A 144179-nucleotide genomic window follows, 5' to 3' on the forward strand; every position below is an offset into this window, starting at 1 on the left:
CCCACAGCCCATCCAGAGGCCATCGGGGACGTCTGGGAAAACTGAGTATGCACCGGCATGCAGGGCTCCACAGGGCTCTGCAATGTGCTTTAGTAGCCTAGGGTGTAGAGAGTGCAGTTAACTCACAATGCTCGAGTCCTGAGTAATGAATGGTTGCGGGCTCAATGTTTAATGTCACATAAGAAGCTGTACAAGGGGTTCTGTTTTCAGAAGAGATGCTGAACAAGAAGTGAGCCTTTATGTCAAAGCTCTATGAGTTCAGGGAACCAGAGAAGGCTTTTCTTAGCTGAATAGAGAGAGATCTACAGGCATAGGACACTCAGCAGGGGACAGAAAATCCCCACCTGGGAAAGCACATAAAGCAGCCAAAGAGTGAAAAGTGATCTGGGGTTTTAAAAATAAAAATAAAAATAACCTGTGGTAAAGCCATACAATGAAATCCTGAGTAACAAAAGGAAAGGAAACATTGATACATGCAACAACCTGAGTGAATCTCAAATGCATTATACTAAGTGAAAGATGGTAGATGCAAAAGACTACATATTGTATAATGCCATTCACACATTCTGAAAAAGGCGAAACAGAGAACAGATTAGGGTTCCCAGGAGTTGGGAAGGGAGGATTTTGTTGTTGTTGTTGTTGATTTTTATTTAAATTTGATATTTAATTTAAACGGTTTTTTTAATCTTATTTTTATTAATTTTAATGCAGTGACATTGATAAATCAGGGTACATATGTTCCGAGAAAACATCTCCAGATTATAGAACAGTTCCAGAAGGAGAAATGCACCCCCATGTTTATAGCAGCATTGTTCACAATAGCAAAGATCTGGAAACAGCCCAAGTGTCCGTCAGAGGACGAGTGGATTAAAAAGCTTTGGTATATATATACTATGGAATACTACTCAGCCATAAGAAATGATGACATCGGATCATTTACAATAACATGGATGGACCTTGATAACATTATATGGAGTGAAATAAGTAAATCAGAAAAAACTAAGAACTATATGAACACATGCATAGATGGGACATAAAAATGAGACTCAGAGACATGGACAAGAATGTGATGGTAACAGGGAGTGGGGTGGAGGGGTGGGGAGGGGGCGAGGAAGGAGAGGGAGGGAGTTGGGGGAGGGAGGGGCACAAAGAAAACCAGATAGAAGGTGAGGGAGGACAATTTGACTTTGAGTGAGGGGTATGCAGCACAATCAAAGGGAAGGGAGGATTTGACTAACAAAGAGAAGCTGTATTAGGGAGATTTCCTGGGTGAAGGAATTGTTCAATACCCTATTTGTGGTTACACAAGTCTATGCATTTGTTAAAATCATAAAACTGTACTCCCCCCCCCAAAAAAGTTAATGTTACTATATGTAAATTAAAAGTAAAATTTTTTAAAACCTCAACAACTTTTTTTAAATGGAGAGATAGTTGGTCACAGTCTGTCTCACTTTATAAGTGATCAATTTATTGATCATTTCATTGGTGCACAAGGTCCAAGGGCATGCACTTACTTATCCATTTTCTTTCTAAAATATCTGTTGAATGGTGTGCCAAATTCCCTTGATTCTACACCTGACATTTCTTGAATCCCTCTCCTTCTCTACTGTTCCAACCTTAGTTGGGGGCCTCTTCATTCTTTCTACTAAGGGATTCCCAAAATTTCCCAACTGCTCTTCCTATCTCTAGCCTCAACTTTTGCCAGACATTCTTGCTGCCACTGAAATAATTTTCCTAAAGTGCAAATAATACCTTGCTTAAAACTCAACACAATTTTCAAACCTTCCATGGCCCTCCGTGGCCAGACAATAGACCCCACACTCTTCAGCCTGGTACCCAAGGCCCTGCATGATCGAGCTTCTCTTTGACATTTTCATCTTTTTAACATCATATCTGCCCTCACGCCATGCACTCCATCAAATTAAACTGTTAGCCTTTCTTCGGACATATAGTAGGTGGTCTTATTGATCAAAATATGCACTTCCCTTCTCTGTGGGAAGATTACACATCCCCAGCCCACTGGTGTCAAGCTTGGTCATGGGACTTGCTTTATCTAATATAATGTGAGTGGAAGAGACAGAGATCAAGATGGCAGGGGAGTAGGTGAAAAGTTACACTCACCTCCCAGGACCAAATTGGAATTACAGCTAAACTGAAAATCAATCATCCTGAATAACCAACTGCAGACTAGCTAAAGAGGAGTTTTATACCCCAGGATTCAGAGAAGAAGCCACATAGAGACTGGTAGGAAGTATGGAGACCAAAAAGAGCTAGTACAGCTCCTAGGTGGGGAGGCCAAGGTTCTGGGGGGATATCTTAGCTGTGGGAGGGTTCCTCCAGAGAAGTGTGGGGCCTAAACCCCAAGCCGGGCTCCCCAGCCCAGGGCACCAGAGCTTGGAAGAGGCACACATGACATTCGGCTGTGAAAAGCAACAGGATTTCTCTCTGCCAGGAAGAGATGGCTAAAGACAGAGGCACTCTCTTAAAGGGCCAATGCCCCAAATTTTGTTCACAGACACTCACCCTGAGCAGAGGGGGGACAAAGCAGACTAGAGTCACATGAGGATAATATGGGGTTTGTGGCTCTTTGGGGAGAGACACAGGGGGATAGTCACCAGGATCCCTGTGCTGAGTCACTCTCCAATACTGCAGTTGCCATCTTTCTTAGGTGGATCAGTCCCCTTTGTGTGGCATCAGCTTGGAGGAAAGCAATTAATTGCCCCACCCTCTAGATTCCCTCTTGCCCCACCTTGTGGATCTTAGGCCCTGCTGAGAAGTCAGCTGCCTTGGCCAGAGTGTAGAGGTCCAGACAGACTCAGGGGTGTCAGTGACTCAGTTGTCTGGCTTTGGGATAGTGGCCAGTCCCCACTATCCTGTGCACCTGACTGGTTCCTCCCACCCTCTCAGCTTCAGCAGACCCATCCTCCTGGCTCCTAGTGGCTCCACCTGCTGAGGTCAGGGCAAAATCCAGGTAAGAGTGAGTCCTGTGACTCTGGATTGGGGGCCACACCCACCACCTTCCCCAAAGCTTCAGAGGAGATCTACTAGCCCCATCCTCCTGACTCTACCAGAGGTCTCTCAGTGACTGAGCCTAACAGGAGCCTGGCAGGTGGAGGCAGCCTGAGAAGGAATCACAGGTGCTCTGGGACTTCTGCAGACCCGCCTCCAGACCCAGTGCTGATAGAAGCCAGCCCTGGGGCGCAGTTTGGCCCTCCTGTGTGCATCCACGCCCAGCAGGGGGAGCCAAAATCTGTGGATTGCTTGTAGCTCCAAACAGGTTTCTGACGGCCAGTCACAGGCAGCATCTTACATTGGCCAGCACCAGAGTTCCTCCCAAGAGGCCCAGAACCAACACACCAAGTGGTCAGATTCAGACAACATCAGAGCAGGACATAAGCTTCATAAGCAGCATATCCAAAGGGTGATATCAACAGACCCCAAACCCTGCTGAGGTGAACCCTTCTTCATGAGGTCAGCCCCTGCACAGCCGCTCACATGCCGTGGTGGGAGATGAGCATCACAGGCAGCCAGCTAGAGGGTCGATCAAACACATGAACGAGCCAATAGCAATCAAGACCCAGTTACAACAGGAGGGCCCATATAACCCACACAAGGGACATTCCTGGAGCACCCAAGGAGATAGCACCACTGGGTCCCACAGGACACCTACCACATGAGGCCATCCCATGAAGACTGGAAGTCATAGCATGACTATCTAATACACAAAAACAAACACAAAGAGGCAGCCAAAGTGGGGATACAAAGAAACAGGCCCCAACTGACAGAACAAGAGAAATCTCCAGAAAAAGAGCTAAATGAAATTGAGGTAAGTAATATAAAGTTCAGATATGGTTATAAAAATGTTCAACATTATGAAAATGATATAGTAACCAAAAAAAAAGGTCACAAATGAAGAATACAGTATCTGACATCAAGAACACACCGGAAGGAATAAACAGTAGGTTGGATAAAGCAGAGGATCGAATCAGCAATTTAAAAGACAAGGTAGAAAATAAAACACCAATCAGAACAGCAAAAAATAATAATAATAAAAAGAATTAAGAAGAATGAGGAGATTTTAAGGGACCTTTGGGCAACATGAAGTGTAACAACATCCACATCATAGGGTCCAGAAGGAGAAGAGAGCATACAAAGGATTGAGAACCTATTTGAAGAAATAACCACTGAAAATATCCGTAACCTGGTGAAGGAAAAAGACATGCATGTATAGCAAGCACAGAGTCCCAAACATGATGGACCCAAAGAGGCCCACACCAACACACATCATAATTAAAATGGCAAAGGTTAAAGACAAAGAAAGAATCATAAAACTATCAGCTGACTTCTCAACAGAAACAGTTCAGGCCAGAAGGAATTGGCATGAAATATTCAAAGTGATGAAAAACAAGGGCCTAAACCAAGACTTTTTTATCCAACAAGGCTATCATTTAAAATTGAAGGAGAAATAAAGAGCTCCCCAGACAAGAAAAAGCTAAAGGAGTTTGTTACTACCAAACCAGTATTATAAAAAATGTTAAAGGGCCTGAAAGAAGAAGAAGAAAGAAGGGAGAAAAAGGAAAAATGAAACAAGGAAGAAATAAAGAAAGAAGAAGAAAATAGGAACATAGTTAAAAGAATAAAAAGGCAATAAATACATACCTATCAATAATCACTTTATATGTAAATGGCCTAAATGCTCTAATCAAAAGACATAGAGTAGCTGAATGAATAAGAAAGTAAGACCCATATATATGCTGTCTGTAAGAAACCCATCTTAGAACAAAACATACACACAGACTAAAAGTAAAAGGATAGAGAAACAAATTTTATGCAAATGGAAATTTATAAAAGGCTGGGGTAGCAATACTTATATCTGACAAAACAGACTTTAAAACAAAGGCTACAGTAAGAGACAAAAACGACACTACATAATGATAAAGGGAGCAATCCAACAACAGGATCTAACCATTTAAAACATTTATGCACCCAATGTAGGAGCACCTAAATATATAAAGCAAATATTGATGGAAATAAAGGGAGAGAATGACAGCAATATAGTCATAGTAGGGGATTTGAATACCTCATTGACATCAATGGATAGATCTTTCAAACAGAAAATCAACAAGAAAATGGCAGCCTTATGGCACATTAGCTCTGCTAAATTTAATTGATATCTTCAGTGTATTTCACCCCAAAGCAGCAGAATATACATTCATTTCAAGTGCACATGGAACATTTTGTAAGATAGACTACATGTTAGAACACAAAATAAGTCTCAATAAATTTAAGATTGAAATCATATCAAGCATCTTCTCTGACCATAACAGTATGAAAACAGAAATCAATCACAAGAAAACACACACACACACACACACACACACACACACACACACACACAGACATTGGAGGCTAAATATGTTACTAAACAATGAATGGGTTAACAATGAGGTCAAGGAAGAAATCCAAAGATACCTTGCAATAAATGAAAATGACAACACAACAATCAAAAATTTATGGGACACAGTAAAAGCAGCCCTAAGAGGGAAAAGCATTACAGGCCTACCTCAAAAAACAAGAAAAATCTCAAATAAACCATCTCAAATAAACAATCTCAGATAAACAATCTAACTTTACATTTAAAGGAACTTAAAAAAGAACAACAAACAATGCACAAAATTGAGTAGAAGGAAGGAAATAGTAAACATCAGAGCAAAAATAAATGAGATAGAGTCTAAAAATAATAATACAAAAGGTTAATGAAACCAAGAGCTGGTTCTTTGAAAGTATACACAGGTCAATAAACCTTTGACTAGAAAAAAAGAGAGGACCCAAATAAATAAAATCAGAAATGAAAAGGGAGAAGTAACTGATACCAAAGAAATAGAAAGGATTTTAAGAAAATATTGCAAACACTATATGCCAACAGATTGGACAATCTGGAAAAAATAAACAAATCCCTTGATAAGTACAATCTTCCAAAACTGAATCAGAAAGAATCAGAAAATCTGAATAGACAGATTACAAGTAGTGAAATTGAACCAGAGTCAAAAACCTCCTAGCAAACAAAAATCCTGAACAAGCTGGCTTCACAATTGAATTTCACCAAACATTTAAAGAAGAACTATACCTACCCTTCTCAAACTTTCCAAAAATTCAAGAATGCCAAACTCATTTTATGAGGTCAGCCTTATCCTAATTCCAAAACCAGATAAAAACATTAGAAAGAGCCCTGGCGGGTTGGCTCAGCAGTAGAGCGTTGGCCGGCGTGTGGAACTCCTGGGTTAAATTCCCAGCCAGGGCACACAGGAGAAGCGACTATCTGCTTCTTCCCCCTTCCCCCTCTCCTTTCTCTCTATCTCTCTCTTCCCCTCCTTCAGCCAAGGCTCCATTGGAGCAAAGTTGGCCCAGGCACTGAGAATGGGTCCATATCCTCTGCCTCAGGTGCTAGAATGGCTCCGTTTGCAACAGAGCAACGGCCCAGAGGGGCAGAGCATTGCCCCCTGTTGAGCATGCCAGGTGGATCCCGGTCAGACACATGCGGGAGTCTGTCTCTCTGCCTCCCTGCTTCTCACTTCAGAAAAAAAAAAAATTACAAAGAAAGAAAATATAAGCCAATATCCCTAATGAACATAGATGCTAAAATTCTCAACAAAATATTAGCAAACTGGATCCAGCAATACATTAAGAAGTTCATACACCATAATCAAGTGGGATTTATTCCAGCAATGCAAGGTTGATGCAATATCTGCAATCAATTAATGTGATTCCCTATATAAATAAAATGAAAGATAAAACCACCTGATCATATCAATAGATGTAGAAAAAGGATCTGATAATATTTAGCACGCATTTACAGTTAAAAACTCCCACCAAAGTAGAAATAGAGGGAGCATACCTCAATGTAATAAAGGCCAAACATGACAAATCCACACCCAATATTATACTCAGTGAGCAAAAATTACAAGATTTTCCCTTAAGATCAAGAACAAGACAGAAATATCCACTATTACCACTCTTAATCAACATAGTACTGAAAGTCCAAGCCATAACATTCAGATAAGAAGAAAAAAATAAAAGGCATCCAAATTGGAAAGAATAGGCCTGACCTGTGGTGGCGCAGCAGATAAAGCATCAACCTGGGAATGCTGAGGTCACTGGTTTGAAACCCTGGACTTGCCTGGTCAAGGCACATAATGGGAGTTAATGCTTTCTGCTCCTCTCCGCTTCTCTCTCTCTCCTTTCTCTCTAAAAATGAATAAATAAAATATTTTAAAAATTGGAAAGAATATAATAAAGCTGTCATTATTTGCAGATGACATGATACTGAATATAGAGAACCTTATAGATTCCACAAAAATCTAACAAAACTGATAAATGAATTCAGTAAACTAGGATGGTACAAAATAAATATTCAGAAATTAGTCACATTTTTATACACCAATAAATGAACTATCAGAAATGGAAACTAAGAAAATAATACCACTCACAGTTGCTTCAAAAAGAATAAAATACCGAGGAGAGCAGAGAAAGGCCACGTGGAGGAGAGGAGAAGCAGCCAAGATGGCGGAGTGCTAAAGGAAAAAGCCAGTTTGTGCAGAGAGAAGAAGATGGGGAACAGAGGTGAATAAGGCTGGTGAGGTACAAACCTTTGATCCTAGGAAAACTCGGATAAGTCAGTGGCTTTGGGAGCCCTGAATGGAAAGGGAAGTGTTTTCCCACTGTGTGTATTTCTTGCCCACTGGGTGCAAGCTAGGATTAAAGCTAATGGCCCACCAAAAAAAAAATTATAAAAGAATAAAATACCTAGAAATAAATTTAACCAAGGATATAAATGACTGTACTTGGAAAATTATAAGACACTGAAGAAAGAAATTAAGAGATAAAAAATAAATGGAGGCATGTACAGTATTCATGAATAGGAAGAATTAACATCATTAAAATGTCCATACTACCCAAAGCAATCTACAGATTCAACACAATTCCTATCAAGATACCAATGTCATGTTTCACAGAACTAGAATAAATATTCCAAAAACTTATATGGAATCACAAAAGACCCCTAATAGCAACAGTGATCATGAGAAAAAAGATCAAAGTTGGAGGAATCCCACTACCTAATATCAAACTATACTATAAGCCAATAGTAACCAAAACAGCATAGTACTTGCATATAAACAGACTTATAGATCAATGGAACAGAAGAGAAAGCCTGGAAATAAACCCACACTTTTATAGTCAATTAGTTTTGACAAAGGAGGAAAAAACATACAAAGGGGAAAGATAGTCTATTCAATAAATGGTGTTGGGAATATCAGACAGATACACGCAAAAAAAATTAAGCCGGACCACCTTCTTACACCATACACAAGAATTAACTCAAAAAGGATTAAATACTTAAATGTTAGACTTGAAAACATAAAAATTCTAGAAGAAAACAAAGGCAGTAAAATCTCAGACATTTCTCATAACAATATTTTTTTCTGATATATCACCTCTGGAAGGGAAACAAAAGAAAAAATTAACAAATGAGGCTGCACCAAATAAAAAGGTTTTTCACAGCAAAGGCAACCATCAACAAAATGAAGAGACAATCCCCTGAATGGGAGAACATATTCACCAATATATCTGATAAGGGGTTAATATTCAAAAGTTATAAAGATCTTATAAAACTCAACACCAAAGAACAATCAAATTAAGAAATCGGCAGAAGACTTGAATAGACATTTCTCCAAAGATGACATACAGTGGCCAATAGACATTTAAAAAGATGCTCAACATCACTAATCATCAGAGAAATGCACATTTAAACCAAAATGAGGTATCACCTCACACCTGTCAGAACGGCTTGCATCAATAAATCAACAAACAAGTGTTATTGAGGATGTGGAGAAAAGGAAACCCTCATGCACTATTGGTGAGAATGCAGATTGGTGCAGCCACTGTAGAAAAAAAGTATGAAGTCAACTCAAAAAATTAAAAATGGAACTGCTTTATGACCCAGCAATTCCACTTCTGGGAATATAGCCAAAGAAAACCAAAACAATAATTCAAAAGAATATATGCATCCCTATGTTGATGGCAGCATTACTTATAAGATTTGGAATCGGTCCAAGTGCCCATCAGTAAATGAATGGATAAAAAAGCTGTAGTACATGTACACAATAGGATACTACTCAGCCGTAAAACAAAAGAAGGAAATCTTACCCTTTGAGACAGCAGGGATGAATTTGGAGAGCATTATGCTAGTGAAATAAGCCAGTCAGAGAAAGACAAGTACCATACGATTTCACTTATACGTGGATCCTAATAAACAAAATAAAATAACAAACAAAATAGAAACAGACTCATAGATACGGAGAACGAACTGACAGCTGTCAGAAGAAATGGAGGTTGAAGGGCTGGGAGAAAAAAGTGAAGGGATTAAGCAAAGAAAAACAACAAATTTATAGACACAGACAATAGTGTGGGGATTGCAGGAGGGAAAGAGGGTGGGGGAGGTGGAGGAGGACAGAAGTGGGAACAAGGTGATGGAGGGAGACTTGATTTGGGGTGGTAAATACACAATGCAATATACAGATGACATATTGCAATATACAGATGACACAATGCAATATACAGATGACATATTGTAGAGTTGTGCACCTGAAACTTGTATATTTTATTAGCCAATTCCACCCAATAAATGCAGTTAAAATTTTGAAAATATATATAACGTGCGTGGAAGAGACACTTGTCACTTCAGAGCAGAAACATCAAGAGCAAGCTCCTGATTCCACCGTCTTTCTCTCTGCCAGCAGCAATGACACATAACTTGAGTGAAAAATAAACCTTCAGCATTGTAAGCCACTGAGATTTGGGGGTTGTTTGTCACCAAAGCATAATTTAGCCTAAGCTGACTGAAACAATCTGTCTAAACACCATAATTGTTCATTTTGTGTTCTATGCATAGTACAGACACATGGCTGGAATTTAATACATATTTGTTGAATGAATAAATATGAGTAAATGAACACATGACCTCTGGGCCTTTGCACATGCTATTCTCTCTGAAAAGAGTGACCATCTCTGCTTCTTCCCTTGCCCAAATCCTCCTCAAGTCAAACCTCAAATATCCTCCTCCCAGAAGCCTTCCATGTCCATTCCTCTCTTTATTGTATACTTCTGCTCTCATGTTAGCAGTCTGTCTCCCTGCCCTGACTATGAGACGCCTTGGTGGCCCTGTGTTCAGCACAGAGTCTGACTCAGAGCAAATGGGTGAATGCATGAATGCAGAGGTAAAGGTGTGGGAAGTTTCTCATTCTTTCAGGTAGCCACAGGCTAGTCCCCTACCTGGAGCATCAGCCCCTTCCCTGTTGCCAGCCTAACTCTTCTAAATACTTCAGCACCTTCTGCCTCATTCACTGCACACCTCTGTCACAATGAAGGCACGCCTTCCCCCTTGTTCCCACAAACTTAGTATGTCCCTTTGACACAGCCCCTATCACATGGCACTGAGGTTTTCTATGGTTTGTCTCTCTCTCTCTCTCTCTGAGAGCACTCTGAGGACAAGGCCTCAGTCTGATTCATCCCTATGTCCTCATACCTAGGACTTAATAATAATGACAGCAACAGCAAAAAACAATAACCAACCAGGGCTTACTCTGGTCAAATAAATGAAGGACTATTTAAGTGAATTAATGTGAATAGGTTTTAGCATATTCATCCAGCATGCCTCAGAAAGCCCAGTCTCATCAGTGGAGAATGACTCCCTGAATATGACAGGGGTTGAGCTGACTGACACTTTATTACCACAGTTAACCCCTCTCCCAGAACCCTGCTGCTATCCCCCACCTCCTGGGCCACATGACCCCATCATTGGTGAGTGCCTCATCGGCAGAAGTGCCCCAGGGGCACCTAGGAGACAGGAGGAATAGAGAAAGATATGCAGAAAAGGAGGAGGAGCAAGAAGGAATCTGCATCCATTCGGAGGTCACTGTGCCTGGCTAACTAGTTGCACAGTTGACTGCAGATGTTATCGGGAACTCTGAAATGACAGTGACCACCCAAGGTCAAGAGGCACTAATCACCTCCACATAATGCCTCCCTCCTCTGACTTTTACTCCAGAGAATCCCAAGGGAAGCACATGGACTAAGAGGGGGAGAGAAAAAGCAGCTCTTATCTGGAACTCATCAAAAGACAGACTCCAGGAATTCCAATCATCTGGAAACCAACCCGGAACTGGAAGCCAGTAAAAAGCTTCTATGTAACTGAACAGTACTCATCAGAGAGGTCAAGGTCGTGAAAGCCTGGAAAGAAGTCAGGAACTCTCACAGACTGGAACTCTCAGGAGGTACAGCAACGCTGAGCCACGAGGGGGTCCTGAAGCAGGTCCTGAAACAGAAAAGGAATATTAAGTGACTGATCCTGGTGAAATGCACATAAGGCAGTGGTTCTCAAAGTGTGCGCCCTATGGGAGTCCAGAGAACTATGTGCCTGTTGGGGACCAAAAAACCAACAGGATTTTTGGAGTTTAGATTTTGGGGAAACAGAGGTATAGGGAATTGTCTGTAACCTGACAGTCTGCCCAACCCCCCACCTCACTTGCCTGATTAGGTTGTAAAAGGCTGTTAAGCTGTGGTGCTGGATTGTTTACACTACCCCCATGTTCCCTAGAAAGACTGGAGGCAAGTTTCTTCTATCCTTTGTTTGGTGTAAAGTTAAGATGATCTGTATGGTGGGGGTTTTCTGCACTCAAAACAATTAAAAGAGTAAAAAGAGAGGAATTCTTCAATGCATTGACAAGGAAATGAGAGTTGCCTTTCAAATATATGCCCAAACATTGCAGAAATCGGTAGGACACATCAGGCTCATGTTTCTCATAAACACAAGAATGAGAAAACTTAACACATTCTTGCTGGGATCTGCCGAATTTACTAAATCTTACTAAGAATGTATCTATATATATGAAAAAATAACTTTTTTGTTGTTTTTTATTTTTTAATCCCTCTTTTTATGAATTCTAAAAAGCATAACTCAAAAAATGTAACCTAAAACTGTTTTTTAATGTCAGAATAAATTTAATTTTGTTGTATTTATTTCATTTAATTACCATAAAAGCATGCTTGAACTTTATATTATTTTCTTTAATATATGACTTAATTACTATAACATATTTCTCAGAAATTTGTATATAGTGTGCCTACAATTATTTGTAGGATTTTAAATGTGCCCCGACTTCAAAAAGTTTGAGAACCACTAACATAAGTGTACCAATGTTAATTCCGTGATTTCATCATTGTACTGTGGCTGTGTACGTTGCCATTAGAAGCTGGGAGAAGGACATATATAACCCTATCATTGCAATTTTTCTCTAAGTCTACAATTATCTCAATATAAAAAGGGTGCTCTGGTATGTCTTGTAAAGGAGTTCTATGCGGCCAGCAACGGGGCGAGGGAAAGCGGTCTTCTCACCAAACCTGGTTTTGCTGAATTGTCTGTGAAAATAGCTTATTTACTTAGCAAGCATGGATACTGTTCTCTCAAGAAACCTACAGTTCTTCTGTGAAGCTCAGAAGTACCAAACAGAAGGAGGAGGAGAGCTAGCAGTGCCACACTGAGAAGTGGCAGGGACAGAGAAAAGTATAACAACGCAGTTGGGCCATTCGTGCAAGGGCTGACCCAGCTCCGCACCTGAAGGACCTCTGGAGGCAGACCCCTGTTCCAACACCACTGCTGGCATCTCTGTGCTCCAGCTGCACCTGTGCAGCAAGTGTTACAGAGCCCTGACCAGACCCTGAGCTGGGGACACAGTATCGACCCAGACTCGGTTCCTGCCCGCAGAAATGAGACGGCAGCATCCTCCAACACACAAGAAAATCTGATGCAATTTCTATCATCTTGAAATGTGAAGTACAGGCAGTCCCCAGGTTATGAACGAAGTAGGTTCTGTAGGTTGGTTCTTAAGTTGAATTTGTAGGTAAGTCGGAACAGCTACATTTACCTATTCAATGCAGCTTGGTAAGATGTTTGTCTTAACATAGTCTTTATTTTTACCTTTCTGTGCATATAAATACTTAATTTCAAACCTACAGAAGCTATCCCGTTTGTAACCCGGGGGCCTCACATGAAGGAGTTATTAATTCAACCTGAAGGAAGACACAGTCAACAAAGCTACTGACAAAGTGGGGTTGTGGATGTCAGAGGTGGCCAGAGCCCAGGGGTTGAGGCGGAGAGTGGCTGGAATAGGACCGAGAGAGGTGGGCAGGGACCAGATCAGAAGGGACCTTGACTGCCCTTTCCAGGGTAGACTTGGCCCTGTCACAAACTGGGAAACTACTGAAGAGCTTAAGCCAGGACATGGTTTGATTTACAGAAGCTTCGAGGCTACAATGTGGAGGTGAAAATGACAAAGACAACAGTCCAAACAGATGTGCCGAGAAACCGCTTCTTCCCCAGGGCCGAACTCACGAGGCTCCCCTGCCCATCAGACTGGCCTGCCCTTCCCCCTTGCACAGGCTCTGCTGCTGCCACGGGTTGGGGGAGTTGATCGCGCACTATACGCGTTCAGGCGACATGGTTAGTGTACTGTACCTGTCATCTCCCAGCAGCGCTTCAAGTCCACCATCCTGGTCAGCTCCAACAATGAGCAGACTGTCGCCTAAGGGAGGAAACGAGGGACCGCATCCTCTCTGTCTGTCCAGGCCACTCCACAGCCTCACAGCTTTCCTAGGGCCCTCAGCTGCTTTGCCTGGTTAAGAGGAGCAGACACAGGAGGCAGCGAAGCCCCCCACAGTCGCTGAGTAGGGTTCTGGGGTTCCCTGTTCTGTGTGTGTGTGTGTGGGGGGGGTGACATGGAGCTGTTCCTACGGTTCCCAAGGCTCACCGGAAACTCTGGTAGAGAGAACAAGGGCAGGAAGGAAAAAGCAAAGTTAAGAGTCTCCTTTGCACTCTGCCAGCTGCTCTGGATGAAAGACCCCAGCCTACCTCACTGGACCACGGTTCTGAGAGGGTAAGTGATTTGCCCCAGGATGCACAGCAGGTAAGTGGCAGAGCAGGGAACTGAGCCCAGCTTTTTTCTGGCTCGAAACCCGGAGCTCCTGACCCAGTCCAGAGTGAACTTTTTGTGCTGCCCAAGACTTCATGCGGTCCCCTCCCTATGCCCACCCTGGCCAATGCCTCACAAGTTCACCCGTTACCTACTATGGGCCAGGCCAGCCTCTCCCGAGCCACGGCCCCTCTCCTGTAACTTCCCTCTGAAATGAACAGTGGAAATTTCACCTGACACACTCAGGTTTCCTGTAAATGTGTTTTGTACCACTTGGCTTCTTTATATGCCATCTTCTTCCAAAAAGAATCAAAGCCGCTTAAAAACACAGAGACTGTAATGTTCTCTCTAACAAGTAAGTATACTCAGGGCAAAGGGAACATACACACATCTCAATTATTTTAAAAATAAGCGGGCAAATCGGGGCAACAGAAAAAATAAGGATAGGAAATAAAAGGGAAAAATTCAGGATGACAAAGAAAGACACCGTTCCTGCCAGAGGCGGACCCCCAAAATCGGCTTCAGGTGATGGAGACTGCTAAGGGGGGCTCCCTCTGTTGGAAGAGGCACATCACCACGATGTTTAAAAGTAAAAAAGAAAACAAAATGGTATTCAGAAGAAGTGAAACTATCTTTATCACCGAGCATGCAAAGGAAGTTCTCCCACAGCCTGAATAAATAGCAGCACCTCTCCCTTTTGCCCTGTCTGCCTGGAACCCCAGTTCCTCCCCCATCTTCAAGCTGGGAGCCTGTGTCTCCCCTCTCGCCTGGGCAGGTTCATAAAGATGGGGTATTCTTTCTCTTTTTTTCTTTTTTTCTATTTTTAGTGAAAGGAGGGGAGGCAGAGAGACAGACTCCCACATGCACCCCCGCTGGGATACATCCAGCAAGCCCACTAGGGGATGATGCTCTGCCCATCTGAGGCCCTTGCTCCATTGCAACTGGAGCCTTTTTTTTTTTTTTAGCGCCTGAGGCAGAGGCCATGGAGCCATCCTCAGCGCCCAGAGCCAACTTGCTCCAATTGAGCCATAGTTGAAGGAGGGGAAGAGAGAGAGAGAGAGGAAGAAGAGAGAAGTGAGAAGAAGAAACATAGAAAAGCAGATGGTCACTTCTTCTGTGTGCCCTGACTGGGAATCAAACCTGTGACATCCACACACCAGGCTGACACTCTACCACTGAACCAACCAGCCAGGGCAAGATGGGGTACTCTTCTTGCTTTTTAAAACCTTTTTAATCAAACTATAGCCTATGTATATTAAAATATGCTTAAGTGTATCATTCAGTGAATATTCACAAACAAAATATATCTGTGTGCTCAGGTTGCAGACAGATACAGCAGAGGCAGCATGCCTGAAGCCCCCTCCCAGCCAATACCTCATCAACAGCAAACTCTGCCGGGACTCTAACCCCTTAGATGTACTTTTCCTGTTTTGGAACTCTATATAAATAGAATCATTCATTGTCTCCCTTCTTTCGCTCAGCGTTGTGTTTGTGACTCACCCGCTCTTCGCTTGTAGCTGCATCATGTTCATGCTCATTATTGTATTCCCTCATCTGGCAACACCACGACTCATTCTCCTGAAGGTGGGAAGGGCCATTCACTCTTTGTCAGGAAAATAAAGAAAATCACACGTTGCAAATGGGTATTATTAACTGAGCTAACTCTCAATAACTCACTTTCGGGCTTGAGCTCAGAAGGTGCCAATGTCATTTTTCTAAACTTTTAATTAGACCCAAATGCAGCATCTGAAACTTCAAATCTAGCACCTGGCATTATCCTGACCACTGGAATCTATTTTTGTGACAAAAAATGTCTCAGCCCTGTGACCAGGGAACCAAAAAACATATAGAAAAAGCCCTAAGTTTTTTTTATTTTGTCCTTTTGCAATTAGGCAGGTAACATTTCCTGAGAAGTTACTGTGAGTCAGGGTCTATACTCAACAGTTTGCATGTAGCATTTCTTCAATCCTGAAGACAACGCTATGAAACACTGTTACTTTTATGACTCTCATTTTTCAAGCTTTGTCCTCAGCATCAGTTGTAGGATCTATTACAATCCATATACCCCATAAATAAGTGCTTATTAAATAAGGTAATGCATGAACAATAGCCGCTACCATTAATAGAGCCCAAACTGTATGCATGCTATTCACGCTTACATTCATTATCCTATTTCATCTTCTCAACGAACCTGTTGTAACACCTTTAGGGGGAGGGTTGTCTAGTTCACAAGTCCCTACTTTCTCTGCTTATGCATATATCCACGGACTGCCATGTTTGTCCTATGTAACCCCAACCCTCTGGTCATCGTTGGTTGGACCAAATATGAACATATAATACAGCTCAATCAGATTCTCTCTTAGAAATTTGGACTTGTAGTTGAAAGATGGTCAATTAGGTCTGCTTGTGGCTAGAACAGAGGTGTTTTAACTCAGTCCTAAGCTACAGTATGGACTTATTATGGAATAATGGGGAAAGAGGCCGGCAGGGGGAGAAACATTAGGAGACAGAGCAGAGAGGTACAGAGACAAGAGGCAGAGTCTTCCCTGAGTTCCCATCTGCTTCTCTGTTCCCCACTTCAGGACTTCAAAAAGCCCAGCCTTGGGTTCTAGCAAAATCTTCTTCTTTGCTTAAAATGGTTCAAGTTGGTTCCAGCTAATTACATTAGTTGTTACAAAAAAAGAAAAAAAATCTAAAAAAAAAAAAAAGATTGGTAATTTTTCTCCTTCTACATATGAAGAAATCGAAGCCGAGAGGAAGTTGAGTGACTTTCCCCAGGAAGTGGTAGACAGAGACTCGAACCCAAGTCTCCCGACTCTGCAGCCTGAGGTGTGATGTGTCTTGGTCCAGATCGGTGGGACCCCAGCTCAATCTATATGCCAGGCTGCGAGCTTTTTGCAGGCTGGGGCCACATCTGGCTCACTGTAACAGCTCCACCTGGGCTGAACACTATCAGGGATCGCTGAGAAGCCACTGGGATTGGAGATTTCACAGAGCCAGAGCAAACATCACGGTGAGACTTATGGGAAGTTAATGGGTTTTGTACATGCAGATAGGAGAGGGAGAAAGTAGGGCATGGAACCAAGATACTTCCTAGTGCCCTTGACAGACAAGGCAGTGAGCAACTGATAAAAGCCCATGTCTGCCCAGAAAAAGGAAGAAAACCCCTAAATCTTCCTCATGCCACAACGCTCAGCCTGCCTGCCTTAGCCTCAGCAGGCAGGAATAAGAATTGGGTCTGGATCTGGGTCCAGGCCAAAGAGGGGCGGCTAGGCCAAGCCCAGCGCATCACCGGCGACGTCCTTATTCCACCGAGGTGACCATTTGATCTCCTCTGCACAAACTGCCCACACCACCTTCCACAAGGCAGCCAGAGAGCTTTCTAAAACACTTATCTGACCGCAGCCACCTCTGATTTAAAGCCCTTACATAGCCCCCGGCGCTCTCAGCCTGCTTGTCAAGGCCTTAGCCTGTCATCCAAGGCCTTTGTGAAATAATGAGAAATATGTTTGGTCTCTGTCCCAAGTTCCTGGCACAGAGCAACTAAAACCCATGTAATTTCCTGAGCGTGTAGAGTGATGGAGCATCTTTTTTGTTATCATATCCAGTTTTTGTACAGAGCTCCTAAGACTTCTGAAATTTCCTAAGTGACAGGAGTGTCTTTTGCTATTGTTATCAAGCCCTTCAGATTCTACCTGGGTTTATGCTAATGAGGTGAGTGAGGGTGGGGCCTCTACACAGCCTCAGGTAGGCTATGGTCAACAGAAAATCCAAGTCTTATCAGGGTTGGAATTTACAGCCCCAACCACCAACATCTAGAAGGGTACAGAGGGGCTGGGGGCTGGCGATTTAGCTGTATAAAAACTCAATGAGATTGGTTTCCAGGTAGGTAAGCACAGGGAGGTGTGGGGCGGGGGCACGCCCAGGGAGCACATGGGGGTGCCACACCCCTGTACCTGCCTATGCATCTTTCCCATCTGGCTGTTCCCGGGTTGTAGTCTTTCCAATATGCTGGTAAACAGAAGTAAAGTGTTTCCCTGAGTTCTGTAAGCCACTCTAGCAAATTATATGTAAAGCCAGGAGCCACGGCTGCTATCACAGCAGACTGGCCCATGCAGGTTCGCATTGGATTCGGACAGTCGGTAAAGGAACAATGGAGCCAAAAACTGATAGGCCATTTTCTTTCATTCTAGCTTGCACCCGGTGGGCAAGAAAAAACACACCCTGGGCTCCAAAACCCACTCACATTCAGTGCTCACAAAGCCACTGACTTATCCGAGTTTCAAAGCCACTGACTTATCCGAGTTTCCTAGAATCAAAGGTTTCTAGCTCACCAGCCTTATTCTCCTCAGTTCCCCATCTCCTTCCTTATCCCAGATACAAGCTCTGCACAAACTGGCATCTCACTCAGCACTCCGCCATCTTGGCTGCTTCTCCTGGCCACATGGCCTCTTTCTGCTCTCTGCTCTGCTCCCTCTGCTCTCATGCTAATCATCCCAGGAACCAAGAGCGCAAGCTCTCGTTCTGCCCCTATTTTATAGTGTAGCTTCACAACCTCTAATCCAATATACAAAATAGGGAAGTCTCTAATACAAAGTCACTTCTCTGAGGCATGATTGGATTGTACCACCCCACATCAAAAAGGGTGGGAAAGGCTTAATCCCAAAACCAAGCCCCAGGCTACAAGAATTCTCAACACACATTAATATTACCTGGGCGACGGCCTCACGTGGGCAGCGCCATTTTATCAAAGTGAGCATAATACATATTTTATCTGCCCAACATTATATATTAAACACAGGTCGGGGATCATGAGAACTCTTCATTTGTAACCAACTTTGCAACCAACATCTGAAGAGGCAGGGTGCTAACTCTGGGTAGTTAGCGTCAGAATCGAACCGGGTCATTGGACAGCCGCTTGGTGTCCGGAGGGTTGGAGAATTGCTGGTTGGAGTTGAAAAACACTCCAGACCTGCCATTCCAGTCTTCTCTCATGAAACACTCATTCACACTCAGCTTCACTCCCAATATTCCAAATTACCTGCGTCCCTGGAACCCCTTAGTCTCCCTGCAGCTATGCCACCGCTGTCACACAAGTTACGTATTCTCTCTCCTAGAACATCACCCAGGCCCATCTAGCTGGTGAAATCTTCACTGAACTTGACGCTCCAGGAGCACATCCTCAAAGCCAGGGACCTGGTTTTCCACATCATTTTTTTTTTCTCACCAGTACACAGCAGAGTGCTGGGCCTGCAGTAAGCATCAGTAAGTACATATGGGGGGCTGGATGCAGGTGGAGGACACAGATGGATAGATGGGTGGATAAACGAGGATCTGGATGGATAAATGAATTGGTGAATGGATAAGAAGGTAAGGGGGGATAGTGAATGTGGCAAGGATGGGAAGGTAAACAGATGAAAGGAAGGCTAGGTGGATGGAGGGATGTATGTCAAAGATTTTATTAAACGCCTTAATCAATGAGGGAACCAAAAATACATTATACACAATACAAGAAGAATCTGAAGGGCCACAATATAGCTTTTTGCCCACCCCACCCTCAGGCTATCAGTTGACCTCAACTGATACAATTCATATGTATCTCAAAGAATTATAATCAACTGATTACAATCAGTTTTGTACAACCTACCAAATAATAAAATAGCTCAGAGACCATGAGAGACACAGACTTCTAGAGAAACAGATAAATATGTACCAGATAACACCTAATATTCAATTAGGACACCTGGTAATCTTTTCTGCCTATTTTAGTGTTTCATAATCTTACCTGGTGCCGCTTAACCACCTGTGCACCTCTGGAAAGTCACTTAAATTCAGAAGGCCTCGGTCTCCTTATCTGTAAAGTGGAATGGAACCATTAAAAACACACACACACTCACGCACATGATCCAAGTCCTCTGAGAAGAGCTGCTAAAGGAGCCGCTTAGAGTTTTCCATGTATTTCCCCAACCCTGAGCTTCCTACTTGAGTGCTGCCTCTGAGCTTGTTGGCTCTAGGAAAGCCTTACCCCTGACCCCACCCCACACCAACGAAGAACCAAGACCTCTTCCTTAAAATCCCCTTAACACCACCGAGACATTCAAGGGGGCTGTTGGCAAAAATCAGAGGGCAAGAGGAAAACTCGTTGTAAAGCTGTTGGGATACGTTTTCCTCCCGTACCTCCTTTCTTTTTAGAGCACGCTGGCTCCCCAGCCCCCAAACAGGGCAGTCTAGAGAGCCAGGCCCTTTGTAATGTAATTCAAGGCTGGAAAGATCCTTTTGACAAAATTCCATGAAAGGGATATACTAGCAAGAAGGAACTTTCTCGAAAGGTCTGGTGAGTGTTTTAAACAGATATTCCACCAAGAGAGCGACCATCCTGATCCCTTCCCCGCCCCCACCTCCCCTTCTCCACCCTTTAGTATCACAAGATTCCCTCCACAACTGAAATGATAAGTTGACCATATCCTGTGACAGGGGTCATACACAAGTCCCCAGAGTCTGACACCCGGCATCTCTCAGGCACCGCAATGTCCTGAGAGGGCACTGCATGACTTCCTTCCAACCTGCTACCCTGCCCTTGGCCAAGTAGACACTAAACACCACCATGCTTCTCTGATGCCCAAGAGATGCCCTGCCTGAAAGTCTGACCCTATACAGAAAATTAAAAACCCAAAATATGTGCACAATGACATAAACAATCATCACAAACATGCACAATGCTACCCACAGGATGTTCATGGCAGTGTTGTCTAGAAGTGTAAAAAACTGAAAACAGACTAAATGCCAGCTATCGAGGGCTGCTTACATAAAATATAGTACATTGCTTAATTGGATTGCTTTGTTTTTATTTTATTTTATTTTATTTTATTTATTTATTTATTTATTTATTTATTTATTCATTTTTGGTGTTGAGTTTTACAGGTTCCTTGTAAGTTTTGGATATTAACTCCTTATCAGATGTATCATTGGTGAATATGTTCTTCCATTCAGGGGGTTGTCTTTTCATTTTGTTGATGTTGTCCTTTGCTGTGCAGAAACTTTTTAGTTTGATGTAGTTCTATTTGTTAATTTTTTCTTTCGTTTACCTTGCCTAAGGTTATACACCAGAAAAAACATTGCTTTAAGAAATGTCCAAGATTTTACTGCCTGTGTTTTCTTCTAGAATTTTTATGGTTTCAAATCTAACATTTAAGTCTTTAATCCACTGAGTTAATTCTTATGTATACTGTTAAAACGTGGCCCAGCTTTTTTTTCTTTTTTTTCTTTTTTTGCACCTTTCTGTTCAATTTTCTCAACACCAATTGTTGAATAGACTATCTTTACCCCATTGTATGTTTTTGGCTCCTTTGTTAAATGTTGACTATAAAAGCATGGGTTTATGCCTGACCTGTGGTGGTGTGGTGGATAGAGTATCCACCTAGAATGCTGAGATCACTGGTTCAAAACCTCAGGCTTGCCTGGTGAAGGCACATACCAGAAACAACTACGAGTTGATGCTTCCCACTCCTCCCCCACTTTCTCTCTATCTCTCTCTAAAAATCAATAAATAAAATCTTTTAAAAAAAAATAAGCATGGGTTTATTTCTGAGCCTTCTATTCTGTTCCATTTATCCACATGCCTGTTTTTATGCCAATACTATTTGTTTTTATTACTATGGCCTTGTAGTATAGTTTGATAACAGGTAGTATGATTCCTCCAACTTTGTTCTTTCTCAAGATCACTGTTGCTATTCAGGGTCTTTGTGGTTCCATAAAATTTTTGGAACAGCTGTTATAGTTTCATAAAAAATGTGATTGGTGTCTTGATACAACACCAAAAAACAAACAATCCAATTAGGAAATGGGCAAAGGATATGAATAGACATTTCTCCAAAGAAGACACACAGATGGCCAACAGACATTTGAAAAGATGCTCAACATCACTAATCATCAAATAAATGCAAATTAAAACCAAAATGAGATATCATCTCACATCTGTCAGAATGGCTTACATCAATAAATCAACAAACAACAAGTGTTGGCAAGGATGTAGAGAAAAGGGAACCCTCATGCACTGTTAGTGGGAATGCTGATTGGTGCAGCCACTGTGAAAACAGTATGGAATTTCCTCAATAAATTAAAAATGAAACTGCCTTATGACCCAGCAATTCCGCTTCTGGGACTATATCCAGAGAAACCCAAAACACCAATTTGAAAGAATATGTGCACCCCTATGTTCACTGCAGTATTATTTACAATAGCAAGATTTGGAAGCAGCTCAAGTGCCCATCAGTAGATGAGTAGATGCAAAAGCTGTCATACATTTACACAATGGAATATTACTCAGCCATAAAAAAGGAAGAAAATTTTACCTTTTATGACAGCGCAAATGGACCTGGAGAGTATTGTTAAGTGAAATAAATCAGTCAAAGAAAGATTAAGTACCATATGATTTCACTCATATGTGGAATCTAATGAACAAAATAAAGTAACAAAATGGAAACACTCATAGGAGAACAGACTGACAGTTGTCAGAGGGGTTGGGGGTTTGGGAGGCTGGTTGTAAAAAGTGAAGGGATTAAGAAAAGAAAAAAAAACTTACACACAGAGCCTGACCTGTGATGGTGTAGAGGATAAGGTATTGATCCGAATGCTGAGGTCCCCAGTTCAAACCCTGGGCTTGCCCAGTCAAGACACATATGAGGAGCAACTGCAAGTTGATGCTTACTGCTCTTCCCTCCCCTATGCCTTTCTCTCTTTCTTTCTCTAAAATCAATAAATGAAATATTAAAAAAAAATTTACAGACAGAGCAAACAGTGTGAGGATTGCAGGAGGGAAAAGGTGTGGGAGGACTTAGAGGAAGGTAGACAGTAGAAGGGGGACGGATGGTGATGGAAGAAAATTTGACATGGGGTGGTGAACACAGCACAATATACAAACGATGGACTGTAGACCTGTGCACCTGAAATGTATAATTTCATTAACCAATGTCACCCCAATAGAGTCAATAAAAAAGAAAAAAATATATAGTACAACCATCTGATGCAATGGTAGGCACCTACTAAAAGTATGTCCTCCTATGCTCCCTCCAGTCTGTATGTCATTCTCTACACATATCTGTCTGTCCTCACACGTCTGGCTGGCTCACTGGCCTCCCGCATCTCTCGGACCCCGTGACAAGCCCTGTCACTGTGTGGGCATCAGGCTGGCTGTGTAGGGAGGAGAGATAAACAGCAAACTCATCCCAAATAAGGACATTTATAGAGTTTATACAATTAAAAAAAGAACAAGAAACCTCAATATTAACAATGACTAGTTTTATGGTCTTTCTCCTTTTGATGTTCCCCAAGTGTCCTACACTTGTATTTGTGAATGGACAGACAGACAGGCAAATAGTCATAACCCAATCTATTGAAACTAGATAAATCACCACCAGCCCCAATGAAAACCAGTTCTGGGTTCCAGTGTGAAGAACAAGCTAGATTGGCCAGACCAGGGATGCTTAAATGAAGGTGGAAAGAAATGAGCTCTTTAGAGCTGGACCCACTCCACCAAGGATCAACACAAGCATCTGCTCAGGAAGCTCAAAGTGACCTTTAGCAACTCAAGAGCACCCCATATTGTAGGGGTGCAACAAACAGAAGAACTATTGAAATAAGAAAGGGAGTACTGGAGGGTGGGCTGGGCTTGTCCAGGGTCCCAGAGTAGGATGGAGACAGAACAGGTTCAGGAAGCCAGGAGCCCTGAGTCAGGCACCCCATTGGGGTTGGCATGTTTCTGCCACAACCCACTTCTGAGCCAAAGATTTTGGGGGTGCGGTGTGGTACAGAGAGCTCAGGGTATTGGAAGGGTGAAGGGAATAGGCACGTTGGTGGCTCAGGAGAGGAAGGCTCAGTGGAGCCTAGCTGACATCCTGGCACCCCCAAAACTCACCTGTCTGCAGGAAACTGGTGGCAGGAGGCCCTGCCAGGCTTGTCTGTCCCTTGCAGAGGTCGTAACAAGGTTCCCTGCCCAAGTGCCCAGCTTTACTTGTAATCAAACTGTCTGGCTATCCTTCCACGGGTACATCATTTGCCTACCCTTCTCTGCACAGGTCTGTCTGCTTGTCCTCCTCTGCTCCCTCCAGTCTGTATGTCATTCTCTACACACATCTGTCTGTCCTCACACATCTGTCTGGCTCACTGGCCTCCCGCATCTCTCGGACCCCGTGACAAGCCCTGTCACTGTGTGGGCATCAGGCTGGCTGTGTACGGAGGCGCGCGGGTCAGCCCTACCCTTACCCTGAGACCCCTATTTCAGGAATGACCCAGGTGGTACCGCAGCTCCGCTAAAGCCCGAGAGGCACTCCGCCACCTGGAGAGCTGCAGCGGGTGGCGGTGGTGTGGACGGCCGGATGGGGCTGCAGCAAAGAAGGGGCGGGCTCGGGAAGCCAACTCCACCTTGCCCGGGTACCTCGGACAGCGGTTCCGCTCCCTCCGGCCCCGCCTCCCCCGCTCGGCCCCGCCTCCCCCGCTTAGCCCCGCCTCTGCGTGCGCGGCTAGCCAAAGAGCAGCGGTGCGCCCCCCGAGGTCCGTCCGAGCGGGAGCCTGAGCGCAGAAGCGTCAGAGCGGGAACCCGAGCAGGAGCCAGATCCTGCGCGGGAACCTGAGCGGCAGCCGAAGCTCCGACCAGCACTGCGGAGCACCAGAGCGAGGGATCCTAGACAAGTATGGGGTGTGAGGCTGGGGGCGATCCTGGGAGGCATGAGGAGGGGGTCCCGGCCCTCTCCCCCGCGTCCTGCGGGTGCCCCGGCGCCCCCGCACACACCTGGGGGCGCTCCGCGCTGGGAGGGTGGGTGCGCGGCACGAAGCCGGGCCGTAGCATGCTCGGAATGCGATTCTCGCGGACCCCGACTCCCGACCCCCGGGCGGACCACCCGGACCTGCGCCAACCTAGGCTGTCCCTAAGTACCTGCTCGAGTCGCGGGGAGGGGGCGGTCTCCCAGACGAGCATCCCACCTGGCTCTGTGCCGTCGGGTTTGGGGATCCCTTAACAACCTACCTAAGAAGGAGAAAACTACGATGTACTTTTTGGTCGGGGTGTAAGAGGAGAGGGGGTCCGGGCTTTGCGGAGTTTGAAGCTAGAACCCTCACCAGACGCGCGCATTACCCGGGCTGTTTCCCCACTTCGGTGCCTGCTGCGCTGGCGTATCTCAGTACCTAGGGTGGGAGGGGTGGGGCGTCGGCGCCGCACCTTTTCCCGCTTGAGTGCAGACTTTTCTTTGCGCGGTAAACTGAGTCGCGGCAGCTGATCCGGCTGGTTGCGCAGTTCCAAACGACATAGCCTCCTCCCCCTCTACACCTCTGGAAGCTCAATAGTGCCCACCCCCCATCCCCAGGCCGACTGACGCAGTTCTTCGCTTGCCATCAGGTTCCTCGGGCTGGTCACAAGTGCCAGCGGTGGGGGCTGGGGGTGGGGGTGGCCAAGACCAGGCTGGGAAGGGAAGTAAGTGCACAAGTGGCAGGTGTAGGAGGCAAAGGCTCCAAGGTTTTTTGGTCGTTGGTCTTGATCCACACAGCAGGCATGGGCACCTACCTTGAGGATGCCCCTACTGAGTGCTCTACTGGAATAAGTGGTGTCATGTCCCTGTGCCTCAGTTTCCTCCACTGACAAGTGGGCAGGACTCTGTTGTGAGCAAGTTTAAGAGCGTTGGAACCAGAGGGTGGACTTTGCTGATTTCCCAGCTGTTGAGCCTCTAAGAAAGATAGTTTAACCTCTCTGAGCCTCAGTTTCCCCATCTGAAACGTGATGAAGGTGGGTTGGAAAAATGAAATGAAATGATGTTGTAGGGGGCCTAGCACAGTGCTTGACACAGCCAGTGTTCGGTTCAGGTTGGCTACAGGTGTCATTTTATAAACTGTTCAACACCTGTAGATGCTGAGGCTACGTTCCCCTGATGTGGTGAAGACGTCATCTCCTTCTAGAAGGCCTTTGAATATTCTATATCTTACTCATTTTTTTATTGGTCTAAGCTTATGAAGGTAATGTAAACTCCCCAAAGGCAGGGGTTTTTAACTCTTTTGTTCACTATGATATCCCCAGAGTCCAGTACAGTACTAACACTTAGTATACTTTGCAAATATAAAGTGTTTTACAAACATAAGGTCTATTACAATTATTATTATTTTTAATTATTATTATTATTGCCAAATGCATAGCTTTCCTGAAAACAAAACATAAGGTTCACAGCAGAAACCATTACCTCAAAAATTTGGGAAATAGGACTTGCCCACATGCCAGGGAAAACGTGAGAAAGGTTAAAAACAATGGAGATTATTTTCCTGACATTTTAATAAAGGTCTTTATCAGTAGGTTTAAAGACAAGGAAAATTTTTTTTTAATCTTCGCAATAACAAATGACATGTTCAAAGGCAATTAGCTTTTAAAACTTCCAGTGAATTAACTATTACTTATTCACTTTTTATTTTGTTAGCACAAAAGGCTTCAAATCTTCATTTTATGATTTTTTTCAGATTATACAAATAATACTTGTTCATTGTAGAAAATTTGGAAAGTCATAAAAATGTAATGAACATAAAAATCCTCTTTAATCCCACCATTGCCAAGAGAGCAGAATGACTAAATAATTTATTTTCTTTCTAATTTTTTCTATCTGAAAATTTTCTCTAGAGTTTTTGTTGTTGTTGTTACAAATAAGGATCGTGTTGTATGCAGAGCTTTATAACCTGATAATTTTATAACCTGGGTTTGTTTTTTTTTTTTCTCCTCTTAACACTATACTGTAAGTCTTTACCTGTATAATATACCTGCAGAGGGAAGGAGGTGGCAGTTGATCCTACAGAGGACTACTCCAGGTAAATAAGGCAACATAGAGAGCCAATAATCTCCAGTACTTCCTGGCCAACCTAGTGGAGCACACATTTGGCCAGATGTTGCATGGAGACAGAGGCTTCCTTGTTGCAGAGGCTGCCACACCTGGCACCCTGACCAAGTTACCTGTTTGCAAACCTTAATGTCCCCTTTTCACCTCTCTGCTACTGTTATCTTGCTCTTTTTCACCCCTATTCCTGTGTTCATTTCTTCATTCCATCATATGACAAACATTTAGTGACATTTATCCACAGTTGTTCCTCTCCACTAGGAAAGTCACCAGCTGCGTCACATCTTCACATAAAGACCTTCCTGCAAAGGAGAAAGGTATTCTGCCACCTGACCCCCAATTGCAGCCCCAGGAGTTGGCCCCTGCCTAGTGAAGCAGATGCAACCCTTTCGAGATTAATGTGTCTGACCAAAGTCCCTGGAATTTCAAACTTTTTTTCTGGCTCTGGGCAAACACATATACACCCACAGGTTCATGGAACTCCTGAAAGATGACCTCATTTGTTCATTCAGCCAGTAGTCCCTGAGCATTTACTGGTCCCTGATCACAAGCAACCAGTGGTTACCTGGGCTGTCTAGACCTCAAGTCACTACCTCCCAATCTCAGGAGGGGCTTCATTTCTCCACCATCCCGTCACCCAGGCAGACACAGGGACTCATCCTCAACTCCTCCCCCTTCCTCACTCTCTACATATGATCCATCTGGACTGATTCTTAAACATCCTCTACTTAGCCCACTCTGTTCCTCAAAACCACTCAGTATGTCCTGCCCAGGGGACTTTGCACTGTCTGCTCCCTCCACCCAGCACCCTCTTCTCCCAGATGTCCACTCAGCTAGCTCCCTTCCTCCAGTCTTTGCTTACAGGTCACCCTCCCACCAAGGTCCTCTGCAGCTGCTGTATCTATCTACAATCTCCATCTACACATTCCCCCCTGTACCTTACCCCACTGTTACCTAACGTGCTTAACCATTACATTTGTGTCTCCATCTCTAGCAAGAAAGCTCTGTGACGACAGGAGCTGTCCATGTTTGCTTCACTCCTCCATCCCCAACACTCAAAATCTGGTACACAAGGGATTTTCAATAAATATATGTTGAACTAATGAATGCAGCCTCTCATCCATTCATCCAGTCATTATTGCCTTCATTTAGGCTTATCATCGCCTCCCATGATCCCCTGCTTCCTGTCTCCCACACCCTCTACCCTGACACCAACCAGACTTTTCTAAAAGGACAAAAGCTCACTACGCCACTCCTCTGTTTAAGATCCCCCAAACGGCAGTATTGGGGCAAGGGGCTCACTACCTCACCCAACCTTCGTCATTTCTGAGTCTCAGTGTTATAAAATGGGAATTTGTTTCAGTGACTGCACGTGACCGCACTTGAGCCACGCACCATAAATTGCAGGACCTCGCACAGAATCTTCCACGGGCTCGCCCCCTCCTGCAGAGTTGCGCAGTCGGCTGCCCACCGCAGTGACGCCGAATACTCCCAGGTCGCGGCCGCGCATGCGCCAAACCGCCCCTGGTGGCGGAGCCCGGCTCTCGCCGCCAGGATTTGGGGAGCGCTTTCTTTATGCACACTCGTGTGTCCAGGTCTGTGTCGCAGTGGGCCCCAGAACAGAGGATTCTGGGAGTGGGGACGAGAAGTGGTGTGGAATTGCCGCAGTTTGCTGCATACCACTCAGTCACTTAAGAGCCTAAGTGGTGCCGCCGCCTGCCCGCCCTCCCGTTTCTAGCCAGACAATCCAGTCGGAGATGAGTCACCGACAGAAACGCGCCTCGCCTGGGACGCGAGGCAGGAGAGTGGCGGGCAGTGGAGACGTGACCTGGGAGCAAGCCCTCCTCCCGACGCCCTCCTCTGCAGCCCGTGCTCCCGAAGCCCCCCTCCCAGCAAACCAGTCTCAGTGTGTGTGTGTGCCAACCCTGTGCACCCCCTGCCCCCATCACTGCGTCCTCGCAGCAGCCCTGGACACCTGTGGCAGTTCCATCTCTAGCAAGCAAAGAGAACTTCACTGACGAGGTTTCTTGAGCTGTGTGTTGACAGCTGTATAGAAGTTGGCCAGGTGGAGAGGAAAGGAATGGATTGCAGGGAGAGGGAACAGCCTGGAGGTATAAAAAGGCCCAGTGTATCCAGGAACCAGGCCAGCCAAAGCACCAGGACTGCTCGATCTCTGTGCGGTGTCCCGAGCAGTAACAGAGGGGCACTGGGGTGTGTGTGTGTGTGTGTGTGTGTGTGTGTGTGTGTGTGTGTGTGTCAGAATCCCTCCCTGCATAGCTTTTCTCTGTGATCTGGGTTGGTTATGTCACTGAACCTCAGTTTCCTCCTCATTTGCAAAATGGAAATGATGTTACCCACCTCAAGGGACCTGTTGCAGTGATGGTGGTGACATTAGCTAGCACATGCAAGTGTTTGGTGAATGTGAGCCACACCTGACACCCCGAGTGCCCAGGAGGACTCCATATACAGAATTGTCCACCTGACCCACAGCCAAACTGGTCAACCCTTCTCCAGGCTCCTGAGCTATTTGAGAACTTATACAATGTCGACCAAACACCCAAACTGACCACAAAAATCATACATAATGCAAGGGTTCTTGCTACCACTTGTCCTGGAAAGCCCATCTCCTACCTTCTCACACACACCCAAAGATTAAGCTCTTCATCTCAGAATCACAGGACCCTGTCAGGGAAAAAAAGAGGGGCTACAGGGTCCTTTAAGAGAAGGAGAACCTTAGGGATATCCACCATGAGAACTCCAGCACAATCCCTTCACCCCCATATTCTGCAGCCCGGAGCTCTCCCAGCCCCCACGCAGAGTGGGCACAGCTCACAAAGTCACCATCCTCTCCCTTGAGGTTGACAGCCCAGGGGACACGAGCACCCAGCCGGCAGGGTCACTGAGTGCTGGGTGGTGTCCCCACTATCTCTCTGTGTTTCTGCAGGTGAGTGGAGGCTCCCAAGTAGGAGCTGTACAAGCAAGCAAGATGCCACCACTATTCTGCTCGAAGGACTACGCAAGTTTCAAACGCCCCTGCCCCGGTAAGTCTCTCTGGCACCCTTCCATGGCTCTGGGCCAGGCGACAGCAGAGCTTGGAGCACACAGAACAGCTGACCCCTGACTTCGCTTTATGCAATTCAAATGGCTCCTGAGCTTCCTTTCTTTGCTAGCTCTGGGGAAATGGGGACACAAGACACAGAGGACATAGGTCCTGTCCTATAGGGCTCTCAGTCCATATGGAACCTCAGGAGTTAAAGAATACAGACTCAGGAATTACACAGAACAAGCTGGATTTAACTTCTGTCGCCACTACTTTAGCTCTGTGCCTCAACTTCCCCATCTATAAAATGGGGGAAAGCCAATAACTACCTCTCAGGTTGCTAATGAGGACCAAGTGAGATCAACAGGCATGTAAAGGGTTTAGAGTCTGACTGATGTGCTCAGTCAGTGAGAACTACATTATTATCATTGTTTCTCCTTTTGAGAACTCACCTGAGGGACCTCTTTTCCACAATCCCAACATCTCTAGAACAGACACACAGACAGCAGATACACAGAATGGGGCCCCACCCCCTCCCCAGCCCTGGACTGTTTGTGTCTCCTCCCTGTGTACCTGCCTGCCATTGTCCCTTTCTTCCCAAAACACACAGGCTCCTTCTATGGAATCTTGGGTGTCTTATCAGTGAGGTGCAATAGCCTTGATGTACCTTTAGCCTGAGTGAGCTGTAGATCATGGCCTGTTTCAACTGCATATAAAGTGGCCTAAAAGAAGCAAAGCATCATTTTAGGGATAGGAGCATTTTATTTTAGCAACATCCAAAAAAGGAAAGAAAAAAAAAACAACCGAGCTCCCAGCTCACAATGCCTGGTAGCCACAGAATAGCAGCTTAGCTAAAGGCATGGGGCTTCAACTCTCCTCTGACCCAGCCCCTCTCTGTGATCTGTGTCTCCTTGGGAGGTCACATCCTGCTACCAAAGGCTTCTTCAGGCAGTGGAGTGAGACGCTGCTCCCTCCTCCCTGGCAGGGGCAGCCAGGAGAAAGTCCCTGGTCCTGCCCACAGAGTATCTTCCACTGAGTTAGGGATGGAGGAGGAAGTGTGTGGTGGGGGTCTGTGCCCCGGCTTAATGTCCTCTCTGTTTGTTCCCAGTGATTCCGCAGAACTCTACCGACCTACCCCCGGACAACTCGGAGGATATCGATCTGTTTTTGTCTCCAGTACTGATGGTAACTTCAGTCGTATGTGTGATTTTCATCCTCTCATGCGTCTCCATCTTGATGAACAGCCGGAGCTCCAAGAGACAGGAAGAGGACAGCGAAGACGAGGAGGAGGAAGAGGAGGAAGAGGAGGAGGAGGAGGAGGAGGAGGAAGGTGAGCTGCTGCCCTCCTGTCCATTTTGACTGCAACCCAGGAGCCATCGAGGAGGTGGCTGCTTTGCCATGGGAAGGGGAAGATGGTCAGGAAAGGTATCCTAGAGGTCTGAGGTGATCTGAAATTGCTCACAGGTACCCACCAAAATGTTCTCAGTGGTATGGGAAGCCTGGTTTCCTGCCAAGGGTAGGACCGAAGGTCAGAGGGAAGACAGGTGGCTCCTCCCCAGACTGGCCACTGTTGGTCCAGGCTGTCCTGACAGGTGGTCCCGATAGTGCTGGGACAGAGGGCTGTCACTGAGGGCATCTGTGCTTGGTGAGAAGCGGGATGGTGAATCGGAGAAGAGAGAGTCCCAGTGGCCTCAGGTGAAAATGAGGACCCCCCTGGCACCAGCCTGAGGCTCCAGCTAAATGTCTGTTCCCTGTAGAACCTGAAGATCCCTCATACTGGAGCCTCGGGATGCGATATGCCTGCAGCTTTGTGCGGCCCAGGTCTGACGGCGAGGTGGACCTCGGCTCTGATGAGGAGGATGGCACGGAGCTCCGAGAGATGAACTCAGATTACCCACCACGGTAAGGAGACCTCATGGGGGAGAAGGGTGTTAAGAGGGTGGGGCTCTAGGAACAAATGCCCCCAGGGGAAATAACACCACCTCCCCAAATGCTCTAAATACAGGAAGTATCTGCTCAGAGGGTGTGACCTCACCCTTCCTGACCAAGTAGGTCCCAGTGAGGCAGGGTTTGACTCAGCAGATGTCACCATGCAACACTCGAGGAGGAAAAGAAAAGCTCAGGTCCTTCAAGCTGGGGTGGAGGGGTGGCGTGGAGGGTCCAGGTCCCAGCTCCACAGTATGTTTCCCCAAAGCCCAAATCACATCCACTGGGACAGGGGTCATTGTGTCCAAACTGCACCTGATGGCCCTGTCCCATTGGAGAGTTCTCCGGAAGGCCTTAGGGTCATCTCCTGCCAGCTAGAATCTAGGTCTCAATCATTCTGAGGAGCCCCTCCACAGAACAAGCCATCATGACAGTGGCCTGGCTGGTCCGTGTCAGGCTAGTTTGTCACTCTGGACAGACTCTCAGCTCTTGGGGAGAGACCCCACATGTGGCCATAAGACCAGGTTCCACAGGCCCTGAGGGAGCCCCTTCTCTTGTAGCTATGAAGAGTGCACCGGGCCAGGGGCCGCTCAGCTGTACCGCCCCACAGAGGCACCCCCCTCCTACTGGCTGATCGACACCTGCTTCACTGACGGCCGTTTCCATCTGCGCACCATCTCTCTGGATCTGCCACCCTCCTACGAGTCTGTGTGTGGGGCTTGTCCTCCTGCTCCCACCAGCCTGCTGCCACTGCCTGGGCCAAACCGTGCCAACGGCCCCACTACCACAACCCAGGCCATGATCTCTAGCGCCGAGATGAGTGTGTGAACGCCAGCAGGCCATGTCCTGCCAGTCTCTAGGGGCTGAGGAAGACCTTTCAGGCACACAGGAGAGCACGTGCACGCACACACACAGACATGCACAGATACACACAAGTGCGCACACATAGATGTGCACATACAGGCATGCATGCACAAATACGTGCACAGACATGCACGCACACACACATAACTTGTACACATATAGACACACCCATATGTACATACACATCCAAACATGTCCCACATGTGTGCAGATATGTGCACACACGCATACAAACTCATCTGTGAAGGTTTCATTAAATATGAAGCTCTCCCTACCTCCTATCTCCTCCCCAGCTTGTCGCTTGTGACTCTGTGGACAGCGCTGGGAGAACTGAGGTGAAAAAAGGACTATGTTTGCTCTCCCCTCTCCCTGTGCCTGTTTGCCCCTGCCCTCACCTGGCAGGCTGTGCCCTTTTCCGATTGTGTCTCCTAAGACAGCTCACCATCCCAGGTCAGCTGCCCCCCTCCAGCCCGGTGAGTGGGACAGGGTAGTGAGGCTCAGCTGTGTGCTGCTCCTCTTTTAAGTACAGGGAAGAAGAACCATATGACCTTTACTACTTACAGGGTGAAGGACATGGGCTGGGGGAGCTCAGGAACAACCGGGGACCCCTTAAGTCCATCTTCCCTCTCCCTAACCCAGTGCTGCCCTCAGTCTGGTGGTGCCAGCAGGTTATCTCGGAAGCCCCACCCTACGCACCAGGTGATTAACACGGCCCCTCATGGGCGTGCGGCGGTGCTGGTGGGTTACAGTTGTCCCCATGTTAGTTCAAGCACTACCAGGACTGAGGGTCTTCAAAGAAGACAAGGGCTCTGAGACATAGGAATGGCCCCTCACTAATGACGTGCCCAGTTGGCCTGAGCTTGAATGGGCTGGAGCCGACCCCAGAATGTTCTGGTCATGCCCCCCAGGGTGTTTAGAGACAAAGTAAAGGAAATTAAGCAACCGCAAGCAACCTCAAGAGGACCAACAGTTGCCTCTCAGCCTTGATGCCAGAGGCACCACAGGAGATGTGTGGGGTTGCCTAACTGTAGAGAGGCTCTGAGACCACTCAGGTGACAGAGCTGATGCCTGAAGACCCAGCCTGCCGAGGGCAGCATCTGGGCATCTTTGAGAAGTGTCCCGCCAGCTTACCTCAAATCCACTCTGCCTCCCTTCCCCATCCTAACCCACCCCAATCTCTCCTCCCCCCCCCCACACTTCAATTCCTCTGAAGAAGGGCTAAAATTTACTAATCTGTTTCTTAAGAAGAGAGATGATAAGAATGGCGATCGTGAATTTTGTTTGTAGAAATAGTGTTGTGTCTTTTTCCGGTGCAGAACTGAAAGGATTCCGTCAAAGGTTGCTCCGTGCAGGGTAGGGACCTTGTTTACAAGCAGTTCTGTTCACTTTTGTGGTGTGCTGTTTTCTAAGCAACAACTAATGTGTTTGTTGTACTGTATAGCCTTTGGAGTGCACTCCTGGGATGGACCGCATCCTGCTTCTGCAACCCTTAAAAGTCCTGGGGGAAAACCCCTTATGTGCCCATCAGTGTTTGATTGTGAACAGCTTTTCTTGTTTCTGGATTAAGCGCTAAATAAGCAACACTGTACCTTTTCTGTGTTCAAATTACATATATCATATCAATAAAAAATATTACAAAAAGTTACATTATCAAAGTGTTCTTGCGCCACCCCCCTGAAAACTTCTAAGGAAACAGCAGCAAACTGAAAATATGTTACTTCTGTCAAAATTAGCAGCCATTGAAGTCTTGTCATTTTCCTGATGACGCAAATATTTGGGTAGTCAGTGATTTACCAGTGTCCTGTGTCCATTAGCCCGCTCCAAGCCCACACTGCCACCTGCTGGCCACCTGCTGCCACTGTTCAAAGCAAATAAGTGCACCTGAAGAATGAGCAACTTTCCTTCGTCCACAAACTCACTGCCCACGGTCACTGGTAGTTGTAGATGAAGCTTATCTTCCACCCTTGAGATGTTCCATGAAGTTTAACTCATTCAGGAATAGCCCTTGCCCCCCCCGTATCTCTCCCTGGGCACAGCCTGATACCTAAGTCCCCTCACTGTATACAATATGATCACTCCTCTGTCCTTAACACCAGTGCGCATGGCTCAGGTGCCACCTCCGTGTCTTGGGGCCCCTCCTCCTGGGAACAAATGTAGCAAACTTCATGGTGATGGCGTCCAGCCTTGTGCTGGCCCCACCCTGAACCACCCCACACCAACACCCAGTTTCAACAACAAACCCACTCAGGATCCCACTGGCACAGGGGACTATTAGGCTCGACTTTTCCTGCCTCCTCTATCCACAATGCACCCTGTGTCCACATTTGGCACCACATACCCTCTGCACACAAGACTGACCTCTCTCTGCCAAGGGCTGGAGGGGTGGGGGCCGAGCGGGAACCCTCGTGCAGACTGGGTGGGCTCCTGGGCCGTTGTCTTCAGAAAGGGGAGTCGCATATGAGGCCATCACATTGGTCAGCATGATCTGCCACTGGGCCAGCATGTATAGACGTGGCCTGTTCCAAGGTCTTAGGTCAGGGCACCAATAGCATCTGCCACGCGAGCAGCAGAAATCACTCGAGAGAAGAAGGGGAGAGCTGATGCAAAGTATGGCCGTCCGTCCATAGCTTGCCTGGCCAAGCCCCCTGTACATCCTCCTACGGGGGTCTCACACCCTGTTCCTAAAGACCCTGATACACACCCGTATGTAATGTAACATTACTCAGCTCACATCACCTGGGGTTTTGTATACATCTGCTCAGACGGGTTTGGCACACACACACTAGTGCCCCTTATACACTCCAAGGCCATCCACTCTCATACTCAGGTGTCACCACCAGTGGCTGACCTGATGACTGATGAGGTTCTGGGTGTGAGCAGCGGAAAGGCCGGCAGCTTCTTCATCTGAGATGGTGAATCTTCCTCCCCGGGCTCTGCTCTGCTGCACCTCCCACTGTGCCGCCCCAAGCCCACGTGAACTCTCTCAATCAGGATCAATTGCCTGGGTCGGGCCCGTATTTCCAGGCCAGGGGGCCGGGCATGCCTTCACACCCCGGGCTGCCGCCCAGCTGTGCCTGCTCAGCCTCTCTCCAGGTAACCCCAGGTCTGCAGGAGCTCAGGCCTGTGGTCACAGCCTCAGCCAAACTACGACCGCCCATCCTCACCAGCCCGATTCCTGGGGTCCTGGGTTACCTTCCTTCTGCCCTGACCCATGACCTGCCACAAAGCTGAGGAGAGGGCATGGACAGTTCTGAAAAGAGGGGCCCTCCATCCCGACAGGCTCTGAGCCTCCCCCCCCCCATGCAATTTCAAGCAGCAGAACCCCACCTTAGACAAGAAAGGGTATTTATTAACTCAGGTACCTAAATTGTCCAAGTGATCGTTTCAACTTCAGGCGCGGCTGGATCCTTGAGGTCCGAGAATACAGCAAGTGTGCTGCCTGCCCCTCCTGCGTGCGTGTCGCTTTCCTGCTCCCAAAGGAGCAATGGCTGTGACACCCCAAGTATGTTGGCTGACCCAAAATGAAGAGAGACTCTCTCCCAGAGAGCAAATATCAGATCTCAGAGAAGACGGATTGGCCTGGGCACGCACTCACGCCTGATCTTCCATGACTGGGAGGGGCTGGGAAGTAGAGTCTGACTAGCTGGGCCTGGGTCATGTGCCCACCCCATGGGGGAGGAGGAACCGAACAGGCTGGAATGGGTTTTCCAAAGCAAAGAGGGAAGAGGGTGGGGAGGCCTGGGGCCACCCAGAACAGGGGGCTCTGCCCTGTTCCCGCGCCAGGCCCGGCCCTAGCCACTAGCTCTCAGTCTGAATGATGACACCACGCCAAGGTTAGCCAGTGACCGCACAGCAAGCTAGGGCAGGTGCTAGGGAAGGGAAAGTAGGGGATAGCTGCCGACCAGGGCTCATGGTAGATGATGGAGGATTCAAAATCAGCCCAGAGGAGGGCCTAAGGGCACCGGACTCCTGGACACACTATCTTGAAGAGTCCTGGCTCTTTCCCGTGGATGCCTCATCAGGCAGGGCCTGGGGCCAAAGAGGCCCAACTGCAGCGCCTGCGCAGGGGCCAGACTCCATACTGAGGGCACTCCGTGACTCAAGGACGATGAGACTCTCACAAGGAATACACCCGTCCATAGTGTGGTTTTTGTGTCACTTCATTCCTGAAATGGAACCTAACTTTGGGCAAAAGGCCAAGGTATGGGTCCGTGAAGTCAGGCCTGAGGCTCAAGGCCAGGCATCGTCTCCCGGGGGTGGTTCACTGCTAGGCCCCTTCACCTCCTCCCCCTCCTCCAAGCCCGCCCCCTCCCCGGATTGTCCCTGTGTGTCTGTGCCAGACTGGGTGCCCGGGGTTGGGGTCCAAGCTGGTTCTTCTCTGGATGTGGGCCCAGTGAGGTTCAGGAATTGGCAACTGGCAAGAATACACAGCTCATCCTCCCCTGAAGCCCATTCCTGGGCAGCACCCACCAAGCATGCCCCCGTGGCCTCTGAGATCCCGGGCTCCGCGGGGAGCCTGTGCGCAGCAGGGGCCGCTGTGAGTGAAGGCCAGGTGCTGGGGCCCCAGACCTGGCTGTCCCTGCCTCTGTTATCAGCTCACCATGTGACCTTGAGCCACACTCTCCTTTTTGGGCCTCAGGGCCCTGACCCCCCAGCAGCCCCTGCATATCTCTAGTACCCGCTCTCCTCCATCTGTCCCCTGCATTGTCCCCAAACCTAGCCACCCTGGAAAGCAGATTCTCATTAAACCAGCCATTCCCCTGAGGGCCCAGAAAGTGTAAATAATACAATTAACACCAAATCAGCAGTTCAAGGAGGCTGCCGCTGTCCAATGGGGGGGGGGGGGGGGTAGCACTGGAGAGGCTGGGCTGACTTAAGTAGAGAGCAGGGAGGGAAATGGTTCCAGGCCACCCTGGAAAGACGGGCGCAAGGCAATTCACAGGCGTGACACATTCCCAAGAGTGAGGACTAGGACCTCCAGAATGAGGTAAGTGGTTAGATTAATAAGTAACCAAGAACAGTGGAGAACCAATTGATGTCTCTCTTTCTCTCTCTCAAATCAATTAAAAAAAAAAAAAAGAATCCCCAACAAGTGCTCCTTGTAGAATGCACTTTGAGAAATGTTGACCCACGTGGGAGTGAGTCACTGAGTAACTCAATGAGTGGGTGAAACATCACTTAAGTATTGGGTGGGTGGGAGGAAGGAAGGAAGGAAGGAAGGAAGGGAGGGAGGGAGGGAGGAAGCTGGCAAGTGGAAGGAGGGAAGGGTAGATGAGCAAATGCATAGGTGATTATTTCCATCTCTGTTCCTCCAAAAGCTACCCCTGACACAGGATCTGGGTATAAATTGTTTGCTTGGGAGGTGATCCCAGGAGACATGGTGATCTTGAAGATCTTGAAGTCTGGAATTAAGTGAAGGGAGAAGAGCCAACAAAGGGTACATTTCTGAACAGGTTACTGCTGTGGACAACTGAGGCAGGAAGCTACGGTTTCTATGCTCTGAGCCTCCTGGGTTGGTTGAGGGCTGTCTGTGGACGTTAACTCCCTAGCCCTTGCAGCCTACCCAGCACACCTGCAGGGCACACACCTGCAGCCAGAGAACACTCTCAAGCATGAGGTGTAAGGAACCTTAGAGGGTGACATCCGGAGTGGCCTGAAGGTTGAGGGCAGCACGGACTGCATCTGCTGCAGGGAGGCTGTGGAAAGAGGCAGGCACTCCTGTGCCTGGCTTTCTCCGCTGTTTTGGGGTCAAGGTGAGGATGGGGCCTGGCCTCAGATCTGCTCACTGCGGGATGGGAACTGGAAGTGAAGCCCAGCCCTGGCCCCTTTCAGACCTTAGCCCTCCAGAGTGAGGAGCAGTGGCAGGGCCACACTGAACCCGGCTTTCTCTTCCGCTGTCATAACCCTCCTCAGCTTCCTGACTAAGCGCCGGGCAGGACAGAGGCTGGCCGGACTGGGCCTGGCCTTCGGGAGGCCCACAGGACTCTCCTCCATATCCAGCCCTGGGGAGCCACCATGAGCCAGACCCTTTCCCCAGGCCCAGCTGAAACTGACCTCATCAGCTACCACTGGGAGGAGACAGGCAAGTAGCCCTCATCTGCAGGGCCCAGCGGTTTGGGGACACAAGGGCCCCTCCTCAGCTCTAGCTGCTTGAGGATGTAGCCCCCCGATCTAAGGGCCACTAATCCCAGGAGGCGTCCAGCCCCGCCCAACATATCTGTCACGAACTGGTGTGAGCACCAGAGTTCTTGGAACTAATCTGTCAACCTACTACTGTTTCCCTGGAGGAAGAAAATCAGGCCCCTGAAGGTAGGCACCGCTATGCCCTTCATGTGTAACTCCAACCCTTGGAACCATAGCAACGGTTTCACAGTACTCCCCTCCCCCAATAAACAGTTAAGATCAACTAGGATGTAGGGGAACAGCAAGTGGAATGTAGACACTTGGCAGAAGAATCTAACAGAATCACCGGTGAATAGCAACCACACTGGTTGGGAAATAAAATAATACTGTGGCTACGTAAGATGTTAGTTTCAGGGGAAGGAATAAAAGGGAATTCTTTGTACTATTTTGCAATTTTCTCTAAGTCTTAAATTAGTTACCATCATGACAAAAAAGTGTAACACAACCCTATCACAATTACAATCCCTGATTTTTAATATATGTCCACATAGGGAAAAAAGGCTGATAGGAATTAGGGTATCTCCAAATGGTGGAAATTATGGTAATTTTTGCTTTCGTCATATTCATCTGTATTTTCTAAGTTTTCTATTCATTTGATGACTTTATTTAATGGGTCCTTGAAAAAAGTGGTGAATGAGACAAGTTATCTCATGGAACTTACATTTTAGTGGGGGAAATGGAAAATGAACAAATACAGTTAAAGTTGTTTTGTGCAGAAAATTAGGCTGATGTGATGGAGAGATTGGTGGTTAGGGGAGGTCTTTCCAAGACGGTGGGTGACATTTAAGGGGAGACACAACAAGAAAGAGAAGATGGGCTGGGGTATAGAGTGGGGAGGGTCCAAGGAAGCAGTCTGCAGAGGCTTAAGACTGGGGTGGGCTGCGCTTGTCTGAAAACCTGGAAGAAGCCAGTGTGGCTTGGCAGCAGGGCTGTGCGGGGAAGAGGCATGGGTGAGGTCAGAAGGATAGTGAGGGGCTGAGCCTGGGGCCTGGTATGGCCTTGGGGCCCCTGGAGGGAATGAATGGAGCGGATGAGAGTCATGATGAACAGGTTTTGCCTAACTTGTGGTGGTGCAGTGGATAATGCGTCGACCTGGAACACTGAGGTCACCAGTTCAAAACCCTGGGCTTGCCTGGTCAAGGCACATATGGGAGGGAGTTGATGCTTCCTGCTCCTCCTCCCTTCTCTTTCTCTCTCTTCTCTCTATAAAAATGAATAAAAGAAAAAAAGTGAATAAAAGAGGTTTTAACAGACCTTTGGCAGCTGGGTGGGGCTGACTGTAGGGGGGATGCGGGCAGAAGCTGGGAGACTGGTGAGGGGGCTGGGGTCCCAGGGATCTGAATGAGAGAGACCACAGTAGCTCAGACAAGTGACTCAGGCACCTCGAAGGAGGGGCGTGGTCAGATTGGGCTCTGTTGTGACAGTGATGGGTTGGATGAGGAATGTGAGAGAGGAAGAAACCAAAGATGATTTCTAGATTGGCCTTCCAGTTTCTTAGGAATGCTATGAGATACGGATCTATTTTTATCTTTTTCTAAATGGTTACCAGTCATCTCGGCACTATTTATTAAAAAAATCTATCTTTATCCCAGTGATCTGAGATGAAATCTTCATCGGGTTTTGATGTGTTACATTGTATACATTCCCAGAAGTGTCCTTCCCCTCTCCCCAGCCTTTCCCCACCATGCTCTCAGGCTTCTGGGTTACCCTTTCAGCACGTCCTTTGCATGGTGTATTTTCTGTCTCCTCTTTCTTACATAAAGGGACGCTTACTGTAGATCAGGGGCAGTCAACCTTTTTATACCTACCGCCCACTTTTGTATCTCTGTTAGTAGTAAAACTTTCTAGACGTCCACCGGTTCCACAATAATGGTGATTTATAAAGTAGGGAAGTAACTTTACTTTATAAAATTTATAAAGCAGAGTTACAGCAAGTTAAAGCATATAATAATAATTACTTACCAAGTACTTTATGTCGGATTTTCGCTAAGTTTGGCAGAATAAATCTTTTTTTTCTTTTTCTTTTTTTACACAGAGAGTCAGAGAGAGGGATAGATAGGGACAAACTGGAACGGAGAGATGAGAAGCATCAATCATTAGTTTTTCATTGCGACACCTTAGTTGTTCATTGATTGCTTTCTCATATGTGCCTTGACCGTGGGCCTTCAGCAGACCGAGTAACCCCTTGCTCAAGCCAGCGACCTTGGGTCCAAGCTGGTGAGCTTTGCTCAAACCAGATGAGCCTGCACTCAAGCTGGCGGCCCTGGAGTCTCGAACCTGGGTCCTCGCCATCCCAGTCTGACGCTCTATCCACTACGCCACTGCCTGGTCAAGCCAGAATAAATCTTTATAAGACAATTTACTAAAGTTAAATCTATCTTTTTATTTATACTTTGGTTGCTCCGCTACCGCCCACCATGAAAGCTGGAACGCCCACTAGTGGGCAGTAGGGACCAGGTTGACTACCACTGCTAGATGCTCATTTGGACATTGCTTTTTAAATCACATCTATTAACAGAAGTCTTCCTTATTCTCTTTTACAGCCGCATACGCCACTGTGTGGCTGTACTACTGGAGCTCATTTAACCACTCTCTTATGTCTGGGACTTTAGCCTGTTTCCAGTATTTTGCATTTACAAACAATCCTGCAATAACCTTGTGCATATAAATTTTCAGACTGTAGAAAATATGCATTAGATCCTAGAAGCGGGAATGCTGGATCATAATGTAAGTACATGTGCCATCTGTTAGATGTCATCAAATTTCTTCCCAGGAGAGTTGTACAGATTTGCAAACCACTTTCCCACCCCCCAACAATTTATGAGACCGCTTCTTTCTCCACAGCCTCACCAACAGAAGGTGGCTTTCGGTCAGTGGGTTTTTTTGGGGGGTGGATTTGTTGTTCTTGCCAGGCTGGTGGGTGAGAAATGATATCTCAGTTTTAATTTGCTGTCTTAGCCTGTTCAGGCTGCTGTAACAAAATACCGCACACTGGGTAGCTTATAAACAACAGAAATTTATTTCCCATAGTTGTAGAGGTTGGAAGTACAAGATCATGGTGCCAGCACAGCGGGTTCTGGTGAGGACCCTCTTCCAGGCTGCAGTCTGCGGACTTCTCGCTGTGGCCTCACAAGATGGAAGAGGCTCTGTGGGGTCTCTTTGAAAAGTGCACTAACCCCATTCACACAGGCTCCACCCTCATGACCCAATCACCTCCCAGAGGTCCACCTCCTATCACCTGTGCATTAGGTTTCCAACATATACATTTGGTGGGGGGTGGAGAATTGCATTTCTCTAAGTGATTTCGAGTACTTTTCATACATTTAAGGGCCATTTTTATAATTTTTTAATAAATTGTTCATGTCATTCTCCTTTTTCTATTGAATTTTTTATCTTTTGTCCTTCATTTTTTAATAATCTTCATGGCTATTTTGGGATATTAGCCCTTTGTAATGTATGTTGTGATTATTCTTCAAGTTTGTTGATTGTCTTTTGTCTTTGTTTATGGTGTTGTCATACAAATTTAAATCTTTTTATTTAGTCAAATTTATTCATCTTCTATTACCCCTGAATTTTGAATCACAGGTAGAAAGCTTTCCCTACATCAAGGTTTTAAAAAAGAATTCATCCATGTTTCTTTCTAGTACTTGTATAGCTTGAATTTTGACATTTAGATCCCTACCCAAGGATTCTGAGGTATGGTGTGAGATATGGATCTATTTTCATATTTTTCCAAATGGTTGCATCATCTAAGCTCTATTTATTAAAAAGTCCATCTTCAACCCAATGATATGAGATGAAGTCTTTATCAGATACTGTTTCCACAGGCACTTAGGTCTATTTCTGGACTTTATTCTATTCCACTGATCTATTTGTATCTTCAGGCACCAGGACCACATTGTTGTAATTAATTATAGAGGTTTTATAATATGTTTTAATATCTGGTAAGGCTAGTCCTCTATCATTTCTCTCTCAGTGGTTTCCTGGTTATTCCTGCAAGTTTGTTTTTCTACATGAACTTTGGTCAAATATAACTAACTCCATAAAATAGCCTGTGAGATTTCTATTGGGAATGTGTTGAATTTGTAAATTAATTTAGGAAACTGACATCTTTAAAATATTGAGTCCTCCTATCCAAGAATGGGATGTTCAGGTTTTATACAATGACTTCAACATTTTTCTTGTATAGTTCTGCACATTTCTTGCTAGGTTTATTCCAAAGTAGCTAATGTTCTAGACATCTTCTTTGGTAACATTGTACATGGAATTTTCCCTATCATTATAACCTGTTGATTATTTGGATATGTTAAATGTATATATACACATATAACTTTCCAGCAACCTCATGGAAAGAGCCATGAGTACACGTGTTTGAGCAGCCCAAAGGGATGTCCCCAAGGCCATGCACAAGTCTGTGCACAGCTGCCCTCAGATCCCACACTGTACACACATTCCTAACAGTCTTAGGTGTCCATCTGCCTGCCTGAGGGGAGTCAGCAGTAGCAAATCAAACACCAAGGAGATGGAGTAACAGGGAATCACGGATGGGGCAGATACATCAACAGAGTTAGAAATGGCGAGTGTTGGCAAGAGAAAGGTTACCATAAAAAGAAAACACAGGGACTTCAGACATTAGTAGTCTGGGCAAACAGTCCTACACACCTCAGAACATCCTAAAGGCATCACTGTGTGACAGCCCAGAAGAGCAAATGATGTTCCTTCAGAAGATGCCTTCAGTCACCAAGAAAAGGTACAATGAGGCTTTGGGCCTGCCATCCACTGAGGAAGGGACTGTCACATCACAAAAATAGCCACCCTAAATGGTGTCCTGCTACTTCGCTGAAATCTTGTTTGTGTTGGTCTCATCACTGACTACTGGAGTATATTATTGTACTGGAGTGAGGCAGCCAGGGCCCTCCTGCCTCGGGGTGGGTTTTCTTAAGGCCATTTCAGGGTGGAAGTAGCTATAATGAGCTAATGTTTCAGAAGTGGACAGTCCGTGTCTGTCCTGTTTACCAGTGTGGGCCTGGCACCCAGCATAGAGCCTGGACAGGGGTGAAGCACGGGACAGGCTGTCAGAAGGCTAGGAGAGAACACAGGCCTGCTTACGGGGGACTCGCGAGTGAGCAAATGGCTGGCAAGGATGCTGAGATAATATCTACCCCCTCCATAGTGATGGAGGAGCATGTGCTAAAAATGAAAATGCAGGATCTTCACTACCCTGGCGTGGAGCAGCCCAGCGACAGCTTCCCCCTCTGGAAACTTTGTCAGTAAAAGTACAAAAAGTCTGGTCACCTCTCCAGCCAAGTACAGAGAGGTAGAAGGATTTCAAAGGCACAGGAAGTAGCCAGGCACTGTTCCAGACCCACTATGTTCATTACCCATTTAACTCACCCCTTTCTGGTCTGTGCACCCCCTCCCCGTGAGGGAAGAGGAAAAAGCAGGACCATGGCAGTGAGGTGGCCTGCCCAAGGTCTTGCAGCCAATAACCAGAGAAACTAGGATCCTATCCATGTTCTGAACTGAGATCCTAACTCCCACCCACAAAGCTAAGTGGATGCCAAAAGGTAAGATTCATTTAAAATTTAGCAATTGGCCACTGCTCATTTTTCTGAGCAGTTCCAAAAATGAGCCTGGATCTGCCAAAATCTACCCATCCCTGGCTATAGATAAATCTGTGCTGTGTGTGTACTAGGGACCAGGCAGGAGAGAAGTCACCTGGCCCATGGAGGTCTGCTGAGAAATGAGACAACAGACCAAAAAACCACCAGCTTAGTGTGTAAGGAACTCCAATGCTTTGCAGGTACAAGAACTATCAGTTCCTACTGCCTCAGAGGCAGCTGTGTCTCCCCCAGGCCTCCCTCTTAGGCCACAGAATGCCAGGTGCAAATCCAGAGTCTCATGAGAAATGGGGACATTTTTGAAAGGAAAAGCCAACTGTTTGTCCCATGCTTCATTATTCTAGAATGGCCATGAGGCACATTAAACAGTCCTGAAGGTCAGCCTCAGCCAGGTCTGCGACCTGTGCCTATTAAACAGATCAGTCACCATGGTCCCAGACTAACGGGTGAGCGTGCATCCACGCCACTCTGACGGGTACTGCGGCTGCCACCAATACCAAGCCACTGACTGCGTCATGGCCCAGTTTTCCCAGGCACATCAGCTGAACCAACATTATAGGACACTTGCTGTGTGCCAGGCCACCATCCAGCCCTTCCATATGCCAGGTCAGTTGTCCTCACAGCCCTGAGAAGTGAACAATGAAACTATCTGACAATAAGATAACCAATACTCATAAGAGGTTCTACAAAGTGAACCTCTTTGAACTCCTGGGTTTGCAATTCTAGAAAACTTCAATCTAAAAAGACCACACTCAAAGTGTGGTCCCTGCACCAGCACCAGCACCCTCATCACCACCTGAAAATTGTTAGAAAAACTTCTCAGGCCCAACCCAGATCCTGAATTAGAAACTCAGGGAGTAGGCACAGCCATCTGTTCTAACAGGCCCTCCAGGGGACTTGGACGCTCTGAAGCTTAAGAAGCATGAGCTAGAGAATTCCAAAGGGCACAAAAGTTGGGAGTCATCAGCTACAGGTCCCCTAAAACAGAGCTTCCCAATGTGTGTTCAAAAGAGCACTGGCACTTCTGGAGATTCTAAGAAATATTCTCCAAATAAGGGATTCTACTGTCAAGTGAGTTTGAGAGTCCCCAGCTTAAACAAAGTTTAAAAGATGTATTTGTCATAGGACTTCTTGTGTTAATGTACAAGGCAGTTTGTACTTCTCAGAAAGTACCCAGGTAGTGTTTCCCAAATATTCTGAATAATAATACCCCCTGTTCTCAGAACACTATTATCATCACCCAGGACCCCTGTGTTCCACAGACCCCAATCTTGAAGGAGGAAAAGCCAAGAAATGCAGAAATTCAAGAGGGCAGCAGTAAATGTTGATACCCATACTGGATTCCACAAAACTGGCTTTCTCTTAGTTTCTGTTTAATGGCAACTTTTGCCAAGTTCACTATGTTACGCAAACAAGAGAAACACACAGTTCACTTGAGACTCAGGGAAGTCAGGGGGTGGGTTATTAGGAAAAGAAAGCGGAGAGCAGGTGACCCTGGGGCCTTCAGTGAGTAATCCTGCAATGAGCCTGGAGCTGTCAAGTAATCCATGGCGTGAGCCCAGAGGAACAGGAGGTGTTATGAGATTATCAGCATGGAGGGCTGACATTTCAAAAGCTCGTCAATTACTTTAATAACTATAACTTTTCAGGGTAGCCAAAACCAAGGGGATGAGTTTACTCATTCCTCAGATCTGTGAGCATCTGAAATGAGCTCCCGCCCCCGGCCCCAGGGCTCTACGGGCATGAGGCGCAGATTCAACATACCCAGGGTAGATAGTTACGAGCATGTTCTACTTGTTCTCAGAGCTGTAAATACCTCCCTCCTTCCCCAGATCTGACGGTGGGATCTGTGGGGGTCCCAGGAGGGATCTCTGACTGACTCGTCTCATCTAGCTGAGGGGCTCAGGTGGAAAATGCAAGGGGGCAGGAAGAGACACTGAAAGGAGCAAACGAGCTGGGTGACATTATTTCCCAGGGTCCACACCTAGTGAAGGCCTTGGGGAGCCACGCTGTGGGAATGCATTGGACCGATGGCCTCTGCCCTCCCAGGGCTCGGCCAGCATGGCAGGCAGGCGAAGCTGAGGACGCTGCACTAGAGGGTGGTGAGGGCAGAAGGGAGGGGGACGGTGCCCAGGATACCACCGTGCAGAGCCCCAATCTGGGGGTCCAGCCTTTGGGTGGCAACTCCCCTCTTGCCTTTCCCCTATCTCCAAGGCCTCTAGCAAAATGCCATTAGAACCTTCCAGTTTACCTTAGTTGTGCCTTGCAAAGGTCATCATCCACATTTGAATTAAAGTATAAATGGGGAGCAGTATGTCCTGAAGACCAACATCAGCCAGAGTAGAAGCCTGGACACTGAGGCCCCCGGAGGAAGAAAGGCACAAAGCAGGAAGTCACACTGGGAACAGAAAGGCAGAAAGAGCCCAGGACTATGACAGCATCTGAGACACCACACCAGCCCTGGACCACCACCTCTTTTTATGAGAGAAAAATATACTTCTATCTCTTTTTTTTTTTTTTTTTGTATTTTTCTGAAGTTGGAAACGGGGAGGCAGTCAGACAGACTCCTGCATGCACCCGACCGAGATCCACCCGGCATGCCCACCAGGGGGTGATGCTCCACCCACCTGGGGCATCGCTCTGTTGCATCCAGAGCCAGTCTAGCGCCTGAGGCAGAGGCCATAAAACCATCCTCAGTGCCTGGGCCAACTTTGCTCCAATGGAGCCTCGGCTGCGGGAGGGGAAGAGAGAGACAGAGAGGAAGGAGAGGGGGAAGGGTGGAGAAGCAGATGGGCGCCTCTCCTGTGTGCCCTGGCCGAGGATCGAACCCGGGACTCCTGCACGCCAGGCCGACGCTCTACCACTGAGCCAACCGGCCAGGGCCCTATCCCATTTCTTTTAATCACCAGGTACATGAAATATTTCTAAGTGGTTCTAACCAGGTATTTTACATGTAAAATTAAAAAGCTTAAAAGTAAATTGGAATTATTTCACTAAAGAGGATGACTAAAAGAAAGTGTACATGCTATGCAAGGTATTTGTTAAATTAGCAAGAGACAAAGCAGCTGAGGAAGCTCTGGGGTACACTGAGCAACACCCACAGATGTGGGACGTTCCTGGCCTGGCTTGCCTTGTCCAGCAATTCAGGGAGGCCAGCCCCTGCTGTGCTCCTCTGAGCCACCCCTCTGAGTCCCTGGGGCATGCCTCCCTCTGCTCTAAGAACTAGGCCCGTGTCTGCTTTCCTCCTGCCCTGGCTTGCAGCAGTGTTAATGACTGCTCTGTGACCCCTGCCACCACCGCCCCACTGGCCACAGGGGAAAGCAACCCTCATACAAGCCGGGCTCCAACAGTCTCATGTGATATATCTGGGCTGGGAGATTTCTGTGACCAGTCCTGGCCACTGTGGATACACATGGTGTCCTCTCAACAGTGGCACAGCCAGCTCGTCTGGACCTACACATCCCAGGTTAGCAAACATGGTGCTTAAAAAATAAAAACCCTTATCTTACTGGCAATATGATGCTACAGGGAGCTAAAATCACTGGCAGAGGAAGTGCTCCAAAATTAACATTGGCTTTTTGGTAAAAGATTTATTGGATACAACAGAGCAAGACTTTCTTTTTTTAAAAAATCACATTTCCCCCAAAACAGTGCTCAAATGAGCTGTGGAGAAAACACTGGACCAATCACTTCCACAAACTCCCAAAGTTGGCCCCAGCAGGTCAGGTCCTGGTAGCCGGGGTTCTTGCCTCCTCCAGGTTTCTGGTCAGTCATTTGGTCTGAGAGACACCTGTGCACGGGGCTGCTGCCCCTCACCCTGCCGCACAGCCCAACAACCAGGCCAGACAGGACGGGCCAGTGCTTGCCCTCCTAGCACTCCCTCTGGGACTGGACCACCAGGAGCACCCGCCACCTACGTGGTGTCAGAGAACTGTGGATACAAGTGCCACACAGAGGTTGGGACAAGGCCTTCCAACCTCCATTTATGCCAACTAGTTCTCAGGAGGGGCGGGGGCCTGTTTCCCCGAAGCTCTCCGCTGCCCCCCTTCCCCACGTTGCACCCACTGTTCCTGAGCTGTCCGTGCTCACCTCCACCAGCGCTCCACGAGCCCTTGCTGGCAAGCCCCGCCTTTCCCGTCACACTGTTCCCAAAGAGAATGTTCTTCCTTTCTCTCGCTTCCTACTTGACTCAAGAGACAGCTGTGCCTTTAATGCATTGTCACAGCTGAGTGAAGCTAAGATATTTTCCGAACCAGTAAAGATGGTTCATGCTTTATGGCCAAAAATGTCCCCGTGAATTGAAAAACACTTCATAAAGACTTAAGGCCACTTGCATCACTCCCTGGGCACAAACTCTCAGTAATTCCAAGGGCGAAACTCCACACATAAGGCCACCAAAGAGGAAGGGAGCCTCAGAAGCCAGGGCTGCTGGCTCCTTGCCCCCGCTCAGCACTGGGCAAACCAGCTAGGTGCCAAAAGCCATTTCCCTTATACAGAACTGGCAGCTGCTCAAGCAGAACCTTCATCACCAGACCAAGCACCACTCAGGAGCAAATGCATGATTCTCCTGAGGACGGACGCCAGATGCCAAAGTGGTAAATGCAATAGTGGCCCGTGCCAAGAAACCACCAAACGCTGGCCTCAGGCCAAACACAGCACAACTCTGTGTCTGGAAATGCCAATTGTCCTGAAAACTGCTAAAATCACTAGAAAATGATGACATTTTCTCCATGCGCCGCTGGCTCTCCGCACGCAGAGGTGAGGGTCACCAGCCGGGGAAGACGGGGCTCTCGGGACGAGACAACCTGGGGCAAGAGAACGTTTCTGGACTTGCTGAAAGTCTGGATGATGCCAACTCCCTGGCTGTGTGACCCTGGGGAGTCCCTTTGCCTCTCTGAACTTCAACTTCCAACCCTGGAATGTAAGACCACTACTTCACCCTCCCATGTAGTCTGAAGGGTTAGAGACCATGAGTCCAGCATGATGTCAGCTGGCCCTTCCTAAGGGCTTAATTAGAGAGACCCAGCAATGGACAACCACCACAAGAGGCACACGGGGAATGCAAAACTGCAAACATTAAAGGGCAGGACAAACCCACTGGTCCTATTTGTCATTTACCCTCTAGGCCTAGGGCCAGAAACCCAGAATAAAGACACTGGTGAAGGAGAAAAGACCATTAGGAAAACAATTCTGGCCACACATAAAGCCTCCTACGAGGAGGTTTTCCACATCACTCCCAATAGCTACCTCAGCAGCAATGGGCATTTCTCTGGCATGATCTTCTGCATCCTATGAACCATGCTTTCGATTCCCTGGAGTCAATATTCGGTCTCGGTTTTGTTCAAAGAGTTCTAGCATTTTCTGCATGTCGTGGTCAGCCTCAATCACCTGGAATTTAAGCACATGGTCACAGGGTTGCACTTGACTTCAACATCATCCTCCCTTCAAAGATGAAGAGAGAGGCCATGCCCAGTTGGCTCAGTTGTAGAGCATCGGCTCAGCGTGTGGATGTTCTGGGTTCAATTCCTGGTCAGGGCACACAGGAGAAGCGCCCATCGGTTTCTCTACCCCTCCCCCCTCACCTCTCCCTCTCTCTTTTCCTCTCCTACAGCCATGGCTCAGTTAGAGCGAGTTGGCCCTGGGCACAGAGGATGGCTCCATGGACTCCGCCTCAGACTCTAAGAAGAACTAGATTGCTGAGCAACAGAGTAATGCCCCAGATGGGCAGAGCATCACCCCCTAGTGGGCTTGCCAGGTGGGTCCCAGTCAGGGCACATGCAGGAGTCTTATCTCTGCCTCCCCTCCTCTCATTGAATAAAAAAAAATAAATAAATAAATTTTAAAAAAAATGAAGAGAGAGAGTTGGACACAGGAAGAGGAGGTAGGCAGGAAGAGGCAGGGAGGAGAAGGGTAAAGCCAAAGAGCGCCAGGTTCTAGGTCAATCTACATTCTCAGCTATATTTTCACTTAAGAGTCCACTACAGTTGTCCCTGCAGCGAGCTCATAAATGATTTTTTCTCATCATTTTATACCACCAACTTTCTAAAGGAGACTATATAATAAAAGGGGGGAAAGCAGACTATACTACTTTAAAAATCAACTATAGTAATATCTCACTTTCCAGCAACCTCACTGTCTGGAAAGCCATGAGTACACGTGTTTGAGCAGCCCAAAGAGATGTCCCCAAGGCCATGCACAAGTCTGTGCACAGCTGCCCTCAGATCCCACTCTGTACACACATTCCTAACAGTCTTAGGTGTCCATCTGCCTGCCTGAGGGGAGGCAGCAGTAGCAAATCAAACACCAAGGAGATGGAGTAACAGGGAATCACGGAAGGGCAGATACGTCAACAGAGTTAGAAATGGCGAGTGTCGGCAAGAAAAAAAAGGGTTAACATAAAAAGAAACACAGGGACTCCCAAGACATGAGTAGTCTGGGGCAAACAGTCCTACACACCTCAGAACATCCTAAAGGCATCATTATGTGACAGCCCAGAAGAGCAAATGATGCCCCTTCAGATGCCCTCAGTCACCCAGAAAAGGTGCAATGAGGCTCTAAGCCTGTCATCCACTGAGAAGGGACTGTCACATCACAAAGAAACCCAGGTCTAGAGGCTTCATCCATCTAGAACAGTGGTCCCCAACCCCCGGGCCACGGACCAGTACCGGTCTGTTTGGTACCGGTCCACAGAGAAAGAATAAATAACTTACATTATTTCCGTTTTATTTATATTTAAGTCTGAACGATGTTTTATTTTTTAAAAATGACCAGATTCCCTCTGTTACATCTGTCTAAGACTCACTCTTGACGCTTGTCTCGGTTACGTGATACATTTATCCGTCCCACCCTAAAGGCCAGTCCATGAAAATATTTTCTGACATTAAACCGGTCCGTGGCCCAAAAAAGGTTGGGGACCACTGATCTAAAACATTCCTTCGTTGATAATGCTAGATAAGTGAGAAGCGCTCATTGGTGTAATGACACTGAAACAAATCACCTTCTCTTGGGTCTGTCCACGTCACTCCAAGACTCAGTCCAGAATGGGACTGTGAGAGTGAGAGACCTTCCATCCTCCCTGCTTCCTTCTTCCACATTCTCGAGCTCTGAAGGACTCGGCCCTTAATCAGACTGCAGTGACCAACATTCCCCAGGTCACTCCTCCTTCTAGAAAAGTCCCCGCCCTGCCAGGAGGACTTACCAGAACAGGGGCCACTACAGGGAACAGGCCCCCTTTGATGAGCCATTCCTCGTAGAGGTGGTGGATAGCATCTAGGTATTCCTGCCGGGAAACACACACACAGGCTGCTGAAAACTGGAGGGCAGTGAGCACGCCTCTCCCACCCAGGGTCTCAGGCAGGGAAGGTGAATGTCAATGACCATGGGCAGTGGCTTGGACAAAGAAGCCCACAACAGGCAACCTGGCTCAGGTGGGCAGTGGTAATGCAGCTGCTCACTCCAGCAGCCAGACGGGCATCACAACAGTCAGAAGTGTCCCCACGGCAGCATGCAGCCCAGCCATGACCCCGGTGCACGCTGCTGGTGCTTCCTACGCACCCTCCTGCCTGCTGTCTCTCATTTACTGCCCCTGTTTGAGCAGCAGGGCCACCAGTTCCTTTGGGAGAGGGGGAACCATGGCTGCCCAAAGCTGGGCAGTCTGAACCTTTCCCTCTCACAAATTGGAATGTGACCCTCTCTGGCCTAGGAGTCTGACTCCCACTGCTTCTACTCCACTAGACAACTTGTAAACTGTGGATCCTAAAGACCAACTTCAGAAAACCCAACCAGGAGAGGCCACAGGTGGAGAGGCCCAGACATGCCCCTAAGCCATCTGTGGCTCTGCACCAGGAAAGACTGGGCAGGACACACACTCCCACATGCAGGCCAAGTGTTCTTGGCCACCCACCAAGGCCAATCTACTCCCAGCCCAAAGGCTCCCAGTGAACAGCACTGCCGCTTTTTCATCTCCCACTGGGTTCTCCCTTAGCAGAAAGACTGATTGGGCCTGCAAGCCTCGTAAAGACTGCTAAGACAATGGCCTGGGAAATGGCTTAGGAAGACTCCAGACTTGGCATTTCCTCTATAATATCTGGGTCGTCACACAGAGCAGCTCTGCCCCATCACAACATGGCCCCTCCCTGCTCCACTGTGCCCTTTCTCCAACTCCTCCTGTCTCTGGATTGCAAAGGAGCTGCTCAGACCCAGGTCTGGGCCTTCATGGTTGGGATCCACCTTGCTGGTGTCCAAGCAATCAAGGGTGGGCAGGTCTCCGGAGCTGGGCAGGTCTCAGAGCCCCAAGTCCACTCCATCCTAAGTTCAGACCCCCATGACATCCCAGGAAACGCTTGCCCAGCCTCTGTGTCCTTTCAGTGGAACTTCTGACATGGGGCATTCAGCCCAACATTAACTGAGAAACTCCTAGGTGCCAGGCCCTGGGACACAACGCTGGAGATACAGAGGGAATGAGATCTAATCTTTAAAAGTTCAAAATTTAGTGGGCTCTGTTGTGCAATAGATAGTGAACTGAACTTCTAAAAGTTCATGATTTCCTGAGGCATAAGGAACAAATGTGTAAACTTTTTACACAGGGGGCCAGTTCACTGTCCCTCACACCGTTGGAGGGCTGCCACATACAGTGCTCCTCTCACTAACCACCAATGAAAGAGGTGCCCCTTCCGGAAGTGCAGATGCCTGGTAAATAAACAATCTCAATATGCTAGTCCTAAAGGCTGTAATCATAATCAGCCCAGGCCTGGAGGAGTACAATAGAGGGAAGGTCAGGAAAGCTTCCTGGAGAAGGTGATATTTGAGTTAAACTTGGAAGGCAAAAGAATCTACTATGCCAAAGCTCATTTGTGTAACTCCATGGTGAGTGAGTGTGCGTGAATGAGTATGTACAGCCACTAGTTCTTTATGACCAGAGTGTAACAGAGGGTGGAGGAAGATAAAGCCATCATGCAGAATCTCGTATGGCAATGTTACAAAGTGGGGACTTTATGCTAGACCGTGATGAGGCACTGAAGGGTTTGGGGCTGGGAAACTGTATGAGTGGTATTCTGTATTGAAAACATCACCCAAGCAGCAGTGTGGAGACTGGATTTTGGAGATAGATATGGAGAGTAAGAGACCAGGACAAGGAGAGCAGTCGAGCTTGTTACAACAATCCAACTAGAGTCAATGTGGCCCTGAGCCAGACCCAGAAGTGTTGGAGACTGCAAGCTGACAGTGTCCTTGCGGTTTAGATTTTTGGAGGACAGAGTGTGGGGGGCTGGCAGTAAGCTGACAGTCTGCCCAACTCCCATCTCACTTGCTTAAGTTGCTAAAGGCTAAGTTTTTCCCCACACCTCCATGTTAGCTGTGATGCTGGATTGTTTTTACTTGTCCTATCCCCCATGTCCCTCTGAGAGACTGGAGGCAGTTTTCTTTTTACCCTTTGTTTTGTTTAGTTAAGATGTCCTATATGGTGGAGGATCTTCTGCACTCAGGAGAATTATTGGGTTGCCTTAGAAATGTGACTTTGTATCAGAGGTCTCTTCGTTTTGCTAATGTCTTCACTCAACCCTTTAAATAAAGTGGTTTGGGGGTAGAGACTCGCTCTTGGTAAGCTAAAGGATGCAAAGAGACCTCCCGATCCCATCCTTTTTTCTCTCAGTTTATTTCTTCATTCTGCACTGTTCTCACTCAGGACCTGAACAATTACTAGCCACGCTGGCCCGCGGCACAGAAGGGTGAAGCAGTAAGCCAGCACTAGTGAGTATCGCTTGGAGCCACGTACTGTGCTAGCACTGGAGATACAGTCGTGAGTAAGGGGGCATGGTCTAGAGAAAAATACAGAGGGCACGGAGGCAAGCTATCTTCAGGAAGTGGACCAGACAAGCCCTGGTGATGCCTGAGCAGGGACAGGGGGAGGATGCCAACTGCTGAGTCTGAGACACAGGAAGTGAAACAGATCTGGACATGGCACAGGGTCCCCAGCCACAGAGAAAGTCAGAGTTGGATCTCTGATATGCTCATTTCCTGTTTGTGACAACAACAGAATGATCTCACAGAGGGAGGAGCCAGGCTGGGATGATGGTAGCTTCTAGTTCATCTCTAACCTGGTTAAATGGGGCTCTTACCAATGGAATGACCTTCTCCTCTTCCCTGCATCTCATCTTTAACCTCTGATAACAGGTCTCAGGAGTGGTCCGGAGATAAACTGAGATTGAAAGAAAAAATACGTGGCCCTAATGATTGTTCATGACTTGGAAGTGAAAGCCAAGAAGGGGAAAGGCAGGCACGTGGGTGAGCCACGAAGAGAAACATCTGCCAGCATCTCTGAGCAGGAAACACAGACCAGGGTCAGCTCACAGCTCGACCACTGACCAGCTGTGTGACCTGACATGCACACTGACTTCATCCTGACTTTCATTCCCTTCCCACATCACAAGCCTACAGGGCCACTGTGAGGCTGAAGCAGGCTCCATGCACAGGCAGAGCTTAGCACAGCACTGGGCCCCAGCATCCAGCAGGTCTCAGTTCATGTCTAGGTTCTGTCCTCTCCTCCCTCCCTTATAAACTAGAAACCCTACCAAATCACAGTGGGCTCAGGCAGAACAGCTTGAGGAACAAAGGTCAGGGTGCTTCTCTGGAAGGGACCAGGAGCCTCCCAATTCTGCATGCCCTCAGGGAAAAGGCTGAATTGATATGGGGAAGGAATGACCAATGCTAAGGGCCCCGAACACCACCCCTGCTGGGTGGATAACTGGATAAGCTCATCCTCACTGGGCCCATAAGAGGGAGGCCTGGGAGGGTGGTCACGAGGGGCCATCTCACCTATCAAATCCACAGACACATCGATGTTCCTCACGATCCAGTCAAACCATTCCGACAGAACCACATAGTCCACTTCAGGCATCTTCCCACTACAATGAAAGGTGTATGGGTCCTATTCACCCACAAGAAAGTTTCTGGGATGCACCACCGTCCAAAAGTAACGGGGGAATGGCTTTCGTTGAAAGGGCATTGCCAAGGACACCACAATGTGATCCACATGACAATGGACGTGTGGTGAGGACAGGGACCTTAAATACCTCTGACCTTCAGCTGCCTGGTGACAGATTATGGTTTAATGCAGCAAATGTCATGGCACTGCCTAATGGGAGAACTCATTTGAGTTCTCTCCAAGCAGAGAAAAGGGCTCGGGAGCCCACCCAAGAACAAGGACAACGCCCAGGTTAGGATGTGGTGCGGGAAACCAATTTCACCTCGAGAAATTTATGTTGTGGAACTAAACATTAATGCACATGTAAAATAATGAAAAAACTAGATCTTGGTACATTTGTATAACAGAAAACCATGCAGTAACTGAAAGATGATGTTATAAAATAATATTTAATTACATGCAAATGCTCATAATTGAATGCTCATAATTCAATAAAAACAGCTGGCTACAAAACTGTCCATATAATACTTTCAAGAGTATTCATCCACACATTCTGAAAAGACTGGAAAGAAAAGCACCAAAATGTTAACAATGGGAAACTTTCATTTTTTATTTCTTCATACCTTTTTGTATTTTCCAAAACTTAATAACATATTAGTTTTCAAATTAAGAGCAGGGGGCAGGGGGAGACTGCTACCCATTTAAAGCATTAACTGAAAAAGCCAGAAAGGAAGGAAAGAAGAAAGAGCCAAAGTGAAAAGGCAGGCCTGGCGTCTACCTGGCTCCTGCAGATTTCCTGTCCCAAGAGGAAACAAACAGGAAGAGACAGAAGGAATGGCAGCAGCTATAAGAAACAAACCGTCAACAGCTGGGTGAACCTCAAATGCCCAGGAGAGGAATTCCCCCTTGAACATCCTCCACTCACTCCGGATCCTCTCATAACTGGGTTTGGTGAGACCAACCACAAGGCGGAGGGGATGCAGTGCAGTGGGGCGCCCAGGCGGAGCTGAGTAAGGAAACGGAAGCCTGGTTTGCATGAGTCCAGGGACCTCATGCATCGCTTCTCCTCCTTTTGGCTGAGATCAAGTGTAGTTGCTGAGCAATGTCAGGCAGTGGGTGCTATTTTAGCCAGTTTCTTGCTTTTCCTCCTAGGAACTCTGCCCAGCTCCTTCTGTGTCTGCCTCGAGAAAGGCATGCCCAGCAGCCCCACAAGCCACTGCTGTTTTTTCTGTAGAACACATAGGGGATGGCACCTCTCTACAGAAAATCCAAAGGCCCAACTCACCAACAATGAACTGAGGAGTTTCAAGGAGCCTCAGCAGGGTGGCAAAACTGAGATCCTGGGCCCACATAAATGCTACTGTTTTTGTTTGGCACAGTTTGCTGCCACCTTTGCTCTGAGGCGCAATGAGCCCGTTTACACAGCACAAGTTAGAACAGAAAGCTCATATTCAAAATGCCAGCCGTTCTGTATACATTGTCTTCTTTTGTTTTCATAAGACCTTCCGAGGTCAATTCTAGTCCCAATTCAAAGATGAAAACTGAGGCCCAGACAAGCCCAGCTCTGTTTGAGCAGGGATTCAAGCCCGGCTCTCTGTGGCCCCCAAACCCACAGGCTCTTCGTGCATCACTCATCCTCCCTGGTCTGTCAACTGGTCTGTGAAGGGGTTGTTCTGGATCACATCCAGCTGGAGAAAAGCCACAGCTCACAGGCTTATGACCCAGACTGTGAATCACCCATCTGAACTACCTACAGTAAGGGAAGAGTCCAAGCCCCGATCGGGGAGTTTAGGAAGACCTGCCTGTTGTTCCAAACTAAGGGTCTTCTGTATCCCAGTCTGATGCTCTATCCACTGCGCCACTGCCTGGTCAGAAAGGTCTTAATCAATACACCCAACCACCAGCCCCAGGTGAGTCAGCTGGGCCCACTCAACTCCCTCACTTCTGCTCTTAGAGCATGCCAACCAGGCAATCTTGCAAAACCTTTGCATTCAACCATTCAGCCCACAACACTGGGGCCACAAAGCTGCCCGCATGGCCGCTTTAGCTCTAAGTCTTTCTCGCGACCTTCAGCTTTTCATTTTGGCACAGTGCCTTCACTGGAGTTCCCATCTTTAAGGAAACTGTGTGACCAGATCTTCCTCTTCAAGGAAGTCACACAACACACTCAGACCTCTGGCAGCCTAACTGCACTTATATTCTGCCCACTCCAAACTGGCTGGGGTAGGGGGCTGGAAGAGACGGTCTCTCCTTAGGAGACCCAAAGGGCAAACCACCCTTTCATAAATTCTGCTGTGGAGGAGGCAGAATTCCAGTATGTCGGTTTTTCTGGGCACCCAAGCCTACAACTGCAGACAAGGCCAGGCCTGCCATACTCCCCTCCATCCAGGACCCCCAGATTCCAAGCCAAGGTTGCAGAGCTTCTGAGAGAGGGAAAAGGATCAACCCCAATGCCAAAGGGGCAGAGCCACTCGGCTCCTGTTTTGTGAAAGGGCTGTCCCCACAGTCTCAGGCAGGAGCTGACACCCACACATGCCATCTGTGGTTCCCAGGACCCAGCCTAACTCCCCAAAGGAGAAATCAAACCATGTTCTTCTAGGTACAGGCAATGGGTCCAGCCAAGCCCAGTTCTAAGCTACATTTGGATTAGGCTTAAAATGACAGCAATCTGTATTTAGGGGAATAGAAACCTCTCAAAACATCTACTTTCTCAATAACACTTCACTGTGCACGACTCAATGCATTCAGAGAAGTTAGAGCTGGAAGGGGGGTGACCATGAAGACAGCCCCGTCTAGTCTTCCTCCTACTTGTCACTTCTTCAGTCTAGCCAAAAACACTTTTCACTTTGCCTCCAAAAAGAAAACCTTTGCAGTAACATCAGAGAAATGGTGGAGTTGAGAGATCACTTTGATCTCTACCCTTGAAATTTCAACAGTCTGAACAGCTGTAACTCAGCAAAGGGACCCCAATTGTGCTCACAGGCTTCCCTGAAAGATCCATGCACTGAAACAACTAGAGGTGGACACGGAGTGACCTGGGTGAAAGGTAAGGACGCAGCCCCACAGCCAAGCACTCGTGGTAGGGGCGAGAGAGGGAGAGAGGGAAGGGGGGGGGGGAGAAAGGCAAAGCCTGGTGTGTCTAAGTCTCCTCCTGACAGGAGGAGCAGAGAGATTGGGGGGGGGGGTACCCTTAGATGTGTAAAACTAGAGCAGCAGCTGAGTGCAGGACCAAGGCAGAGCACAAAACTCTGGGACACTGCTGGTGCTCCCACGGTCTGCCCACAGCCTGCACTTGGGACAGAGAAAGAGAAATACAAAGTACCGTGAGCCCCTAAGTCCCAGATCCCACCTCCTTTCACAGAGTCACAGAGTGACTCTGATAGAGAATATCAGTGGCATAACCCTAGAACTGACACTGCAGAACCAATTTTTCCCCTGAAGAACAGGGGTACTCTCTGTCTGGCCTGGTCTGTTGAGACACAGGGAAGAACACAGAGGGGCCCAATATCGCCATTCCCGGGAGGAAGAACTCTGGAAGAGATCAACTCCTCTCAGCCCTCACCACCTCAGATGACGCAGCTGTAGCACAGCATGGGGGGGGGGGGGGGGGGGGGGTTAGCCAGGAAGGTAAAAGTTGTACTCTAGCACCACCTACTGGAACATAATAGTAGAATAACCTCTGAGAAGTAAACTATTATGAAGCACCTACTAGACAGAAAGAGTCCCATCAAATACCACGAATAACTGAGAAAGAGACTCAGTTCAGAAAGAAAATGCAAAATCAAGAAAGCAATCTCAATCACATGGAAACTTGGAATTTTTTTTTTTCATGACAGAGACAGAAAGGGAGATGAGAAGCATCAATTCTTTGTTGTGGCACCTTAGTTGTTCATTGATTGCTTTCTCATATGTGCCTTTATGGGGGAGGGCTATAGCAGACCGAGTGACCCCTTGCTCAAGCCAGAGACCTTGGGCTCAAGCCAGCGACCATGGGGTCATGTCTATGATCCCACTATGTCTTGGCTCAAGCCAGTGACCCTGCACTCAAGCTAGTGAGCCTGTGCTTAAGCCAGTGACCTCAGGGTTTCAATCTCAGGTCCTCTGCATCCCAGTCCGATGCTTTATCTACTGCGCCACCACCTGGTCAGGTGATACTTGGGGTTTAAACGGCAGAGAATTCAAAAGTTCAGAAAACATTCAATGAAATGTGAGAAAACACTGACAAGTGATTTAATACACTCAGAGAACAAATTAATGAACAAAACAAGTGTTTTACCAAAGAGACTGAAACTTTTAAAAAGAACTAAACAAATTCTGGAGACGAATAAATCACTATGCAAACTGAAGAATGAACTAAGAAGTTTAGCTGATAGAACTGACCAAATAAAAGAATAAGTAACATTGAAGACAGGCGTCTAGAGATGATGCAGAAGGAAAAAGAGAGAGACTCACGAATTTATAAAACAATAGAGCTGTACAAAAATTATCTGACTCTGTCAGAAAGAGCAACATAAGGATAACAGGTATACCAAAAGAAGAAGAGAGGGAGAAGAGAATGGAGAGACTATTCAAACAAATAACTGATGAGAACTTCCCTAGCCTATAAAAGGAGTTAGATCCTTGAATCCAAGAAGCAGAAAGAACAAATTACCTCAACCCAAAGAGGCGTACTCCAAGGCACAATGTATTAAAACTGTCAAAAATTAATGACAAAGAAAGAATCCTTAAGGCAGCCAGAAAAAAAAAGAAAAAGAAAAGAACATATAAAGGAAAGCCCATCAAGTTATCATTGGACTTCTCTCATCAGAAACTTGACAAGACAGAAAAAAGGGGACCAAAATATTCAAAGTACTGAAAGAGAAAAATTACAAGCCAGGAATAATATATACATACATCAAAGGTATCCATTTCAGGCTGGGACCTACTCCTAATTTAGAGCTCTCTTTCCCACTTTTGCCAACTTGTATTATGAATTTACCTTTGCCACCCAGCTTAGTGTATCCCAAGGTTCTCTTTACCATGCCACAGTCACAGAGCTCCAGGGAAAAGCAACCTGGTCTCAACTCTCCAGGCAAAGGAGAACGGAAGCTCCATATCCACACATGCTGCAAATGGCTTTTCCGGTCTACCTGAATCATTACCAGCTAGAAGCAGCGGTCATTGGGACTTGGACATGAGCTGCAAAGTATAGAATGGTGACAACAATTCCAGTGCCATGCAGACTTCTCCTGTGGGGAACTTTCCTGGACTCCTGCTCCCTGTGACAGCTCCTAACAGACTGAACTGTGGTTGGGTTGCTTTTTCAGGGATTTGGCATGGTGATGGGGCCAACTTGGACTTGGTGAACATGTTAAGGACACTACTCTTTTATGGATTCTTGCTGTATTGGTCAAGAGTTTGCTTAAAGGCTTTTAATAACTGTAAAAAATAATAATAATAGAGGACTGGATGAAGAAGATGGGGCACATATACACCATGGTATACTATTCAGCTAGGAGAAATGATGACATCGGATCACTTACAGCGGAATGGTGGAGTCTTGGTAGCACTGTGCGGGGTGAAATAAGTGAATCAGAAAAAAACAGGAACTGCAGGATTCCATACATTGGTGGGACATAAAAGTGAGACTAAGAGGCATGGACAGGAGTGTGGTGGTTATGGGGGGTGGGGGGAGGGAAGGAGGGAGAGGGGGAGGGGGAGGGGTACAGAGAGAACTGGATGGAGGGTGGTGGAGGACGATCTCTCTTCGGGTGATGGGTATGCAACAGAACTAAATGACAAGATAACCTGGAAATGTTTTCTTTGAATGTATGTACCCTGATTTATTGATGTCACCCCATTAAAATAAAAATTTATTTATATAAAAAAAAAAGGTATCCTTTAAATAATAAAAAGAGATAAAAACTTTTCCAGATATACAGAAGCTAAGCGAATTTATCACCAAAAAATCCCCACTGCAGTAAATACTCAAGGGGGTTATTTTACCTGATACAAAATGAACAAAAGCCCTGGCCGGTTGGCTCAGTGGTAGAGCGTCGGCCTGGCGTGCGGGGGATCTGAGTTCGATTCCTGGCCAAGGCACACAGGAGAAGCGCCCATTTGCTTCTCCACCCCCCCTCCTTCCTCTCTGTCTCACTCTTCCCCTCCTGCAGCCAAGGCTCCATTGGAGCAAAGATGGCCCGGGCGCTGGGGATGGCTCCTTGGCCTCTGCCCCAGGCACTAGAGTGGCTCTGGTCGCGGCAGAGCGACGCCCCAGAGCGGCAGAGCATCGCCCCCTGGTGGGCAGAGCGTCACCCCTGGTGGGCGTGCCGGGTGGATCCCGGTCGGGCACATGCGAGAGTCTGTCTGACTGTCTCTCCCCGTTTCCAGCTTCAGAAAAATACAAAAAAAAAAAAAAAATGAACAAAACATCACAAAACTACAAATAAAGGCTCTGACAAGCTTACAATATAAACAGATAATTTGTGACAAAAACATAAAGGGAAAAGGATAAAGGTCTGAATTAGCAAAGGAAGATGGAGAGCAGAAGTATTCATAAAATAAAGCACTATTGTATAATATGAAACTTTTTTTCAATAACCTGATGGTAACCACCCGCAAAAAAACCAAAACTGAAATACATAGCTTAAAAAAAGAGGAAAGAAGTATAGAATACCACCAAAAAAAAACCACAAAAAAAACCCCAATAGAAAACAGCTGACAGAAACACAAAGGAAATAAACCAAAAAAGACATAAAACTACCAGAAAACATAAACTGGCTATACGAAATCCTCATGCATCAATAATTACCTGAAATGTAAATGGACTGAATTCAACAATAAAGAGGCACAGAGTAGCAGACTGGCTCAGAAACAAAACCCAACCATATGCTGCCTTCAGGAGACACATCTAAGCTGCAAGGACAAAAGTAGACTCAAAGTAAAAGGCTGGAAAACAATTCTCCAAGCAAATAATATCCAAAGAGAAGCAGATGTAGCCATACGTGTATCTGCCAATATTGATTTCAAGACAACAAAGGTAAGAGACAAAGATGGATATTTCATGAAGAGGTCACTGCATCAAAAACACATAAAACTTCTTTTTTTTTTTTTTTAGAAAGAGTGAGACAAGAACATCAAGCTGTTCTTGTATATGCCCTGCCAAGGATCAAACCATTAACTTCTGTGCTACAGGACGATGCTCTGACCAGCCAAGCTATCCAGCCAGGGCTAACGCTTCTTAATATATATACAATGAATCAGGGAGCACCAAAATATATAAAATAACAACAGAACTAAAAGTAGAAACTAACAAAAACAATCATAGTTGGGGATGTTAATACTCTATTGACATCTCTAAATAAATTATTCAAACGGAATCAATAAAGATATATTGGCCTTAAACCACATACTAGACCAAACAGACATAAATGATATTTATAGAACCTTTCATCCCAGAATATCAGATTATACAACCTTTTCTAGGGCACTCATAACATCCTCAAAGACAGACCATATGTTGGGCCACAAAACTAGACTCAACAAAGTCAAAAGGATTGAAATTATACCAAGCATATTATCTGACAAAAAGGCTCTGAAATCAGAATTCAACTGCAAAATGGAAGTAAAGAACCCTACAAAAACATGGAATTAAATAGCATACTTCTAAAAAATGACTGGCTCAAAATGAAATAGAAGCAGAGATCAAAATATATATACAGACAAATGAGAACGACAAAATGATATATCAAAACTTCTAGGATGCAGTGAAAGCAGTAATATGAGGAAAATATATATCATTACAGGCCCATCTCAAGAAATAAGAGAAATTCCCAAGTAAACTACCTAACATTACATCTTAAAGAACTAGAAAAAAAAGAACAAAAGTACTCAAAATCATGGACATATCATGGCGCCCAGCCAAGGTCAGCTGAGCGGCCTGGCTAACCACCCTACGTGACTGAGCAATCAATGCAGAAATCTGTCTGCCATTGAGGTTTTGCTGTAGTTTGTTACACAGCATTACTGTGGCAAGAGAAAACTGATACAAAACAGTAGGTACTCAATATCTGCCATTTGGATAAACAAGTTCCAATTGCATTTGGAACAAATTAATAAAGTATCAATTGTGCAAACTCTGGTACCTTCTATACAGGTTTTCTACAAAAATGTATCTTGCGCTGTGAATCGACCGCTCCATCAACCGTACAGGTGACGTCTAAAAGAAAACAAAAAGTGATTCACTAACTCAGGCAAAGAGAAGGTCAGGAAGGCTTGAGGAATGCCTATGCTCCCTCTAACTACAGTCTATGCTGAATAGAAGAATTGAGAAGCTGACATGAGACTCAGCTGTGTTCCTCCCTCAGCCTGGACATTCCCCACACCCTAGTGCAGCAACACTGAGACTGGGGCTGGTTAGTAGCAGCCTCTTTCACAGGAGTGATAAGCCTCACCTAGATTTTGGGTTTGAGGAGGTGCTAGAAATACTGCCAAGTACTGTCGAGCAAAGCAGTGTCAAATGCAAAGTATCATAATTAGTATGGATTATTACTAGGGTGCCTTTACTTAAGTGAAGGGATCTGAATACTGAGGTAAAGCACAGAGAAGGCTGGGGTTCAGGTGACATTATGAGAAGACTATGCCATCAATGCCTCAGGGTTTGGTTTTCTAGAACCCTGTAAGGATGTGAGACCTACCAACTTCGCGACTTTCTCAGTGATGAGAAAGCAATCAATGAACAACTAAGGTGCCGCAACGAAGAATTGATGCTTCTCATCTCTCTCCCTTCCAGCCTGTCTGTCCCTGACTGTCCCTCTCTCTGCCTTTGTCTCTCACTAAAAAAGAAAAAAGAGTCACTGCAGGTGCTGGCCAGTCTATTCAGTGGACAGAGCACTGGCCTGGTGTGGAGATGTCCCAGTTTCAATCCTGGTCAGGGAACACATGAGAAGTGACCATCTGCTTCTCTTCCCTTCCCTCTCCCCCATCTCTTTCTTCCCCTCTCACAGCCCGTGGCTTGATTGGTTTGACAGTTGGCCTCAGGAGCTGAAAGTAGCTCAGTTGATTTGAGTATCAGCCCCAAACAGGGTTTGCCAGTGGATTCCTGTTCCGGGTGCACGTGGGAGTCTTCTATTTCCCCTCCTCTCACTTAAAAAAAAATCACTGCAGCCCTTTGGAACTGGGAAAGACTATGGCCAGCAGAAACACTGACATCACACCTCTGTGGCAGGGAGCACACACCCTCCACAGATGATCTTTCCTTTTGTCCATAGTGTCCCACTGGAAGCAGGAGGGGCCCCTACTCTTGACACCAAGTAGGCAAACGATGTTCTCACTCAGCATGGTACCCATGCACCCACAGAGCCCATGGGACCTGAACCAGCAAATCAGGGAGATTCAAAACCACAACCCAGGAATTTCCTGACTCTCTCCCTATGTGTCTATCTGTCCTACTTCTCCATCCTCTCCTTACTTCTCACTTTCCATTGCCCATCTTTTGCTAGCTTCCCAGTCATCACCTCTCTTTCTGTTCATCTTTCCAAGTCTGTCCATCTCTCTTTCTCTCTCTGCCTCCTTCACGTTTCCTTATATTCAGATAAAACAGATGCAATTCTGGTTTGTAAGTAACTGCCTGCTCAGGAAAAGCAGGGTGAGCAACCTCAGATCCTCTAACCTGTATCATTTAGACAGACATTTGGAAAAATAGAAATTCATACGGTTCTACTCATAGCTTTCTATTTCTAAGAAACAGATTTATAAAAGAATGATAAAGTGCCCAACCAAGGCTTGATCAAGTCACCCAGCTGAATGGCTCTGTCCAAGAAACTGGCTTACAGGGATCTTCTTCTTTGGCCTCCAAAGCCAGTCTCTTAGGTTGTACTTGCGATTTAAACCCACAGGTGCTAATCAGGATCTCCTCTGCCAGCCTTTCTAAGAGCCTCTGCCCCTATTCACATCCCTACTGATGGAGGGGGCCCAAGCAGCCTGTTTGTGGTCCATGAACTTCCAACACCTGATTGGCCCAGGGCTGGACACCTGACCCAAGCGAAGCCAACCAGATTCTTTCTCTCAAGAATTTGAACCAAAAGTCAGATCTTGTGGAGGTTAGAGAGTGGTTCCCAAACATGTGAACAAACAAAGCATGCATTAAAATCACCTGGAAAGCTTGATAAAACAGACTGCTGAGCCTCATCTCCAGAATTTCTGATTCAGCAGAGAGTGTACATTTCTAACAAGTTCCCAGCTGTTGCTGCTGCTGCTCCTGGTCCACCAACACTTTGAGAATAACTGAATTAAACAGTGTTGAGCCCAGTCATGGTTAAGTCATGAAGACTCAGGCTCAAAGGGTATCATAGCAACTTGACTAGCTGAGGCTGGTGGGTGGGAATCTTCAGAGTGCTGCAGGAAAAGAGACCCCGGCCCAAAACAAAGGAGACTGAGCAGCATGCGAAGGTCCTGCTCAAGGCTCCTTATGAGGGTTCCATTCCTGGCAGCCATATACCCCTCATTTGAAGAAAAAGTTAAGAAGGTGGAACCCAAGCATCTGAAAGGTACCTGAGGATGAGTGTGCTGATCCAGCATGGTGAGCTGCACGTATGTCTGGAGCGTTAGGCCCCATCGACAGGCATCACGGTACATCAGACCCTGCAGAAGGGAGAACGCAGCAGTTTACCTCCGAGTGCTCTATCTGTAGGACGCTGGTCATTCTGGTCATAGATAGCCATCTCACAGAACCTACATAGGGCTGAACAGAGGCCAGACATAAACCCAACACGGTCACAGAGCCCTCAGAATGGAGCACATAGAGACAGACATTGGGGCACTTCTACTGTAGGACAGCCCAGTAACAGCTGTAACAGGAGCCCATACAAAGTTCCCAGGGAACATTCATTCAGTCACTCAGTAAGTGTTCACTGAGCACCTGAAGTCTATTCTCTATCCAGCAGCCAAAGTGAGCCTATTGAACCTAATTCAGTTCTTGTCACTCCCTGCTCAGAACCTTCCAGTGGCTTCCCATTGTATTCAGAATGAAAGCCAAAGCCCTCACCAAAGCCCAAAGAGCCCCAGACAATCACTTCATCTTCTCTCGTCTCCTACCACTTCTCCTCTGGCTCAGTGAACTTCCAACCACACGAGCCTCCTTAGTGCCCCGAACACATCCGAACACGATCCACCTCAGGCGTTTGTATTCGCTGTGCCCTGTCTAAATGCCCTTCCTCCAGATATGTGTATTCTCAGCCCCGCACTGTGTTTAGGTCTCTGCGCAATGTCACCTAATCAGACACCTTTCCCAGCTATCTTGTCTAAAACAGAAGCCTCACCCCTCACATTCTACTGCCTGGACCTACAAAACACTTCATGCTCCATAATTCCACTTGCTGATAGTCTTATTCTGCTCTCTTTCACATTTTTGATTTTTTTCTCAGTGCTCACTAATGAAACTCTCTCTCTCTGCATTGCAAATGCAAGGTCCTAACTGCAGGTAAAAGGAAAAATCTCAGAAAAGTTAGGAAAAACACTCCCTCTTGACTGTCGGCTGCAGAAACAAACACCTTTCTTCATCAGAAAGCCAATTCAGATAGTAATGAACTGAGACCTTTCATAAAATGAGCAACCTTGATCTGTCCAGAGTGGAAACTTAAGTAGAAATATCTGATTCTATTACATTTTTTTATTCTAAAACTGTCACTGGAAATGCTCTTTGTACCAAAGATACTCAAACTTCTGAGACTGGGACTGTGTCCTGTGAAATGTCACCTCTAACCCCTAACGTCTGCAACTCCACTTGTCTTAATAATCCAGCGCTGGCTCCTCCCTGATTCCTAAAGAGCGAGAATGTTTCTGGGCTTTTCTGTTATGCCCAAAGAGAAAGACTAGCATTCCATCTTCTCCCACATGTACTGATGTGGAAACTCTTTTCATGTCTCCGGGATTCATTTGTTTGGTTTTTAGAACTTAAATTCTAAAATTTTGAATTTCTGATTGTGTTCTGGGATTCTTTATTCAACTCTGAGAGTTTCTGCCTTATTTAAATAATCCCTTTACCTGCTTTAGATTTTTTCATAGCTCCAATCCCTACCCACCATATCATATGTTTTACTGATTTCTGCCTTCCCACACTGGAATATTAGAGCCAGGAAAGCAGGAACAGGAAACAAGCATAGGTTGAATGAATGACTCAACAAGCCCCTAGTAAGTGCTCGGCAGTGAACTATGTTCTAGCAAATCACGGTCGGCCAAATTAAACCCAGTCCTGTCCCTACTGGAACTCAGAGTCTAAGGAACCATACAAACAGATCACAGAAATGAAGACACGGCAGAGGGTCCCCCTTATCCAAGGTTCAAACCCAGAGCTATTCTTTACAAGCTTGAAACCTCGGGCAACTTTATTTCAGCTGCAGTTTCCCCACCTGAAAAAATGAAACTAATGATCCCTACCTACATCATGGGGCAGACGCCCAGACCTGCATCCCTTTCTCAAGCTTGCTCTTGCAGAACCAAGCCTCCACACTCTTTCAGCAGCCAGAGCAGAGCCTCTGAACCAAGAAGGAGTGCACGGGGCACAAGCACACTATAGCCCCTGCCTGCTAGGTCCACCCTCGGGAAAGCAGACAGGTAACTGCAGAGTGAGACAGAGGCAGCCCCTGGACACTGCCAAGTGCAAACCTAAATCAGAGGTTCACCAAAGAAACTGGTTACTTAGAGGTGATAGGTCCCGGGGGGGCTAGGCCTGCAGAGACCTGGGTTCTAATGAGTTTCTTCTAGGAGAAAGTGGGGTAGAATGAGCAGCAGGAGACTGACACACCCCCAGTGGCCAAGGCTGACCACTTGATATAATGTGGGGTCACTGACAGGAGGTCCCTGGGCTCTGCACATGCCTAGCCAAGCTTCCAAGATCCTTGACCTCAGAACACCAAAATGCTGCCATTTTCCATTTGTGTCCTCCCTTTCCTCCTCCAGCCCAGCTAAGAGCGAGGAAAATGCCTGGGCAAGGGGCAGGCTGAGGCACCAGCACCCCAATGCCCAGGCATTTAAGAGGAAGCTGGCGGTTCACGCAGGAAACAAAGCACTCACCAGAGGATTATGGCCACGGACATTTCTCCACTTGGGCACAGGCTCCGGTAACACCTACAAGGAAAGGAAACATCAAAGGGCCGCTGTTCCCCAGCTACGAGCTCTATGAAAGCATGTAAGTGTTGGGAAGATAGGGAAAGAGAGAACAGAGATTTGGGTGCCCAGGGTGAGCCAAAATAGCTGAGAAACCCTCTGTGCAAGGCCATAATGCCATCTAAACACCGCTTCCTCGCGTGACTTCCAGAAATGCCCCAAGAACAACTCTGTCCATCCCTGTATACAAGTACATGCACATGCCACCTCTCTGGCTGCCCTGGAGCTCCCCAGGGGCAAGGTAGGTTCTTTCGGTCCCTCCTCTGTGTGCTCCATCCCAGCCCCACTGCTATCACGGCCGGCTGGGCAGGGAGGTGAGAGAAGCCCAGGGAGAAGCTGCTTCAGGCACCTCAGGCTGCGACCTGAAGCCCAGCATCCCCACGTGGGAGCTCTCCCAGGAACTTGGCAGCTTTCTCTGCCTCTGTTTTCTCCCTCTCATCTCTGCACTGGGCACACTGACAGCTAAGAGTCCTGTTTCTTCAGTACACTCCCTAAACTGCTGTGTAGGTGTATACTAGAAAGGATTTAAATGATGTTCTTGGGGCCAAGATTTTGAGAGTACCCAAATCCATCTGCAGACCTTCAAGTGCATGTCAGCAGGTAGCACAGGTCCCAAGAGACCAATGGAAAGCAATGAACAAGACCCTTAAACAGTAACCTCCCGGAACCTTTTACACTTCTGGGCCTTTGCTCATGCTATTTTTCTGCCTAGTATGCCTATCTCACCTCATTTCACATCAACTTTCATTACATGGAAAACTCCTATACCTCTTTCAAAATCCAGTTCAATCCCTTCCTCTGTGAATCACTCACTGCCCCTCCCAGACCTCTTCTCCTTCTCCTGGGTCTTCAGCATGCCATTCCTGTCCCGAGTAGCAGATGCTGCACCATTCAGGACCAGCCTTGACCTGTGCACCATCTGTGGCACTGTCACTCAAAAAACATTTATTGAGTACTTACTGTGCCAGGTGCCATGGTAGGCACCAAGGACACAGCAAGAGCAAAACCACCCAGCCCTGCCTTCATGGAACTTTGAACTAACTGGAAGAAGCAGACAGCAATCGGATACTTGCAGAAATCAACATAAATTTTCAAGCCCTAAGAAGTAGTATAGAATAGGGGCTCAGAGGGGACAGACGAACCTACAGCTGGAAGGGTAACCTTGTTGGGGAGGTCAGAAAGCACTGATCTGAGAACAGAAGGCTGAGTGATTTCCTTAAAGACAACAAAGCTCTTCAAACCACAGAAGAACCAAACAAGGACACAGCCTCTGGAGCCAGACAGCTGGACTGGGACCTGGCTCCACCATTAGCCATGAGGCCCTGATCAAGCCATTTAACCTCACTGAGACTCAGTGCCCTCATCTGCAGCCAAGGTAATAATAGTACCTACCTCATAAGGAGCACTTTGGTAAGGATGAAATCATTAGATAAAGATAATATAATGAAGCCTCAACACACTGACCGGCATAAGTAGCATCCTCGTCAGATGTTAACTATCATTGCTGTTATTATTGTTGTTGAACATTGGTTCCAAGGTCCTCAGTAAGAATACAAGTACAGTTGACCCTTGAACAACACAATGTGAACTGCGTGGGTCCATTTATACATGGCTTTGTTTTCAATAAATACCAGTATTATTTTCAATCTGTGGTTAGAAGTCTGAAGATGTGGAGGGTTGACTGTATGCATGATCCATGCCATTTTACATAGAATTGAGCATCTACAGATTCTGGTATCCGTGAAGAGGTCTTGGAACCAATCTCCCGTGAATAACTAACAAAGGTAGTTAATTTTGGGTGTCAAAAGTTATACACAATTTTCAACTGCGTGAGGTCAGTGCCCCTAACCCCCATGTTACTCAAGGGCCAACTATACTTCTAAAGTGCCATTGAGAGTTACACCACTCAGGCAGGTGAGTCAGGTTCCCCAAGACCTTCACCACCCAGGTTTGGTAATTCACTAGGAGGACTAACAGGACATAGCATATAATCATACTTAGAGTTATCTTATTACAGTCAGAAGATACAAAGGAAAATCAGCAAAAGAAAAGGGTACATGGAGCAAACTCTGAAGAAAACCAGGCACAGGCTTCCAAGGGGCCTTTCCCAAGGGAGTCACACAGGACACACTCAGTCCCACTAGAAGCAAGTTGTGACATGTGTGAAATGAGGTCTACCCAGGAAGCTGGCCTGAGCCCAGGAGTTTTTATCAGGGCTCAGTCATGTAGGCAGCCTCTGTCTAACACACACAGAAATTCCTGACCGCTTGAAATAAGTCACGCGCCCAGAAGAATCCATATTGTTTTCACAGTCCAGGCACAGAACGCCATACCTATCATTTCGGAAATGGTGAGAACTCTCCTGAAATCTAAGTTCCCACATGCCAACCAAAAGCTGACCTTGCAAACTAGCCTAAGGGTAGCAGCCTCAGGCCTGATGTGTTAACTCTCTTCTGCATAGCAGGACATGAACATAAGCAAGACAAACGCTAAATAATGCTATTATTTTTATCAAATCATTAATGTTTTTCATAGAAAAACAAGAAAAGAAAGACGGAAAGCAAAAGATTCTAAAGGCAAAGAAACTGTAGGATCTGTAGTAACAGAAAAGCCAGAAACAGAAAAGATTATACCACTAAAATCTACAAAGAAAAAGGGTCAGGTCAGGGTCTTGGTGTAGAGATTATTCTTTTATTTATTTTTTTAAGTGAGAGGAGGGGAGATAGAGAGACAGACTCTCACATATGCCCTGACTGGGATCAACTCAGCAACTCCCATCTGGGGCCAATGCTTGAATCAACTGAACTATCATAAGCACCTGAGGCCAATGCTCAGACCAACCGAGCTATCCTCAGCATCTGGGGCCGACACTCAAGCCAATTGAGCCACTGGCTGCAAAAGGGGAAGAGAGGGAGAAGGAGCAGAGGGAGGCTGAAAGAAGCAGATGGTTGCTTCTCATGTGTGCCCTGACCGGGAATTGAACCTAGGACATCTGCATACTGAGCCGCTCTATCCACTGAACAAACCGTGAGGTTATCTTTAGTGACTGGCTATAAATAAACTAGAAATTACGTTAACTGACTATGCAGTCATACCCCCTGACATCTAGATGTACCACCATAACATTCCAGCCATTCTCAATAATCTGACTTCTTGCACATGTAAACTCTTCCTAACAACTGTGGGGAGCTCTGTACCTGCACTGTCCAATACAGTGGCCATGAGCTACATGTAACTATTACAAACTAAAAATGGGACTAGTCCAAAATGAGATACACTGTAAAAATAAAATATATTCCAAACTTCAAAGACTTACTATGAAAAACAGAATATAAAATAGCTCATTGAGGATTTTTATATTGATTACCTACCTGTTGACCTAATAATATCAGGAATATATTACATTAAATAAAAGGGTTTTTTTGGGTTTTTTAGCAAGACTATTAGAAATTTTACAATCTATACATGGCTTGTATTTGGGGCATGTATTATATTTCTATTTGACGGGGTGGTCCACACCACTATAAATTACTCTGTCAAGTTTTTGCAGGCTCCTTTGAACCCGTGGTAGAGGCCGTACCTCAAGGTCTCCTGTGTTGGAGAAGAACTCCAGACATGTCGTCTTCCCGCTGGCAATATTGCCCTCAACACAGATCTGGCAAAAGACAAGTGTGTTTTAGAACCAAAAATCAAGCACCTAGGGGAATAGCAGGGAAGAATTTCTAGAGAGGAGCTCAGGTAAACAGCATAACCGGTTCAGTCCAAAAGTTCAACGTGTACACAAAAAAATTCCTCCACAGGAAACCCGAGTTCCCGCTGTTAGTAAAAAACAAATTAACCCTCCCCTTGGGTGGCAGGCTCCAGGCCCACAGCTAGGGGGCGCCGCACCACGGCCCTCCAGGACAGACCTGCCCCTACACCAACCCCTAGACTAGACCATACACAGCTTGCCCTTGGCCGCCCTAGTTCTGGCCTTCCCTAGCTCAACCCCTCAGTCCATCAGAATTCAGGCCGAAGTGTTCTGCCTTCTTAACTTCTAATGGTTTTGAGATTAGAAAGCATATATCTGTTACCTAAACCTAACTCACAACTTTGTGCAGAAAAATGTGCTCAGTCATGGACTGTGAGGTATGAGCAGAGGAGAGGACTTGGTTGAAAGACTTGTTGTCAGGCCCTAACATGGGTAACAAACAACCATCAATGCGTTTCACCTCACTAGAACCTGAGAGATCAATCCTAACATGTTCAAATGGGAGAAAAGAGATTTGAAAAAGCTAACAAAGCAGAGTGCAGCCTGAACCTACACTCTGCTCACACAAACTGCACTGAGGGCGAGATGTCCGGGCACTGGATGGAGAGAAGGGCCACCAAGAGCCATCTGGGACTCCCCTATAAGTACCTCACTGTAGGGAAAGAAAGCATTTGAGGCGATAGTTTTCAGTCTTGAATACATGCTAGAATCTCCTGGGAGATATTAAGATCTAGCCTGACCAGGTGGTGGCGCAGTGGATAGAGCGTCGGACTGGGATGCGGAAGGACCCAGGTTCGAGACCCCGGGGTTGCCAGCTTGAGTGCAGGCTCATCTGGCTTGAGCAAAAAGCTTACTGGCATGGACCCAAGGTCACTGGCTCGAGCGGGGGGGTTGCTCAGTCTGCTGAAGGCCCGCGGTCATGGCACATTATGAGAGAGCAATCAATGAACAACTACGGTGTTGCAACGAAAAACTGATGATTGATGCTTCTCATCTCTCTCCATTCCTGTCTGTCTATCCCTCTATCTGACTCTCTCTCTGTCCCTGTAAATAAAAATAAAAATAAAAAAATTATTTTAAAAAAAGAACTGAAAAAATAAGATCTATATAAGGACGCCACAACCCAGACCGAGGACAGCACACCTCTCGGGTAGTACTCAGGCTCCGGTACCTTGTAAAGCTCTCCAGCTAATGTCAACGTGCAGAAAGGCTGACCAGCACTGGTCCATAGATACCCGGCTTCAGAAGCACCAGACAGGTACCCAGGCCCTCTCAATCAGTCTCTGGGTTGGGGCCCTCAAACCTGCTGCCCAAAATTCTGGCAAGGCTCCGCTCAGCCAGGCACCGCTGGTGGTGTTGGTTCCAGCAGATTACAGAGGAAATGGGCGACTCCGCATAAGTAAGCGGACAAACTGGTCCTTAAGAAAACACATTAGACATCTTGGGGCACACACAGTCAGAGAAGGACACATTTTGCTGTTCAGTGACGTTTACATTCTGGCTGGAGGTACCCAGAGAAACGAGGGCCACTTAGGTGACTTGCCCAAGGCACGAAACCTAGCAGGAGGAAGAGTTGAGAACTCACACCCAGGCCTGGCAGACCCCTCCCATGACCCCGTGGGGCTTCAGTCACACCCTACGTAAAACAGAGTCAAAACTTGCCCTACCCTTTCCTATAAACTGTCAGTCAGCTGTGAAAGGTGCCTCCTGCCTTGATCCTAACAGGTATCCAGGAGAGCTGGATAATCACACTTCCAACAGATGCCAGGCCACCGTCCTATCCCAGCTCCCTGCCAGCTCATTCCTTTGCAACTCTAAACTAAACAATAAACCCAAGGGATTGCACAAAATGGAGAATCCATTAGGGCACTACGGATTTCATTCTTCATCGCTCCTCTTTAAAGGAAACAACTTTTCCTCTTCCTATTTAAAAAGAGCTCAAGCAAACATCATTCTGCAGATTTTGTTTCTTTCTTGTTGACTACAAGGAACATGTCATTCAGGTGAGAACATCTTCCAAAAATACTTGTTCCAACTACCACCATGAAATCCTAAAAGCTAGTTAAATCTAAAGCCTGAGATTAATAACTGGTGTTGCCAGTAGAGCAGTCAAAGTATGAAAACTCGCACGAAGTTCCCCCATCATGGAGAGAAGACAAACGAGCCAAGCAAATAAATTCTGTAACTTTTCTTAAAAGTAATACCTGCTGACATCAGAACAATGGTGGAATGAGATATCCCCATGATCTCTCCCGCTGAAACTTCAACAATATGAACAGCTACAACTCAGCAAAGGAACCCAGCAAAAGATCAGCCATTGAATCAACTAAAGGTGCACAGGGTAGTGATGGGGGACAAAAGATAAGGATGCAGATCCGCTGCTGAGCACTCATGGTGGGGCTCCGGAGAGAGAGAAACGCAGGGTGTCTGGGTTCACTTCAGCCAGGAGGAGGAGAGAGATTGGGGTGCACTCTGAAGAGTGCTAAACCAAAGCAACGGCTGCGTGCGGGGACAGGTCGGAAGAGGAAACTCTGGGAACCTGCCCGTGCTGCTGCAGTCTGCCCTGTCCGATTGGCTGTTATCAACAAGACAGGTAATAACAGGTGTTGAAGTTGCGGAGGAAACGTAATTCTCCTTCACTGCTGGTAGGAATGTAAACTGGTACACCCATTATGAAGGTTTCTCAAAAAATTAAGAATATGTCTACCATATAACCCTGCAATCCCTCCACTGGGTATCTAGCCCCAAAACTCAAAAACATTGGTACACAAAAACACATGCACCCCCATGTTCATCGTAGCGTTATTCACAGTGGCGAGACATGGAAACAACCAAAGTGTCCCTCGATAGAGGACTAAAGAACATGTGGTACATATATTGAATGGAATACTACTCAGCCATAAGAAATGATGACATATTGCCACTTACAACAACATGAATGGACCCTGAGAATATTATGCTAAGTATAATAAATCTATCAGAAAAAGCTAAGAACTATATGATTTCACACTTAGGCTTAGGTGGGATATAAAACTGAGACTCGTGGACATAGACAAAAGTGAAGGGGTTACCAGCGGGGGGCAGTTGGAGAAGAGGGAAATAAAGAGGGACTAATATACAGTGACAAAAAGTGATCTGAATTTGGGTGATGAGCACACAATGCAATGGACAGTTCAAATGCCAAAGAGATGTTTACCTGAAACCTATGTGTTCTTACAGATCACTGACACCCTGTTAAACAGAGTGTGAGGATAAGAGGAAAGTAACAGGAGATTACAAGAAAAGGTGTTCACCGTGCTGTAGGAACACACGGCCACATGGCCAGCCGGGCCCACCGCTCTGTGATGGGCCAAAGTTTCCTCCACTTTCCTCCTCCATTCGACTTTGCTATCAACTTCGTGTGATCATGATTAACACTGAGATGTACCACCTAGCCTTATTTTAAATGACAATTTTTTACTTTCCTGAAAATAGAAGTTAAGCATTCTCACAGTAGGAAATACTGAGAACTAAAAGAAGAAAATAAAAATCACTCACAATTCCAAAGACAACTGCCATTAATCAGAATCAAGCTTTCTAGGCAAACAGGCTCAAGCTCCAAAGCCCCCACCAGAACCAAAATACAGTGTGTCCGTAAAGTCATGGTGCACTTTTGACCAGTCACAGGAAAGCAACAAAAGACGACAGAAATGTGAAATCTGCACCAAGTAAAAGGAAAACCCTCCCAGTTTCTGTAGGATGATGTGGCAGCATGTGCGCATGTGCAGATGATGACATAACACCGTGTATACAGCGGAGCAGCCCACAGCCATGCCAGTCGAGATGTGGATGGTACAGAGGAAAGTTCAGAGTGTTCTGTGGCTCGCTAAATTCGAATCCGTGACCAAAGTGCAATGTGAATATCGGCACATTTATAACGAAGCGCCACCACATAGGAATAACATTACTCGGTGGGATAAGCAGTTGAAGGAAACCGGCAGTTTGGTGGAGAAACCCCATTCTGGTAGGCCATCAGTCAGTAAAGAGTCTGTAGAGGTTATACGGGATAGCTACCTAAGGAGCCCTAAAAAATCTGTGTGTGAGCCCACATCAAACTACACTGAATAGGTATGAAACTGGGAGAGTTTTCCTTTATTTGGTGAGATTTCACATTTCTATTGTCTTTTATTGCTTTCCTGTGACCAGTCAAATGTGCACCATGACTTTATGGACACACTGTATATATCGTCCTGTTAAAGACCCTGAGAGATATGCAGTAAAAAGGAAACTTGCCCAGATGTCCAACAACTGGTAAACAGATAAAGTGTAGTACATCCACACAATGGAATACTATTTGGTAATAAAAAGGAATGCAGTACTGATACATGCTATAACATGGATGTGCCTCAAAAACATGCTAAGTGAAAGCTATTTTACAGGAAATGTTCAAAAAAGCAAATCCATAAAGAAGAAGTATATTAGTGGTTGCCTGAGGCTGGGGAATGACTGAAAATGGGCATGAGGTTACGTTTTCAAATGATAGAAGTGTTCTAAAATTAAGACTGTGATGAGTTTGGACCCAAGGTCGCTGGCTCGAGCAAGGGGTTACTCAGTCTGCTGAAGACCCGCGGTCAAGGCACATATGAGAAAGCAATCAATGAACAACTAAGGTGTCGCAATGTGCTACGAAAAACTAATGATTGATGCTTCTCATCTCTCCGTTCCTGTCTGTCTGTCCCTGTCTATCCCTCTCTCTCTCTGTCTCTGAAAAAAAAAAAAAGACTATGATGGTATTGCACAACTCTGTATATTTACTAAAATTCACTAAATTGTACACTTCAAATGAACTTGGAGATATGTAAATTAAACTTAATAAAGCTGTTTTTTAAAAAAGGAACCCTGTGTAATTTTATTTAACATTCAAACAACTAAAGGAAGACACCTTACCTTCCCCAAATTCTCTCTCCCTCTCATTCATACCCACTGTTAACACTCTCCAATTTTCCCTTAACCAGGCAGACAATTTCTGCAATAGTTTGTAGTATTTCTTTCCTGTTTTTTTCCTATAAAAAGTTTACATATTATTTAATTTCAGTCATACTTCATATACTTTTATTACTTTATAATATCTCTTACATAATGAGTACCTTTCCAAGTCATTAAATATTTTTCAAAATCATGATTCTAAATGGGTTCATAATATTATTCCATCACATAAGATAACCCCTGACCTCTGGGGAGGAGTCAGGCTCAGGGATGGAAACAAAGTCCCTACCCTATCCCTAGAGATCCTGTGGTATTTGATTGTTTTACTATGTGTATACAGCTAGTGCTCGAATTACGACCACAATTGGTTCCGACAGACCGGTCGTAACACGATTCGGTCATAAGTTGAGTAAGCTATATGTACAGTACTGTGAAATGATATTATAAAAATCTTTAAGTCATATTTTATCATAATTTTCTTTCATTATTGTTATATATCATAATTTTCTTTGTTCATTTTATGCCATTTGTATCATCTCTACACCATTTTGTTTCTTATTTTTACATTCGTCATATTTAAGTAAAACACTGCATTACCAGTACAACTGGTTTAATATTTGCAAAGACAATTTCCTCTTGGTTGACATCTTGGGAGGGGTTTGATGAAAAATATCCAAGACACAAAACACAAATTGCTATACCGAGTCTGGGATAACAGTTGAAATGGTGCACGCGGAGATGGTAGTGCTGCCGGAAGCTGGTCCGCACTGTCGTAGGCCCAGCTGGGCAATGCTTGGGCTGCCAGACACGGAGCAGTCGTGGCTAGCGATCGTGGTCGTAAAGTCGAATGGTTGCATAGGTCGTAAATCGATCAATATTTATATTCCTTCACTCCCTCCTCAAAAAATAGATTGTTTGTGTGTGGCAATGTGCGTGGAGAGAGAAAACGTAAAAGAGGGACTTACCACAGACTTTTTCTCATTTTCTTTATCTACAAAAGAAGGAAAATCAATATTTAAACTCACTTTTAAATGATTCACTCTTTTTTGCCCTAACTTGCTAAACTACCACAAAAACAGTAATTTTTATGCTTGCACCCTGACCTAAAAATGTTTTCCAACCTGGGGCCTTCCATGGGCGAACCCAGGCAGAGCCACTCCGGCTGTCTGCCTGTGTGTGACACTGTACAACTGCTGCCTGGGTGCTGCTGGCACACGTGGGCCCCACCTGTGTTCAGCTTTTTTCACTTAGATTATGTTTTCCCTTTTCCTCACATTTTACATCTATGATCCTCACAAACTGGTGTCCAGCACGGGAAAATGCCGAGCAGCCTCCCCTCGCAGCGCACGGCTGAGTCAGCAGTGGTCCTGGGTTTCGGACCAAGGCCCAGGTTTCTCCCCCAGGCCCAGGGCTCACATCACGGCCCACCCCCTCACAGGTGGGTCTCAGGTGCCACCCAACAGCCAGGGGCCAAAAGCCGCCAGAACTTGGCTGTGACAGCGGTTCCGGTTTCTGAAGGGCTGGTCTCCCCGACCAGCGGGAGAGGTAGGGCACCTGAGCCTAAAGCAGCCGCCATTAGCTCGGGGGCTGCTGATCCGCAGCAGCCGGTCTCCCCCGAGGCTCAGAGAATCGGACCAGCCCGGGACGGGGTACTGGGGCAGCCCGCCCACGTGGCGTGGGTTCCAGCTGCTCTTCAGACCGCTCCCCACCCGGAGCACGACACCGGCCGACGCGGCAAGGCCCCGCCCCCTCGCCGCGGGCCGCCCCGCCCCTCCTCCCGGCTACTTCGGGTAAACTCCGCGCCTCGGAGGACGAGCTTGGGGTTCAGGCGGGTCCCGCGAGCCGAGTGCAGGGAGCGGGTGCCAACGCCGGTGGACGCTAAGGCGAGCGCCGCATCCCGCCGCCGGGCAGTACGGAGAGACGCGTTACCCCGAGGCCAGGCCGGGCGCTGCGCCCGCCGCATCCCGGGGCCGCTGGCGGGGCTTCCGGGCCCCTCCCGGCGCAGCGCCCGGGCGGCCCAGCTCCGCAGCGGCCGCAGGAGCATGGTCCGACGGATCCCGCGGGTCCCGGCTTCCTTCTGTGTGAGGGGCTGCCAATCGGCGCGATCGCGGGCCCGCGGTTCGCCAGCTTCTACGCGCCGCCTCTATTCCAACGCCGGCCTCCACGGGCGCCTGCTGGGGCCGGACTCTTAAAGGGACCCCGTCGCATTTCACCCATCTCAGAGAGGGAGGGAAAAGAGTTCAAGGTGAGGAGTTAGCCAGGAAATTCCCCAGCGGACTGGACGTTGGCAGAATGAACCCCTGACTTGGCAAGACTGTAGAATGAATGCAGTGGTAGGATTCAGTCGGTTCACACCGGTTCCCATACATAATTTTTTGTTGAGTTCAGCAAACCAGTTGTTAAAATGGCACTTGTAATCAGAGTTCTCTCTAAGGTGGGTGCCCAGGCAGCTGCCCATTGTGGAAATCACAAATTTACATTTCTTACTTTTTTAACGTTCATCTGAGCAACAGCATATTCTAAGTGTCTGTAGTAATGTTCCTTCTGTCCATAGGTGAAAAATAAATTGCAAGTGAGGATGCCAATCAAGGAGCAATATGGAAGTATCTTTTTTTTTTTTTTTTTTAATTTTATTTATTTACTTATTTTTTACAGAGACAGAGAGTGAGTCAGAGAGAGGGATAGACAGGGACAGACAGGAACAGAGAGAGATGAGAAGCATCAATCACTAGTTTTTCATTGCGTGTTGCAACACCTTAGTTGTTCATTGATTGCTTTCTCATATGTGCCTTGACCGCGGGCCTTCAGCAGACCAAGTAACCCCTTGCTGGAGCCAGCGACCTTGGGTTCAAGCTGGTGGGCTTTTGCTCAAACCAGATGAGCCCGTGCTCAAGCTGGTGAGCTCAGGGTCTTGAACCTGGGTCTTCCGCATCCCAATCCGACGCTCTATCCACTGCGCCACCGCCTGGTCAGGCTGGAAGTATCTTAAATAACAGTTTTATTGTTTTTGTCAGGTATTATTTAATGTTTTTCATTAATATTTTAAAACTTATGATCTAGTTTTGTGTACCTCTTTTATTGTTCTTATCTAAGTATGAAGTGCATGAAATAATAAACAATTTTGGTATATCATTTTTTTATACTTAAAATGATCATTAGGGCGGAGAACTGGTTGTTAAATTATTTGAATCCAATCACTGGATGAATGGTCAATAATACCACAGACTGATTGGTTAATAATTATTAGAGATTATTTAATTAAGCACCTGTTATAACTACGCACATGCACACACAAGTGCCTTTCATTCTTTCCAAGAACCCTGCAAGTGGATAGTATCACTCCCACTCTCCGAGCTGAGCTGACCCTCAGAGACTTACGCCATTTGTTTAAATGATCACAAGCATTCATTATGGAGTGGAGGTGGAATGCAAGCCCATCTATCCTGCTTCACAGCCTCATTCTCTCCTCTGAATTTTCACATATCCAGAGTCTGCACTGTAAATGTAGTAAATGCCTCAGGAAGTTGCCGGATAGAAGGAAGGGAGGGAGGGAGGGAAGAAGGAAGGAACGAAGGAAGGAAGAAGAAAAGACAATGCAAAGAATCCTAAAATTTCTATGGAACAACAAAAAACGCTGAATAGTCAAAGCAAACTTGAATAAGAACAAAGCTCTCTGAGTTCCAACTATAGTAGTATAAAGCTATAGTAATCAAAACACTATGGTACAGGCATGAAAACAGACACACAGAACAATAGAATAGAAAAGAGAACCCAGAAATAAACCCATGCATACTTTGCACAGTGCAGGAAACCACCAACAAAACAAAAAAGCAACCTACAGAAAGGGAGAAGATATTTACAAATCACACATAATTTTTTGGCTAATAATAAGAGGTTAAGAGCCAAAAACCATAAAGAACTTATACAATTTACCATTTTTAAAAAATAGCCTGATTCAAAAATGGGCAGAGTACTTGAATAGACATTTTTACAAATGTCTATTTCCAAATGGCCAACAGGCACATGAATAATGCTCAACATCACTGATAATCAGGGAAATGCAAATCAAAACCTCAATAAGATATCACCTCACACCTGTCAGAATAGCCTATTTACAAAAACATCCCTTTAACATGAAAGACTTCAAGATGGTGGCGCTATGGCTTCACAGGAGCACTGGAAAAACACGAATTGAACTGAGTATCTGAAGGGCCACAGGCTGTTCTATGGGAGACAAGCACCAGTGAGGGGGAGGCCAAAATAAAAATATGCGGAACAAACAGGCTCACAAACCCAGGCCAGGATCCCCTGAGGGCAGAAACAGGGTTTGAGGCCCAGGCCATCAGTACAGACTACACATGTCCCTGCAGGGACAGAAGCAGACTGGCAGGTCCCTGCTTTAGTGCAGTTTGTATGCTTCAGCTCTGTACAAAGCGGCTAGTGATAAATGCTATGAGGAGAGGGGTGGTGGCTAGTTCAGACGGAGTGACTAGAGCAATAGCATTTGAGTTGTCCAGAGCCTGGGGGGTGGCAGGACAGCCACCACTCCTGGCCCCCTGCCTTACCTCCCCACCGCTCCCTAAAGGAGTGCTTTCTGACGCGAAAGTTACTGGGAAGAAATGGACAGCAGCTCTTTGGTGCCTGGCATGGTGGGGCGGGGCGGGGCTAACATAAAAGTGGCTCTGGAAAACAGCAGCAGCCCGCTCAGCTGGACCAGCCTGGTACGCATGCGTACTGGAGCGGGCAGAGGTGGAGCATGCGCGCCTGAGGGCGGGAAGGGGAAGCCGAGGCGGGAATTGCTGTGGGGTGCGAGGCAGTTGCTGCGGTTGCAGCCTCCGCGGGAGGACAGGTGGAGCAGCGTGCTGAGGGGCGGGGCTGAGGATAAGTGCTGCTGCTGGGTTTGAGGCGCGATGCCGGCCCTGCAGCAAGAGCATCACCCTTTCTGCTGTAGCGTGAAAGGCTGGGTGAAGATGCTGCGGCTGGTGAGGGCCGCGGCGCGGTGGGGGCGGTGCAGGCTGCTCACGGGCTGTCAAGTGTGAACCAGAACATCCTGGCTTCTCTCCCCACCTGGTTTTTATCAGGTCGCCCTACAGGCAACACATATCACAGTGAACCCAGGGGGAGCGACAGAAGTAAGGCACCATGCTCCCCTTCAGGGCCCTTACACCATCATAAAGCAAAATCAGCATAATGACCTGAACGGCCCACACTTGGACCCAAAACCAGGCCCCCGGCTTCCCAGGTGAGGCAGCTGCAGTAGCGCTGCTCAGAAGCCAAGGGATGAGAAGAGCGGGTTTCGGTGGGTGCTGTGCTCACTCACTGGAAGTCAGAGGTTTGATGTGACTAGCTCAGGGCGGACACAGCCCAGAGCCAGGACAACGGAACCACCCATTTCTGGAGCGTGGGACCCACGGGGAGCATTGCAGTCAGTTCTCAACGGACACTTGGAGTTAATGACTCGTCATGAGGAGGAAGGAGACCTGGCTAGTTAGAGAAGTGGAAACAAGATGATAATATGTTGAAGGAATTCCAGAAAGAGGGAAGGAACAAAACAAATGTTTAAATTTTAAGGAAGTGGCAAATAGGCGAGGGGGATGGAAATAGCTAAAAGTTACAGGGAAACACTTCCGCTAAATATGAGGAAGAATTTTATATTGGGAAATTCCCAAAAGTAAATGGCCACTTGGGAAGGTAGTACATTCCCAGAAAGCAAAGGTAACAGGCAGAGATGTGCACTGTTGTAATGTAGTGAAGCTGCTGTAAGTAACTACTTTCCACTTTATACACACATATCCATACATTTTAGTCATGCCTCTTAAGTATTTACCTGGCAGAAACTGGTTTATTTAGCTATTTTTTTAAATGATCGTTTTTACAGCTTAAACTTGTACTCAATAATCATTGGTCAATCTGGTTTTTTTCCTTTATAGGCACTAACAATGACGTCTATGACCTTTTTTATCATCTCACAAGCCCCTGAACCATACATTGTTATCACTGGATTTGAAGCCACCATTACTTTGTTTTTTATAATTTTATACATGCTCAGAATTGATCGATTAAGTCGTTGTATATTTTGGCCTTTGCTTGTAAGTGTTCAGTTTCATCATTAAAATTAACTACTTTTTCTGCCATAGTGAGACATTTTAATAAACTCTATTCTTTAGTTTTTTTTAAGCCTGTAAAGAATCACTGATAGGCTTAGCTAATGTGCTAATGTGTTCTGTATTGTCCCTGGGGGGGAATTCTCAGGAAACCAGGGCCATCACAGAACATAAATTCTCTTTTGAGCTCCATCTAAAAGTAGATGTGGCTGACCCTTCTCTTAGGAGAATTCACCTAAGTGTAAATCTTCCAAAGAAATTTAAATTTAAGATCATGATTAATTATAGAAAATTCTGAATTTTTTCCTCCTTTTAAAATGCATATTGATTGGGTCTCAAAATTGGGAGGTAGGGATGGAGGCAGATACACAGTATCTGTAAAGCTGTCCACTAAATGAAAAATCAAAATAATTTGGGAGGCTCAATAAAGTACAAAACTATCTTACTTAAAAATGTCTGCAATCACTAATGCTGAATAATTTTTTATTTATCTTGTAAAACCTTAGTAGCATATCGATTTCATCTGTCATGTTCATTGCATTGGGAATACCTGCTTAGTGGGATGCCCAAATTCTGTAAACTGTCAAAATAGGCAAGTTAAAGATATTAGTTAAGATCTATATACCCTTCAGCCTGGACTATAAGCTGGTTCTAGGAGAAACTGAAATACTTCAACTCTCTCTTCTTTCAGTCTTATCCCCAGAATCCTATATTGATAGATTTCCCTCCTCAGACTCTCTGCTGTACCTGTCTCATTCTTTCAATGTGCTCATATCCAAGCTGATAAGCCCTATTAAAGAAGGAAGACTTTAGACCTACTCTCAAACCATAAGCATGCTTTAAAGGTGTACCTTCTGAAACCGCCTTCATTGGCCTCTGATGAGCATTTCAGGCTAATCACAAACTGAGAAATCCCAAAAAGGTAATGCAAGGAATTAGACAGGATCTTCAGAGCACCTCTCCAAAATCCTACTTGATCTACACGTTAGTGCTGGACCTGACTAGAGGGAGTCTAGAAGAGATTACAAAGCCTTCGTCAGTTGGCCCTCAGACTACATAACATCATTTAGTGGCAGAAAGGCCTAAGCTAAATAATTCCACAGATTTATTCAAGGAGATGATGAATATGGTCCACAATTTCTAATCTTGTACTCAAAAAAGTACATAGTTGCTCTCATACTCTGCTTTCTCTTGGTTTACAAAACAACACATTTTAGCATTTATTTTTCTCAGAACTAATAATTCTCTGGAGCTTCTAATATGTAATAAACTTGGATCCCTAAGTTTAACAGAAGACACAGAGGAAGAGTGAACTATTTGTAGCACACTGAAAGTAGCCTCTAATCCTCTGAGGATCAAACTTTGCGGATATTGCAACCTTTTCGAAATGGTGCTATTTGGTCAACTAAGTTATTACTCTTATTAATTAATAGAAATGGTGCTGTTTGGTCAACTAAGTTATTACTCTGTTATGAATCCCATCTTCCACTCTGCTCTTGATCTAACAAAATCATTTATTCAACAAATGTTAAGTATTTGCTAATCCCAGGTTCTGTAATAAATTCTTTAATGAGACAAAACACAAATCTTGTATGTGAGAAACTTTCAGTATAGCCAGCAAGAAAGAGAAATGAGTAACTCAGTGTAATAGGTGATGTGACAGAGGACACCCAGGGTGGTGTAGAGGCACCGAGCCAGGGAAAGGGATCCAATCATAACAGGCTTTCCTGAAGAAAACCATGCCTGAACTGAGGGCTGGTGGATGAAAAGGAATTAGCAGACCGGGAGGGGGATGAAAGGGTTTCAGGGTAGAGGGAGCGATGTATGTGAGGGGGCGGGGGCGCGGGGAGCATGATCCTCCTAGACCTGCACATGGTTGTGAATGGCAGGAATGTGGAGTTGTGAAGAAGAGAGGGGCCAAGAGTGGAGGCTTGAGAGGCAGAAGCAGGTCAGAGCCCTGAAGGTGTTTTATGCCCTGGGTTTAACCCAAAGGCCAGCGGAAGTTTTTGGAAGATTACGTAGGAGAGTGACATAATCAGCTTACACTTTAAGAGATGGCACTGTTGGCAGGGTCAGTAATGGCTTGAAGTGGAACAAAACCAGAGGTAGGTCTGAGAGATCACTTAAAAGTCTGTCACCATAATCCAGGCATGAAACAAATAAAGGTCTGAACTAAGGTTATAACAATAGCTGGAGAAAAAGTAATGTTCATGAGGTAGAAAGGATAGGACTGAGTAATCAAAGAGATTCAAGGATACCTGCCATTTAAATAACTACCTAGAGAGGAAAATAGGATAGCAAGTATAGGAAGAAGAATAGGTTTAAGGAAGGCCCAGGGAGAGTGGTACATAAATGAATTCAGTTTGAGAAATTCTAGGTATCAGTTGCACGTGGGCTATTCAAATGGAAAGGTTCAGAACAGACCTGAAACTTAGGAGAGAGGAGAGAGAGTTGCAGCTTTGGGAGTCATCACATCACTCTCTGATGGAAATAAGCTCTGGGACTGGCCTAAATGTCTCAGGGAGAGTGTGGAGCAAGCTGAAGGCAAAACTGGAAAATACCAACATATGGGGTGAAAGAAGAGAGACCAGAAAAGGGCAGGACAGGACCCAAGGGAGACCCAAGTTCTGGGGCAGGTGTATCCTTTTTCCTGTGGTTCTCCACACAATCAAGAACACTGCTTTTCCCCAAGCCATTCGTATGCACATATTCAAGTGACTCACAGGGGGCAGGGGTGCCTGTCTGAAGTAGAGGTGTGGTCTATTGCCTTGAACAGAGCAAAATATCCAGCATTGAGGGGCATTAGCCTAGAACAGTAGCCTTAGCACATCCTGCAAATGAGAGGTTTTTTCCTTCCTAACTGTATCTAATCTTGACCTGTCTCCATTGAACCTCTTTCCTATTTTCTTTTTAATGACTACATTTTTAAGGTACCAGGGTTTTGAAGTTTGTTATTTCTGTGTTGACAGTTCCTTCCCACCTACAGTTATCTGCAAGCATACATAAACCATTCCAGAACAAAGACGATCTGCCTTTCCCACACTAGACATCCATTCAGATGTAAGCTGCACCTCTTAAAGCCACCATTCAGAATGAAAATGCTTCATTTCAAGAAATTATTAAATGAATGGGCTACATCATCAGAAATCTAACCATAATTGGCCAACTATTGTATAAAAATATATGGGAGTTTATTCCTGAAAATTACCACTTTCTCCTAAGTATGTGCTGCTTCTAGTTTTTAGGTTTTTTAATAAATTTTTATTAATTTTAATGGGGTGACATCCAGGTTATCTTGTCATTCAATTATGTTGCATACCCATCACCCAAAGTCAGATTGTCCTCTGTCACCTTCTATCTGGTTTTCTTTGTGTCCCTCCCTCTCCCCCTTCCCCTCTCCCTCCCTCCCCCCTCCCTGGTAACCACCACACTCTTGTTCATGTCTCTTAGTCTCGTTTTTATGTCCCACCTATGTATGGAATCATGCAGTTCTTAGTTTTTTCTGATTTACTTATTTCACTCCGTATAATGTTATCAAGATCCATCCATTTTGTTGTAAATGATCCGATGTCATCATTTCTTATGGCTGAGTAGTATTCCATAGTGTATATGTGCCACATCTTCTTTATCCAGTCATCTATTGAAGGGCTTTTTGGTTGTTTCCATATCTTGGCCACTGTGAACAATGCTGCAATGAACATGGGGCTACATGTGTCTTTACGTATCAATGTCTCTGAGTTTTGGGGGTATATACCCAGTAGAGGGATTGCTGGGTCATATGGTAGTTCCATTTTCAGTCTTAAATTTTATTGAAAAGTGGAATGAAAATATATGAAAAACAAAGGAAAATTTAGTTTGGTCTTAACAAACTTGGAATTGTAGTACTTCGATATAGAGAGCTCTTTCAGTACTGCTAGCAGTAAAGCCTATATAATATATATATACCCATGTAATCATCGAGTAGCAATGGATTTCACACGACCACACACAATTAAGTAAAAATAACTGAATCAGTTGAATTATTTGGCATTAATAGTTTGGACATGAACTTTAGAGGTAAAAAGTAAAGGAGATGTTATAACATCATGTTTCTGAAGATATTTTCTTCAGCTAATATTTCGAGGATACAAGAGGAAACTTCCTTTTGGTGTTCTCACCACTTGAGTATATTCTCTGTCAGTTCTTCTGTCTCTGTCACCAAAATATCCATCTTGGCTAAAGCCTTGCTCATTTTCTTTAGATTTGCATCTAAATGAGGAATATTTCCAATTGTTTCAAGATGGGTTTCTAATCTCTCAATGAAAGTCATTGCTAACTCCAGTCATGTACCAGGTATCTGTGATAATCAGCTTCAACAGGCAGGTTTTTCTGGCACAGAGGTTTCAACAATCTTTGCCTAAGGGACCTCTTCTCTTTTAGCACTGCTTCCAAATGATTATTCATGCTTTGCAGAGTATCACACTTTTGAGTCAAAAAAGGATGAACAACATATGTTGTATCTTTTTCTAGTGTTAGAAGTTCAATTTCCAGGTTGTTCTGATTAATTTCAGCTTGAATATTTGTGATCTGCTGTAGCCTGGAGAAGTTCACAAAGCAAGGAGCTGATTTCTTAGATATACTATTTAACATCTTCTGAGTGACTATCCCCGAAGTTACAAAATGGCCCCGCAGTAGCCCAGCAGCCTTTGGTGCAGACGCCTGGTCCCAAGGGTTGGCCGCAGCCATGGCAAAGATCCACCTTCGCTTCTAGTTTTATTAATTGCGTTTTAGCAACATAATAAAGTTGTTTGATTTACAGTGTGGATTCCTTATAGTTTTTGTTCTATTATTACAACGGAGCATCCTGACTTCCCAGTGTACTATTCTATCTTATACTTTCCACATATTATATCATCCACTCCTAACCAGATGAGTTCCCCCTCCAACTACATTTAAATAAAAAAGAAATAAGCCTGTTAAGAAGTTAAATGACTGGTGTATTATAGGTTAAGAGGACGACTAGGCACTCTTGTAGGCCACACATAATGTATGTCTCATTTTACTGTGGCAGTTTTATTTCCTAACAGATTAATGCTAAATAAATTTGTTTCATAAGATGGAAGTTTGAACATCTTTAAAGAGCTCATTCTTTTTGTTGTTGTTGTTGTTATCTTCGGATCTTCATGTGAAGCTGACCTTTCTGTTGTGTGTTCACAGGATATTATCAACTCAATGGTAACAACAGTTTTCATGATTATCGTGTCCGTGTTGGCACTGCTACCAGAAACAACCACAGATATAGTCCTCGGAGGGGTAAGTGGAGGTGTTTTTGGTTTCTTCCTTTAGGTTTGATCAAATTCAAATTTGTTTGAAAATAGATACAAGAACAGAAACATACACTGTACTCATCCTTGAGTTTCATAGGCCAGAATACCATAACTAGGGGTTTAATATTTTTTGTATGAATAATTGCCGTGATTAATGTGCAAAAATATATGGTTTCAGACTGACCTATGGTGTCGCAGTAGATAAAGTGTTGACCTGAAATGCTGAGGTTGCCAGTTCAAAACCCTGGGCTTGCCTGGTCAAGGCACATACAAGAAACAACTATTACGAGTTGATGCTTCCCTCTCCTCCCTCTCCTCTCTCTTTTTCTCCCTCTCTCTCTCCTCTCTCTCGAAAATCAATAAATAAAATCTTTAAAAAAAAGACTATGATTTAAAACTAAAGTTAAACAAATAAGGAGGATCATACCTGCTTGTCATAGGTATGCAGCGCTAGACTAGACTGAGAAAAGCTACTGGAATCAGATACAACACTTAGCTCCTAGAGACTTAATGTCAAACAAAAATGCCATGAGGGAGTTTTGCAAATTCTCCCTTTGAAAAAAAATAACACTTGTTAAGGTGAGACAGACTATTCTGAGCTGTTGTTTCTTGTCCAGATCCTTCTTCAGAGGGAATACAACAGACATCATATGAGATGGAAATGGTGGTAGGAAGCTCTGTAACTAAAGGGTTAAACACTGCTTGATGAGACCCAAATCAGATCAGTTTAATCAGACTTTATCCTAGAAGTCAAGTGTGTAATTGAAATAGACCCATCAGATAGTCTTCTGAGATTTCTTATAGAAGGTTCGAACTCATTTGAATTTTCTAGGTTCTGATCTAGAGAAGTGAATTAGAAAGTTCTTAAGTAAATCTCCTTCCTACTTCTTGCCTTTTTATAATATAGGTGACAGGAGAATTGACTGCAGTAAGATAGTCATGTATTTCAGAATCCATGGATTTTCATCTCCCTAATTAGGTCCTAAGCAACTTCATGAAGAATGGGAATTATTTTAGAAATAAGAAATGAGTGCTATAACAGCAATTTCCCCTCATTATCTACCCCCCACCCCTTGTTGTCTTCAAAAATAACCTTATCCTATGCCTGACCAGGCGGTGGCGCAGTGGATAGAGCGTCGGACTGGGATGCCAAGGACCCAGGTTCGAGACCCCAAGGTCGCCAGTTTAAGCGTGGGCTCATCTGGTTTGAGCAAAAGCTCACCAGCTTGGACCCAAGGTCGCTGGCTCAAGCAAGGGGTTACTTGGTCTGCTGAAGGCCCATGGTCAAGGCACATATGAGAAAGCAATCAATGAACAACTAAGGTGTCACAACGAAAAACTGATGATTGATGCTTCTCATCTCTCTCTGTTCCTGTCTGTCTGTCCCTATCTATACCTCTCTCTGTCTCCGTAAAAAACGAAACGAAAATAAATAAATAAATAACCTTATCCTATGCCTGACCAGGCGGTGGTGCAGTGGATAGAGCGTCGGACTGGGATGCCGAGGACCCAGGTTCGAGACCCCGAGGTCACCAGCTTGAGTGAGGGCTCATCCAGTTTGAACAAAAGCTCACCAGCTTGGACCCAAGGTCGCTGGCTCGAGCAAGGGATTACTCGGTCTGCTGAAGGCCTGCGGTCAAGGCACATATGAGAAAGCAATCAGTGAACAACTAAGGTGTCACGATGTGCAATAAAAAACTAATGATTAATGCTACTCATCTCTCCGTTTCTGTCTGTCTGTCCCTGTCTATCCCTCTTTCTGTCTCTGAAAAAAAAACAACACAACTTATCCTCTACAATGGAGAGAGAGGGACCAGGCCTAGGATTCACCTTTATTCACTTATTTACTCATTCATTCATTTGCTTCTTAAGTGCCCTTTAGTAGGTGCTGACAAAGTATAGAGCTGTGCTGCCCAGCATGGTAGCCACTGGTCACATGTGGCTACTGAATACTGGAAATATATGTGATTGGTCTCTATTGGGAAGAGCCTTACATGTAATATACACACTGGGTTTCAAGACTTACTACCCCAGAAATAGAATGTTTAATATTTCATTAATAACTTCTTTATATTAATGATATATTAAAATGATATTTTGTATCTATAGGGCTAAATAAAATATATTATTAAACTCAATTTCACTTGTTTTTCTTCACTTTTTAATGTGCTTTTAGGGACCTTTAATTATGTGGCTTACTTTCATTGGTGATTAACATTATATTTCTTTTGGATGGCACTGGACTAGAACGAGAGCCCTTTACTCAAGCTGCTCAGACAGAAGTGCAAACACCTCTCTGTAAACTGTTGACAGGGCACAGGGAAGAGGAGCAGCTACATTCTGTCAGTAGAATCAGAGTTGGCCAGGAGTAGAGGAGGAAAGGGGAGGGGGTTCCAGGTGGGAGAACCAGCAACATGCATGGTACCAGTCATGAAAGGATAGGTAGGAGGAATGTAGTGTGGTCAGGACCCAGGAAGCTGAGCTTGGGATTGAGAGTGCAAAGATGCGGTGTCTGGAGCCAGAAAGACAGACCATCAGGCCTTTAGATGGAGCTGAGCAGATGGCATGCAGGGAATGACATCCCCCTCTCCAGCCCAGGCACCAGCTCTCAGAGAGCAACCAGGCTACCTAGAGACCACGTTCCAGTTGATTCCTTTCACCTCAATTTCATGTTCCTAAGGTATACGAATATGCAGTGAAGTCTTGCAGAGTTAGGGTAAACAATAAGAGGCAGAGAAGCACCTTAGGGCAAAGGCCCTGAGCAGACGAGAGTCCAGGGGCCTCTCTGACCCATACTGGAAACAGTGTGTGCTGGATACAGCAAAACAGCGGGATAAAATTCAGCAACAAGAAATGTTTAGGCTCTCAGAACAGAGATTAGGAGTCAACATATTCCCTGTCCTTTACTTCACCCCATGAAAACTTTTTTTGTCTGCTTCCTTTGAGCTATTTGTACTTGCTAATAAATATCTGAGTAAGGCTGGGGATGGGGCTTCAGTCCTTTGGTCTGCTGATGAGGCTGTTGTCTCCCCTCAGCCCCTCAGAGCATGTCATCTGAGCTCCGAGTAGTTCACTGTCACTGCGACAAGTGGTGCCCCATTTGAGGAACAGGGACCAAACATAAGGTTTACTACTCCCAGTAGTTCATTGTCACTGCGACAAGTGGTGCCCCGTGTGAGGAACGGGGACCAAACATAAGGTTTACTACTCCCAGTAGTTCATTGTCGCTGAGACAAGTGGTGCTCCAACGAGATACCGGAAGAAATGACCACCCGAAGCCTGGCAAAGGAAAAGGACGTTTGCCCATCCCATGTGGTAAGGGACACAAGCAACAGAGAAACAGCCCTTGAATGCTTGCAGTGAGGTCACTTTTAGGGGTCAGGCCAGGGGATTTCCCTTTCCCTTCCTCTCCCCTTCATAATGGGGAATTCCCTTTCCCCTGAGCAGTGGAGTAACAAATTACAGTTACAGAGACTCCTCTGAGCCGCAGGGTGTCAGGTAAGGAATAGAAATTTAACTGTCCCCTTGCTCAATGTTTGACAAATATGCCCTTGGTATCCGAAGGAGGTTTAGACTTAGGAGATTGGGAAAAAGTTGGACGGTGGCTCCGTAGTCCCATCGGCCCCATCACAGTTCAACATCTCACGGACTGGAGTTTCTGTTGCCTACTCAGGCACAGGAAAAGCCTACCCCCAATCCTGAGGAGCAGGCTTCTGCTACACCCTATAAGACCCCCTCTCCAGTGAGCCACTCCCAGCTCCTTCTCCATATGAAGATAAGATTGAGAGATGTCTCCAGGAAGGATTAGAGAAAGATGGGAAATTTGTACAAGCTTTTCCAGCGATCAGGACCCCTGGTCAGCCTGTGCGGTATAAGCCCTGGCCATTTCAGGTTTTTAAGGAATTTAGAAAAAGTATCAGGAAAAATGAGTTACAAAGCACTTTTACCAAGGGGATGGTTGAAGCATTTGGGACGGGATATAAAATGACTCCTTGGGATTAGAAAGGGCTAGTAAAAACTGTTTTTAAGCCCTGGCCGGTTGGCTCAGCGGTGGAGCGTCGGCCTGGCATGCGGGGGACCTGGGTTCGATTCCCGGCCAGGGCACATAGGAGAGGCGCCCATCTGCTTCTCCACCCCTCCCCCTCTCCTTCCTCTCTGTCTCTCTCTTCCCCTCGCGCAGCCGAGGCTCCATTGGAGCGGGGATGGCCCGGGCGCTGGGGATGGCTCTGTGGCCTCTGTTTCAGGCGCTGGAGTGGCTCTGGACACGGCAGAAGGATGCCCAAGGGGGGGGGGGGCGTCGCTCCCTGGTGGGCGTGCAGGGTGGGTCCCGGTCAGGCGCATGCAGGAGTCTGTCTGACTGCCTCCCCGTTTCTAGCTTTGGAAAAATGAAAAAGAGAAAAAAGAAAAAAAAAAACTGTTCTCACCACCTAGCCCAAAGCTCAGACCAGTTCCTCCCCCTAGATATTTCACTGACGCTAGCCAGAGGGAAGTAGCTACAGAAGAAGATACCTTTGCCCCTTTTCCTTGAAAAACAAAGGGCTGGAATGTTAGGTTTGGATCCAGGGCACCTTTAAACTCAAGGCAGGCTATAAAAATGGGAGGGATCATGCCAGGACCTTGATGAAAAAGAGAAAAAAAAAGGGAGACACTTTTAAAATCCAAGCGGCTCAGTAGCCCATGACCTCCCTTCTTTTCAGTCATCCTGGAAGCCTGCCAAGGATATATAGTCTTGCATTCTCTACAATTATTAGTAATACTGTAAAAATAAAGTTATGCCAATTTTTTTAACCAGGTGGTCTAGAAAAGCATTTGATATTACTAGTTTAAATTTAATTAATGTTTTTTAAAGTTCTTAACAAAAACATATGTTTGTTTTACCTAGGTTTACAAAAGGTTTCTGTTATCTCTGTTGTCTTCTAAAATATGTTTGCTTATCAATAAAAGAACCTGTTTCTAAAGGTCATAAAATATGTTCATAAAAGTATCCATCTAAAATTACTCATTACTAACTTAGTCCTTACATGGGGCACCACTTGTTACGGTGCCAATGCACTACTCAGAGACCAGATGACATGCTCCGAGGGGCCGATGAGGGACAACAGCCTTGGTCAGCAGACCAAAGGACTGAAGCCCTGTCCATAGACTTACTCCGGTATTAGCAAGTAAAATAACTCAAGAAGACAAAAAGTTTTCAGGGGTAAAGGACAAGGAACATGCTGACTCCTAATCTCTGTTCTGAGAGCCTATAAACATTTCTTTTTGCTGAATCTTATCCTGCTGTTTTGCTGTTTCCAGCACGCACTGTTTCCAGTATGGGTCAGAGAAGCCCCTGGACTCGCATCTGCTCAGGGCCTTCTCCTGCCTCTAATTGTTTACTCTAACTCCATCTTCATAGCATATTCCTACACTAAATCCTATTTAGAGTCCCATCCCTATGTAGCCCAGTCTCTGAAAGATCACTCTAGATCCGTGATGGCGAACCTTTATATAAAAAACAGCCCGCTTTTGCAGTGCTGGTCAACCTGGTCCCTCCCGCCCACTACAGGGCGGACCAGCTTTTCATGGTGAGCCAATCACAGTGCCGGTTGGTTGCTCCGCTACCGCCCACCATGAAACATGGAACGCCCACTAGTGGGTGGGAGGGGCCAGGTTGACCAGCACTGAAAAAGTGGGCGGTTTTTATAAAAGGGTCACCATCACGGCTCTAGATTATTTTATCACTCCAGTTCTCCAAAGCTTTCATCACAGCTACTATTGCCACAGCTAAATCTTGAGCTGGTGTTAACTTTGACCCTTTCTCCAGTAGAGTCTTCAACAGGAAAGTCAAATTTTTGAACAGTGGAGATATAAATGCTGACTGATCACTAACATCAGCAGGCCTTTAAACAAGACACCCCAGGAGCAAGTCAAGCGATGCACACAAGTATTTATTTCAGAGCCCACACCACTTCAAGATTATTTCTGCTCACTTAAATCACCCTTTCCCTTTCTTGAGGCGGGTATTGGGAAAACTTGGGAGTGAGGATGAAATGAGGTTTCTTCCCATTTTCTCGTGAGGGGGCACAGTAGGCAGCAGTCCCAGTACCCTCTCATTAGAGGAAGCCAGTGGAAAGACCACTTAAAACACCTGTGTGGAAGGACGGAAGTCCAGATCACAGCCACAGCAGTGACACGGTGTCTTTGTTTCCAGGTCTTTGGACTGCTGCTAGTGGCGTGCTCCATTGCGGACGGGGCTCTTATCTACCGGAAACTGCTACTTAATCCAAGTGGTCCTTATCAGAAAAAAACTGTTCATGACAAAATATAAGTTGTATAATTTTATATTCCTTCATAGTATATATTAAACATATCCCTTTATTCTCCCACATGGTTTGTCCAGTTGTTCTCATTTGAATCTCCATACGGAACTGGGGGAAGAGATTTAGGAACTCAGCGCCCCGCGTTCACCAGTACTGTAACTTCCGAAAGCCTGGATGGGGTCAATCGGGTCTTCTGGGTCTGTGTGGGGGTGGCAGAGAAGAAGGCGCTGGGACCACCCCAAATGGTCTCCACAGCCCTTCTCCCAGCTGCCTGGCAGCACTGGACTGCTGGGGCTGCAACACTGAGTTCCCAGGCTATGTAAGAGCACTTCCCCAGGTGACGAGAAGGGTTGCTGGAGGGTTGTCCTCAGGCAGGGAGAGCTGGTGCTTGCACAGCATGGGCAGCCAGCAGCTGTTGGAGTGGAAGACTGGTGCCCAGCAGAGAGCCAATCACCGCCGCGGTGCGGGGTCAGAGCCGCAGGGCCAGCCTGACATAGCCAGGCCCGGGGCTCACCATGAATTCTGAAGACACCAAGGAATCTGCAGGGGGCTTGAAATCCCGGAAACAATCCAAGAAGCGTCCCGTACCCTCAGGGAAGAAATCCAGACCCTCAGTGAAGCCCACTCACCGGCCTCCTCCAGAACCCTCAAAGGGGCCCACGGAGCCCCAAGCCCAGAAGCCAGCTGGACAACACGTGTCCCCGACTGCACCGGAGAGGGCCGCCATCAGCGAATCCGAGAAGCCGGCTATCCAGAAGCCTGCGGAGGACCGGACCAGAGTCCCGCCCAAACTCAGGGACAGCATCAAGACTTTTTTTTTCTCGCCCACGGGTGCACTGAAGGTCGTGAGGCTGGTGAGCAGAGAGAGCTGGTGACTTGGCTGGGCAGATGTTGGGCGCAGGCGGGGCGCTTGCCAGCCTCCGCCTCGGGGAAGCTTCCCTGGTCCCCTTTGCCGTCACCCAGCTGTGCCTCACCTCTCCCCCACCTCTCCCCTGTCCTCCCCACACTCGAACCTTACACTAAATTTGGTTTCTTGTTTCCTGTCTAACTTTTATATTTCTCAGGTTTCCCCTCACTAAGAGAATTAGGGAAGACATGAAAATAGTGAAAGTGTGTAAATTAGAAAACACAAATAATAGAATGACCAATAACATCGATACACCTCTGGCCAATATAACAGATAAAAGGGAGAGGGCATTACATATATTCAAAGTTAGAAACCATAAGAAATGATGATATATTGCCATTTACAACAACATGGATGGACCTTGAGAATATTATGCTAAGCGAAAAAAGTAAATCAGAAAAACCTAACAGCTGTATAATTTCACATACATGTTGGATATAAACCTGAGACTCATAAACATAGACAAAAGCAAAGTGGTTACCAAGGGTGAGGAAGGAAAGTAACGAAGGCCAAATATACAATGATGAAAAATTTGACTTCGAGTGATGGGTACATAAGGCAATGAATAGTTCAAATACTATAGAGATGTTTACCTGCAACCTATGTGTTCTTATGAACTAATGTCACCCCACTATATTTAATTTCTAAACAAAATATAATAATAATAATAATAATAATAATAGCCTGGCCTGTGGTGGCACAGTGGATACAGTGTCGACCTAGAATACTGAGGTCGCTGGTTTGAAACCCCTGGCTTGCCCCATGAAGGCACATACAACAACCAATCAATGAACAACTAAAGTGAAACAACTATGAGTTGATACTTCTCGTCCCACCTCACCACCTCTATAAAATCAATAAATAAAATCTAAAAATAAGTAAATATAGTAGTAATTAAACAATATCTAAAAATATTATTAGAAGAGTGCATGCCCATTGAAGAAAAGAAAAAACCCATAAAGTAGAAAATACTGCCTGCACTCCACTACCGAAAGATAAACATCATTACATTCCAGTATATTTCAGTATTATATACTAAACATGTTTCTCATCTTTGAGAGTCTTACAACTGCTCATTGAAGGTCTATCATGTGCCAAGCACCATGGACTCAGAAGTCAGTCCCAGCATCCGCAGAATGCACAATGAGTGTGAGGATAAGAGGAAAGTAACAGGAGATTACAAGAAAAGGTGTTCACCATGCTGTAGGAACACACGGCCACATGGCCAGCCAGGCCCACCGCTCTGTGATGGGCCAAAGTTTCCTCCACTTTCCTCCTCCATTCGACTTTGCTATCAACTTCGTGTGATCATGATTAACACTGAGATGCACCACCTAGCCTTATTTTTAAATGACAATTTTTATTCTTTCCTAAAAATAGAAGTTAAGCATTCTTACAGTAGGAAATACTGAGAACTAAAAGAAGAAAATAAAAATCACTCATAATTCCAAAGACAACTGCCATTAATCAGAATCAAGCTTTCCAGGCAAACAGGCTCAAGCTCCAAAGCCCCCACCAGAACCAAAATATATATCGTCCTGTTAAAGACCCTGAAAGATATACAGTAAAAAGGAAACTTGCCCAGATGTCCAACAACTGGTAAACAGATACATAGTACATCCACACAATGGAATATTATTTGAGAATAAAAATTAATGAAGTACCAATGCATGCTACAACACAGATGCACCTCAAAAAACATGCTAAGTCAATGAAGCTAGACTCAAAAGACCAAATGCTATATAGTTCCATTTGACAGAAAATGGTCAAAAAAGCGAATCCATAGAAAGAGATTAGACGAGTGGTTGCCTGAGGCTGGAGTGACTGCAAATGGGCATGATGTTTCTTTTCCTAGTGATAGAAATGTCCTAAAATTAGGCAGTGGTGATATTGCACAACTCTGAAAATTTACTAAACTTCACTGAATTGTACACTTAAGATGAGTGAACTTATGGGGATACGTAAATTAAACTAAATAAAACTTAAAAAAAAAAAGAAACCCTGTTTCATTTAATATTCAAAGAACTAAAAGAAGATTCCTCACCCTTCAAATTCTCTCTCCCTCTCATTCATACCCACTGTTACACTCCCCAATCTTCCCCTTAACCAGACAGACAATTTCTGCAATAGTTTGTAGTATTTCTTTCCTGGTTTTTTCCTATAAAAAGGTTACATATTATTTCATTTGAATCATACTTCATATATATATATATTTTTTTTTTCTGTATTTTTCTGAAGCTGGAAACGGGGAGAGACAGACAGACTCCCGCATGTGCCCGACTGGGATCCACCCGGCATGCCCACCAGGGGGCGACGCTCTGCCCACCAGGGGGCGATGCTCTGCCCCTTTCGGGTGTCGCTCTGTTGCGACCAGAGCCACTCTAGCGCCTGGGGCAGAAGCCGAGGAGCCATCCCCAGCGCCGGGGCCATCTTTGCTCCAGTGGAGCCTCCGCTGCGGGAGGGGAAGAGAGAGACAGAGAGGAAAGAGAGGGGGAGGGGTGGAGAAGCAGATGGGCGCTTCTCCTGTGTGCCCTGGCCGGGAATCAAACCCTGGACTTCTGCACGCCAGGCTGACGCTCTACCACTGAGCCAACTGGCCAGGGCCTCATACTTCATATATTTTTATTGTTTTTCCCATCTTGCATAATGAGTACTTTTCCAGCTCATTAAATATTTTTCAAAAATCTGATTGTGCATAGGTGAGTAATATTCCATCACTTAAGATATCCCATGGCGCCTGACCTGTGGTGGCGCAGTGGATAAAGCGTCGACCTGGAAATACTGAGGTCGTCGGTTCGAAACCCTGGGCTTGCCTGGTCAAGGCACATATGGGAGTTGATGCTTCCAGCTCCTCCCCCCTTCTCTCTCTCCTCTCTCTCCCTCTCTGTCTCTCTCTCTCTCTCCTCTCTAAAAAAAAAAAAAAAGATATCCCATGGCCTCAGGGAGGAGTCTGATGTCCAGAGATAGAGACAGACCTTCCTATCTCTGGAGATCCTCTAGCATTTCTTTTTTTACTATTTGTATATTCCTTCACATCCCTCCTCAAAAAATAATAATAAAATTATATATATAATATATCATGTATATATAATACATAGAAAGAGAGAAAACATAAAGAGGGACTTACCACAGACTTTTTCTCATTTTCTTTATCCTCAAAAGAAAGGGAATCAATATTTAAACTCACTTTTAAATGATTCACTCTTCTTTGTCCTAATTTGCTAAACTACCACAAAAACAGTAATTTTTAGGCTCTGGCCGATTGGATCAGTGGTAGAGCATCAGCCCGGCATGTGGATGTCCCGAGTTCAATTCCTAGTCAGGGCACACAAAAGAAGCACCCATCTGCTTCTCCACCCCTCCCCCTCTGGCTTCTCTCTCTCTTTTTTTCTCTCTCTCTCTCTTCTCCTCCCTCCTGTAGCGAAGGCTGGATTAGAGCAAGTTGGCCCAAGTGCTGAGGATGGCTCCACGGCCTCTGCCTCAGGCACTAAAATGGGTCTGGTTGCAATGATGCAAGGGGCCCAGATGGACAGAGCATCACCCCCTAGTGGGCTTGCCAGGTGGATCCCGGTCGGGCATATGTGGGAGTCTGTCTCTGCCTCCCGGCCCTCACTAAAAAAAAAACAAAAAAAACACCACAGTAATTTTTATGCTTGCTCTCTGACCTAAAAATGTTTCCCAGTGACACCTGGGGCCTTCCATGGGTGAACAGAGGCAGAGCCATTCTGGCTGTCTGCCTGTGTGTGACACTGTACAACTGCTGCCTGGGTGCTGCTGGCACATGTGGGCCCCACCTGTGTTCAGCTTTTTTCACTTAGTAGATTATACTTTCCATTTTCCACACATCTTATATCTATGTTCCTACTGAGTTGGTCACAGTCACCGGTAAGAGTTGGCAGTGGTCACGGGTTTTGGACCAGGGTTCAGGTTTTGCCTCTAGACCAAAGGCTGACATTGTGGCCCACCCACTCACAGCTGGTCCTCAGATGCCACCCAACAACCCAAGACCAAAATATGCCAGAACCTGACTGTAACTCTGAGTTCAGTTTCTATTTACAAAAATATAACAAATAACAAGTGTTAGTAAGGATGTGGAGAAAAGGAAACACTTGTACATTGCTGGTGGGGATGCACCACAATAGTGGTGCAGCTACTATGGAAAACAGTATGGAGATTCCTCAAAAAGTTAAAAATAGAACTACCATAAGATCCAGCAATCCAGTTCTGGATAGTTATATGAAGGAAAAAAAACCCTCTAATTTGAAAAGCTATATGTACCCTTATGTTCATTGCAGCATCATTTACAATAGCCAAGATGTAAAAGCAGCCTTTTGATAAATGAATGGTTAAAAAAGACTTGACACACACACACCACAGAGTATTACTCAGCCATAAAAAAAAGAATGAAATTTGGCCATTTGTGAGAACATGGATGTACCTAGAGGGCATTATGCTAAATGAAGTATGCTGGACACAGAAAGACAAATACTATATGATTTCACTTATAGGTAGAAAATAAATGAACAAACAAAACAGAAACAAACTCAGAGATACAGGAAACAAAGTGATGGTTACCGAGGGGAAAGGAGTTGGGGAGCAAATGAAATGGTGAAAGGAATTAAGAAGTACAAACTCTCAGTTGTAAAATAAGTAAGTCATGGGGATGTAATCCACAGCATAGGGAATGTAGTCAATAATATCTAATAACTTCGTATGGTAACAGATGGTAACTAGACTTATCCTGGGGATCATTTCATGATAAATACAAAGCACTTAAAAGGATAATATAGATCAATAAAACAAAACAAGACAACAGGACCAAAATGGAGTCATTTATGCTAAGCCCCATATCACCAAACCAAGCCTTATTTTAATTATAGTTCCAGCTCCTCCCAGAAACGGAAGCTGCCTGATAGACCCTTGTAATCCTGATAGACTTTCTAAAGGAAAGTAACCTTGGAAATATGTTCCTGGATCGGACTCCTCAGGCAAGGCCAACAAAAGCAAAAATAAACAACTGGGATTGCATCTAACTTAGAAACAACAGTTTTTGGCCTAAACTTCCTTGTTCCTGTCCCCTTCTATCAACAAAGTCTCCATTTTGTACAGTTCCTTGGGGCTCCTTTTTATCCACTAGACTGGATGCTGCTTGATTCAAATTGATTTTTGCTCCAATAAACTCTTAAAACTTTTTAATATGCCTCAGTTTATCTTTCAACAAAGGCATCACTGATATTGGTGCAATGGGAGGAAGCCTATAAAACCCACCCAAAATTAGGTAGCAAAACTTCAGCTCACACGTGAGGTAGATGCCCAGGCCCTACAAACTAAGCTGTTGTGGAAAGAAGCAGTGACTGTGTGTGTGTGTGTGTGTGTGTCCGTTCCAGTGCTTGGATGGCGGGGTTTCTCACCTCCCCCAGGAGGGCAAGTGTGTGTGTGTGTGTGTGTGTGTGTGTGTCTGCCCATTCCAGTGCTTGGGTGGAGGGGTTTCTCACCTCTCCCAGGAGGGCAAGATGCTAGAAGTCACCTGGTAGACAGACAAAAGGAAGTCAGTTGTGAGAGGGTTCACTCAGCCTCCACATCTGTTACCACTGCTGTAAAGTACCCCCCCAAAAAAGCTAAAAATTGATATTGATATTCTGGGAGGAAAGGTCAGGCTTTCCTATCAGGCTTTCCTGTCCCATCCCTCCTTAAGGGAGGGGAGGGAGAAGAATGTAGAAGTTTCTGGTTTACAAAAACAATGGGTCATTCAGTTTCAAATCTAAAATAAAGGTTAACCTAAAACTTCTTCTCTTTCAATAGGAGGCAGAATTTATATACCACCTTGGATTGATTGTAGTTCCTCCCCCTCCCTGGAATCTTGAGGGTAAAATACCTCTAGGCTAGTGAGGGAAGAAGAACCCTGAAAAATTTGTAAACATCTTTAATTGTGTTACCTTAAAAGTCTTAATGTTTCTGTGTATCCCCTAAACAAATCTTGCCAGCTTATATACTGTGACGTCATGCTCTCCCCTGCCCCCGCCTGTGTGTGATCAAGGGTATATATACAGCCCCTGAACTATTTTGGGGACTGCACGATTTGGGCTTGCAGATGCCCCATGTCAGCCATATGCAGCCGGCATATTAATAAATCTCCTCCTCTATTAAAACTCTTCAAAATTCATCTGGACTGGGTGTCTCTATGTGAACTTGATGAAATGAGGTACAATGCCTTTCAAAATCTGGGTTGTGGTACTTTATAACATATTGGGGCTCATCTGGGATCCGGTGTTTTGTGTCACCAGATTGAGACACCCCAAATTGGACAGACTCTCTGCTGAGCTGCCCGGCCCCACTTGAATCTCGTGGACAGGCATGCCACCTGAGACTTTTCAAGGCTCCCGGTCTTCCTGTGGGGTCCGTACCATTCCTTGGTAGACACCTTCTGGTTCCCAAATTTGACAATTTGGATAATTTGACAGAGAAAATTGAGGAAGTAGGTAGAGCAACTCTTTCTGCTTTACTGAACTTTCTGGCTTCCCTTTGAACTCTTGCTTTCGCTTTTATGTTTGTAACTATTATAGTTTGTAGTCTGTGTCGGACTAGAATGTAGGTAAAGTGGATTTGGGGGCTTTGCTGAGTTATGACTCCGGGGATGTGGAACCCCAATGGAGTAGGTAGGGATTTCAAAACTGCTTTGCCGGTTGTAACTAGTCTATGGTTTTTATGTTTTGAACTGGATCTGCCGTGAAACAGACCAGACATGGTCATAAGTTTGCGCAGGCTCTCCAAGACCGAGACGTCGGTGGGGAGTTTTAGTGGTTAGTCCTGCCTTAGGTTCTAGTTGCGCTCTCAGTGAATGCCAGAAGTGGGGACATGCGTGTCTCCCTAGGAAGGCTAATGGAGGTTAAGTCCACCCAGGATTAGTCAGTCTCACATCGCACTGAATCAGTGGAGACTGAGCTAACCTGGATTGATTAATCTCGACCCAAGACTTCCAAGAGATGTCTCTGTATTTGTCGAGATCTCAGTCTTTGTTTTTAAAGGTGTCTGTTTAGAAAACCCTAGTTTAAAGGAATCTCTAGTGCAGCCTGCGTGCACCTGAGAGGCCACGAAGGGGAGCCCTTTTTTCGTCAGTGAGTCACAGCACTTTTCAGCATCTGGAGTGCGCTGCTCTCCACTGAGGGGAACTCCTCCCTTGTCTATTGAACTTTGTCTTTGCCAGAAAAATTAGGATAAGTAAAACATGCTCATTTAAACTTCTTGATTTGTGTGTATAAGTCCTTTGTTCAATGTCTAAATGTGTCTGTTTGAGTCTTTTGTGTCAAAATTGGAAGCTTCTGACTAAAAGCTATGTTAAGTGACTTTCTTTATTCTCAAAATCTACCTTCAGGGTGCTTTATCTGACTTCTCCCCTGAAGGAAATCATTCTCTACCGTTGGCTTCTTCACCTGTCTTATGTAATAATTAATATCTCTATAGTCAAACACCCTCTTATTCCAGGTGCTAGTTAATTATCTACCTTATCTTTCTTAATAGTGCACTAATTCTTAGATTCTCCTGAAACAAGTTTTTGGGGGTTTTTTTCTCTCTTTTTTTTTTTTTTTTTTTTGTGGGTTTTTTTTTGGGGGGGGGGGTTTGTGTGTGTTTTTCTGAAGCTGGAAACAGGGAAGCAGTCAGACAGACTCCCGCATGCACCCGAACGGGATCCACCCAGCATGCCCACCAGGGGGCGATGCTCTGCCCATCTGGGCCGTTGCTCTGTTGCAACCAGAGACATTCTAGCTAGCACGTGAGGCAGAGGCCACGGAGCCATCCTCAGCGCCCAGGCCAACTTTGCTCCAATGAATCCTTGGCTGCGGGAGGGGAAGAGAGAGACAGAAAGAAAGGAGGGGGAGGGATGGAGAAGCAGATGGGCGCTTCTCCTGTGTACCCTGGCTGGGAATCAAACCCAGGACTCCTGCACACCAGGCTGACGCTCTACCACTGAGCCAACCAGCCAGGGCAGTTTTTGTTTTGTAATAAGTAATAGCAACCGGGAATTCTAATCCCCAGATAATAAGGACAGTATGGAATATAATAATTGGAAACCCAGGTTGTCCTGATCAGTTTCCATACATTGATCAATGGCTAAATTTAACATTAAATCCACCACAGTGACTTAAAAACTTGCTCAATACAGAAAGGGCCGGCAAGCAAGCAATTTAAATGAAAGAAAAGCAGAGCCCACAAATTAAAAGTGTTTCTCCAAACTCTGGAGCAAAAGGACTAGCAAGCAAGCAGTTTGAGTAAGAGAAAAACCAAGCCGGTCTACACGGTACGCAAAGCGAGAGGGTGGGGCCACTGCCGAGGACAGGCAAACATAGGCATGGTCCCTCCCCTCTCCGTCATTGCCCAGGTGCACCCAAGCAGCAGGCAAACAGTAAACAGCCTGCCGCCTTCAGGCGCACGGTTAGGTTAGAATTCAGCTTGCTGTATGCAGGGTGACTGGAAAGAACAATGAAATAAGAATAAAATAACTAAAATGTAGAATAAAAATTAATTCCAAATATCTGCCTACTGACCAAAGGAAGTTTTGCCCATTTAGAAATTACAGAGTAGGAATAGTATTAAAAATTAAAACTTTGCTTTAAAGAAAATCATAAAAAAAGAAAAAAAATTTAAAAATTAACAAACCATAGGTGTGAACCATACTAGTTAATTGGCAGTTTCTTAAATTAAATTACAACTCCAGAAGGAGTAATACAATCATAAATAATAAAATTATAAAAAAATAAAATTAAAAATAAACTCTCCATGGATTAGGGATGATGGCTTGTTGCCCCCACTGGTATAAAAAATTAGAAAAAAAATTCCAACACTCTCCCGCTGGACCAAGGGAATGTTGCAATCTCTCCAAATCTTTCAGTTACATAAAAAACATGAAATTCATAAGAAAAACCCACAACATTAACCATAATGGTAAAAACTATAAAAAGGAATTTTCAGGGAATTGCGGGAAAAATTGGAAACCTCATTTAGGCTAAACCAACTCACTATTGAGAAAATAATTTTGTAAAAATTATATTTAACTGCTCAATACAAGACAGTTAGTTTACAGATGGCAAATTGGTTCCAGTCCTGCTTAAGAGAAGCCCCATTGTCTTTCTAAGGCTTGAATACAGAACAAACTTCAGGAAAAAAAAAGGTAAGAGCGACAAGCTCTCAGTTCTTGGAGTTTGTCTCTCCCTCAGGCATCCACCCCACCCCTCATACAAACAAAAGGTAATAACTTTTTGCCAGTTAGATGGTTTACCAAGAATCCCTTATTGGCCTGACAAGGCGGTGACGCAGTGGCTAGAGCATCAGACTGGGATGAGGAAGGACCCAGGTTCGAGACCCCAAGGTCGCCAGCTTGAGCGCAGGCTCATCTGGTTTGAGCAAAAGCTCACCAGCTTGAGCCTAAGGTTGCTGGCTCCAGCAAGGGGTTACTTGGTCTGCTGAAGGCCCACGGTCAAGGCACGTATGAGAAAGCAATCAATGAACAACTAAAGTGTTGCAAAGTGCAACGAAAAACTAATGATTGATGCTTCTCATCTCTCCATTCCTATCTGTCTATCCCTCTCTCTGACTCTCTCTCTCTCTGTCTGTTAAAAAAAAAAAAAAATCCTTTATTGTATAAAAATATGTTCCATATTAAAATGTATATATAAATATTATTTTAAAAGCCTTTTGTTAATTTTTATTTGCTGTTTTATACTCCTTTAATATTGAAGTCTTAATTTAAATATTAAAAATTGTTAATAATGTCTTTTTATGTAATGTTTAGTTTATTATCATTTTGAAACAATATTGTTAAAATTTCTTTAAATGCTAATGTACTGAATTATTTAGCACCAAAGAGACTCTGGAATTCTAAAAAAGACACTCAGGCCCTGGCCGGTTGGCTCAGTGGTAGGCGTCGGCCTGGCGTGCAGAAGTCCCGGGTTCAATTCCCGGCCAGGGCACACAGGAGAAGCGCCCATCTGCTTCTCCACCCCTCTCCTTCCTCTCTGTCTCTCTCTTCCCCTCCCGTAGCCGAGGCTCCATTGGAGCAAAGATGGCCCGGGCGCTGGGGATGGCTCCTTGGCCTCTGCCCCACGTGCTAGAGTGGCTCTGGTCGCAACAGAGCGACGCCCCGGAGGGGCAGAGCATCGCCCCCTGGTGGGCAAAGCGTCGCCCCCTGGTGGGTGTGCCGGGTGGATCCCGGTCCGGCGCATGCGGGAGTCTGTCTGACTGTCTCTCCCTGTTTCCAGCTTCAGAAAAATACAAAAAAAAAAAGACACCCAAACCTATTTTTCTTGAATTGATCAGCTAATAACGTTGCTTTTGTCCTTTTCCAAGAGTTATATAAACAAATAAGGACCCTCAAGTCCCTCAGTGAAATCTTCTGAACATGGCTTTTTTTTTTTTTTAATTTTTTATTTCTGAAGCTGGAAACGGGGAGAGACAGTCAGACAGACTCCCGCATGCGCCCGACTGGGATCCACCCGGCACGCCCACCAGGGGGCGATGCTCTGCCCACCAGGGGGCGATGCTTTGCCCCTCCGGGGCGTCGCTCTGTTGCGACCAGAGCCACTCTAGCGCCTGGGGCAGAGGCCAAGGAGCCATCCCCAGCGCCTGGGCCATCTTTCCTCCAATGGAGCCTCGCTGCGGGAGGGGAAGAGAGAGACAGAGAGGAAGGAGAGGGGGAGGGGTGGAGAAGCAGATGGGCGCTTCTCCTGTGTGCCCTGGCCGGGAATCGAACCCGGGACTTCTTCACGCCAGGCCGACGCTCTACCACTGAGCCAACCGGCCAGGGCCTAAACATGGCTTTTAAAAGTCTATAATGACCAAGGTAGTAACAGCAAAGGCAAATAAGGCCCAAAAGAAGTCAGGAAATACCAGCTCTTGGCATACGCTCTTAAAGACTCCAGCGCCCAGAAAGGGCTTCATAGGATTCCAGCAGGGCCCTGCTTCAAGAGTGGAAAGAAAAGTCATTAAACTAAAGCCTGTCAGACTTCCCAGCCCCACTGAGAGATGCATCTTTGCTGTGAAAAGAGGGACATGAGAAGGTAAGCTGCCCCCTTGCTCCATGGAGGGAGGGTTCAGTCTTTTCTAGCCCTGCTCCAGCTACCTGTGACCTGACCTTGCCCAGCTTACTGGGAATTGCCACTGAAGGCCCAAGGACATCGTTCATGAACCTAAGGTATTTCTTCCAAATAACAGATTAACTGATCTCATTTCTTGTGAACACAAGGGCCATCTACTATGCCTTGCCTAAATATTTGAGTTTTATTTACCCCTCGAAAATCTCTACTGTGAGTATTTACAGTCTAATTTTATTGCTTTATTTAATGTATAATGTCTCCTTTATTCCTCCTGTCTCAATGCCCCATGCCTATGGTAGGCTGGGAACTGCTCCTAATTCCAGCTAGAAGCAGTGGTCACTAGGACTTAAACTAGCTGCAAAGTGTAAAATATAACCTCAACTCCAATGCCTTGTGGACTTTTCCTGAATATGTGTAACTCCTATTCTTTAGGACATTTCGCAGACTGAAATAGAAATTAGGCTACATTTGCAAAACAGTAATAATGTCAACATAAACTTAGTAAAATTACATTAACATGTTAAGAACATTTGTGAATGTAAGAATTTTATTTTAAATCCTGTTATATTAGTTAGAATTTTATTTTTATTTAATAATCTAATAGGCTTTAGTCATTTTATTATATTAAGACACTTAACATTAGCTATTTGAATTTTATTGTTAATTATATATTTTTCCAGTCTGCCTCAAAATCGGAACATAGTAATTCAAATAAATAAATGCCACCCAGAACCAGTGGGGTCTTGGGACCCTTCTTGCCAAAGGTATATTCAAAACCAATTAGAAAAAGGATTTAGCCAGTAGGAAAGGAACCCAATATTAATTAGAAACTAATTTAAAGTTACATTTTGCCCATAGGTACCAAAAAGTCCAAGCAAATAAATTACATGAATCAAATAGTAAAAGAAATGTAACCACCCTTTCCCTACTTACTTATGGGATTTACAGGTTACTCAGCAAAGTGTTCAAAGACTGTCCAAGAGGCTCTTCCAGCATTACATCACCCAAGGACTGACTTTCACGTGGATAGGTCCACACACTGTGATCCTGACAACTCCCACTGCTGCTAAAGTAGAAAAACAGCGTGCCCTACTCCAACCACAAACCGGAAGCTGGTTGGTCTACATATGGCGAATATAGGAAGAAACTAAGGACTCTTTTAATCAAACTTTGGGAAAAAGAAAACTAAGGTAAAAGAAAAGCCAACTTAATTGTCACTAAAAGTTAAATTTTTTAAAATAAAAAATTCTGACTAAAAAAAATATATAACTTTAATAATAAAAAAATATAAAAATACTTTAAAAAACAAATTATTATAAAAGCCAATTATTTCTAAATTAAAAAGTTCATAAAAATTAAAAATTTATATAAATTACAAAAAATTTGTGCAGGTTATAGGAAATTTATACAAAGAAAAACAAATTTGAACAGTCAAAAAACTGGTTTTCAAATAATGTTTAGTCACCCTAACAATCCTATTGTGTGCGGCAATTAGTCCTCTTACTTTTTTTTTTTTTTAATTTTTAATTTATTCATTTTAGAGAGGAGAGAGGAAGGGAGAGAGAGAGACAGAGAGGGAGAGAGAGAGGAGAGACAGAGAGAGAATTTGGGGAGGAGCTGGAAGCATCAACTCCCATATGTGCCTTGACCAGGAAGCCCAGGGTTTCGAACAGGAGACGTCAGTGTTTCCAGGTCGACTCTTTTTGCTCTGCTCCCTCTGCTCTCTCATGCTAATCATCCCAGGAACCAAGAGAGCAAGCTCCAGTTCTGCCCCCATTTTATAGTGTAGATTCAAAACCTTTAATCCAATATACAAAATAGGGAAGTCTCTAATACAAAGTCACTTCTCTGAGGCATGATTGGATTGTACCGCCCCACATCAAAAAGGGTGGGGCCTGACCTGTGGTGGCGCAGTGGATAAAGCGCCGACCTGGAAATGCTGAGGTCGCCGGTTCGAAACCCTGGGCTTGCCTGGTCAAGGCACATATGGGAGTTGATGCTTCCAGCTCCTCCCCCTTCTCTCTCTCAGCCTCTCCTCTCTCTCTCTCTCTCCTCTCTAAAAATGAATAAATTAAAAAAAAAATTTAAAAAAAAAAAAAAAGGTGGGAAAGGCTTAATCCCAAAACCAAGCCCATGCTACAATGATCCTGCCTGCCCCCAACACACATTAATATCACCTGGGCAACAGCCTCCACATGGGCAGCGTTATCTTTTACAAAGTGAGCATAATACATTTTATCTGCCCAACAATCATGTTTAATCAATTTTATAACAAGATTTGTTCCTGTCTGTTAAATATCTGTTACATATTATTATAAGTTAATATCCCTAGACAACAGCCTCATACTCTTCAGTAAATTAATTCAAGAGATCGACTTAGGAAATAAAACCAATGGGGATGTTGTAAAGTACGAAAAAAAGCTAAAAATTGATATTGATATTCTGGGAGGAAAGGTCAGGCTTTCCTATCAGGCTTTCCTGTCCCATCCCTCCTTAAGGGAGGGGAGGGAGAATGTAGAAGTTTCTGGTTTACAAGAACAATGGGTCATTCAATTTCAAATCTAAAATAAAGGTTAATCTAAAACTTCTTCTGTTTCAATAGGAGGCAGAATTTACATACCACTTTGCATTGATTGTAGTTTCTCCCCTCCCTGGAATCTTGAGGGTAAAATACCTCTAGGCTAGTGAGGGAAGATGAACCCTGAAAAATTTGTAAGCATCTTTAATTGTGTTACCTTAAAAAATCTTAATGTTTCTGTGTATCCCCTAAACAAATGTCAGCTTATACCATGACGTCATGCTCTCCCCTGCCCCTGTGTGACCAAGAGTATATAAACAGCCCCTGAACTATTTTGGGGACTGCACAATTTGGGCTTGCAGATGCCCGTGTCAGCCATATGCGGCCGGCATATTAATAAATCTCTTCCTCTAATAAAACTCTTCAAAATTCATCTGGACTGAGTGTCTCTATGTAAACTCGATAAAATGAGGTACAGTGCCTTTCAGAATCTGAGGTGCAGCCTGACCAGGTGGTGTCAGTGAATAGAGCATCGGACTGGGATGCCGAGGACCCAAGTCCGAGACCCCGAGGTCACCAGCTTGAGCACGGGCTCATCTGATTTGAGCAAGAGCTCACCAGCTTGGACCCAAGGTCGCTGGCTCGAGCAAGGGGTTACTCAGTCTGCTGAAGGCCCGCGGTCAAGGCACATAGGAGAAAGCGATCAATGAACAACTAAGGTGTTGCAACGCTCAATGAAAAACTAATGATTGATGCTTCTCATCTCTCTGTTCCTGTCTGTCTGTCCCTGTCTATCCTTCTCTCTGACTCTCTCTCTCTCTCTCTGTAAAAAAAAAAAAAAAAAAAGACAAAATCTGGGGTGCAGTACTTTATAACACCACAAAGCTGTAAGCTCACGTTGCACTTCCTGTAAGACCAGCCACAGACCTACCACAGGGCTAGTCTGTGCCTTCCATAAACAAACTTCAGTACAAAGTTCAGATATTTTTGTGAGTGATTTAAAATGAGGCTGCTGGGGGTACTGCTGATCAAATTAGACCAGGGGTCTCAAACTCGCGGCCCGCGGGCCACATGCAGGATTTTGTGCGGCCCGCAGACTAATCCACGAAGTTCAAAATATTTTGGATAAAATTAAGTAAGCCTAGGGGCCTACTTGTATTTTTCATTTCTCTAGCATCCTAGCTAGATATTAGCTTAGTTAACAGCAGTTGTGATGCGAACTACAGTTTCTAGTCGTTTTGTGACACTGAGTAAACTGCATGTACGATTGTGCTTGTTGTACTGATTTTTTTTTGTTTTCAACTGCAGTGAGAAAAGTGTTGCGTAACAGTTGCCTTTTGTAGACCTAGTGCGGCCCGCCTAACGGCTGTGATCTTGCTCTGCGGCCCACATGCTGAGTTGAGTTTGAGACCCCTGAATTAGACTGAATGAAATGGACTGAAGCTGAGATGGGAGGATCCAAACGCAATGGTGATGGCCAAATTATGCAAGACAGAATTTAAATTACATAAAAGAAGCCACACATCACATCCCCTTAAAAAGAAAGGCCCCAAGATGGCAGCGCTATCGCTTCACAGGAGCACTGGAAAAACACGAATTGAACTGAGTATCTGAAGGGCCACAGGCTGTTCTATGGGAGACAAGCACCAGTGAGGGGGAGGCCAAAATAAAAATATGCGGAACAAACAGGCTCACAAACCCAGGCCAGGATCCCCTGGGGGCAGAAACAGGATTTGAGGCCCAGGCCATCAGTACAGACTACACATGTTCCATACTACCAGGTGCCAGAGCCTGGGAACCCTGCAGGGACAGAAGCAGACTGGCAGGTCCCTGCTTCAGTGCAGTTTGTATGCTTCAGCTCTGTACAAAGCGGCTAGTGATAAATGCTATGAGGAGAGGGGTGGTGGCTAGTTCAGAGGGAGTGACTAGAGCAATAGCATTTGAGTTGTCCAGAGCCTGGGGGGTGGCAGGACAGCCACCACTCCTGGCCCCCTGCCTTACCTCCCCACCGCTCCCTAGGGAGCGCTTTCTGACGCGCAAGTTACTGGGAGGAGCTGGACAGCAGCCTGGCAGGACTGGGCGGGCCGGGGATAACAGAAGCTGGCTTGTGAGGCTTCTCTCACAAAAATGCTGCAGATGAACTTCAGTAGCCCGCTCAGCGGGACCAGCCTGGTACGCATGCGTACTGGAGCGGGCAGAGGCCGAGCATGCGCGCCTGAGGGCGGGAAGGGGAAGCCGAGTCTGAAGCGGGTACGGGGTGCGAGGCAGCTGCTGCGGTTGCAGCCTCCGCGGGAGGACAGGTGGAGCAGCGTGCTGAGGGGCGGGGCAGAGGGCAAGTGCTGCTGCTGGGCCTGCGGGTGAGATGCCGACCGTGAGGCGGATGCTCCGCCCTTTCAGATTTAACTTGAGAGGCTGGGTGAAGATGCTGCGGCTGGTGAGGGCCGCGGCGCGGTGGGGGCGGTGCAGGCTGCTCACGGGCTGTCAAGTAGGACCCAGAACATCCTGGCTTCTCTCCCCATATGGTTTTTATCAGGCCGCCCTACAGGCAACACATATCACAGTGAACCCAGGGGGAGGGACAGAAGTAAGGCACCATGCTCCCCTTCAGGGCCCTTACACCATCATAAAGCAAAATCAGTATAATGACCTGAACGGCCCACACTTGGACCCAAAACCAGGCCCCCGGCTTCCCAGGTGAGGCAGCTGCAGTAGCGCTGCCCAGAAGCCAAGGGATGAGAAGAGCGGGTTTCGGTGGGTGCTCTGCTCACTCACTGGAAGTCAGAGGTGTGATGTGACCGAGCTCAGGGCGGACACAGCCCAGAGCCAGGACGACGGAACCGCCCATTTCTGGAGCGTGGGACCCACGGGCTGCATTGCAGTCAGTTCTCAACGGACACTTGGAGTTAATGACTCGTCATGGGGAGGAAGGTGACCTGGCTAGTTAGAGAAGTGGAAACAAGATGATCATATGTTGAAGGAATTCAAGAAAGAGGGAAGGAACAAAACAAATGTTTAAATTTTAAGGAAGTGGCAAATAGACGAGGGGGATGGAAATAGCTAAAAGTTACAGGGAAACATTTCCGCTTAATATGAGGAAGAATTTTATATTGGGAAATTCCCAAAAGTAAATGGCCACTTGGGAAGGTAGTACATTCCCAGAAAGCAAAGGTAACAGGCACTTAGTGAGGCTGTTGTAAATAATTAAACACTTTCCACCCTATACACACACATCCATACATTTTAGTCATGCCTCTTAAGATATATGTAGAGGGCAGAAACTGGTTTATTTAGCTATTTTCAAAATGGTCATTTTTACAGCTTAAACTTGAACTCAATAATCATTGATCTTTTTTTTTTTCTTGTAGGTACTAACTGTGACATCTCTGATATTTTTTTTTGTCTCACAAGCCCCTGAATCATACATTGTAATCACTGGATTTGAAGCCACCATTACTTTCTTTTTTGTAATTTTATACATGCTCAAGGTTGATCAATTAAGTCCCTGTATATTTTGGCCTTTGCTTGTAAGTGTTCAGTTTCATCGTTAAAATTAACTACTTTTTCCTGCCATAGTGAAATATTTTTATAAACTCCATTTTTTAGTTTTTTTAAGCCTGTAAAGATGCTCTGATAGGCTTAGGATGAAGGATCTACCTACTGCTAATATGCTCTATACTGTCTCTGGGGGAGATTCTTGGGGAACCAGACCCATCACAGACATAAATTCTCTTTTGAACTCCATCTAAAAGTAGATGTGGCCTAACCAGGCGGTGGCGCAGTGGATGGAGCATTGGACTGGGATGCAGAGGACCCAGGTTCGAGATCCCAAGGCCACCAGCTTGAGCGCGGGCTCATCTGGTTTGAGCAAAAAGCTCACCAGCTTGGACCCAAGGTCACTGGCTTGAGCAAGGGTATACTCAGTCTGCTGAAGGGCCGCGGTCAAGGCACATATGAGAAAGCAATCAATGAACAACTAAGGTGCTGCAACAAAGAATTGATGCTTCTCATTTCTCTTCCTTCCTGTCTGTCTCTATCTATCCCTCTCACTGACTCTCTCTCTGTCCCTGTAAAAAATAAAAAAATAATAATAAATAAAAGTAGATGTGGCTGACCCTTCTGTTAGGAGAATTCACCTAAGTGTAAATCTTCCAAAGAAATTTAAATTTAACATTTTGATTAATTATAGGACATTCTTAATCTTTCCCTCCTTTTTAAATGCATATTGATGAGGTCTCAAAATTGAGGGATAGAGGAGGAGGCAGATACACAATATCTGTATCTTGCACATCCCTGTCCACTAAATGGAAAATCAAAATAATTTGGGAGGCTCAATAAAGTTCAAAATTATCTTATTTAAAAATGTCTGCAATCAATGCTGAATATTTTTTAACTTATCTTGTAGAGCCTTAGTAGCATATGGATTTCATCTGCCATATTCATATCATTAGGAATAACTGCCCAGATGGGTACTCAAATGGTTCTATAAACTGTCAAAATAGGCAAGTTGAAGATATTATGCCAGACCAGGCTATGGCGCAGTTGATAGAGGGTCAGAGTGGGATGCGGAAGACCCAGGTTCGAAACCCCAAGGTAACCGGCTTAAGCACGGGTTCATTGGCTTGAGCGGTGGCTCACCAGCTTGAGCATGGGATCATAGACATGACCTCGTGGTCGCTGGCTTGAGCCCAAAGGTCACTAGTTTAAAGCCCAAGGTTGCTGCCTTGAGCAAGGGTCACTAACTCTGCTATACCCCTGACCCCCGTCAAGGCACATATGAGAAAGCAATCAATGAACAACTAAGGAGACTAAGGAGCTATAAGAAAGAATTGATGCTTCTTATCTTTCTCCCTTCCTGCTTGTCTGTCCTTATCTGTCCCTCTCTCTGTCTCTATCACACACACACACACACACACACACACACACACACACAAAGATATTACTATAAGGTATGTATGGTCCTTCAGCCTGGACTATAAGCTGATTTTAAGAGAAACAGTGACTTCAACTAACTCTTCTTTCAGTCTTATCCCCAGCATCCTATATCCATACGTCTCCCTTCTAAGACCCTCTGCTGCACCTGTCTCATTCTCTCAATGTGCTCATATCCAAGCTGATAAGCCCTATTAAAGAAGGAGGACTTGGCCCTGGCCGGTTGGCTCAGCGGTAGAGCGTCGGCCTAGCGTGCGGAGGACCCGGGTTCGATTCCCGGCCAGGGCACACAGGAGAAGCGCCCATTTGTTTCTCCACCCCTCCACCGCGCTTTCCTCTCTGTCTCTCTCTTCCCCTCCCACAGCCAAGGCTCCATTGGAGCAGAGATGGCCCGGGCGCTGGGGATGGCTCTGTGGCCTCTGCCTCAGGCGCTAGAGTGGCTCTGGTCGCAACATGGCTACGCCCAGGATGGGCAGAGCATCGCCCCCTGGTGGGCGTGCCGGGTGGATCCCAGTCGGGCGCATGCGGGAGTCTGTCTGACTGTCTCTCCCTGTTTCCAGCTTCAGAAAAATGAAAAAAAAAAAAAAAAAAAAAAAAGAAGGAGGACTTTAGACCTATTCTCAAACCATAAGCATGCCTTAAAGTGGTACCTCTGGAATCACCTTCAAAGGCCACTGATAAGCATGTCAGGCTAATCACAAGATGAGAAATCCCAAAAGGGTAATGCAAGGAATTAGACAGGATCTTCAGAGCACCTCTCCAAAATCCTACTTGATCTACACGTTAGTGCTGGACCTGACTAGAGGGAGTCTAGAAGAGATTACAAAGCGTTGTCAGTTGGCCCTCAGACTACATAACATCATTTAGTGGCAGAAAGGCCTAAACTAAATAATTTCACAGATTTATTCAAGGAGATGAACAAGATCCACGTTTTTCTAATCTTGTACTCAAAAAGTAGATAGTTGCTTCTCATACTCTGCTTTTTCAAACAACACATTTTAGCATTTATTTTTCTCAGAACTAATAGTTCTCTGGAGCTTCTTATATGTAAAAAACTTGGATCCCTAAGTATAACAGTATACACAGAGGGCAAGTGGACTATTTGTAGCACACTGAAAGTAGCCTCTAATCCTCTGAGGATCAAACTTTGCAGATATTGTAACCTTTTAGAAATGGTGCTATTTGGTCAACTAAGTTATTACTCTTATTAATTAATAGAAATAGTGCTATTTGGTCAACTAAGTTATTACTCTGTTATGAATCCCATCTTCCACTCTGCTCTTGATCTAACAAAATCATTTATTCAACAAATGTTAAGTATTTGCTAATCCCAGGTTCTGTAATAAATTCTTTAATGAGACAAAACACAAATCTTGTATGTGAGAAACTTTCAGTATAGCCAGCAAGAAAGAGAAATGAGTAACTCAATGTAATAGGTGATGTGACAGAGGACACCCAGGGTGGTGTAGAGGCACCGAGCCAGGGAAAGGGATCCAATCATAACAGGCTTTCCTGAAGAAAACCATGCCTGAGCTGAGGGCTGGCGGATGAAAAGGAGTTAGCAGACAGGGACGGGGATGAAAGGGTTTCAGGGTAGAGGGAGCGATGTATGTGAGGGGGCGGGGGCGTGGGGAGCATGATCCTCCTAGACCTGCACATGGTTGTGAATGGCAGGAATGTGGAGTTGTGAAGAAGAGAGGGGCCAAGAGTGGAGGCTTGAGAGGCAGAAGCAGGTCAGAGCCCTGAAGGTGTTTTATGCCCTGGGTTTAACCCAAAGGCCAGCCGAAGTTTTTGGAAGATTACGTAGGAGAGTGACATAATCAGCTTACACTTTAAGAGATGGCACTGCTGGCAGGGTCAGTAATGGCTTGAAGTGGAACAAAACCAGAGGTAGGTCTGAAAGATCGCTTAAAAGCCCTGGCCGGTTGGCTCAGCGGTAGAGCGTTGGCCGGGCGTGCAGGAGTCCCGGGTTCGATTCCCAGCCAGGGCACACAGGAGAAGCGCCCATCTGCTTCTCCACCCCTCCCCATCTCCTTCCTCTCTGTCTCTCTCTTCCCCTCCCACAGCCAAGGCTCCATTGGAGCAAAGTTGGCCGGGGCACTGAGGATGGCTCTAAGGCCTCTGCCTCAGGCACTAGAATGGCTCTGGTCGCAACAGAGCAATGCCCCAGATGGGCAGAGCATCGCCCCCTGGTGGGCGCATGCGGGAGTCTGTCTGACTGCCTCCCCGTTTCCAGCATCAGAAAAATACACACACACACACACACACAAAAAAAGTCTTGTCACCATAATCCAGGCATGAAACAAATAAAGGTCTGAACTAAGGTTATAACGATAACTGGAGAAAAAGTAATGTTAATGAGGTAGAAAGGATAGGACTGAGTAATCAAAGAAATTCAAGGATACCTGCCATTTAAATAACTACCTAGAGGCCCTGGCCGGTTGGCTCAGCGGTAGAGCGTCGGCCTGGCGTGCGGAGGACCCGGGTTCGATTCCCGGCCAGGGCACACGGGAGAGGCGCCCATTTGCTTCTCCACCCCCCCCCTTCCTCTCTGTCTCTCTCTTCCCCTCCCGCAGCCAGGGCTCCATTGGAGCGGGGATGGCCCGGGCGCTGGGGATGGCTCTGTGGCCTCTGCCCCAGGCGCTGGAGTGGCTCTGGTCGCAACATGGCGACGCCCAGGAGGGGCAGAGCATCGCCCCCTGGTGGGCGTGCCGGGTAGATCCCGTCGGGCGCATGCGGGAGTCTGTCTGACTGTCTCCCTGTTTCCAGCTTCAGAAAAATACAAACAAAAAAATAATAAATAAATAAATAACTACCTAGAGAGACGTTTTTAAATAAGATAATTTTGAACTTTATTGAAAATAGGATAGCAAGTATAGGAAGAAGAATAGGTTTAAGGAAGGCCCAGGGAGAGTGGAACATAATGAATTCAGTTTGAGAAATTCTAGGTGTCAGTTGCACGTGGGCTATTCAGATGGAAAGGTTCAGAACAGACCTGAAACTTAGGAGAGAGGAGAGAGAGTTGCAGCTTTGGGAGTCATCACATCACTCTCTGATGGAAATAAGCTCTGGGACTGGCCTAAATGTCTCAGGGAGAGTGTGGAGCAAGCTGAAGGCAAAACTGGAAAATACCAACATATGGGGTGAAAGAAGAGAGACCAGAAAAAGGCAGGACAGGACCCAAGGGAGACCCAAGTTCTGGGGCAGGTGTATCCTTTTTCCTGTGGTTCTTCACACAATCAAGAACATCACTTTTCCCCAAGCCATTCGTATGCACATATGCAAGTGACTCACAGGGGGCAGGGGTGCCTGTCTGAAGTAGAGGTGTGGTCTATTGCCTTGAACAGAGTAAAATATTCAACATTGAGGGGCATTAGCCTTAGCACATCCTGCAAATGAGAGGTTTTTTTCTTCCTAACTGTATCTAATCTTGACCTGTCTCCATTGAACCTCTTTCCTATTTTCTTTTTAACGACTACATTTTTAAGTTACCAGGGTTTTGAAGTTTGATATTTCTGTGTTGACAATTCCTTCCTGTCTACAGTTATCTGCAAGCATACATAAACCCTTCCAGAACAAAGACGATCTACCTTTCCCACACTAGACACCCATTCAGATGTAAGGTGCACCTCTCTCCTTTTTTTTTTTTTTTTACAGGGAAAGAGAGAGAATCAGAGAGAGGGATAGATAGGGACAGAGAGACAGGAACGGAGAGAGATGAGAAGCATCAATCATCAGTTTTTCGTTGCAACATCTTAGTTGTCCATTGATTGCTCTCTCATATGTGCCTTGACAGTGGGTCTTCAGCAGATCGAGTAACCCCTTGCTCAAGCCAGCGACCTTGGATCCAAGCTGGTGAGCTTTTGCTCAAACCAGATAAGCCCGCGCTCAAGCTGGTGACTTTGGGGTCTCGAACCTGGGTCCTCTGCATCCCAGTCCAACGCTCTATCCACTGCGCCACCGCCTGGTCAGGCTAAGCTGCAGCTCTCAAAGCCACCATTCAGAATGAAAATGCTTCATTTTAAGAAATCATTAAATGAATTGGCTACATCATCAGAAATCTAGCCATAATTGGCCAGCTGTTGCATATAGAAGTGTGGGAGTTTATTCCTGAAAATTACCACTTTCTCCTAAGTATACACTTTTTCTATTTTTATTAACTGCATTTTAGCAACATTATAAAGTTGTTTGATTTACAGTGTAGACTCCTTATACTTCCTCTTATGTTATTTCAGTTGAGCATGCTGAATTCCCAGTGTACCATTCTATCTGAAACCTTTCACATATTATATCATCCACTCCTAACCAGATGAGTTCCCCCTCCAACTACATTTAAGTAAAAAAGAAATAAGCCTGTTAAGTAGCTAAACGATTGGTCTATTACAGATTAAGAGGACTACTAGGCACTCTTGTAGACCAAACACAATCCAGTTGTCATTTTACTGTGGCAGTTTCCATTTCCTAAATATGAACACTAATTAAATCTGTTTCATAAGATGGAAGTTCGAAAATCTTTAAGCAACTCATTCTTTTGTTGTTGTTGTTATCTTAAGATCTTCATGTGAAGAAGCTGACCTTTCTGTTGTGTGTTTCCAGGATATTATCAACTCAATGGTAACAACAATTTTCATGATAATCATATCTGTGTTGGCACTGCTACCAGAAACCACAACACTTAGGGTCCTTGGAGGGGTAAGTGGAGGTCTTTCTGGTTTCTTCCTTTAGGTCTGATCAGAATTCAAATTTATTTTAAAAGTAGATACAAGAACAGAAAACTATATTGTATTTATCTTTGAGTCTCTTAGGCCAGTATCCAGTACCCAGTGATTTAATATTTTTTTGTATGGTGAATTGCCCTGATTAACAGGAAGAAATGATTTCACGCAAAACCTGAGGTCAACAAATAAAGAGGCTTGTACATGTTTGTCATAGGTATGTAGGGATAGACTAGTCTGAGAAAAGCTACTGGAATCAGGTACAACACTTAGCTCCTAGAAACTTGATGTTGAGCAAAAACGCCATGAAGGAATTTCACAACTCTCCCTTTGAAAAAAAAATAATTCCTGTTCAGGTGAGACCGACTGTTCTGAGCTCAGTTCTTTCTTGTCCAGTCCTTATTCAGAGGGAATATAGTAGATGTCTAAGGATAAGGGAATGGTGGCTAGAGCCTTATTACTAAAGGGTTATTATTGTGACTACTGCTTCATAAGACAAATCTGTTTAATCAGACTTTATCCTGGGAATGTAAGTCAAAATAAAGAAGTGTCAAGTAATGGAATTGAAATAATCCCATCTGGTAGTCTTCTGAGATTTCTTTTTTTTTAATTATTTTTATTTATTTATTCATTTTAGAGATGAGAGAGAGAGAGAGAGAGAGAGAGAGAGAAGAGGGGGAGGAGCAGGAAGCATCAACTCTCATATGTGCCTTGACCAGGCAAGCCCAGGGTTTTGAACCAGCGACCTCAGCATTCCAGGTCGATGCTTGATCCACTGTGCCACCACCAGTCAGGCATTCTGAGATTTCTTATAGGAGATTCAAAATCATTTGGATTTTCTAGATTCTGCTCTAGAGAAGTGAATTAGAAAGTCCTTAAGTAAATCTTTCTTCTACTTCCTTGTTTTTTCATAATATAGCCTACCTAGGAGAATTCACTGCTCTCAAATAGTCATCTATGTCGGAATCCATGATTTTCATGTCCCCAATTAGGCCCTAAGCAACTTTATGAGGGACAGAAATTATTCTAGAAATGAGGTAATCCTATAATGGCAATTTCCCCCTATGGTCTTTAAAGAAAATCTTACCATCTACTATGGAGAAAGAGGAACCAGGCCTAGGATTCACCTTTATTCACTTATTTACTCACTCATTCATTCGCTTCTTAAGTGCCCGTTAGTAGGTGCTGACAAAGTATAGAGCTGTGCTGCCCAGCATGGTAGCCACTGGTCACATGTGGCTACTGAGTACCGGAAATATATGTGATTGGTCTCTGTTGGAAAGAGCCTTACATGTAAGATACACACTGGGTTTCAAGACTTACTACCCCAGAAATAGAATGTTTAATATTTCATTAATAAGTTAAATTATATTGATGACATATTAAAATGATATTTTGCATCTATAGGGCTAAATAAATTATTAAACTTAATTTTACTTGTTTTTCTTCTATTTTTAATGTGGCTCATAAGAACCTCTAATTATGTGACTTACTTTCATTGGTGATTAATATTCTATTTCTTTTGGATGGCACTGGACTAGAACGAGAGCCCTTTACTCAAGCTGCTCAGACAGAGTGCAAACACCTCTCTGTAAACTGTTGACAGGGCACAGGGAAGAGGAGCAGCTACATTCTGTCAGTAGAATCAGAGTTGGCCAGGAGTAGAGGGGGAAAGGGGAGGAGGTTCCAGGTGGGAGAACCAGCAACATGCACGGCACCAGTCATGAAAGGATAGGTAGGAGGAATGTAGTGTGGTCAGGACCCAGGAAGCTGAGCTTGAGATTGAGAGTGGAAAGACACGGTGTCTGGAGCCAGAAAGACAGACTATCAGGCCTTTAGATGGAGCTGAGCAGATGGCATGCAGAGAATGACATCCCCCTCTCCAGCCCAGGCACCAGCTCTCAGAGAGCAGCCAGGCTACCTAGAGACCACGTTCCAGTTTATTCCTTTCACCTCAATTTCATGTTCCTAAATCCTATTTAGAGTCCCACCCTAATGGGGATGTAGCCCATCCTCTGAGAGGTCACTCTTATTTTATCACTCCAGTTCTCCAAAGCTTTCATCACAGCTACTATTGCCACAGCTAAATCTTGAGCTGGTGTTAACTTTGACCCTTTCTCCAGTAGAGTCTTTGTTGGGCAGATAAAATGTATTATGCTCACTTTGTTAAAGAGGCCGTTGCCCAGGTGGTATTAATGTGTGTTGGGGTGGGCTAAAGGCAGGCAGAATCCTTGTAGCCTGGGGCTTGGTTTTGGGATTAAGCCTTTCCTACCCTTTTTGGTGTAAGGTGGTACAATCCTATCATGCCTCAGAGAAGTGACTTTGTATTAGAGACTTCCCTATTATGTATATTGGATTAAGGGTTTGGATTTCTACACTATAAAATGGGAACGGAGCGGGAGTTTGGTTCTTGGTTCCTGAGATTATCATTAGAAGAGAGAGCAGAGGAGAGCAGAGAAAGGCCACGTGGAGGAGGCCAGGAGAAGCAGCCAAGATGGCGGAGTGCTGAGTGAGATGCCAGTTTGTGTAGAGTTTGTATATGGGATAAGGAAGGAGATGGGGAACAGAGGTGAATAAGTCTGGTGAGCTAGAAACCTTTGATTCTAGGAAACTCGGATAAGTCAGTAGCTTTGTGAGCACTGAATGTGACTGGGTTTTGGAGCCCAGTGTGTATTTTTACTTGCCTGCCGGGTGCGAGCTAGAATTAAAGACTATGGCTGTTGGTCAAATAAGTTTGTAAATGTGATATATATGTTTGCTCGCTTGTGACTTATATTGGGTGTGGGGGACAGGCTATAAGCAGGCCAGGTCGTTGTAGCCTGGGGTTTGGTTTTGGGACTAAGATTTTCCCCACACCCTTGAATGATTGTATTATCTGGGTGGTGCAGTCTCATGAGGAATCCAATTATGCCTTGGATAGATGACTTTGTATCGGAGACTTCCTTGTTTGTATATTGGATTAAGGGATTTTGGTTTTCTACACTATAAAGTGGGACAGACCAGGAGCTTGGACACACAGTTCCTGCTATCACAATTGCAGGGGCTTCCCTGATCCCTTGCCCTTCATGGGAAGAGCTGGTTTTCTGCTTTTCCCTTGTCTTCTTTTGTGGTTTGCCTGTCTTGGTGAGACACCAATAAATAGGATGGCCCCCCGTCCTCTGACTCCGCCATTTCTTTATCGTCTGCCCAAATCCAATGGGAACCTGCATGTGAATGGCCACGATGGCGGCTCCTGGCCTTACAACTGGCGTAGTTTCCGGCAGGATTCAGAGATTGGTATGGAGCCACCACCCTTGATGGGTGGGATAGAGTACTGGTTGCTGCTCTGGCTCCCCATGGCTGTCCTTTTAGGGGCCATGGGCTACATGTTTTTTACTCAAGAGGAAACTGCCCGAGGTCAAAAGCTTCAGTATGAATTGAAAATAGAACGGCAGAAAAGGCTGGAATTGGAGCGAGCACTAGAGAAGGAATTACGGGTTCGCGAGTTGCAGTTTACCCTGGAAGTTGAACGTGTTCACCGGCAGTTGTTGGAGAAACAACTGCGGATTCAAGAGCTCGAGTCTCAGCTTCTGGCTAAAAGCCAGCAGCCACAGGAGCCTAAACGGTCACCAAAGGAGCAGCAGCATCCGTGCCGGTGGATTGGCTTTGAGTCAGCGGGAGCAGGCGCTTGCGACTCCTCTTCTGAGGATGAGAAGGCTCAGGCTGAAGCTGCCATACGCACACTGAGAGCCCGACCAGTTGTCGCCAAGAAGGTAAAAACCCAGCAACAAAGAGTCCCTCAGGGGCAGCCACAGCCTCCAGCCCAGGTAATGGAACACTCTGTGGTCCGGCCCTATACCCAGGCAGAGCTGATGGAGTTGGGGGCACAATTTAGGCAGAAACCTACTGAATCCCTGGTAGCCTGGTTACTACGATTATGGGATATAGGGGTGGATGGCATCATGCTCTCCGGAACAGAGATGGAGAAATTGGCCGCCATTACCACACACTCTTCCTTGAGGCAGCGTCTTCAGAACTGCCATGGCAACCCAGGAGACCATACCCTATTAGAATGGGTGATGGCTGCCATTCGTATGGTCTGGCAGAATGCTGGAGAACTGCCGGGGGCAATGAGTCGGTGGCAGTGCTACAGTGAGTTAGTAAAGGTCCTTCGAGAACTAGGTATGAAGAATGCTGTTTTCAACCCTGGGTCTCGTGGGCCAGACGAGGAAGTGTTTACGGCCAAAATGAGGGAATTTGTCCTTGCTAGCGCCCCGTCAGCCCTTTTTGGGTCACTTGTGGCTATCTTGGGCCCCTATGTGGGGCAGCCCATCAATGCAGTTACACAGATGGTAGCAGATTTGGGAGAGCTGGAGGCCGCTCGGGATCATAAAGCAGTGAGGGCTGCTGCCTATGTTTCCCCCCCAACTAACAAGGGAAATGGGCCTGTAAAGGTTACCCGAACACAGATGTGGGTAGACTTCATTGCGGCTGGAGCAGATAAGGGGAAATTGGATGGCCAGTCTAATAAAATTCTTTTGGAGCTTTGGCGGCAGCTTAAACCAGAACAGAAGTTCCAGCCACTGAGACGAAAGGCCCCAGCAGCTACCAATAAAACGTTTGGTGCGCGCACAGCTCGGTTACAAGATTATATGATAGAGACGGCCGAGGGAGAGGGGAACTCCCAAGACCCACTGTACCAGTTTGAATAGGAAAAAGGCCGAGGGACCCGTCTAACGGGGATGGGCGGGGACCGGAGGCCACATGTGGAACTGGCTATCCACTGGTCCCCTTCCAATGTACAACAGGTGTTGGCCTTGGTGGATACAGGTGCAGAATGTTCCCTTCTCTATGGAAACCCAGAGCGGTTTGCTGGGACCCCAGTGGCCATTGACGGTTATGGGGGCCAAACTGTTCAAGTGAAGCCAATAACTATTCCATTGGGGATAGGGAGACTGCCTCCTAAGCCATATAAGGTGTATGTATCTCCTATTCCTGAATATATTTTGGGGGTAGATGTCTTGCAAGGACTGTGGTTGGAAACTACAGCTGGGGAGTTCCGGCTGCGGATCAGGGTTGTGAAGGCAGTATTGCGGGGACATGCATCACATTCCCCTTTGCAATTACCCGTCCCTCGGCGTGTGACTAACACCAAGCAGTACCGCCTGCCAGGTGGTTATGAAGAAGTCACAGGGACAATCCTTGAACTAGAAAAGGTGGGGATCATCCGGCCAGCACACAGTCCTTACAACTCCCCAGTATGGCCTGTGCGCAAAGCAGATGGAACCTGGAGAATGACAGTAGATTACAGGGAACTTAATAAAGTTGTTCCCCCTTTGCACGCTGCTGTTCCTTCGATAGCTAACATGATGGATCGGCTAAGCCATGAGTTGGGGACATACCACTTTGTGGCAGACTTGGCCAATGCTTTTTTCTCTATTGATATAGCCGCAGAGAGTCAAGACCAATTTGCCTTCAGTTGGGAAGGGAGACAATGGACCTTTACAGTGTTACCCCAGGGCTATTTGCATAGCCCCACCTTGTGCCATGGGCTGGTGGCTGCTGACCTGGCTAAATGGAAACAGCCAGAGGTAGTCCGCATGTACCATTATATTGATGATATTATGCTAACTAGTGATTCTCTTTCAGAATTGGAGCAAGCAGTCCCTACCCTGCTATCCCATTTGAAAGCATGTGGCTGGGCAGTTAACGAGAACAAATTACAAGGACCTGGGTTATCTGTTAAATTCTTGGGAGTTGTCTGGTCGGGTAAGACAAAAGTTATCCCTGACGCAGTTATAGATAAGATTCAAGCCTACCCCGTGCCCACTACGGTAAAACAGTTACAGGAATTCTTAGGTTTGTTGGGGTATTGGCGAGCATTTATACCGCATTTGGCTCAGTTACTACGCCCCTTGTACAACCTTATTCGAAAGGGGGTTCGCTGGGATTGGACTGAGCAGGCACAAGGTTCATTTGCAGCTGCTAAGAGAGCTGTCAAGGTGGCACAGGCCTTGAATGTGTTTGATCCTGCCAGGCCCTGTGAGCTGGATGTTCATGTAACCTCGGAGGGGTTTGGATGGGGCTTGTGGCAGCGGACAGAGCGCCTACGGCAACCTATTGGATTTTGGTCCCAATTGTGGAAAGGTGCTGAAGTTCGTTACTCATTAGTAGAGAAGCAGCTGGCAGCTGTGTATGCTGCCCTCCTGGCAACTGAGAGTATTACAACCACAACACCAGTTACAGTCAAAACAACATACCCTATAGCTGGATGGGTGAGAGATTGGGCAACTAAACCACGTAGTGGTATGGCCCAAATGTCTACCCTGGCCAAGTGGGGTGCCTATCTGCAACAACGCTGTGCTCTTAGCACCAGCCCATTGAGGGCAGAACTGCAGGAAGTCTTGGGTCCAGTCACCTATGCGACTTTAGAGTCAGGTGCAACTGGGGCTCAGGAGGCAGAACCTGAGGTCAGTCCCTACCAGGAGGGGCGGGTGCCCATCCCCGAAGATGCCTGGTATACTGATGGTTCCAGCAGGGGCCAACCTGCCAAATGGACGGCTATCGCCTTCCATCCGGCCACTGAGACTATTTGGATGGACATGGGTACAGGCCAAAGCAGCCAATGGGCAGAATTAAGAGCTGTTTGGCTAGTTGCCCATAATGAACCTTCACCTCTGGTGATCTGTACTGACAGTTGGGCTGTCTATCGTGGACTGACCCTTTGGATTGCTACTTGGCACATTAACCAGTGGATGGTAATGCACCGTCCATTATGGGGTCAGGCCATGTGGCAGGACTTATGGGAAATAGGACACCAGAAGCAGGTGACAGTATATCATGTCACAGGGCATGCCCCTCTAGCCCATCCTGGGAATGATGAGGCAGATACGTTGGCAAGGGTGCGATGGTTGGAGACTGCACCTGCAGGTGATGTGGCACAGTGGCTCCACCGGCGCCTGCTCCATGCAGGACAGAAAACTATGTGGGCTACGGTTAAGGCTTGGAACTTGCCTGTGTCCTATGCAGAGGTACTTGCAGCCTGTGAGCAATGTGCAGTATGTTCCAAGGAACACCCTCGGAGACCACTGGTGTCACCTGGACAGATCCAGAGGGGTCATGTCCCACTGACACGATGGCAGATAGACATCATTGGACCCTTACCAAAGTCAGAAGGGTACCAGTATGCAGTCACTTGTGTAGATACTGCCACCGGGCTGCTTGCTGCTTACCCCGCTCGTAACCCTGACCAGAGGGCAGTCATACAGGCTCTGGACCGCCTGAGTGCTGCATACGGGCGACCGCTGGTCCTTGAAAGTGACAATGGTACCCACTTCACTGGTTCAACGGTGAGGCAATGGGCTCAAAAGCTGGGGGTGGACTGGAAGTACCATGTTCCCTACCACCCCCAGGCTGCTGGTATCATTGAGCGTTATAATGGACTCTTAAAGCAGGGACTGCGACAGGAGGGGGGCACCGGCTCTCTTACTGGATGGACACGCCGCTTATGGACAGTACTTCGGATTTTGAATGAGCGACCTCGACGGGGAAGCCCAGCTCCAGTAGAGGCCCTCCTGCATCGGACAGCTGCCCCTATTCAGTTGCAGATACGCACCAAGGACATTTTACTCAAGCCAGGTTTCGGACAGCAGGGCAACGTGCTCTTGCCTGCTCCAACAGCCCTTCTTAAAGGACAACGGCTTCAATGGACTTGGCCCTGGACTGTACAGGCCCCCCATCTGAGATGGGTGGCCTTGTTGGCACCATGGGGAAAGGGGTTAGAGGTGGACCTCCAGTTAACTCCTTGGGCAACCAGCACCTGGCCACCTAAGGTAGAAGTGTATTATCCCTTGAGTGCTCAAGGGGACAGCATTTTGAAGGGCACCTTTGTAATTTCTTTATGGCCAATAATGAGTTCCCCTATTTTACTACACTTAGAACCAGCAGATGCTGGTGTATTGGCCAATAAGGTTTGGTATGCCCGCTCAGGGCGGCCTCTGGTGCCAGCTACGGTGCTTTCTGCAGACAAAACTCTGGCCTGTATTCTGCCAGAGGGAAAAGATTTGCCTCTCTTGGTGCCACTGACAGCTCTCTCATTTCGCCCATAGTTTTTGATCTGTTAATCCTATTGCTGTAGTTGGTACTATTTCTGTTTATGCAATGTATCCTACTCCTTGCACAGTGACCATCATAGAAGATGCCTGTGGTTTAGATTGTAAAGCGAGCAAAAGGGGTGGAATGTTGGTCAAATAAGTTTGTAAATGTGATATATATGTTTGCTCGCTTGTGACTTATATTGGGTGTGGGGGACAGGCTATAAGCAGGCCAGGTCGTTGTAGCCTGGGGTTTGGTTTTGGGACTAAGCTTTTCCCCACACCCTTGAATGATTGTATTATCTGGGTGATGCAGTCTCATGAGGAATCCAATTATGCCTTGGATGGGTGACTTTGTATCGGAGACTTCCTTGTTTGTATATTGGATTAAGGGATTTTGGTTTTCTACACTATAAAGTGGGACAGACCAGGAGCTTGGACACACAGTTCCTGCTATCACAATTGCAGGGGCTTCCCTGATCCCTTGCCCTTCATGGGAAGAGCTGGTTTTCTGCTTTTCCCTTGTCTTCTTTTGTGGTTTGCCTGTATTGGTGAGACACCAATAAATAGGATGGCCCCCCGTCCTCTGACTCCGCCATTTCTTTATCGTCTGCCCGAATCCAATGGGAACCTGCATGTGAATGGCCACGATGGCGGCTCCTGGCCTTACAATGGCCCACCAGTTTTTGGCTCCGCTGTTTCTTTACCGACTGTCCGAATCCAATGCGAACCTGCATGGGTCGGGCGGCTCTGATGGTGGCCCTGGCCGTGCCTTCTGGCTTTACAGTCTTCAACAGTGTTGGGCAGATAAAATGTATTATGCTCACTTTGTTAAAGATAACAGGAGGAGGCCGTTGCTCAGGTGATATTAATGTGTGTTGGGGTGGGCTAAAGGCAGGCAGAATCCTTTAGCCTGGGGCTTGGTTTTGGGATTAAGCCTTTCCTACCCTTTTTGATGTAGGGTGGTACAATCCTATCATGCCTCAGAGGGTGACTTTGTATTAGAGACTTCCCTATTATGTATATTGGATTAAGGGTTTGGATTTCTACACTATAAAATGGGGGCAAAACGGGACTTGGTTTTTGGTTCCTGAGATTATCATTAGAAGAGAGAGCAGAGGAGAGCAGAGAAAGGCCACGTGGAGGAGGCCAGGAGAAGCAGCCAAGATGGCGGAGTGCTGAGTGAGATGCCAGTTTGTACAGTTTGTATCTGGGATAAGGAAGAAGATGGGGAACTGAGGGAAATAAGGCTGGTGAGCTAGAAACCTTTGATTCTAGGAAACTCGGATAAATCAGTAGCTTTGTGAGCACTGAGTGTGACTGGGTTTTGGAGCCCAGTGTATGTTTTTACTTGCCCGCCGGGTGCAAGGTAGGATTAAAGGCTATGGCCCACCAGTTTTTGGCTCCATGGTTTCTTTACCGACTGTCCGAATCCAATGCGAACCTGCATGGGCCGGGCTGCTGTGATAGTGGCCCTGGCCCTGCCTCCTGGCTTTACATTTGGCGTAGTCTGTGGCAGGATTTGATACAGATCGGCAAGGAGCCTTTGAGTGGTGGAGTAGAGGACTGGCTGCTGTTATGGTTCCCCATGGCTGTCCTTTTGGGGATTGAAGGCTGGCTGACTTTTACAGCCATGCGTGAGGAAACCGAGAGCTCTGTGAAAGAGGCTGCCTGGGACCTGCAAACCAAGCAGCGGGAGGAGCTGGAACAAACACAGGAGAAACCGATGCTGACCCTGGAGCTGGAGGAAATGCTGGAGGAGGAGGCCGACCAGGTTTGCGAGATTCGCCTGGAAATGGAGCAGCTGCTGGAGGAGGATTCAGAGGTTCGTGAGTTGCAGCTTGCCCTGGTTGTTGTGGAGAGCCAGCAGTGGCAGGAGGCTGGGGCTGAGGCTGAGGCCAGGTCTGGAGCTGCAAGGTATGAGGAGCAGAAGGCGGCAGCGGACGGAGGCTCGAGCCCGGCAGCCGGAGCTGGTGTTTTCAGTCCCACTTTGGAGGATGAGGAGAATCGGGCTGGAATTGCAATCCGCAGTCTCCATAAGATGAGAGCCCAGCTGGAAGGAGCACCTACTGCGGCCCCGGTAGGTCTGCGATTTGGGGACATAGGGCTGGACATGCTTTCCGGAGCAGAGATGGAAATGCTGACTGCCATTGCCACGTGCCCCTCTTTGGGACAGTGTAAGACCTGCGAGGACGGCAGGGATGAGGGGGGTGGCTGACGCCCCATGTGCGTGGACTGATTTCCTGGACTACGACCAGAGTGGGCATTGGCTCTTTTGTTGGATGGACTTACGGATTACGGATTTTGGACAATGTGAAATACCCTGATGGGGGTAGGGGGTGGCTTTGCTGGAAGCACTCCCCTGCCCCGGGAAACTTTTCCCATAGGCTGAGGACATTTTGCGCTTTGGGCTAAGTGCTCAGAGACTGGTGAAGTGTACCTTTGTAATTGTTGAAACTGTATGATTTTTGCTGTTGTAATTTGTGTAATGTTCTAATTTCCTTGCACAGGGATACTGGTGGTATAGATTGTGGGTAGTAAAGTGAGCATAGGGGTGGATTGTTGGGCAGATAAAATGTATTATGCTCACTTTGTTAAAGATAACAGGAGGAGGCCGTCGCTCAGGTGATATTAATGTGTGTTGGGGTGGGCTAAAGGCAGGCAGAATCCTTTAGCCTGGGGCTTGGTTTCGGGATTAAGCCTTTCCTACCCTTTTTGATGTAGGGCGGTACAATCCTATCATGCCTCAGAGGGTGACTTTGTATTAGAGACTTCCCTATTATGTATATTGGATTAAGGGTTTGGATTTCTACACTATAAAATGGGGGCAAAACGGGACTTGGTTTTTGGTTCCTGAGATTATCATTAGAAGAGAGAGCAGAGGAGAGCAGAGAAAGGCCACGTGGAGGAGGCCAGGAGAAGCAGCCAAGATGGCGGAGTGCTGAGTGAGATGCCAGTTTGTACAGAGTTTGTATCTGGGATAAGGAAGAAGATGGGGAACTGAGGGAAATAAGGCTGGTGAGCTAGAAACCTTTGATTCTAGGAAACTCGGATAAATCAGTAGCTTTGTGAGCACTGAGTGTGACTGGGTTTTGGAGCCCAGTGTATGTTTTTACTTGCCCGCCGGGTGCAAGGTAGGATTAAAGGCTATGGCCCACCAGTTTTTGGCTCCATGGTTTCTTTACCGACTGTCCGAATCCAATGCGAACCTGCATGGGCCAGGCTGCTGTGATAGTGGCCCTGGCCCTGACTTCTGGCTTTACAAACAGGAAAGTCAAACTTTTGAACAGTGGAGATATAAATGCTGACTGATCACTAACTACTATCAGCAGGCCTTTAAACAAGACACCCCAGGAGCAAGTCAAGCGATGCACACAAGTATTTGTTTCAGAGCCCACACCACTTCAAGATTATTCCTGCTCACTTAAATCACCCTTTCCCTTTCTTGAGGTGGGTATTGGGAAAAGGATGAAATGAGGTCTCTTCCCATTTTCTCATGAGGGGGCACAGTAGGCAGCAATCCCAGTACCCTCACAGGAGAGGAAGCCAGTGGAAAGACCACTTAAAACACCTGTGTGGGGCCCTGGCCGGTTGGCTCAGCGGTAGAGCGTTGGCCTAGCGTGCGGAGGACCCGGTTTCGATTCCCGGCCAGGGCACACAGGAGAAGCACCCATCTGCTTCTCCACCCCTCCCCCTCTCCTTCCTCTCTGTCTCTCTCTTCCCCTCCCGCAGCGAGGCTGACTGTCTCTCCCCGTTTCCAGCTTCAGAAAAATACTGTTGGGCAGATAAAATGTATTATGCTCACTTTGTTAAAGATGGCCCTGCCCACGTGAGGCCATCGCCCAGGTGATATTAATTTGTGTTGAGAATCCTTGTAGCCTGGGGCTTGGTTTTGGGATTAAGCCTTTCCCGCCCTTTTTAATGTGCGGTGGTACAATCCAATCATGCCTCAGAGAAGTGACTTTGTATTAGAGACTTCCCTATTTTGAATATTGGATTAAAGGTTGTGAAGCTACACTATAAAATAGGGGCAGAAAGGGAGCTTGGGCTCTCTTGATTCCTGGGATGATTAGCATGAGAGAGCAGAGAGATCACAGCAGAGAGCAGAGAGAGGCCACGTGGAAGAGGCCAGAAGAAGCAGCCAAGATGGTGGAGTGCTGAGTGAGATGCCAGTTTGTGCAGAGTTTGTATCTGGGATAAGGAAGGAGATGGGGAACTGAGGAGAATAAGGCTGGTGAGCTAGAAACCTTTGATTCTAGGAAACTCGAATAAGTCAGTGGCTTTGTGAGTACTGAATGTGAGTGGGTTTTAGAGCCCAGTGTGTATTTTTACTTGCCCGCCGGGTGCAAGCTAGGATTAAAGAAAATGGCCCACCAATTTGTGGCTCCGTTGTTTCTTTACCGACTGTCCGAATCCAATGGGAACCTGCATGGGCCGGGCTGCTCTAATGGTGGCCCTGACCCTGGCTTCTGGCTTTACAAATACAAAAAATAATAATAATAAAAATAAAAATAAATAAATAAAACACCTGTGTGGAAGGACGGAAGTCCAGATCACAGCCACAGCAGTGACACGGTGTCTTTGTTTCCAGGTCTTTGGACTGCTGCTAGTGGCGTGCTCCATTGCGGACGGGGCTCTTATCTACCGGAAACTTCTACTTAATCCAAGTGGTCCTTATCAGGAAAATGCTGTTCAGGACAAAATATAAATTGTATAATTTTATAATCCTTCATAGTATTAAACATATCCCTTTATTCTCCCACATGATTTGTCCAGTTCTCATTTGAATCTCCATACGGAACTGGGGGGACGAGATTTAGGAACTCAGCGCCCCGCGTTCACCAGTACTGTAACTTCTGAAAGCCTGGATGGGGTCAATCGGGTCTTCTGTGTCTGTGTGGGGGTGGCAGAGAAGAAGGAGCTGGGACCACCCCAAATGGTCTCCCCAGCCCTTCTCCTGGCTGCCTGGCAGCACTGGACTGCTGGGGCTGCAACACTGAGCGAGGACTGTGGCTGGAGGGTCCTCGGGCAGGGAGAGCTGGTGCGCGCGCAGCATGGGAAGCAGCAACCGTTAGGGTGCGACGCTGGTGCCCAGCGGAGAGCCAATCACCGCCGCGGTGCGGGGTCAGAGCCGCAGGGCCAGCCTGACATAGCCAGGCCCGGGGCTCACCATGACTTCTGAAAACACCAAGGAATCTGCAGGGGGCTTGAAATCCCGGAAACAATCCAAGAAGCGTCCCGTACCCTCAGTGAAGAAATCCAGACCCTCAGTGAAGCCCACACACCGGCCTCCTCCAGAACCCTCAAAGGGGCCCACAGAGCCCCAAGCCCAGAAGCCAGCTGGACAACACGTGTCCCCGACTGCACCGGAGAGGGCCGCCATCAGCGAATCCGAGAAGCCGGCTATCCAGAAGCCTGCGGAGGACCGGACCAGAGTCCCGCCCAAACTCAGGGACAGCATCAAGACTTTTTTTTTCTCGCCCACGGGTGCACTGAAGGTCGTGAGGCTGGTGAGCAGAGAGAGCTGGTGACTTTGCTGGGCAGATGTTGGGCGCAGGCGGGGCGCTTGCCAGCCTCCGCCTCGGGGAAGCTTCCCTGGTCCCCTTTGCCATCACCCAGCTGTGCCTCACCTCTCCCCCACCTCTCCCCTGTCCTCCCACACTCGAACCTTACACTAAATTTGGTTTCTTGTTTCCTGTCTAACTTTTATATTTCTCAGATTTCCCCTCACAAAGAGAATTAGGGAAGACATGGAAATAGTGAAAGTGTGTAAATTAGAAAACACAAATAATAGAATGATCAATAACATCAATAGACCTCTGGCCAATATAACAGATAAAAGGGGGAGGGCATTACATATACTGAAAGTTAGAAACCAGAAAAGGAAAATAAGCACAAACACTGACAGAATTGAAAGGAGCCACAAGAATATTTTGCAAACAAAACAGTTTGAATAATTGGCCGAAATAGTTGATTTTTCTTAAAATATATAAATTACCAAAACTGATCCCAGAATAGGGAAAAACGTAAACAGACAAGTATAAATGCAGAAGAAAATGAGCATCAATGAGTATCTTTCAAAAATATATCAGACCCAGGCTTTGTACAGATTAACTCTTTCAAACCTTCATAGGATATAATTCTGATACTATTCAAAGTTTCTCAAAAAACAGAGAGGGAAACACTTCTGAACTATTTTTACAAAGCCAATATAACACTGTCATCAATACCTGACCAAGTTCAGAAGAAGAAAACTAAATAAAAATCTCAGTTCCATCAAAGCAATACATACTAACATACTCACAGAAAATATTTATTATAACTTTTTAAAAATACATCATGTAAAGCGTCGACCTGGAACACTGAGTTCACAGGTTCAAAACCCTGGGCCTGCCTGGTCAAGGCACATATGGGAGTTGATGCTTCCTGCTCCTCCCTGCTTTCTATCTCTATCTCTATCTCTATCTCCTCTCTCAAATGAATAAGTAAATAAACAAAAAATTTTAAAAATACATCATGAAGAAGAAACATAGGCTGATTCAATATTAGAATTATATTAAACTAGTCCATCATATTAAAAGTAAAAGGAGAAAAAATACAAATACAAGGTAGAAAAAACATTTGACAAAATTCAACGTTCATCTCTGATTGCAAAAAAAGAGAGAGAAAGAAGAGACCAATGTAATAGAAATACATAGATATTTCACTGACATGGTAAAAAGAAACCCAAAAGTCAATATAATATATAATTAAACATCAGAAGTATTCCTATTAAAATGGGGAACAAAGAGTATCCCACTATCAATGCTGTTAGTCAGTATTTTTCTAGAACCACGTTTCATTACAATTAGGAAAAAAACTAGAACATTTGAAGAGGCAAAATAAATAATTTCTTTCAGCTGATATCTAAACAATTCAGTCAACTGGAAAACAACTTAAAATAACATAATTTGTACTAACTCATAAGTAGAACTGAGCAAACGAGATTTAAAATTAAGAAAATATTTTTTGTTTAAAACAGAAATAAAATAAAACTCTAAGATTAAATGAAATAAATTTGAAAGACTTATATAAAGAAAACTTGAAAACTCTACTGAGATATTTTAAAACCACTAAAGTGCCTGACCAGGCAGTGGCGCAGTGGATAGGGCGTCAGACTGGGATGTGGAGGACCCAGGTTCGAGACCCTGAGGTCGCCAGCTTGAGCACCAGCTCATCTGGTTTGAACAAAGCTCACCCAAGGTTGCTGGCTCGAGCAAGGGATTTCTCGGTCTGCTGAAGGGCCGCGGTCAAGGCACATATGAGAAAGCAATCAATGAACAACTAAGGTGTTGCAACGAAAAATTGATGAATGATGCTTCTCATCTCTTTCCGTTCCTGTCTGTCTGTCCCTATCTATCCCTCTCTCTGACTCTCTCTCTGTCTCTGTAAATAAATAAATATCTTTAAAAACCACTAAAGTAACTGGAAAGAGGTACTTCTTGAGTAATAAGACCAAATTTTGTAATAAATTTCCACAATATAAATTAAATGAAATCTCAGTTAAAATACCAAAACACCTAGTTTCAGGCAACTTGACCAAGAAAGGCATGGAAGGCATAAACAATTTGAAATGAGTATGGAAAGGGGTACCAGGTCAGATAATATGATATAAAATGAATTTCCTGTGATTTCAAAAGGACTAGAGCAGAAATCATCTTATCAACAAAAGGGAACAGTCTCAAAAAAGTCCCAAATCCACCTGAGAATTTAGTATACAATAAAGACTAGGTAGCCCTGGCCGGTTGGCTCAGCGGTAGAGCGTCGGCCTAGCGTGCGGAGGACCCGGGTTCGATTCCCGGCCAGGGCACACAGGAGAAGCGCCCATTTGCTTCTCCACCCCTCCGCCGCGCCTTCCTCTCTGTCTCTCTCTTCCCCTCCCGCAGCCAAGGCTCCATTGGAGCAAAGATGGCCCGGGCGCTGGGGATGGTCTGTGGCCTCTGCCTCAGGCGCTAGAGTGGCTCTGGTCGCAACATGGCGACACCCAGGATGGGCAGAGCATCGCCCCCTGGTGGGCAGAGCTTCGCCCCTGGTGGGCGTGCCAGGTGGATTCCGGTCGGGCGCATGCGGGAGTCTGTCTGTCTCTCCCTGTTTCCAGCTTCAGAAAAATGCAAAAAAAAAAAAAAAAAGACTAGGTATATTAGATCAGGGCAGAAAAATAATGTGTTTCCCAACAAATGATACTGGGATCATCAGTAGTTATTTGGAAAGAAAGAAAGCTGGAGCTCTCCTCACTCTGTCAAAGTCAATATATACTTACTTTACCCTTATGTACATACTTCTTTCTTTTATGTACACATTTTCTTTTATGTACATATTTTATACACACTATTAATAGTGGTTAATGTCAGGGAGACAGACTAGGATTGGGTTGAGGAGAAAGTAACTGACATTACTTTTTATCTTTCTATACCATGTATATTTTTATTATCTGCATATATTTCAGCTCTTCAAAAATATTTTTAAAATTAAAAATAAAATGTATTTGCAAAACGATTCAGCCAATTTCAATATAATCAGATTTGTATTCTGACAATTTACGGTATATTTCTAAATAGCCCATGTGCATTAAAACAAAACCTGTTTCCTTTCATTGCAGGGCCTTCTCATAGGATCATTAGCTTGTTTCATCACCGCTGAAGCCCATGAGTCATACATAGCAATCATTGTTCTGGAAACTTGCATCGTCGTTTTTTTTATTCTAACATATATGGTAACCCTTCACCGCTTGCTGACTTATTTACATTGGCCCTTACTTGTAAGTGTTCATTGTCATAATTCAAATATAAGCTTTCCCCTTAGCCCCAGAGTAGAGACTCCCCGTAAGAGAAAACACCCAGAGCTATCTCTCAGGACAAGGACATAGCTAAGCTGTGACAGGGTGTTGCCTGTACCAGGGGAGAAACTAGCCTCGGACCCCTTTGCCTGCAGGACAGCCAGCACACACATCTGCTACCATCTCGTTATGGTCCTGAACACATGGTGCTTTTCTCTTGTCCTAAAGAAAATCTTAATTCATATATTCAGTAGGTTACACATTTCTTGCCTGTTGCTTGTAAAACAGCACAGCCTTCTACTTTTGAAAGAGCACCCTCTCTCTAACAGATTATAAACATCTCCCAAAGCAAGAGTGGACATGGCAAAGTTGTAGAAAATCATCACGCATGCCCTGAAAGATTGCAGGAGTCGACCTTTTCGTATGTGTTAAGGGTTCATACTCCCAAAGTGGTATCAGATGGCATAGTATTTAGGAAAAGATATTGCACAGCCTTCTTCAATCGCTATTTCAGAATTGCACATTCTTTAAAGACTGAAGAACACCTGCAGCTGACCCCTCGGGTCTCAGATAAATACTGTTTGTCATCCTCACAGATGAGAGGGGCTACTACAGTTTTGTCTAGATACACAAAGGGACCCAGTTCCTGTCCCTGCACCTTACTAGCTGTGTGACTGTTAGCATCAGTTTTCCCATCCTTGAAATTCAGGGAAGGAGAAGTATGCTAATAACTGCCTCCTCGCGTTCCTGGAACACTTAAATGTGTTTAAAGCAACTAGCACAATGCTTGGTTGGCTCTAAGTAAATATTCACTACAAAGCAGCCAGCAGGCCCCATGAGGTAGCTGGGTGGCTTTTACCATTTTAGTTTGCATTGTGAACAATCCTGCCTCTGAGCTCGGGCCTCTTCCAAAGCCCATTTCCTAACAGTACCTTTTTCCATCCTTAAGGTAGAATTGGTTGCTATTGAGCTAAAACTCAAAATATATTCTTCAAGTGTCTGAGGGATTTTCTGAAAAGGCTGCTGAGCTGTCTCTGTCGCGCAGAGCGCCAAGGAACAGGACGCAGACAAAGCAAAAGCCGAGCTCCTTTAATTGGACAGAAGGAAGACCCTCTTAGTTATGGAGAGCTCTAACCATGGAGGGGTTTCTGAGGGCAAACTAAAATCTCTGTCCGTGAAAATTTTCAAGAAAGGAAGGTAACGTAACTGTTTTTGAGCACGTACCATGCGCCAGATACTTTCTTCATATAAATTGCCTTATTTAATCCTCACAACAACCCGATGAGGTTGTAGTCACACCCCACTCCCCGTCTGACAGGTCAGAGAATTGGACTAAAGAGATTAAGCTGCCCATGGCTATACATAGGCATGGCAACTTAGATTGGAACCCAGGTCTGTCTGACTGTAAAGCCCAACTTTTTCCAGGTTTTCTGCCCTATTGCTTTGTGGTGGTTTCTCTCTCTCCACCCTCCTTACAACTATGTTCTCCCCAGATTCTCTGAGTTTTACATTCTCTGGATCTTGTCCTGTTTCCTCATGGTAATTACCTTGAAATTTGGAGCCAAGGATAAACATTATCCTGGGGCAGGAGGGAAACAGTCCCTTGGGGGTGGGTGACTGAGGGCCCCACAGCTCCAAGGTCTGAGCTGTGGGCAGGAGGCCCAGAGCCGTCCAGAAAATTTCCGGCACCATGAAGCTGGAGAGAGCCACAAAGCACTACGTTTGCTGTAAGGGCCAGGGCGGGTGTCCAGGAAGTGTCTCAGAGGCAAGAGGTAGGTCTTCTTAAGCATGAACCGTGAAGGTCCCTTGAGAGGAGCTATTATCACAGTGGTCACAGGCAGCTCAAACCAGCTTTTGTAGAGTTGTGGGACTTTGTTCAACTCTGATACCGCCATGCCTCGTTTGCTACTCTGTCCTTGGGTGAGAGCATTCTCTTTTCTTTGGATGGCCACGGGAGCCCAGAGCATGAGTTAGAGTCCCTGCTTTTTCCTTGCTGCTGGTCATCAGGGCGTGGGCCAGTGCCTGGACCAGCATATGGATATGCCTGGTGAACTCCCAAGAGCTTCATAGTTGGGAAACACTGTCCTACCACAAAGGTTGCCCAGTCATTCTGGTGCTCCGCTAACTAGCAGCCACATACCAACCTACCACGTACTAACCAAAACAGTTGGTGAGGTGGTGAGTGAACTAATTGACTTGGAAGGTTTTTAAAAATACTCATCAAAACATGATCGAGGACTGGGTTCTCTTCTCCTAACCTGTCCCTTTCTTTCTAATCTGCCCTTTCAGATCCCATAAGATGAAGGACACATACATGTAGTATTGCTCAGAGGGGTAAACAGCTACCACCGGGTGGTAATAGGGAGGCCCTGGCATGGTGAGAAATGTGCTGGCTTAGTGACAGCACTGATGCATAGGAGGTGACTGATTGAAACTTCAGAGAGTAGGTGGACTTGGAATTATATTGGCACCAAGCTGCAGGAGTCACTTGGGACCTTATCACAAGGTCAGCGCAGCAAGCCCGGAACACGGCCTATTTCCCGGCCTATTTCCCGCTGTAACTGTTGAGGAGTCCACACAGGCTTGAAGCCCCGCCCACACCAGAGGGTCCAGCTTGCACAGCCGCCACTGTCTTTTCAGCCCTTCTCTCCAGGCAAGATGATTTGGTGCCCAGGAGGCAAAGGATTAGCGTAAGGAGTACTGATCTTAAGTGGCAATTTCCTTAAAGGCTCACACGAAGCTAACATTCCCAATTCCCCCATTCCCGATCTCGTTTGGTAAAGGGCGAGAGTGAAAGTCCCAGCAGAGACACAGACAGTCTGATGAAGCAGGGCGTTAGACCCTCCGCAGGGCAGCACCGAGGAGTACTGGCCTCACATAAGATGACCTACTGAGTTCTGTAGACTCGAGGACCGTATTTCGGCAGGGTCTCCTTCTTGGAGATATGATGGAGCCTGGGCTTGGGGACCCCACTCCAAGTCTCCATTGCAGCTTCTTGCTTCTGTGAAGGTTGTGCCAGGGACCCTGACACCGATGGGGAGCGTGTAGCTCCCACTCTCAGCTGGCCCCCGACTTGTCAGCATGGCTCTGCATCAGAGCTGGTTAGAATACTGCTTTCTTCATCCCACCATGGTGGAGTCACTCTCTTCATGATCAATTTTACTCACCCTAGTCTGTACCCAAGAAAAGTATGAATTGGAATAATGTCTTCTGAATAGCCCATATTTTTTAACACTTCCACATTGTAAAAAATAATAATAATAATAAATATATATATATATATCAACCAGTATGGGCAGAGAAGCTGAGTTGAGTTCTGGTCAAGCAGATATATTTGCCAATAGGAAGCAATTTTTTTTTTTTATATATATATATAATTTTATTTTTTTAATGGGGTGACATCAATAAATCAGGATACATATATTCAAAGATAACAAGTCCAGGTTATCTTGTCGTTCAATTATGTTGCATACCCACCACCCAAAGTAAGATTGTCCTCTGTCACCTTCTATCTTGTTTTCTTTGTGCCCCTCCCCACCCCCTATCCCTCTCCCATTCCCCCCTCCCCCCCGTAACCACCACACTCTTATAAATGTCTCTTAGTTTCACTATTATGTCCCACCTACGTATGGAATAATACAGTTCCTGTTTTTTTCTGATTTACTTATTTCGCTTCGTTATCATGTTATCAAGATCCCACCATTTTGCTGTAAATGTTCCGATGTCATCATTTCTTATGGCTGAGTAGTATTCCATAGTGTATATGTGCCACATCTTCTTTATCCAGTCATCTATTGATGGGCTTTTTGGTTGTTTCCATGTCCTGGCCACTGTGAACAATGCTGCAATAAACATGGGGCTCCATGTGTCTTTACGTATCAATGTTTCTGAGTTTTTGGGATATATACCCAGTAGAGGGATTGCTGGGTCATAAGGTAGTTCTATTTTCAGTTTTTTGAGGAACCACCATACTTTCAGGAAGCAATTTTTTAAAAAAGTACATAATACTCAGTGGTGGAGTGTCAGCCTGGCGTGCAGGAGTCCCGGATTCGATTCCCAGCCAGGGCACATAGGAGAAGCGCCCATCTGCTTCTCCACCTCTCCCCCCTTCTTCCTCTCCGTCTCTCTCTTCCCCTCCCGCAGCCAAGGCTGCATTGGAGCAAAGTTGGCCCCAGAGCTGAGGATGGCTCTGTAGCCTCTGCCTCAGGCGCTAGAATGGCTCTGGTTGCAACAGAGCAACACCCTAGATGAGCAGAGCATCGCCCCCTGGTGGGCATGCCAGGTGGATCCCGGTCGGGCGCATGTGGGAGTCTGTCTGACTGCCTCCCCGTTTCCAACTTCAGAAAAATACAAAAAAAAAAGTACATAATAAACATATTTTAAAATAAAACTCTATAGAAGTGATGATTCAAAAACTACCAGAAAGGGCTTTGCATTTAGAAATAGCTTTGCATTCAGCTTTAGAATGTCCCCTTCCATTAAGATGAATGAAAAACCACAGTTCTGGTGGTTTCTTTTTTTTTTTTTTGCATTTTTCTGAAGCTGGAAACAGGGAGAGACAGTCAGACAGACTCCCGCATGCACCCGACCAGGATCCACCCGGCACACCCACCATGGGGCGACGCTCTGCCCACCAGGGGGCGATGCTCTGCCCATCCTGGGCGTCGCCATGTTGCGACCAGAGCCACTCTAGCGCCTGAGGCAGAGGCCACAGAGCCATCCCCAGCGCCCGGGCCATCTTTTGCTCCAATGGAGCCTTGGCTGCGGGAGGGGAAGAGAGAGACAGAGAGGAAGGCGCGGCGGAGGGGTGGAGAAGCAAATGGGCGCTTCTCCTGTGTGCCCTGGCCGGGAATCGAACCCGGATCCTCCGCACGCTAGGCCGACGCTCTACCGCTGAGCCAACCGGCCAGGGCAGTTCTGGTGGTTTCTGATCAGACTCCGCCACATGTTTGGAGAACTCTGGATACGAATGGAACCTATGAAAGTTGCAGTTAGTGGACCGCCCTCTAATGTGTATTGGCTATAAACTCTTGTTCCACATACCAAACTTTGTGAAACAAATTTAAATGTTTAACTTTTGTTCCAAGAGTCAACGATATTTAAAAATAAGCATTCAACATTAAAGCATCTTTTTCTTTCCCAGGTATAATTCAACATCATTTTGTTTAACTCAGAGAGCAGTTTGAGAGCTTTAAGGAAAAATAACCATCAAGTAACAAACCCATCTCTCATTTTGGTCAAAGAGGTTACTCGAGTAAACAGGGCATTTGGTCAAGGAGGGAAGAAACAGAGGATGAGTAAGGATGGCTATCTATGGGGAAACCAGGAGCCCTACTACACAGAGCAAGGCTCAGCTGCAATTTCACCTGATCAAGGAGAACATCTCTCTCTGTCAAAGATGAGGCCAATAATGGTCTATGGCTAAGGCAAAAAGGAGTGGGCTTAGTTGGGAGAAGGCCCTTGATGCTCAAGCCAGACTGCCAGGGGTCACAGCCACTACTGGCTGAGCCACCCCTGGCAAATTGCTTCCCCATCTGTGAATTGGGGATAACGAAAGTTTGTTGTGAGAATCAAATGAGATCACGTATTAACACCTTGGCACAGTATGCGACACATAGTAAGTGCTCAAGAAAGGTGAACTACAATAGAAATGTCAGGTACAAGGCAAACATTAGCTCCAATGAACAGTTCAGGAGAACATTTCCTTCAGAGGAGGAATCAGAGTCAAGTATAATGCCCAGTGGTCCAACGAGGAAATGAAATTATGTCAGGAACCCAAGGATTGGGCAGGAAGACCTAGTCTGCATTTGTTTATTACTGTTATCATTCTGAATGTACTTTCATCCAAATTCTCCATGGTCTATGACCACAGCTAGTTAATTTTTATTTTTAAAAGTCTACCCTTTGTGTCTTATTTGTAGGCGTCTTTGTTTACCTCTTCGAATATCTTAGTTTGCACAATCCTCAGGTACTAAGTTTCTTGCAAAGCTGCAAACGGCTGTACCTTCCCCGTTCAGTCTATGGAACCCAGCTGGAACTTACCTCACCACCCCTGCTCCATGTCCCCCCACCAGGTGCCCAAATAATAGACATTAGTGCCCTTCTAAGAGGCAAGTTCACATCCCACGAAAAGGCTCCTTGCTTGCCAGTCGCAATAGGAAAAACACCTGGAGTTTGATGAAAGTTTACTATCTGTGCACATTTTGAGGCGAGATATCAGGAATCTACGTTTTGATGCAGTCCCGCTACCCCCTAAATGCCAGTTACCTTGCCTGGTGCTTTCAGATTCGTTATGCCATATAATCCTCAGATCAACCCAATGAATCCCCATCATTATCTCCATATTAAAATTTAGCATGTTGGCACAGAGGGGTGATAAAGCATGCCCCAGGTCACACATCTAAGAATTGGCAGACCAAAAATGAGTTCCACTAATGATATCAACCAAAAGCACTCTCACCTTTTTTGTCCCATACCATGTTGACCCTCCATGACCCATTCCACAGAAAATGCCAGAGAAGGAGGCTGCACTTCCAACCTAGGGGGATAGCTCGTTGCCTCCTTATCTGTGTGTCCCTGATGGGAGACAATAGTGAGTGGAGTTCTGACCCCACTCCTTGGCACATACTCGATCTTAGGCAATTTAATAAGCCTCTCTAAGCCTCTGTTACATCCTCTTAAGTGGAGATCATAACAATACCGACTTTGCAGAGTATTTATGGGGGTTAAACAAGTTGATGACTGGGAAACCCTTGGCACACTGAAGAGCTCCATGAGCCATTATGACTCCATACACCAGGTGGCAGGGCTCCTTGCTATGTTTGGGCAAGTACACCAGACAGTCTGACACTACTGGGTCAAGCCACTTTAAGACTAAAAATGTTCAGATTAGATATCTGGGCCACATAGTGGTTATATCACCCTGGGCTTTTGCTCCTCCCCACAAACTAGTACCACTCACACACAGGTTCCTTCTCTTCCATTATTGCTCCTCTGCCGAAGCCCAGCCTCTGCTTACACTCAGGAATGTGTTCCCACACACTCATCTCACCCTTTCTTTAGCAGTTAAAGAACCTAGTACTGAAATCCAGAAGCAGACACATTGCCTGTAGCTGTCAGGGCAGATGCGATTCTGGCCACATCTTAGGAAAGAGCAAAAGTCAACAGTCCAGGCATTCATTCCAGAATGCGAGGCCTGCTCCTCAGATGGGTCCCTGCCTACAATCCCATAGAATGATTATGACCCAGCTTCCAAAGGATCAGTTCTACTTACAGATTTGGTAGTGGAATTAAATCAGTCAAGTCCTAATCTAAAACTTTATTTTTTTTTATTAAAACAAATGTATTGCAGACTAGAATGCAGAATTACAACTATTTTAAATATATGACTTCAAAAAACTCATATTTATGGAAGACAAATTTAGGATAGGCCCCCAGACCTCTCGGGTTTTTTCATGCTCATTTTTCTACGGCCTTTAAGAAAAGTCTGATGGAAAAGTTGTCAGCTTTTTCTTTTAAACGGTGCTCTCTGATGAAATTAAACCCATTTCTGCTGACAAGGTCCTATCCAGGACCTTTCACATAAAAATCACATAAACTCAGGTTTCTGGAAGATGTAAGAATGTTGCTGCTGGGGGTTCCTATTAATATTAATCAAAGGAAAAGTTTTAAAAAGGCATCCATCCTTAAATGGGTAAATGACCAATTTAAATATTTTATAAACTTACACTTTCATATGAAGTTTACAATTTTCAATTCTGCATTACAGGATCTTATCAACAGTTTCATTACAGCTATGTTCCTTTTAATAATTGCCATCTTGGCAATGCGAGAGAAAAAAAGAAGGCCCTTATTCTATGTTGGAGGGGTAAGTAGAGGCCTTCATGACTCCATTTTATTTATTTTTTATTTATTTTTTTATTTTTTTATGTGCCTTGACCGCGGGCCTTCAGCAGACCAAGTAACCCCTTGCTTGAGCCAGCGATGTTGGGCTCAACTAGATGAGCCCTCACTCAAGCTGGTGACCTTGGAGTCTCAAACCTGGGTCTTCCACATCCCAGTTCGACGCTCTATCCACTGTGCCACCGCCTGGTCAGGCTTCATGACTCCATTTTAGATGAGTAATTTAA

The 144179-nt window shown here is 45.9% G+C and overlaps 3 protein-coding genes and 1 pseudogene across 8 annotated transcripts; 2 read left to right on the forward strand and 2 right to left on the reverse strand.

Annotated features, from left to right (window-relative positions):
* Positions 1-24617: 24617 nt before the first annotated feature.
* Positions 24618-34260, forward strand: BEAN1 (brain expressed associated with NEDD4 1). The gene is made up of 5 exons (XM_066350180.1): positions 24618-24710; positions 29829-29925; positions 31033-31254; positions 31682-31826; positions 32411-34260. Exons 2-5 carry the CDS (start codon positions 29871-29873, stop codon positions 32676-32678), a joined length of 690 nt encoding a protein of 229 aa, XP_066206277.1. The 5' UTR covers positions 24618-24710; positions 29829-29870; the 3' UTR covers positions 32679-34260.
* A 5293-nt stretch (positions 34261-39553) lies between these two features.
* Positions 39554-79492, reverse strand: TK2 (thymidine kinase 2). Of its 6 annotated transcripts, none has more exons than XM_066349280.1 (11): positions 79228-79491; positions 78264-78289; positions 72163-72237; positions 68490-68543; positions 65970-66059; positions 63563-63636; positions 55331-55419; positions 54634-54713; positions 51717-51797; positions 49766-49906; positions 39554-40100 (listed from the first exon to the last, which is right to left on the reverse strand). In XM_066349280.1, the coding sequence occupies exons 1-10, from the start codon at positions 79340-79342 to the stop codon at positions 49808-49810; spliced, it is 783 nt and encodes a 260-aa protein (XP_066205377.1). In that variant the 5' UTR covers positions 79343-79491; the 3' UTR covers positions 39554-40100; positions 49766-49807. The 6 variants fall into 6 exon arrangements, with proteins under 6 accessions (XP_066205377.1, XP_066205376.1, XP_066205379.1 ...); XM_066349279.1 differs by lacking the exon at positions 39554-40100 and adding an exon at positions 48095-49323 and having other exon boundaries at positions 79228-79490; XM_066349282.1 differs by lacking the exon at positions 39554-40100 and adding an exon at positions 48095-49323 and having other exon boundaries at positions 78853-79488.
* A 2716-nt stretch (positions 79493-82208) lies between these two features.
* LOC136380907 (chemokine-like factor) lies at positions 82209-95015 on the forward strand. The gene is made up of 4 exons (XM_066349156.1): positions 82209-82280; positions 83229-83387; positions 88599-88694; positions 94899-95015. Exons 1-4 carry the CDS (start codon positions 82209-82211, stop codon positions 95013-95015), a joined length of 444 nt encoding a protein of 147 aa, XP_066205253.1.
* On the reverse strand, positions 87422-88127 carry LOC136381135 (HAUS augmin-like complex subunit 2; annotated as a pseudogene).
* Positions 95016-144179: the final 49164 nt, after the last annotated feature.

Source organism: Saccopteryx leptura, chromosome 9, assembly GCF_036850995.1.
Source record: "Saccopteryx leptura isolate mSacLep1 chromosome 9, mSacLep1_pri_phased_curated, whole genome shotgun sequence".
Lineage (NCBI taxonomy): Eukaryota > Metazoa > Chordata > Mammalia > Chiroptera > Emballonuridae > Saccopteryx > Saccopteryx leptura.

What these genes read in the sequence shown, in the direction of transcription:
- BEAN1 (XM_066350180.1), top strand. Translation starts at nt 29,871, where the DNA reads ATGCCACCACTATTCTGCTCGAAGGACTACGCAAGTTTCAAACGCCCC. An exon ending in GGAGGAGGAGGAGGAGGAAG is followed by an intron (nt 31,255 to 31,681) that starts GTGAGCTGCTGC and finishes TGTTCCCTGTAG; the next exon opens with AACCTGAAGATCCCTCATAC. An exon ending in AACTCAGATTACCCACCACG is followed by an intron (nt 31,827 to 32,410) that starts GTAAGGAGACCT and finishes CTTCTCTTGTAG; the next exon opens with CTATGAAGAGTGCACCGGGC.
- TK2 (XM_066349280.1), bottom strand. Translation starts at nt 79,342, where the DNA reads ATGCTCCTGCGGCCGCTGCGGAGCTGGGCCGCCCGGGCGCTGCGCCGG. An exon ending in GTAGAAAACCTGTATAGAAG is followed by an intron (nt 55,420 to 63,562) that starts GTACCAGAGTTT and finishes CTTTCATTGTAG; the next exon opens with TGGGAAGATGCCTGAAGTGG. An exon ending in TGTGTCTGTGGATTTGATAG is followed by an intron (nt 54,714 to 55,330) that starts GTGAGATGGCCC and finishes TTTCAATCTCAG; the next exon opens with TTTATCTCCGGACCACTCCT.
- LOC136380907 (XM_066349156.1), top strand. Translation starts at nt 82,209, where the DNA reads ATGCCGGCCCTGCAGCAAGAGCATCACCCTTTCTGCTGTAGCGTGAAA. An exon ending in GGGTGAAGATGCTGCGGCTG is followed by an intron (nt 82,281 to 83,228) that starts GTGAGGGCCGCG and finishes TTTCCTTTATAG; the next exon opens with GCACTAACAATGACGTCTAT. An exon ending in CAGATATAGTCCTCGGAGGG is followed by an intron (nt 88,695 to 94,898) that starts GTAAGTGGAGGT and finishes CTTTGTTTCCAG; the next exon opens with GTCTTTGGACTGCTGCTAGT.